The sequence below is a fragment of the Pyrus communis genome, chromosome 10, assembly GCF_963583255.1.
Source record: "Pyrus communis chromosome 10, drPyrComm1.1, whole genome shotgun sequence".
NCBI lineage: Eukaryota > Viridiplantae > Streptophyta > Magnoliopsida > Rosales > Rosaceae > Pyrus > Pyrus communis.
The window spans coordinates 608,378-742,774 of NC_084812.1; the positions used below are offsets into that span (position 1 = coordinate 608,378).

General features: G+C 38.0%; 23 protein-coding genes, 1 long non-coding RNA gene and 1 pseudogene across 33 annotated transcripts in view; 12 read left to right on the forward strand and 13 right to left on the reverse strand.

Moving 5' to 3' along the window:
* The window catches only part of LOC137746413 (uncharacterized), a 3,458-nt gene extending 1,085 nt beyond the window's left edge, over window positions 1-2,373 (reverse strand). Inside the window, exons 1-2 of the long non-coding RNA XR_011069843.1 lie at window positions 1,834-2,373; window positions 1-1,448 (exon numbers count right to left, since the gene is read on the reverse strand). The exon at window positions 1-1,448 is cut by the window's left edge and continues 371 nt beyond it. This is a non-coding gene — a long non-coding RNA (uncharacterized lncRNA). The remainder of the gene's footprint in view (window positions 1,449-1,833) is intronic.
* Window positions 2,374-16,937: 14,564 nt separating this feature from the next.
* Window positions 16,938-19,423, reverse strand: LOC137746827 (AP2/ERF and B3 domain-containing transcription factor At1g50680-like). The gene is made up of 3 exons (XM_068486843.1): window positions 19,221-19,423; window positions 19,008-19,079; window positions 16,938-17,982 (listed from the first exon to the last, which is right to left on the reverse strand). Exons 1-3 carry the CDS (start codon window positions 19,421-19,423, stop codon window positions 16,938-16,940), a joined length of 1,320 nt encoding a protein of 439 aa, XP_068342944.1.
* Window positions 19,424-21,294: 1,871 nt separating this feature from the next.
* On the forward strand, window positions 21,295-22,534 carry LOC137748945 (uncharacterized). 2 transcript variants are annotated; one of them, XM_068489134.1, is made up of 4 exons: window positions 21,295-21,429; window positions 21,535-21,672; window positions 21,826-21,901; window positions 22,286-22,534. In XM_068489134.1, the coding sequence occupies exons 1-4, from the start codon at window positions 21,346-21,348 to the stop codon at window positions 22,291-22,293; spliced, it is 306 nt and encodes a 101-aa protein (XP_068345235.1). In that variant the 5' UTR covers window positions 21,295-21,345; the 3' UTR covers window positions 22,294-22,534. The 2 variants fall into 2 exon arrangements, with proteins under 2 accessions (XP_068345235.1, XP_068345234.1); XM_068489133.1 differs by lacking the exon at window positions 22,286-22,534 and having other exon boundaries at window positions 21,826-22,103.
* Window positions 22,535-26,456: 3,922 nt separating this feature from the next.
* On the reverse strand, window positions 26,457-31,183 carry LOC137747273 (bHLH transcription factor RHL1-like). The gene is made up of 7 exons (XM_068487350.1): window positions 30,457-31,183; window positions 30,280-30,381; window positions 29,952-30,107; window positions 29,591-29,656; window positions 28,436-28,501; window positions 28,153-28,221; window positions 26,457-27,329 (listed from the first exon to the last, which is right to left on the reverse strand). Exons 1-7 carry the CDS (start codon window positions 30,997-30,999, stop codon window positions 26,925-26,927), a joined length of 1,407 nt encoding a protein of 468 aa, XP_068343451.1. The 5' UTR covers window positions 31,000-31,183; the 3' UTR covers window positions 26,457-26,924.
* A 5,199-nt stretch (window positions 31,184-36,382) lies between these two features.
* On the reverse strand, window positions 36,383-39,998 carry LOC137747556 (NADP-dependent glyceraldehyde-3-phosphate dehydrogenase). The gene is made up of 9 exons (XM_068487686.1): window positions 39,647-39,998; window positions 38,974-39,167; window positions 38,539-38,667; window positions 38,312-38,431; window positions 37,879-38,015; window positions 37,638-37,793; window positions 37,156-37,534; window positions 36,959-37,075; window positions 36,383-36,791 (listed from the first exon to the last, which is right to left on the reverse strand). The coding sequence occupies exons 1-9, from the start codon at window positions 39,789-39,791 to the stop codon at window positions 36,678-36,680; spliced, it is 1,491 nt and encodes a 496-aa protein (XP_068343787.1). The 5' UTR covers window positions 39,792-39,998; the 3' UTR covers window positions 36,383-36,677.
* A 4,284-nt stretch (window positions 39,999-44,282) lies between these two features.
* LOC137747389 (small ribosomal subunit protein eS12-like) lies at window positions 44,283-46,843 on the reverse strand. Its single transcript, XM_068487494.1, has 5 exons — window positions 46,737-46,843; window positions 46,267-46,301; window positions 45,322-45,622; window positions 44,804-44,869; window positions 44,283-44,569 (listed from the first exon to the last, which is right to left on the reverse strand). The coding sequence occupies exons 2-5, from the start codon at window positions 46,272-46,274 to the stop codon at window positions 44,510-44,512; spliced, it is 435 nt and encodes a 144-aa protein (XP_068343595.1). The 5' UTR covers window positions 46,275-46,301; window positions 46,737-46,843; the 3' UTR covers window positions 44,283-44,509.
* A 758-nt stretch (window positions 46,844-47,601) lies between these two features.
* Window positions 47,602-49,704, reverse strand: LOC137747597 (small ribosomal subunit protein eS12-like). The gene is made up of 5 exons (XM_068487734.1): window positions 49,593-49,704; window positions 49,232-49,267; window positions 48,324-48,624; window positions 48,119-48,184; window positions 47,602-47,820 (listed from the first exon to the last, which is right to left on the reverse strand). Exons 2-5 carry the CDS (start codon window positions 49,237-49,239, stop codon window positions 47,761-47,763), a joined length of 435 nt encoding a protein of 144 aa, XP_068343835.1. The 5' UTR covers window positions 49,240-49,267; window positions 49,593-49,704; the 3' UTR covers window positions 47,602-47,760.
* A 100-nt stretch (window positions 49,705-49,804) lies between these two features.
* LOC137747596 (uncharacterized) lies at window positions 49,805-51,877 on the forward strand. 3 transcript variants are annotated; one of them, XM_068487733.1, is made up of 3 exons: window positions 49,805-51,045; window positions 51,226-51,256; window positions 51,471-51,877. In XM_068487733.1, the coding sequence occupies exon 1, from the start codon at window positions 49,897-49,899 to the stop codon at window positions 51,037-51,039; it is 1,143 nt and encodes a 380-aa protein (XP_068343834.1). In that variant the 5' UTR covers window positions 49,805-49,896; the 3' UTR covers window positions 51,040-51,045; window positions 51,226-51,256; window positions 51,471-51,877. The 3 variants fall into 3 exon arrangements, with proteins under 3 accessions (XP_068343834.1, XP_068343833.1, XP_068343832.1); XM_068487732.1 differs by lacking the exon at window positions 51,226-51,256 and having other exon boundaries at window positions 51,468-51,877; XM_068487731.1 differs by lacking the exon at window positions 51,471-51,877 and having other exon boundaries at window positions 51,226-51,460.
* Window positions 51,878-52,953: 1,076 nt separating this feature from the next.
* LOC137747651 (probable CCR4-associated factor 1 homolog 7) lies at window positions 52,954-54,169 on the forward strand. Its single transcript, XM_068487794.1, has 2 exons — window positions 52,954-53,090; window positions 53,231-54,169. The coding sequence occupies exon 2, from the start codon at window positions 53,236-53,238 to the stop codon at window positions 54,121-54,123; it is 888 nt and encodes a 295-aa protein (XP_068343895.1). The 5' UTR covers window positions 52,954-53,090; window positions 53,231-53,235; the 3' UTR covers window positions 54,124-54,169.
* Window positions 54,170-54,691: 522 nt separating this feature from the next.
* LOC137747653 (uncharacterized) lies at window positions 54,692-57,384 on the reverse strand. The gene is made up of 8 exons (XM_068487795.1): window positions 57,177-57,384; window positions 56,748-56,836; window positions 56,300-56,363; window positions 55,735-55,812; window positions 55,538-55,614; window positions 55,365-55,431; window positions 55,173-55,280; window positions 54,692-55,093 (listed from the first exon to the last, which is right to left on the reverse strand). Exons 1-8 carry the CDS (start codon window positions 57,246-57,248, stop codon window positions 55,064-55,066), a joined length of 585 nt encoding a protein of 194 aa, XP_068343896.1. The 5' UTR covers window positions 57,249-57,384; the 3' UTR covers window positions 54,692-55,063.
* A 1,812-nt stretch (window positions 57,385-59,196) lies between these two features.
* Window positions 59,197-67,315, forward strand: LOC137747242 (FIP1[V]-like protein). 2 transcript variants are annotated; one of them, XM_068487314.1, is made up of 10 exons: window positions 59,197-60,156; window positions 61,502-61,758; window positions 61,995-62,121; window positions 62,200-62,268; window positions 62,395-62,535; window positions 62,761-62,862; window positions 62,968-63,254; window positions 63,644-65,291; window positions 66,002-66,659; window positions 66,927-67,315. In XM_068487314.1, the coding sequence occupies exons 1-9, from the start codon at window positions 59,308-59,310 to the stop codon at window positions 66,635-66,637; spliced, it is 4,116 nt and encodes a 1,371-aa protein (XP_068343415.1). In that variant the 5' UTR covers window positions 59,197-59,307; the 3' UTR covers window positions 66,638-66,659; window positions 66,927-67,315. The 2 variants fall into 2 exon arrangements, with proteins under 2 accessions (XP_068343415.1, XP_068343414.1); XM_068487313.1 differs by having other exon boundaries at window positions 66,002-67,315.
* Window positions 67,316-68,324: 1,009 nt separating this feature from the next.
* LOC137748248 (uncharacterized) lies at window positions 68,325-71,280 on the forward strand. The gene is made up of 9 exons (XM_068488368.1): window positions 68,325-68,626; window positions 69,516-69,599; window positions 69,826-69,860; window positions 69,973-70,084; window positions 70,205-70,290; window positions 70,529-70,640; window positions 70,753-70,883; window positions 70,960-71,008; window positions 71,100-71,280. Exons 1-9 carry the CDS (start codon window positions 68,426-68,428, stop codon window positions 71,175-71,177), a joined length of 888 nt encoding a protein of 295 aa, XP_068344469.1. The 5' UTR covers window positions 68,325-68,425; the 3' UTR covers window positions 71,178-71,280.
* Window positions 71,281-72,305: 1,025 nt separating this feature from the next.
* Window positions 72,306-74,193, forward strand: LOC137748731 (ABC transporter I family member 1). Of its 4 annotated transcripts, none has more exons than XM_068488906.1 (2): window positions 72,306-72,427; window positions 73,232-74,193. In XM_068488906.1, the coding sequence occupies exon 2, from the start codon at window positions 73,396-73,398 to the stop codon at window positions 74,080-74,082; it is 687 nt and encodes a 228-aa protein (XP_068345007.1). In that variant the 5' UTR covers window positions 72,306-72,427; window positions 73,232-73,395; the 3' UTR covers window positions 74,083-74,193. The 4 variants fall into 4 exon arrangements, with proteins under 4 accessions (XP_068345007.1, XP_068345010.1, XP_068345008.1 ...); XM_068488909.1 differs by having other exon boundaries at window positions 72,308-72,427; window positions 73,249-74,193; XM_068488907.1 differs by having other exon boundaries at window positions 72,322-72,449.
* Window positions 74,194-75,731: 1,538 nt separating this feature from the next.
* Window positions 75,732-83,440, reverse strand: LOC137748962 (glycerophosphodiester phosphodiesterase GDPDL7-like). Its single transcript, XM_068489148.1, has 11 exons — window positions 83,302-83,440; window positions 82,903-83,042; window positions 82,469-82,765; window positions 82,272-82,381; window positions 81,663-82,164; window positions 81,534-81,575; window positions 81,149-81,430; window positions 80,814-80,956; window positions 80,393-80,704; window positions 76,444-76,615; window positions 75,732-76,223 (listed from the first exon to the last, which is right to left on the reverse strand). Exons 2-11 carry the CDS (start codon window positions 83,030-83,032, stop codon window positions 75,880-75,882), a joined length of 2,334 nt encoding a protein of 777 aa, XP_068345249.1. The 5' UTR covers window positions 83,033-83,042; window positions 83,302-83,440; the 3' UTR covers window positions 75,732-75,879.
* Window positions 83,441-85,667: 2,227 nt separating this feature from the next.
* On the forward strand, window positions 85,668-88,583 carry LOC137746986 (VAMP-like protein YKT61). The gene is made up of 6 exons (XM_068486989.1): window positions 85,668-86,038; window positions 86,439-86,536; window positions 87,042-87,146; window positions 87,310-87,375; window positions 87,719-87,805; window positions 88,258-88,583. The coding sequence occupies exons 1-6, from the start codon at window positions 85,846-85,848 to the stop codon at window positions 88,306-88,308; spliced, it is 600 nt and encodes a 199-aa protein (XP_068343090.1). The 5' UTR covers window positions 85,668-85,845; the 3' UTR covers window positions 88,309-88,583.
* Window positions 88,584-89,306: 723 nt separating this feature from the next.
* Window positions 89,307-90,825, reverse strand: LOC137746987 (temperature-induced lipocalin-1-like). Its single transcript, XM_068486990.1, has 2 exons — window positions 90,327-90,825; window positions 89,307-89,661 (listed from the first exon to the last, which is right to left on the reverse strand). Exons 1-2 carry the CDS (start codon window positions 90,702-90,704, stop codon window positions 89,476-89,478), a joined length of 564 nt encoding a protein of 187 aa, XP_068343091.1. The 5' UTR covers window positions 90,705-90,825; the 3' UTR covers window positions 89,307-89,475.
* A 3,692-nt stretch (window positions 90,826-94,517) lies between these two features.
* Window positions 94,518-96,464, forward strand: LOC137748221 (uncharacterized). Its single transcript, XM_068488333.1, has 3 exons — window positions 94,518-94,774; window positions 95,811-95,834; window positions 95,953-96,464. The coding sequence occupies exons 1-3, from the start codon at window positions 94,582-94,584 to the stop codon at window positions 96,252-96,254; spliced, it is 519 nt and encodes a 172-aa protein (XP_068344434.1). The 5' UTR covers window positions 94,518-94,581; the 3' UTR covers window positions 96,255-96,464.
* A 1,404-nt stretch (window positions 96,465-97,868) lies between these two features.
* On the forward strand, window positions 97,869-101,777 carry LOC137747569 (calmodulin-binding protein 60 E-like). The gene is made up of 7 exons (XM_068487698.1): window positions 97,869-98,372; window positions 99,111-99,186; window positions 99,352-99,410; window positions 99,606-100,099; window positions 100,265-100,425; window positions 100,508-100,711; window positions 100,796-101,777. The coding sequence occupies exons 1-7, from the start codon at window positions 98,263-98,265 to the stop codon at window positions 101,525-101,527; spliced, it is 1,836 nt and encodes a 611-aa protein (XP_068343799.1). The 5' UTR covers window positions 97,869-98,262; the 3' UTR covers window positions 101,528-101,777.
* Window positions 101,778-102,040: 263 nt separating this feature from the next.
* LOC137747570 (uncharacterized) lies at window positions 102,041-105,404 on the reverse strand. Its single transcript, XM_068487699.1, has 5 exons — window positions 104,639-105,404; window positions 103,700-103,736; window positions 103,339-103,575; window positions 103,198-103,245; window positions 102,041-102,688 (listed from the first exon to the last, which is right to left on the reverse strand). Exons 1-5 carry the CDS (start codon window positions 104,935-104,937, stop codon window positions 102,422-102,424), a joined length of 888 nt encoding a protein of 295 aa, XP_068343800.1. The 5' UTR covers window positions 104,938-105,404; the 3' UTR covers window positions 102,041-102,421.
* A 3,635-nt stretch (window positions 105,405-109,039) lies between these two features.
* Window positions 109,040-111,868, reverse strand: LOC137748621 (uncharacterized). Of its 2 annotated transcripts, XM_068488788.1 has the most exons (9): window positions 111,730-111,868; window positions 111,575-111,625; window positions 111,345-111,366; window positions 110,917-111,031; window positions 110,637-110,669; window positions 110,360-110,485; window positions 110,011-110,117; window positions 109,844-109,915; window positions 109,040-109,621 (listed from the first exon to the last, which is right to left on the reverse strand). In XM_068488788.1, exons 1-9 carry the CDS (start codon window positions 111,781-111,783, stop codon window positions 109,278-109,280), a joined length of 924 nt encoding a protein of 307 aa, XP_068344889.1. In that variant the 5' UTR covers window positions 111,784-111,868; the 3' UTR covers window positions 109,040-109,277. The 2 variants fall into 2 exon arrangements, with proteins under 2 accessions (XP_068344889.1, XP_068344891.1); XM_068488790.1 differs by lacking the exon at window positions 110,637-110,669.
* A 3,857-nt stretch (window positions 111,869-115,725) lies between these two features.
* Window positions 115,726-118,145, forward strand: LOC137748735 (class V chitinase-like). The gene is made up of 2 exons (XM_068488914.1): window positions 115,726-116,876; window positions 117,207-118,145. Exons 1-2 carry the CDS (start codon window positions 115,790-115,792, stop codon window positions 117,224-117,226), a joined length of 1,107 nt encoding a protein of 368 aa, XP_068345015.1. The 5' UTR covers window positions 115,726-115,789; the 3' UTR covers window positions 117,227-118,145.
* A 752-nt stretch (window positions 118,146-118,897) lies between these two features.
* LOC137748337 (cysteine-rich receptor-like protein kinase 25) lies at window positions 118,898-123,065 on the forward strand. 2 transcript variants are annotated; one of them, XM_068488479.1, is made up of 8 exons: window positions 118,898-120,102; window positions 120,228-120,359; window positions 120,437-120,576; window positions 120,712-120,922; window positions 121,077-121,314; window positions 121,392-121,542; window positions 121,620-121,949; window positions 122,814-123,065. In XM_068488479.1, exons 1-7 carry the CDS (start codon window positions 118,962-118,964, stop codon window positions 121,926-121,928), a joined length of 2,322 nt encoding a protein of 773 aa, XP_068344580.1. In that variant the 5' UTR covers window positions 118,898-118,961; the 3' UTR covers window positions 121,929-121,949; window positions 122,814-123,065. The 2 variants fall into 2 exon arrangements, with proteins under 2 accessions (XP_068344580.1, XP_068344578.1); XM_068488477.1 differs by having other exon boundaries at window positions 118,899-120,102; window positions 121,620-121,977.
* A 1,954-nt stretch (window positions 123,066-125,019) lies between these two features.
* Window positions 125,020-127,307, reverse strand: LOC137746849 (class V chitinase-like; annotated as a pseudogene).
* LOC137748911 (uncharacterized) lies at window positions 126,839-130,143 on the reverse strand. The gene is made up of 6 exons (XM_068489104.1): window positions 128,982-130,143; window positions 128,765-128,896; window positions 128,507-128,646; window positions 128,151-128,361; window positions 127,753-127,990; window positions 126,839-127,675 (listed from the first exon to the last, which is right to left on the reverse strand). The coding sequence occupies exons 1-6, from the start codon at window positions 130,117-130,119 to the stop codon at window positions 127,423-127,425; spliced, it is 2,112 nt and encodes a 703-aa protein (XP_068345205.1). The 5' UTR covers window positions 130,120-130,143; the 3' UTR covers window positions 126,839-127,422.
* A 1,746-nt stretch (window positions 130,144-131,889) lies between these two features.
* Window positions 131,890-132,571, forward strand: LOC137747585 (large ribosomal subunit protein eL39z/eL39x). Its single transcript, XM_068487717.1, has 3 exons — window positions 131,890-132,003; window positions 132,089-132,192; window positions 132,312-132,571. The coding sequence occupies exons 1-3, from the start codon at window positions 132,001-132,003 to the stop codon at window positions 132,358-132,360; spliced, it is 156 nt and encodes a 51-aa protein (XP_068343818.1). The 5' UTR covers window positions 131,890-132,000; the 3' UTR covers window positions 132,361-132,571.
* The last annotated feature ends 1,826 nt before the right edge of the window (window positions 132,572-134,397 follow it).

Here is a 134,397-nt window from a genome sequence, read left to right on the forward strand (position 1 = left end):
TTGTAAATTTTGGAGTTATCAACAACTAATAATTCTAAAAGTAAATGCATAAATGGTATATAAAAATTTCAGTGCATAACAATAAAAATAAATATGACAAAAAAAAAGGAATTATAAATAATCGAATTGATTTTAATTTTAACTAAAGAATTTTTCCTTTTTATGGGTATTAGAGAGAAGCTGACTCAAATATGAAGAAAAGTTTGTAACGAAAATAATTCATCTCAAGGGTAACCCAAAACAAAAGCAAAAGCAAAATTAACACTTGGAATTGAAATCTGCATTCAAAATGATGGCAGACTTGTAACCAAGTAGTGATTGATATTCAGATTACGTGGACAATGAGAGACGGAGCATCTGATCCCGTGCTATGCTGTACGGGAAGGAGTAACAGGTATTCAACTTACTGACAAGATCATCCGTGGACGAAGACATCGGAAGAGTTATCTCTTGGGGAGGAAACGACTGTTCGTTTATTGTTCATGATTTTATCCAGTTCCACCACCTTTTGCTTAAGTTGTACGGACAGACGAAAACTGCTTGGCTGAAGTCGTTCCATGACTACGTAAATTCTCAATTAAGCAGTTTTTTAATTCTTTACGAAAAAAGTTTCTTAAATATATTATTCGTCCATCAGGGGTTTTACCGGGGAGCATAAGAATATTTTTAGGCACCAACAAGGTCTATTTCATAGGGAGCGACCGGAGTTGATTTCAGAGATTAATCCAGTGGTCAACCAGGGAAGAAGAGGGAGAAGGCTTATAGATCGGGTTATTTCAGTTGCAGTATTTGATTGACATATATAGGTTGTTTCAGTTTCGAGTATAAAATTGTTGTTTTGTAATCAGTTTGAGAGGAAGAAGGCTTAGCATCCCTCCCAAATTGATTATAGAACAACAGTTTTATACTAGAAACTGAAACAACCTAGATACTTCAATCAAATACTGAAACTGAAACAACCCAATCTCTAAGCCTTCTCCCTCTTTTTCCCTGGCTGACCATTGGATCACATCTTTGAAATCAACTCCGGTCGCTCCCTATGAAATAGACCTTGTCGGTGCCTAAAAATATTCTTTTGCTCCCCGATAAAACCCCTAATGGATGAATAATATATTTAAGAAACTTTTTTTTCGTAAAGAATTAAAAAGCTGCTTAATTGAGAACTTACGTAGTCATGGAACGACTTCAGCCAAGCAGAGTTCGTTTGTCCGTACAACTTAAGCAAAAGGCGGTGGAACTGGATAAAATCATGAACAATAAACGAACAGTCGTCTCCTCCCCAAGAGATAACTCTTTGGATGTCTTCGTCCACGGATGATCTTGTCAGTAGGCTCGTTCACCAGTTGTGTACAATTACATCTCGTACATTTCATTGGCGTCCTTCAGGAATGTCTTCACAAAGGGACTTAACTTGGTCATCATATTCATAACATCCACTTTGAATACATCTACAAGCATCATAAGCAAAGTTAGATGATGTAAGTAATTGGGCAAAAACATTACAGCATGCACAGGCATGAACACGTGATAAAGACATTCAAAGAAATACATCAACTAAATCTAGTCAACCTAGTTTTATGTCAGAAACATGCTACTGAAACTAATGCAACAACTTTGCAACTGTTAGTAGAGAGCCTCCCTCTAATCTGCAAAATTCCAACAGGACAACTTATTGATCTGTAAGGCAGGCAATACTCTTCTATACTACTTACTTTAACCATGTATAACTGGAGAGGACAAACAACAACTCACTAAGAAAAATGTATACACTAAAACTGAAACACTAGATATCTTACAAAAGCATAAATACATAGAAGGGAAAACATTACAAACCTTGCACAACATCTGTTTGGCTCTGCAAGTAGTCCTGTCCAGCTGTCATCTGATTTAGATCGGTGGAATAAAGCAGTGTGTGATCTAGATCCACGATCAAGTAAAGCTTATTACAGTGCAACAATTTCTTAATGCCTAATTTGTTTACCCTCTCAATTTCCTCATTTTTAAGCATTAATCCCTGCAATAGATTAGGAAGTCATTACTTATATTACTAGAAAATGGATGCATGAAATGATTAAGTAAGGTATCAACAAATCATGAAATACAAGTCACATAAACTAATAATATAAAGTAACTCGTCTTTGTACCCAAACAACTTCTCATTTACGGGAAGCCCACACACAATACACATATCTTCAAAGGAACCGGGATGAGTACACTTCGAGGATACTTCTGCACATATTAATTAGCATGGTAAAGCCAAACACAACATTGTGGCGGAAAGAAGTATTTTACTAAAACTAACCGAGCCAAAATAGTTACCTACTTTTTTTTCTACAAACAGTGACCAACGAGTTTCCAAAGTCTTTCCAAGATCCTGTACCGCAAGCAGGGTAATTGATGAGTTGTATATTAAAGCTTTTTAACACCTTTCTTAATAATTTACCGACACAAACACACAAGATAGAAACAAAATGACAATGAAAGAAGGAAGAACAAGTACCTTTTAGTATCATCTCTTGGCTCCGAAGAACCATCCAGGTCTCTCTCAAGTCTCAAGAAACCGGGCAAATTCTGACTCCGAAGAGGACTGTGGCGAATCACTGATCTAAAATTATTCAGTTGTGATTTATGAATACCCATATACAAATAAAATCATAGAAAATTCTTAAAAAATTTGAAAAGAAAAAGGAATCTCACATAAAAAATTAGTACAAACGCAAACGTTTAGAGCAGCTCCACCCCCATTGGGGAAGGCCGGCTCAAAGCACACAAAATAGGCCAGCCTTCCAATTTTGTGCTCCAGCCCAGCCTAATAGGCTGGCACCCAATCCAAGCCAATCTCTTTGAATAAGACATTGTAAAAACTCAAGATTTAAAAACGATGAAAACAATGAAGAAGGATTATGAGCTAAAAAAGAAGGATTCAGTTTGGTGTATGAATGATGATGGATGTAGGGTTTATATGGACAAAAAAACAAAAGATAAGGTTCTGGACAATGCCACGTGACACTACGTGATTGGTTGAAAATCTGATTGAAATCTTGGGTAAATTATTGTAAACATATAGTAACACGTGGCGCATTGGGATTGATTGAAAATTTTATCAGAAATCTATCCACAAAATAGTACATTCGGATAATGACAAGTGGCGTGACAACATTGGTTGAAAATCTGATCGAAATCTTGACTAAATTATTGTAAACAGATATTGACACATGGCGCGTCAGGATTGGTTGAAAATCTTATCGGATATCTATCCACGAAATAGTCCTTTCGGATAATGACACATGTTGTGACAAAATTGGTTAAAAATCATATCCCAAAATAAAACTAAATTTTTTTTATTTATTATTTTATATAAAAAAATTAATAATATTTTAAATAGACTGAATGCCAACGCATTTTGTAAAGATGGAGATCGTTTGTACCAGCGTATTTTTTAGCAGTAGAGATGCATTTGGTCAATTATTGTTCATTGAGTCCATCACTGTTCGCTGAGTAGATTAAATAGGCTAGATGCCCGCGTATTTTTTAGAAGTGTTGCAGCGATTATGCGACAATGTTGAATGATGCCTTTTAGGGTTGCAGCGTGGGAAAATCTCTCTTGAAATTTTTGAAAATTGGGGATGAGTTAGGGAGAAATTTTTCTGAGTACCCGGTACACCAGGCAGTTGATGTACCCCACAAAGGGCCACATGACACGTAGCCCTTATTTACCACCCAACCATCTTTCAGAAAATAAATTAAATAAAAAACAAAAAAGAAAGTTAATAAGAAAACTGACCCAGTTTCTCGTCCCGGAGTCCCCGATCTCCGCCCCAGCCCCATCCATCTGACATCTTTACACCATCGTCATAGCTTCCCCAATCTTCCTCCCCCTCCGATTCCTCACAGCTCCCCACGACAACCATCGCCGCTCGGGGTGCGGCCCAACCATGTCCTCGTGCCTTTATTGTGCGCACCTTTCTCCCGGTGCTCAAGAACTGGCCACTCTACTTCCGTCGCGAACGCCCTGCAGGCCATAGAAAGACCTGGCTAACTCGACCTGGGATCCGGCGATCTGCACGGCTTAACGGAACATAGATTTTTTTTAAAGGACAATCAAAGAAACCAAAAATTAAAGGAGAAAAATAGCATATTTGGGGCAAATTCATATCATGATGATGAAGCAGCATGAAAAAAGAAGATGATGGTGCCAAATCTTTAGTTGGGTGATGAAGGCTGTAGCTTCGGTGCAGGTACTGGTGACATTTCAGTCAGAAATTGCTCTGCTGTGTTGCAGACCAAGACGGCCGGGAAGAGGAAGAGAGAAAAGAGAGGGGCGCCAGTGCAATAATATTAAAATATTAAATTTTTTTTTAATCTTTAATTGTGAGTCCTGGATTAAATCGAAGGTAGAAAAATCCAAAAAAATTATAAAAAATTACAATTGTTTTGTCAACACACTTACCACGCTTAATAAATTTACAACGTTGAATCATCTTTTCATTTGACTTCATTTTTTTTTTTTTTTTTAACAAATGATATTATCTAGGAGTTTTGATTTTGATTTTTATTTGTTGTGATAGAAGATTAAATAGTTTTTTCATCATTTTTTTTATTGATAAAGAGAATTTTATTAATGTGTAGTTTAGATTATGCTTGTTTGTAATGCTATGCGTCACTTTGTATTTAAAATGAAATTATCAGAGTTAAATATAGAGTTTTATTTTCAAATAACAAACTTACTAAGTACATACCTACAAGATATAAAACATGAAAAATATATATTTTTCATTAATAATCGTGTTTTTACTCTTGCCCCTTCCTCTTCTTAAACGGGTGAACAGTAGGAGAAATTTCATTGGCCCTCGCTGACGTGGCACAAAGCTAGTAAGAGTTACTAGCATAACTCCTTATAGAACAAAAGTTACTGGAATCCACTAGTTTGATAGAAATTCTAAAGAGTAATGTTGATTAATTTGGTAAAGGATTAAAAACAAAGGATAATAATCATGGCTTAAATAAGCCATTTACAACCTCTTTGGACAACTAAAAAGACTTAGAAAATTAAAACAAAAATAAATCATATTAATCGGACAAAAATCGAAAAGTCTACAATTTAATACCAACTTTAAATACTCCTTTTTTCCTTTACTTTTCCTCGTAGAAATTCACTCAAATCTTGTCCTCCATCACTTGCCCTTGCCCACCTAAAACGGGAGGACTTGCTCTTACGTGTGGAAGGTGTGCCATAGAGACATATGGTCCTACACTGGTACACTATATTTTTGTCATTTATTTCAATTCAACCAATCTTATGTCCATTTTTGTACATCGGAATCATTTCTTATTTGTTAGTTCTTATAATTTTTCTATCAAAATTTACACTGATCATACTTTCAAGGATTACTCATCTGAACATTTTTACACACAAGTCGTTACCACACCAACCACAACAACAATGACAAAAGACACGAGTAGTTGGCGAACAACAAACTTTTTATTTGTTTTCTCTTTATATTTGTAAGAACTACAAAGTAATTTTTTTTTAAGTTGAGCAATAGCATTAGTAGCTAGGTTAGAAGTTAATTGTTAGGTGTAAGAGAAATCGATGAAGATCAAACTTGCACCGAAGTACATAAACTTGAATGCTTTCCAACACTATGATAAAAAAACCATTTGCCAACGACAAAGTAAATTAAGTAAAATAGTTATTGATCACAAAAAAAAAAAACTAATAAAAGATATCTAGCTGTTTACAGCAAATGATAAAAACAAATGACATTAAAAAAACTAGAGTGAGAACCCGATATTTGGTACGTAACATCCCTAGCGTCTAGAATTATTTCCTTTTGTTTGGTAAATATCCACTTGCCTTTGTCTTAGACTCCTCAATTGTTGCCATGTTTCATGAGCTCCTCCTCCTCCTGCAGCAACATCCCCATTGCTCCCACCGCTCGACGAAACCACCATTTCTTCACAAACACCAAACTCCCTCATCAGACCCATCGTCTCAAAATTCTCAACTGGTTCTGAAAATTCCATCTTTATCCAAGCCTCTAGGGTTTTGTCCTTTTGATTGTTTTGCACTTTGTTAAGATAGAGACTGATGAGTCAATTTCATATTATATATTTTATCCTAGTCTTAGTATACTTTGGTTAATAATTTGGAAGAATTTTAATACTTTGAATTGTATTTCTAATATAGGACTTTTGACTTCTTCTGGAGCAAAACATGGTCAAATGGATGAATTTTGGAGTAATTCCAATTGGAGGACATTCGTGAGTTACTTGGCTTGATCGTATCAAAATATCAGATTTTTCTACCGAGCGATGATTTTCTGACAATAAAATAAAGGAGCAATGTGCAGTGCTGGAATAGTGACGTTTTGGGCTTGAGTTGCGTTTTTGGAGCCCAAGATGACCTCGGATGGTTTCGTGGCCTTCTGGAGATGTGTTCAGAACGTCCTAATCTTCAAAACAAGCTATTATGGGCCGGATTTGGTGGAGATTTGAAGCTAAAACGTGGCTGAACAGTTTTTGTGCAGCTTTTCCTAGTTTAATTTGGACTTTATTTTCTATTTTATTTTATTATTATTTAGTTTCTTAGTGGGAATAAAATACTTGATTGTTAGGGTTTGTGTGCTGGTTTTTAGAGAGATATTAAAAGGCTTTGGCCGGTTCTAGTTTTGGGGGGAGGCCTTCTTTTATGCAACTTTGGGGAGACAGAGAACTTGGCTAGGGTTCTTGGAGATTTTCTACTTTAAGGTGTTTTCATTCTTTTTATTCTTAATAATATTTTCAATTATGAATATTCGTAACTAATTCCTTTTGCTAGGGTGAACCCTTGAGCCTTAGCATGAATATGTAATTTTTATTTAATTGCTTGTGATTGATTCCATGCATACTTTGAATCATTGATCACCGTGATTAAAATTATCTAATTGTCTTAATGCCTGATCACCATTAGGATATTTAGAAAAGTAATTTAATGCAATTTTGGTCGGAAGGTTCCCTGAAATTGACGTTGGCTTCTTGTGATTAATAATTGTAATTTCACTTAAGATGAACACCACGTCTTAATGGTTGCATGGTTTTTCAAAGGGTTTTCATAAAGCATAATGAGTCTCTCATGTTCAGATTTGATCCGAACGTCCAGAAGGGTTGCATATTAGATATACGTTTTATGTTGGAGGTTCCAAGTAGAATATAAATTAAGAAAACCTAACCTTCAACGTGGCATGTGTAGATCATAAGTAATAGGTAAAAATACATAGGATTGTTAGGTGATGGTGGAACCCTAATGCTTTCTTAATTTGATTTTTCCAAAACAGTTTTCTTTCCCTTTCATCTTTAATATTGCATATTAGTTTATTTTTATTAATTAGATTCGTTTTAATTTAAGTAGGTTATAAAACCAATAATCTCAATTTTCTGCTTTACAATAATTAATTGGAATTTGGTTTGTTTTGAATTATTTAATAATCCCTATGGAGAACGACCTTGCGAGAACCATTTTATACTACAACAACCTTGTCATTCTTGCAAGTAATATAGAAGTTTTTAACCCGTTTGCGTGTGTGATAAAATCTCTATCAGAGACCATACTTGTTCCTCAAGATAAGAAAACCTAATTTAGTATGGAATCAACAAAGATTACTATAGAGACTCGGTTTGACCTGAGCGGCAATTAATTACACTTCTAAGAGCAATATCTGCGAATTATATGCAAGCATGCACAAAATATCACAAAACTTGTCAGCTAAAAACCATTAAGAGTACATTAACCCATTTCAGTCTAACATCCTGTAAGTTCAAAGTGACCGTGAGCAAAGCTAGACACAGAAGATATCCCGCCCTTTTATTCATCAGTCTTGGATACAAACATGACACAAACATTCATCTCTTTATTTTAATTACTAAAAACATGATACAAACATTCATCCCTTTATTTTACCAAATCAGGTTGAGAGGTTTGGCCTGGGCTCGCCACGTTGTGGTAGTTGACGGACTGGTGTCGGCCACCACGGATGCACAAATGGAAAGAGGTGCAAACAACATATTGTCCGATTTGTAGACACCTTTGACATCTCTCTTGTACGAGTATTGCACCTGATAACGTCTTTCTTGTTCCAGTCTCTGGTATTATCTATAACCAGATAGACCAAGTCCTCGTTATTCGGGTCGAAAACCACCGCTCTAATATGATTTATATTTGGACTAATCACAACCATTTCTTCATCCCCCAAGTATACGCTCTTATAACGTCTCACACACAAACTGCCTGCTCCCCCGTGGATCATGACCGTCTGATCACCTTCCTTTGCTTCATTCACCTCCCAAATAGACAGAGTGCGAGTAGGAGAGTAGTACACGCACATCCGCAGACGCCCATCAAGCGTAACTAGGCAATCCATTAAACCGGAATCCCACTCGCCACACTCACTGAAAAAGCACTTATAATGAGTTCTAGATAAACTAGTATTATCACTGTTGTCGATCATGAACGGATCAAACCCAATAAGAAACTCTCCTCCACCGCCCAGCCAATACATCATTCTGTTGGAAGCAACGCCAATGCTCTCTCTACACAGGTCTCCTACCGCGAAGGCGGAGGGGGATGACAAAACGAACTCCCTCCATTCACCGGTCTCCGAAAAGAAGATCTGCGCTTTGATTTCGCAGGAAACTACATCATCATCATTATCATCATCAACACTAGGATCAATTAATCTCACAACCCTGTACTTATATTCCGCATTAAGATGGATGATGTCCCCTTGCTGATCATCTTTCCTATAGTTATAGTAGGGAAGATCGCAGGTGAACCCCACCGTTACATACTTGTAGACTTGAGGTGGGGGAGGAAGAGGAACCCACTGGACTGTGTGTGGATTGCAGATGTAGTAATCGTGCTGACTGTACTCACTTGCACAGCACAAAACCAAGTCGTTGTAGGCACCTACCACAATTGGCTCTTGTTTCAAACCGTGGATACTCACAAGCCTTTTGTGTTAGAATAAGCATTTAGTCCCAAACTAAGATTACGATAAACAATAAGATAATTTAAATGAATGAATCAGTGTGTATATATATACATACCTGCAGAAGCCATGAGGTAATGCGAACACACTTAAAAGAAGTTAACAGAAAGTCTTCTACTCACTCAGCCCTTATGTCCAATACTAGCGATAGTCTAGTGATCGAGTGAACGTATTTTCTGGTGAGCAGGGACGTTCATATTTATAGGCTATATTCCTAACGTGATCCCAGCTATCATGGGATCAGTTAATACCTATTATCTTTTACATCAAATTTGGGATAAGGTTTAACGGTCCCACAAGCCCTCAATTTCAGGAGATTAGTCTCCCACAATCCCTTAAATCCAGGAGATTAGTCTCCCACAATCCCTCAAATCCAGGAGATTAGTCTCCCACAATCCCTCAAATCCAGGAGATTAGTTGTTGACATGGTCATGACTTCTAATTGATTCAATCCACGTTTTTAGGTATCCTTATCATGATACGGAAGTTCAAAACCTAACATTCTCCCACTTTTGAACTTCCGCTTATCATGTTCCTTGTCCAACGCATTAAACCAATCCCTTCAGTGATCACTTGAATCATTTCAACCATACAACAATTCATATCTGCCATGAAGAGTTTCAAAGAGTTGAACCCCAGAAAATTCGTACGTTATAATTTGTACTAACACTCTGAGATCACATCCCCCAAAACTGCTCATGCATGATATTCACAGAGCAAGCAGACATATTCAACATGTCATTCATTCACACTCCCACTGATCAAGCCAAACATCATTGTCAAGCTTTTATTTAGCTCCAACGATAAGCCTTTTATAACGACCAGCTCATTAAACCTTGGTTTGATCAGTAATTCATCATTTCATAAAACTGCACATATATATTTGTACATATACACAGTAGTCGAAACAATCATATTGAATTCATTGTCATAAAATAAACCAACATATGAATACAATAACTCATGCTTATTAAGCTTTCATGAAAACAGAAAATGATGAGAGAAGTTAACCTTCATTCACGCATCACATAAGCATCAAAAGATTCCACAACACCCATGCACGTAACATGATCTTTAAACACTCCAACTCCAAGAGGTTTTGTGAGAGAATCTGCCAGCATTTCCGATGTATTAATGTGCTCAATGGAAACTATCACAGCCTTCACCTTTTCTTTCACTGACTGATATTTCACGTCCATCAACCTCGCTGCATAAGATTTTTTATTGTTTTTGGAGAAGAACACGGCTGCCTTATTGTCACAGAAAATGACAATTGGTCTTCTTATGCATTCAACAACCTGCATTCCAGTGATGAGATTCCTCAAGAAGCTAGCTTGTTGTGAGGCTTCAAAACATGAAATATACTCAGCTTGCATTGTTGAAGTGGCCAAGGTTTTTTGTTTTGCACTTCTCCAAGATATTGCACCGCCAGCCAACAGGAAAATAAACCCACTCGTGGACCTCCTGTCATCCTCACAACCTGCGAAATCAGAATCACAGTAGCCAACCAATTCTAATTTCTCAGATTTCCCATACACCAACATGTAATCTTTTGTCCTTTGCAGGTATCTCATAACCTTTTTAGCTGCTGTCCAATGCTTTTCTCCTGGATTTGCTTGAAATCTTCCAAGCATACTTATGGCAAAGGCTAAATCCGGTCTAGTGCACACTTGAGCATACAATAGACTGCCAACGATAGACGCATATGGCCTGTTAGCCATCCCTCGCATTTCAATCTCATTACTAGGGCATTGAGACTTGTTTAATTTATCTCCTTTGCTCACTGGTGCTTCACCCTTTGAACAATCTTGCATGTTGTACCTCTTGAGCATTTTCTTAATATAGGTCTTCTGTGAAAGACCCAAAAGGCATCTGCTTCTATCACGAATAATTTCTATACCCAAAACGAAGGAAGCCTCACCCATATCTTTCATTTCAAACGTTCGTGACAGTAGTTTCTTTGTTTCCAGCAAGAGATTAAGATCATTACTTGCTAATACAATGTCGTCAACATATAGAATTAGAAAGATAAACCTCGAGCCACATACCTTGAGATACAAACAATCATCAATTTTGTTTTCAACAAAACCAAAACTGGTTATTTTCTCATCAAACTTTAAGAACCACTGCCTGGAAGCTTGTTTCAGCCCATAAATCGACTTTCTCAGTTTGCACACCATTTGTTCTTGCCCCATTACAACAAAACCAGGTGGCTGGACCATGTAAATCTCCTCATCTAACACTCCATTTAGGAACGCAGTTTTCACGTCCATTTGGTGGAGTTCTAGATTGTAGTGAGCAACTATAGCAAGGATGATTCTGAGAGAATCCTTTGAAGAAACAGGTGAGAATGTCTCAGAGTAATCCAATTCTTCCCTTTGAGTATACCCCTTTGCAACTAGTCTTGCTTTATGCCTCTGAACCTTTCCTTTTAAGTCTTTCTTTGTTTTGTATACCCATTTGCATCCAATGGGTTTTATGGACTCATTTGCTTCTGTCAAGACCCACACTCCATTCGAATACATGGAGTCCATTTCTTCTTGCATGGCTATCTTCCATTGCTCAGCCTTTTCACTTGTCATCGCTTGCTTGAAGGTGACTGGATCAATCTCTATGCCTTCCTCATGTTCAGTTCTATCTCCATTTGCTTGCTGAAAATCAAGTGAGTCATCGACAGTCTTCTCTAGTTTCTCAGCTTCTCCCACATAAACAAGAAAATCTCCTGAAATTGGAGACTTTCTTGTACGTTGAGGCTGCCTCCTTGTTGCAGGAACCATTACTGATTGCATGGTAGTTGTACCATGATTTTCATCTCCATTATATTGCATGTTGCAGACTTGTGTATTGCTGCTGCTTGATGCATGCTGGAAACCAGTAGCCCCACCAAAATCACTTTGATAAAAATCTTCATGGACTTGGTTTTGCGTGTCAAGAGTTGCAAAATCAATTTTGGTTGATGACATTGGGGAAATTGTTGTCACAGCCTCTTCTTCTTCTTCAAAAATAAAATCACAAGCCTTATCTCCATTTGATTCTTCCGCTTCAATAAACCTTGCACTATTTGTTTCAAATATTCTCGTATGTAAGGTTGGAGCATAAAACCTGTACCCCTTTGATCTCTCGGGAAAACCAATAAAACTGCAGCTTACAGTCTTAGAGTCAAGTTTCTTTGCCTCTGGATTGTACATTTTTTCTTCTGCCTTACATCCCCATACATGAAGGTGATTCAAACTAGGTTTTCTTGAAGTCCAAAGTTCAAATGGAGTCTTGTGCACGGATTTACTTGGGACTCTATTCGATATATAATTTGCCATTTTAAGAGCCTCACCCCATAGAAACATAGGAAGATCAGTCGTACTCATCATGCATCTCACCATTTCGATCAAGGTCCTATTCTTTCTCTCGGCTACACCATTTTGCTGTGGTGTTCCTGGAGTAGTATATTGAGCTTGAATCCCGTTTTCTTCCAAGAACATGGCCATTGGACCCTTTTGTTGACCTTTCTCTGTGTACCTGCCATAATACTCCCCTCCACGGTCCGATCTCAAGATTTTAATTTTCTTTTCTAGTTGTCTTTCCACTTCATTTTTGAAATTTTTAAAACAATCAAACACTTGATTTTTCTCGGATATTAGATATACATATGCATATCGAGAAAAATCATCAATGAAAGACACAAAATAGGCATTTTTGTAGATTGTTTGCGTGGAGAAAGGTCCACAAACATCTGAATGGACGACTTCTAAGAGGTTAAGACTTCTTGTGGAACCAATTTTCCTTGTGTTTGTTAATTTCCCTTTCCAACAGTCAATACAATTTTGCATATCATTAAAATCCAACGTTGGAAGCATTTGTTCTTTAACTAGAATTTCTAATCTTTGCTTGTTAATATGTCCAAGCCTTCTATGCCAAAGCATTGAAGACCCTTCATTAGTCAGAGACCTTTTCAAAGATAAATTTGATTCCACTGTCAAACATTTTGAATTTAACATTACTTGACAATTCAACCTCCAAAGATCATTGTTTAAAAAACAAATACCAAGCAAAAGATTCATATTACTTTTCTTATAATCCGTACACTTTCATCATCCCCAACAAAAACATAACCGTCTTTTACAAGCTTTGAAGTAGATATTAAACTTCTAGTTAACCTAGGAACATAAAGAACATCTAGCAACTGTAAAACGAAACCACTTGACAATTTGAGCTTTAGGGTGCCTATTGCCTCCACAGCTACTTTATTCCCATCCCCAACGTGAACATTATAGACCTCATTTCTTGAAAATTCTTTTCTTGTGAACCCCTGCAAGGAATTGGTAATATGCACCGAACAACCAGTGTCAAACCACCAAGAATTTGGAGGGATTTCAACAAGATTAACATTAACACAGACAAAAACATTTTCAATTTTATTACCTTTCTTAGGTGCCCATTTCTTTCGTTTATCACAGTCCCTCTTCAAGTGACCAAATTCTTTGCAGAAATAACATTTAATATTTTCAATGTTGCCTTTAAAACCTTGAGATCCTTGGAGGATGATGGAGTATCATTTCCAGCAGCATGAGAATAGGAAAAAGGTTTATATGGCTTACCAGATGTCGAGATAGTTTTCCTCGTAGTCTCTGCCTTTATGAAATTCACTGTTTCATTTGACACCTTTTTGATCCTGCTTTCTTCTTGAACACATATGGAAATGAGATCATTCAGACTCCACTTCTCCTTTTGTGTGTTGTATGACGTCTTCAATTGTTCATATGCATCTGGGAGGGAATTAAGGGCCATATGAACAACAAAAGCATCATCAATGGGAACCTCCAGGTCTGTGAGCTTCGCAGCAGCCTCCACTAGCTTCAGAATGTGTTCTCTGACAGTGCATTTCCCATCATATTTCAGAGTTGTCAAGGTAGTCATGAGGTTTCCCATCTCTCCCTTCTCTGAAACCTTAAATTTTGCCTCAATTGCCTCCAGGAAATCCTTCGCTTTGTCAGTTGCAGGAATGCCTCCTCTAACAGCTTCACTAATGGATCGTTTGATCACCAATAGTGCCATGCGATTCGCTTTCTCCCATTTTTCAAATTTCAACCTTTGTTCAACGGTGCTATTGTTATCCAGTGCTTGTGGTTCATCTTCCCTCAGTGCCAGATCGTAGTCCATTAGTCCAAGAATAATCTCCACATCTTGTCTCCATTTTTTGTAATTTCCTCCACTTAAAGGCTCAATAGAGGAAAAATTCATTGAAGTGGGATTCACTGCAGAAGCTGCAGAAGCCAGACATTATGAAAACAATGAAGTAGGGAAAACACAGTAAGATACAACACCTTTGGGTGAGGAACATTTACTGCAAGAACTTAATCCATGCATAGCCATTTAGTTATTTGTTAAAAATATTTCAAAACTCAAGTCTTTAGACAAGAATCCGAAACACAGTTAACCATTCACCAAACTATGCCCTATTCCATTAATCGAACCATTCATACGTTGCCTTCTTTAGAAGATCTTATATGCATGTTATGATTAAATGAACTACGAATTCCCATACTTCTGATTTCTTAGTTTAACATTTCAATATGAACCCATTTTGATGTAGTTCATACGATCAATTATACTAAGAAAAACAAATCCACACACGATCCTCCTTTATTCTGCTGTCACTGCAGAACACTGCAGAAGTATAGATACATATATACAAAAACTTGAATCTCAGTGAGACTAAAAAGGCTCTGATACCAATTGTTAGAATAAGCATTTAGTCCCAAACTAAGATTACGATAAACAATAAGATAATTTAAATGAATGAATCAGTGTGTATATATATACATACCTGCAGAAGCCATGAGGTAATGCGAACACACTTAAAAGAAGTTAACAGAAAGTCTTCTACTCACACAGCCCTTATGTCCAATACTAGCGATAGTCTAGTGATCGAGTGAACGTATTTTCTGGTGAGCAGGGACGTTCATATTTATAGGCTATATTCCTAACGTGATCCCAGCTATCATGGGATCAGTTAATACCTATTATCTTTTACATCAAATTTGGGATAAGGTTTAACGGTCCCACAATCCCTCAATTTCAGGAGATTAGTCTCCCACAATCCCTTAAATCCAGGAGATTAGTCTCCCACAATCCCTCAAATCCAGGAGATTAGTCTCCCACAATCCCTCAAATCCAGGAGATTAGTTGTTGACATGGTCATGACTTCTAATTGATTCAATCCACGTTTTTAGGTATCCTTATCATGATACGGAAGTTCAAAACCTAACATTTTGAACAACTGAGCTAGGGGCCTAGAGGATGGCGAAATTCTATTAAGGAATTCCTCCCCTTTTATGCTTATGGCAGTACCTATTGGCTTTTTCTTACGATTCCTTTGAACGCATAGGAAAAGGCGGATAAAATGAGGATCTGACAGGAGAGTGCACCAACGCTTGGAAACCAGCTTGCATTGCGAAACGGACTTAAAACAAGGAAGTCTACAAAGGATTTCAACTAATAAAGACTCTTGAAGATCATCAATATTTCAATATTTCTTGATGATGGCCTGGTTGCTGTTGGTGTTGAGAATATTTTTTGTCTTTTAGGGTGACGAATATGATCATCAGAGGCCGAGGCCCGTGGAGGTGGTGCTGCTGCTGGGGATGACTGGGTTATTGTACTGCTGCGGGATCTTTTAGCTCTAATAGTATGATCACGACCTCGACCTCTCATGGCGACCGGCATGAATCTGATCAGATGAAAGAAAGGAGAATCGAATTGAAGTGGGAGAGAAATACAGGCAAGGCTTACCGCAATTGAATCACAGGAATGACATGTAATTTTATAGCCACTCAACGCACCATCCATATTCCTTAACCTCCTACGAATAGGAATAGGAAAAGTAATAATCCTAATCTTACAAGGATTAGGAATCCTAACCCTAATGAAAATATAATAGGAACAGAAACGGGGAAATAAATAATGGGTATTTGATAGTACATACTTGCTGCTTAGTTCCGCTCGTTGCATTGCATTCCCGAAATCCAATCGTGCTCAAAAATATTTTATAAGGATAAAAATATCTTATAAGGACATGTGGCACGATGCTGATGTGAGTGGTTAAATTTTTTATTGAAAATCTGAATATGGATTTTTAATAAATAATGACACGTGACGTAATATGTGTATGTTTTTTACAAAACGTGATATTATCAGAATGTTTCTTGTAATTACTATTTTGAAACTTCATAACTTATTTTGAAAATAACTTTAAATCTAATGGGCGTAAAATTTATCCTTAGTTAACCCCACCCTTAACATTTGTGTTTTTGGAATGGTTTGTTTTATTTTAGGTGAAGTATTTTGTGCATGGTGTACTCCATTCACATTGCAAGTAGATGGGGTTTTAGAAATATGTTTTCCAAAATTTCATGGGCGCAACTGATTATCCGAAAATCAATAATAAAAAATGCAAACAAGATCAATCATAAGCTAAAATTTCACTATTTACAAAAATACATTAAATAAAAATATACAAATTAGTTGTGTTGCCATCATCTTGACCCAATAAGTCCGTCAACTTTACTAAGATAGAGACCATACTTATTCCTCAAGATAAGAAAACTTGATTCAGTATGGAATCAAGGAAGATTACTATAGAGATTCCTACAATCTAAGGTTTGACCTGAGCGGCAATTAATTACACTTCTAACAGCAATATATATCTGCGAATTATATGCAAGCATGCACAAAATATCACAAAACTTGTCAGCTAAAAACCATTAAGAGTACATTAATCCATTTCAGTCTAACATCCTGTAAGTTCAAAAGGACGGATGTATGTTTAGTAATCAGAACCTAATTAATCATATTCCCTGCAAAAGCTCAAACAACAAATTCTGAGGCATTGAAGGGTGAACCATAACACCTTCGAGGCTAATGGGCCACCTCGTTGCAGATCTCCACGCCGAAAAGCCTGAAACGTTTCTTTTGATCAGCAAGGATTCCTTCAGCTTCATTCATATTTTGGCTTACAGCTTCAAGTTTACAGTTATCATACTGGAAATTTTTAGCATCATTCTCAACCAAGCAGCTAACATCTTCGCTTTCGACGCCATCCCAGTTAACTTTAACCATGTAAAATGTTTGAGGCTCCTTGTTACCATTGTCCCCCAGTTGCTTGTACTGGCATTGGAAGAATGTAAGAATGTCTTTTGCCTTCAAATGGTGCGTCTTTACGAACCGACTCCAACCCTTGGTGAACACAAAACTCCTGCTGCTCTTCCAAAAACAGTACCGGAAAGTCCACGACCTCATCATCTTATCATAAAACACTAGCTGGCTGGAGCAACTCTCGACCTTCTGACTTGTGGCTTCAGACATGCTGGGAAAGCACCGTTTGGCATTGCTAACCGGTATCACAAGTCTATTCAGCTTACCAACATCACTTGGTGTCAGCTCTTTTTGGAAAAGAAGTCGGTTCAACATCTTTCCATTTATGTTGTTATGCACCCTAGCCAAGCTGCCAAATTGAATATCACTCATCAAACTCTCCCTTGCAGCGCTACTCTTTCGATATTCTAAGAACTCGGCCTGGTAGGAACCATCCTTGATCATTCTCAACACAGCTTCTTTAGAGTAATGATTTTGAAAGTGTGGCTCTTCAAAGGTGAATTTGGTCCATGGAAAGTTGCGATGGCAATCGCAACCACGAAGCTTGATTGCAGCGCTATCATAAGCCATAGCTGCTTCGTTCTCAGAGCTGAACGTGCCAAGCCAAACCCTTTCGTGATTGGCATATATCTGGGCACCCCAATGCCCATTTGGCTGCTCAACAACTCCCTTGAACCTTTTCGATACACGCCTACTAGCACCATCTGCTGAGTCATTCGTAGCAAGGCTTGGACCGCAAACTTCTCCGGTCTTACATTTCACTCCTTTGTTTGAGACCGTGCTTGACATGCCATCTTCCATAACGCTTCTGCAGTAATAACTAATAGGAAATTTTCAAAACAGAAGGCAAAAAATGTATGAACGAATTATTAATGTTAATAATTAATTAGCACAATTTTATGTTCACTAATTAGCTCACATTGAGGGTCTTTGTGATAAGATAAGACTCCAGAATTGAATGGACTGTATAAAAGTATTGGTAGAAGAGTAAACAGATAAAAAAAATTTGAAAAAATTAAAGCCGTTCTCTTTTTTCTTTTGGATTGAAAAAGATCATATGTTGATTGAGCATCCAAAACAGACAATCGCATCTTGTAAATTTCATATTAAATAGCTTACTTTAAAAAAAGAAAAACAGTGACACAAAAACTTAAATTATGAAAACTAGTTTTGATTAGGAAGAAGTACATAATAGTAAAAAGCTATAGTAATTGTTCCTTCTTAACAAGTCAACCAAAAAAAGGAGAATTCTCGTGGCACCCATCACTTATTAACACCAATTTACATCAAGGACTCGAAAATTATCTATAGTTACTACTTTCGCACCAAAAGAAAAATAAAATCTCATAGCACACGTCATTTATTAACACGTAAACAATTTATGAAATCTTCTTCAACGACTCAAATTTAGTATCAAATCAATTTCTCGTAAATAAAATCCAAGTCCAGAAAAAAAAAAAAAAAAAAAAAAAAAAAAGAAAAAAAAGAAGAAGAAGATAGAATCTCTAGCAAGCGTCGCTTATTAACACGTAAAAAATTTACGCTAAGGATTCGAAAAGTATCTGTAAGTACTGCACCTTCATAACAATTCAAAAAAATAAAAGAGAGAGAATCTCATAACACGCGTCGCTTATTAGCACGTAAACAATTTACGAAATCTTCTTCAATGACTCAAATTCATTGTCAAAATCAATTTCTCATAAATAAAATTCAAGTTCTTCATCATCAACTAGTAATTACCAGGGCAGTTTCGCAAATGAAAACCATTAGTGAAAGAAACAATTAAATAAAACTACATGAAGTGAAATCTTTTAAGTAGATAACGACTGTTACCTCGACGAGTAACCCGCTGCAAATAAATGGAAGCAGCAAAACTGTTGCTCCTCCTGAAGCTCAAACAAGTTCCTCTCAGAGAAACAAAACAAAAACCAACAACATATATAGAAGAACATCAAAAACTCTATTTGGGCCAGCCTAGATAAAGCTAACACAAACCCTAGCTGTTTAATACATTCATTCGCCTTGGAAACAAAGTAAAAATCTTACCCAAAAAAGGGCAGTAAATCAGAATCCAGGAAAATCTGGCAGTTGTAAAAGGTAATTAATGGCACCAGAAAAAGTTTATAAATTTCTGTCCATATTTGGCACTGCGCTGTGACCCACAAGGGCTTACGTTTCCTCGTTCCACCTCCAGATTTCACAACAAAACCCGGATTTGAGTTGAAACCGGAAAATTTGGCTGTCATCATCAATGCACCCAAACAAAAGAAAATCCAATCAGCAAGTTCAAATCGTGACGAATACGAAAGAAATTGGGTAATGTTAGGAAGATTAAATTTAGAGACAAAGTTTTGAAAACTAAAGAACATGAAAATTGACGATTGGTTTATTACTTAAATGTCGGTAAACGTGCTTATTTTTATTGGTGACACATCATTTAGTTTGCAAATTTAGTCTTTAGATTTAGTCTTTCTATCATTACTCAAAAAAAATTAATTAGGGTAATGTTAAGGAGACCAAGTTTATAAACTAAATTTGCAAACTAAATGAAGTGTCACTAATTGTAATGAGCACGTTTATCAACGCTTAAGTAATAAATCAATCATCAACTTCTATGCCTTTTAATTTTCAAAATTTAGTTTTCAAATTTTGTCTTTCTAGCATTACCCCGTTAATTATTGTCTACGTTTTGAAGAAAATAATACTTTCTGAAGGTGTGGCAGACATGGCCAAGCAATTGGCTAAAAGGGTGTGCTTCGTTTTTTTAGTGTGTCTGGAACACGGGCTGTTGCGCCATTATACAAGTATCCCTTCATTTTTATACTGACATATAGCATATATGCCTGTACTTCGGACACATTGAAAAATCTCTCGTTTGCATGGTATGTATAGTATATATTATTTAATTAATTATTATGATACATATATTTATGATATGTATGTATCAAACTATTTGGGCATTAATTTGTTTCTTTTTGTATCGTAATCCTTCTGTCATCCCCTTTTTGTATGGTAATCCTTCTTCTGTCATGTCCCAAAAGAGGAGAAAAGGGAATGTCGGAGGGTGTGCCAGCGAAAATGGAAAAAAAAAAAAAAAGAAAACAATTGCTTGAAAAAAATAGAGATATATATAGGGGACAAATAAATAAATAAAATGCAATGCTTATTTTCTTGTAGCTATGTAGGCGGAAGAGAGATAGAGAGAGAGTGCGAGGAGGAACACAGAAAGGATGGAAATGGAGAGCAGCGTAGGTGGGCGGTGGGCGGTGGGCGGCTGACAGAAAGAGAACTGAGCACGCATCACCATTCAACTCACTGCGTACTAGTCCAGTCTACTACTCTCCCTTATCCATTCAACTCACTTCATACAGCAGCTTATATTTTTAGTCTTCTGTTTATACCTGACTACACTGTCTATCTTCTTCCTCAACTAACATACCTACTCCCCACTCTACTCTAGCTAAAGTTTATTTTGTATAGAAGGGATTCGTAGCTCAACTTGTCAAGAGCATGTACCATCGAATATGAGGTCACAAATAAAATGTTCGCCTTAGATAAATTAAGGTGTGTTTTTTTTATATGTAATCAATATAAGAAATTAGATATCGATTCCAGTTACTATGTGCTTATCAATTTTATGAGAATCAAAACACAAATAATATATCTGAGATGGGACTTTAAACCTAGAACATCTTTCTAACATTGGAACGAAGAGCACTACTAGACTAAGACCTAGTTGATCACTTTCCTAACAACTACGATGAAAATAGGTGACATGTACGTAACTGTTGCAAAGAAGTTGTCATCATTTTTAACACATTGGTGGTGTTGGTACTCAAAGAATGTACCAAGCAACAAGATAAACTTAACACATTGGCGGTGTTGGTACTCAAAGAAAGTATAGACTAATATACATCCACTCCATTTGCACTTGTAGTGTGAACAAGTTTCCACATATAAACCTATGTTCTGAACCGTGGGCCCTATTGTCTAGAGGCCCATACAATCAAAGTCCAATCAAGTCGGTCCACGACTACTGCGGCTTAAACACCCAACCCGGCCCAACGTGGCCTACTCACCCATACGCGCCATCGGATCTTGCGGAGCAGTCCTCTCCGACTAACAGCAACCGAATCAAAGATTCAGAGCTCTCTCTTCTGATTTCGAATCAATGGCCAAGGAAGCTTACGCCGCACGAAACCCAGATGAGGTTCACACAGACGTGCTCTCCAATGCCAGACAAGCTTGCTATAAGGTCCTATTCTGCTCTCAACCTCTCTCCTCCATTCTTTCTCTTCTGAAATGTAAATGTCAAGGACTGAAATTTGGGGTTTAATCTGCAACTTGATGTGCTTGAAAGGCTCGGGACGCTTTCTATGCGTGTGTGGAGAAAGAATCGGACAAGAAGCAGACCGAAATCGCATCGAAGGGCCTGTTGTACGCAGCAGAATGCAAAGCTTCGAGGGAGGAGTTTGTCAAACACTGCCGTACTTCTTGGGTAAAATCTGAAATCCCCAATTCTAAAGTTTCAATTTTTAGTTCACATTGTGGGATTTTCGGTTTCATGGAGCTCAAAGTTTTTGTTTTTATTTATTGGATTTTTGTTATTTATTTAGTTTTAATCTCTTGAGGGGTTTTGGAAATGGTTTAGGTGAAGCATTTTGATGCGCTCTACTGCAAGAACAAGAGTCTGAAGAGGCTTTTGGATGATAAGGATTCGAGGAGAGGTCCGTTGTCACTTCCACAGCCTTACACTTTCAAGCCTACCACCACTAGTTAAAACTTTTCATGTCAATTTTGGTTGAATAAATCAGTTTAATGTGTTGTTGTACAGCAATAGTAATGTGGGATTAATGCCTAGAGCTTGCTTCTTACGGGTAAAAGATTCGTATGAAGAAAATGAGTATCGGTTTCTGACTCCATTTTCGTGGATCACATGTCAAATGCTTACTGAATACATTTACGTACATCTGCACTTATGTTTTATAACGATACTGCTATGATACTCTGCTTTGTTTCGACTCATACTTTGGCGGGAATGGGTTTACGTTTTACATAAAACTTAGGATACCCATAATTGCAGTGAATGGAACGTTTATCCATTTTGGCAGGGGTATAAAGCTTGACTTGGCCCCTGAAGACTGAAGGAATCATCCTGATCGGTTCCTGGGTTCTTGTTCAATTCATTATCCGATGGGAGGCGGAGATCTATACTGGTTTTGAGGCTTGCAGAGGGGTGGTACCACTTTTGGAAGTTGTCAGTTTTTGGTGTCCATATATGTTTGAATAAGAAACATTGGAGAAGAAAGGTGTCTATACCTGCCGAAATGTGCTTTTCGCACAATTTTATTTTGTATTAATTTGAATGCTTACGTAGTTGTAATACTTCCCTATGGTTCTTAAGTTTGATGTTCTTTACACACCTAAGACATCTAGGCAATCGGAAGAATGAAATAGGTAGCATGTGGTCAATCCCGGTGTTTTGATCGAAGGTAGCCATGGAGAGAATGTAGAGAACTTCAGAGCTTAGTCCATATGAGAAGCTGAGGATTTTCGGAGCCAAAACAGTCAGTAAACTGGTTATGATAAGAAAACTTCAATTTGTTTACAGGTTTTTGAGACTTGAAACTGGAGTGGAGATGCTTTGCTTAGTTTCTCAGTAGGGAAACTGGATGATGTGATTAGGAATGCAGTAGAAAATCCTTGATACATTCCTTCTGTTTTTCCGGTTTTTTACATGACAGGGTTTAGATCTCGATTTCTCGAGCTAGAGATCATGTGCTTGATGGATTCGATTCTTACCTATTGAATGTGATATTTTTTACATCTGCATTTGGAATGACTTTGTGAAACTGCAGATCGTGCTTCTTGTTAGCGACAGTTGATACAAGCACATCGAATTCATTGTTGTAGGTTCCTGACATGTTTTTTTAGCTCTGGAACCACATTTCATAGGTTTGAAGAATCCTGCAAGTTCAGAGACTTTGCTTGTATTGTTCCCCTCAAATTTGGACACAATTTTGAGAAAAAAATCGCAAAACCAACACGATTAGGTCGTTTAGTAATTTGAACTAATCAAAATCAATTGGTTCTGGGATTGAATTGAATTCGGAGCAGTTTTGTTCAGATATGATATCCGCGATCTGATGAAGGCTGCACTTGCAGATGAGTGTCACCCTTCTTTATATGAATGAATTTCATCTCAGTTTTTCTCTTTTCTAAGTATAAGAAAAACGTCGGTAAGGTTGCGCAATTAGGAAAGCTCTCATGGTAAGTGGAACCATCAAAAGGTCGGACGTGATTAAAATACATGAGGTTTTACGCTTCTGTGAAAAATACTTTACAGATGATGTGGTCGGGTACCCTATCAAATTTTTATAATCTTTGTCCTTTGCCTTGGCTGTCATATCTCTATGCACTGCAATCGCATTTTCTGAATAGAACAATTCAGGGAAAATCGTTTCTGAGTTTTTTAGTCTTGAAAGGGAACCATTAATCTTAATTAAGTGCAAATAAAAACATTGAGAAATTTTTCAATGTACCCAGAACACGCAGCGGTATGTCATAATAATTTTAGCCGTTAGATAAAAATCTAACGGTCCACGAACACTGGTCAGAGGATCCCGACCAGTTGCCTCGGAGAGGATCCAAATCCTTCTTATTAGTTATATTTATGAACTGTATAATCATCCTGAAATCATATTGTGCAGTCTCTTTGACTAGCTCAGTGGAGTTATGGGCAAAAATAGATCAATAATAACAAAAACAATGTAATAATACTTATAAACCCTAAACCACAGTGAGGTGGTTCAATTGTTGAAGACAAATTTTAAGATTGTATTTCATGCGGTAAGTTTTGGGTTTGATTGTTGACTCTAATGAATCACACGATGGTGACAGTGAGATGAAATGCTTCTTTGAATTTTTCTTCCGAAAAGATAGATTGTCGTGGTGAAGTCACTATCATTTTTTAAAAAAAAATTTAAATAAACCCTAAAAAATTATTAGGGATTTAGAAATGGAGGGTCAATGGGTGAATGATGGGGTGGTGAAGAATTGACAAAAAGTAGTGGACTACATGTCTCTTAATATTCCCATGTGCATCATTCATGTATGAAATATTGAAAAAATAATGCGAAGAAGAATTTGTCAATTGAATATTTTGGGCAGATCTCGGAAGATCAAGCGTGAAAGCTCTTTGATACCAATATCAACCTCCAAATCAATCAGCCGGCTGTGGGCATGCATCTCTGTCGCTCTCGGTCTCGTCGTATTAATAAAAAAAATAAAAAAAAGGATAGAAGATGAAAACAAGAGTATGAAAATTACTATTCTTTTTTAAAGAGCTTGATGTGAGAGCAATGAGTCCTTACAACTCGAGAGATTCTTACGTTTGGAGGAAGATTTATAAATTATGACTAGACATGATGAACGATAATGAAATAAAGTTATATACTCAATAATTTTTGAATAACTAGATTAGTCATAACTAAGTATCAAAGTCATAAAAAATATATGATATTCTCGTCATACGAGTCAAACTTCATATCACTTCCAACTATATGTAAACAAATTATACTGAATCAAGACGAATTGATAAAGCCGAATAAAAGAACATGTTATCTTGAACCTCTTCTTTTTTTTTTTTTTAATATTAGTTTTGTTTCATTAGTCATGGTGCTTTCTAACCTAACGATAATTAATAAATAATCAATACAAGTCTTTTGAATTTTGATTTAACTAACATAGGATAATAGAATAAAGAAGTAAGTAAAGGGTAATATAATATGTTTTTTTTTAATAAGAAGGGGACGTGGCTTCTCCACGATAATCTATTTTTTCGAGAGTCGGGAGGACTCACATAAATATTTTACTTTTTTTCTAACTACTATCGTGTTATTCACTAGTGTCAGATATCAAATTCAAGATGTACCGTGTGAAACATAGGCCTCAAATTCGTCCCAATTATTAAACCGCCATGTGATGGTTAATATAATACGTGTGTTGTCCCTTGCCTTTTGTCAACAATGTATGCCACCTCAACTCTACGAATCACCCGAACGCAACTCTTTCTAATCACATATGATAACATGATTACGAATCGATTTGGTTTTGAACCGTCAAGTAATTACGTGCAGTGGTTCATTAAGTTTGTTTTGTTTGTTTGTTAAATTTCTTATGCTCCAAGTACTAGAGAGTTGATATGGAGAAAAACTTCAGTATTTTAACCTAATTATATGCGTCGTCAGACTATCCTTATAAAGGAATGAAACTTTTTTTGTATTTAAGCACGATTTAGTAAGTAAGAGTGCAATTTATCAATGTACATAATTTCACATGTTGAATGAGTATTTGACCAATCATGTAATCAGACTATTCTATTGAAACATTACGTTCAGATAGTCAAATAGTGTTAAAATCATAAAGAATGATCGGACTCCCATAATAACTTATCATTTACGTTTCGAGTTAAAAATCATCCACATAAATAAGGAGAAAATTGTTGACTCAAGAGAAGAGAAGAAAAATTCATACATGCAAAAGAAGGGTAAAATCTGAGTCCAAGTTGTCAAGCAATCATCATCGCAACGATTGAAGGAGATCAAAATTTTGTGTATAATGACTATTCAAATTTGAAGGGATTAGAAAGATGGGATGAAACAACAAGAGTTAGGTACCACTTAAACCTAACATCCAAGAGATTGATGGATCCTTCCAAGTTCCAATAACTAAAAACAAAATTAGAGTTCATGGGTGGGTAAGTTGCATTGATAATTTTTTAATGGCAAATTGTATAATTTTTTGATAGGTAAATCACAGTTTAATATGTAGCTAGAGAAAATTTCTCTAACATATAAAGGAGCAAACCATAATTTTGGTCATGTTGTCCAATCAATTTTAAGTACAACTAGTATATTAAGTCAACTTTCACATTAAACAAGAACGTAAAGTCATGTAAAACAAAAATCTCATACTTTTGTAAAACGTATACACACCTCTTACCAAGCTTTTCTTTAAATTGTCATACACAAGGTGTTTAGGCTTACCAAGTGAAATGTCTTTGTCGTAAAATGTAAGAAAAATATAACACTCAGTTGACCTAAAATCTAAAAGAACTTACAACAACCAAAACCCGAAAAAGAAAAAGTCATCAAAGCTTAGCCTAACTGCTGCCTACTCCTTTTCTATAAAATACTCCTTAATAATTCTCTCATCATTATTAAACCCTAATCATTTCATTACCAAACCTATAATCATGATTTTTCAAGATAAACATGCTCGATAACTTTGAAATATGAAATTATCTCGAAACATACCAGAAATTCACAAGTACATTGGAGGAGAATCGAGATCCAGACCTTTGGTTTATGCGAGGTAAGCTAATGTGATGAGTAGTTCAGATCTCATAATCTTTGAACTTCGGACACAAAAACCCTGAGAGAATCTCAATTCATTGCGAACCAAATTACACTAGAAAATAATAATTTTCTTCAGATAAAACAACAAAAGAAAAGATTAAATCAAGGGTAAAAAACAAAGAGACCCCAAAAACAGCTTTTTGTTAAAAAAGGGTTTTATAGGGGATCTGGTGGTGTGGTTGAGTTAGCTTTTAGCCAAAGTCTACGCAAATACGGCGTCGTTGGAAAAGCACCATCCTTGATGCCTTATTTTCGTAGACTTTAGAAGGCCTTGGAGTCCACGTCACTATGTGTGTAAAGGTCAGTCGACGATCGACGACGGCGTCGTCAGTCAGGGCTTGGAGACGGAGGTGGCGTCCTTGACGGAACCGTCAACCCCAACGTTACCCATGGTGGCTGACTGGACGGTCAGCACGGACATGCTGGGAGAGGAGGGCCCGTCTCCACCGTTGGACGGGACAACTTGGTGGTTGTTGCTGTTGTTGTGGAGGAGGGGGTTCCTGGAGTGACATGTGGCGCTGGAGATGGCGGTGGCCAACGAAATCGGCATGAGGCAGAGGCCTTTTCCCTGGAGGTACTGCATGGCGGAGCCCATGTCTTCCTTCATGAGCTTGGCGACTTGGTGTTCCGTCACCGTCATGCTGTTGTCGTTAGATGAGGAGGCCGTTTGGTTGCCGTTTGAGCTCCGTCCGCGGGTCCCGCCGTTGGCACTGGCTTGGATACAATCACCGCCACCCTACAGCGACGACCAAAAATTAAAATATTAGTCGATTTTTTCTTAAGGGTGTGAAAAGGATGGACAAAGGCGAAAGGAGAAAGAGGAATCTGAGAAAGTGGCACGCGTGCTTCTTTTCTTTTGTCGTTTTGTACGAAGGATAATTCGGGGGTTGGCTGGGTACACTGCTGGGTGTAGGGTGGGTGAAAATGTAGAGAGATTTTTTAATGTGATCTGTATAAGGGTGGTACATCACGTGTCTCTATAAATTATGAGATATGTGTGCTAAAAAGTTAATAACTTAAAAAATAAAATTTTTCACGACTTCTATTAAAACACGTGGTATACCACTTGTGTTTTCGTCACAATAAAAAATTTCTCAAAAATGTGGTGGTGTTGGTGGGTTTCTGCCTGGCCAAGACATGTATATGGTCCTAGCAGTTTGCAAAATGTTCTAATCCAAGTACATTCGTCAATTTTCATTAATTTTTTGCACGAAATCGACACTCCCATAACACATTGTGAAAATTTGATGGATTTCATACATGAAAGTGTTAAGAGCAACGAATGTCCTCGTCTTGCAATTTGCAAACTACAATATCTCAAATCAATGCAATTGAAAATATATAAACGAAAATGGCGAAAGACTTAATTCACATAGGTACGTCTATGTCTACTACCTAAATCAATAACGCAATGTCATATGTTTAAGTTTTCTCATATAACAGTTGTGCATTATTAGTTTGGAATACATCACAGAAGTGTACTTGGTGTAGATAAGTCGAGATTTCAAAAATATATATAATGGTATATTATGGGTGGGTTTATTTTGAATTGAATTTACCTCGGAGGACATATCAGCAACAAGGGGAGCGACAGCACCTGCACCGCCCAACCTGCTCATGCTCAGAACCTACATATTGTGGTGTGCCCAAAAAGCACAATGCCAGTCAGTAAACATAACTAATTAACAAATTAATTACTTAATTATCATATCCAGATTCTAATCTAGCAAACAATATCAAGTCAACCACCAGGGAATCTCTCTTTTTTCCTTTAATTAATCAATAATTATACACTTAAGAGCACATAAAATAATAAGTTAACTTAAAAGATGAGAGCAGTACCTTGACTTGGAGCTGGAGGAATTTTACATAATCGATTATCTCATCCAGCATTGAAGCTTTGTCTGTCTGTCATTCCAAAACCCACATCCAATTCATTAAATTATTAGATCCCATCTCATATGGAAAACATATATGTATACATATACACACACATGGCATATAGAAATATACCATACTAGTTTTAAACAACCGATAGCGTGAGTGGTTTAAATTGTTAGTTGTTAGGAAGGGAGGGGACTCGTGGGGATCGAATCCGAACCAGAGTACATAAACATGATTAACTTCTGTCTTTGCGGTAAAGCACCATCTGCACCCTAAACTGGTTTTACACATACTTAAAAGTAGTTACTTGCGACCCAATAAGTATATGGTTAAGCTACAAGAATATAGGCTTCGCCATGACAATCTACCGTTTTGGAGGTTGGGAAGGCTCAAAGGGACATTTCAGCTTTACTTGTTCACCATCATGTGATTCACCAGCATCAGAAATCAAACTCAGGACGTGCCGCATGGAACACAAGCATGGAATTCATCCCAAACCACTAAATCGTCCCACGGCGGTTTTACTTAAATCATTAGATTAATTAGATTAAAATTTTCTTAATACTAATATTTTCTTGAGTCAATATTAAATAATAAAAGAATGAAAGTCTAACTAACTAGTAAAGTTTCCAATACTCCATTAGTCCATTATTAGCCTAACCAATCGGCATCTGGGTCGTCTGGAGTACGCTTTTTTCTGCTTTCTTTTTGCGCACGGAAGGATTAATTACCATTTTTTTTTTTTCAAAACAAAACCTCCATACTGAATGGAAGATGAACACCTATCTACCGGACGAGAAACTTACCTACACTCGCTTTTTAAGCATGACGATATTCTAAGCTAATAACACTAAGGTCTATAATATATTTTTACTTTTTTCACCGTATTATTACTTTGATAGACCGACATAGTGACATATTAACGATTTGTTATGCGTTAGATATTTTATACTCAATCTCAATTGTTTATTTTTTTCGTATCACTTAACGCTACTTAGCATTAAAGAAAAATTGCTAACAATGAAACGCAAATAATTACATTGTTTAATCTGGATTAACAGACTATGATTGAGAAGTAATTAATTGGTTAATTAATTAATTGAACTAAATTACCTTGTTGGTATTGGGAACGAGCTCCTGCAGAGCCTTCATTCTCTCTGCAATTCTCTCTCTCCGTAACTGCAAGTGCAACCCCATTTCAGTCAGAAATCAGAATAACTGAGGAATAGAAACAAGAGAATTTTAATAAAAAACTATTGATTTTTTTCATTTTAACAAAAAAATCACATTTTTATATTAAAAAATTAATCTTGATACTATTCATTTTACTCTTTATTTTAATTTTTATCCTTATCGTTAAAATTTAAAATTTTCAAATCAGTTTCTTTAGTTTCCGTAAACAAACACAGAATTGCAGCCGTTTCGGTTTGGTTGCGCAGATAACAACAAAAATACAAAATTGACTGAAACGCACTCTTTCGGCTATGCTGTGTGGGTCAGTGGCTTGACCTCTTCTCGCCCTGACTCTGGGCCTGGGTTGGGCCGGCGCTGCCCCAGCTGAGCCACCCACCGGAGCTTGGTTCACCGCCGCCCCTGCACCTCCGTAGTTCTGCGCTTGCAGCTGACCTCCCTGTGCATAATTATCAATCCGAATTAAAACAAATCGTGCTTAATTAAATTAAGAATATAGTTCTGCGCTTGCAGCTGACCTCCCTGTGCATAATTATCAATCCGAATTAAAACAAATCGTGCTTAATTAAATTAAGAATAATAATTAAATAAAATTAAGAGCATGGGCATGCCTGAGGGTGGTGAAAATTTGGAGACTGAGAATTAGCAGCTCCATGCAGTGATGCACCGAAGCCATTGAACAGGGATTGAACAGTAGAAGCCCCATTACCGCCCTGTAAAATAACGTATTTACATTTATGCCACTCCATTAGTTCGCCATTGTAAGAGAGATGGAGAGAGATACTCACCACTTGATTGGGGGATTTGAAGGAGGAGCCGTCGCCGACGTCGTTGTTGGAGCGGTCAAAGTCGCCGTTGTTTTCCAAAGACAATCCCGTGGGACCAAAGCCGGAGTCGGCGGCGCCTGATCTGGACATCATGAGCTGGTGCTGGAGCATCATGGCGGCAGCAGCTGCGGCTGATGCGGAGGCGGACTTGTCAGCGCCGGAACCGGCGCTGATCTGCTGGCTGCGAAACTTGGCGGCGAGGGTGGCGGAGTCGTCGTAGGAGAAGACGACATTGTCTGGGTTGGAGGAGAGCGGAGGCGGGGCATCGTCGGCGGCAGAGGCCCAGGAGGGGCCGAGGGTGGAGAGCATTTGCTCGAGGAAGTCATCGTGGGTGGCGGAGTCGAAGTGGGATGAGGAGGGGGTTGGAATTTGATGATGCATCTGGGAGTGAGAGTGTGGTTGTTGTTGGAGGTGGTGGTGGTCTTGGAGGGAGAGTTGGGAGGATGAGGCTGAGGAGTTCAACAAGGAGTTCATTTCCTGCATTTCTCTGCTACAAGGCTGCATACACACACACACACACAATCAATATATTTATAGTTATACTATATAGACAGATGACTAGAGATGATTAGGTGGAGATTAATCAAATTTGGGGAGGATTAATTAATAGATTTGGGGGGTTTAGAGTGGAATTATTGGAGGAGGAGGAAAGGGCGAAAGCGTTTGGGAATGGCGGTTTTTGGTGGAGGGAGGGGGTGAGATAAATTATAAATAGGAAAAAAAAAATAACGGTGGACGAGTGTGTGTGTTGCGTGGGTGGGGCCCATTCTCATCCGTCAAACGCGTTTAGCATACTCTTTTGGTCAGACACTAGAGTAGAGATACCTGAGAGTACCACGTCCACATTTGTACTGTCCTGTACATGTCTGTCTCATTTTACTTGAATTTGAATTGAGAAATACTAAGAGGAATCTCTTGGGAGCGGGTTTAAGTTAAGCATCGTGTTTGTCTTTTTTCACTTGAATTTGAACTAAGAAATGTTTAAGTATAATTTTTTAATAGTGAGACTTTTTATGTACCTTCTGTCATCTTACAGTTTAACTTAAATTTTTGTGCCGACATTATTTGAGTTTGAATTGAGAAATACTAAGAGGAATCTCTTAGGAATTGGTTTAAGTTAAGCATTGTGTTCGTCTTTTTTCACTTGAATTTGAACTAAGAAATGTTTAAGTATAATTTTTTAATTGTGAGACTTTCTATGTACCTTCTGTCATCTTACAGTTTAACTTAAATTTTCGTGCTAACATTATAAAATATTGTGCAAAAAATATGATGTGTCAAAGAGTCAATGGAGAATCCCACTTTTCAATAAATGGTTACCATGGAAAACAACCGAATTGATTAGTTATGTGACCAATACACAATGTGTTTAGAAGTTCATGCGCTATAGAACTTGCCACTAAAAACTAGCTTAAACTGGCTTGTTAGTGAACGGTGCTTAAAAACTCTTGTTTGATGGGCTGGATGTGGTTGAGCCTTAGAGATAAAATTGGATTGAAATGGATTTGTAAGACATGACTTATAATCCATGTATAATAATTAGATAACCCGCTTTATTATAAATTCATAATCCATCATGTCTAAGTCTTATTCATCTAACATTTTGACATAACAAACAAGAAACATGGCTCAAGTCCATTTTAATTGATCTGAATCTGTCCCACCTAGCCTATCAAACAAGCCACTCCAAGATATGTTGTTTTTCATGAACAATTGAATCCAAACTCAATGTATTTAACGTTGGGTAAAAGAATCGCTCAAACTGTTCAAAACAAGCAAATCGAACCAAGTTGATGGTTCGATTCGGTTTTGTCAGTGACTACTAAAATTACCATATGAAGTCCACCTTGATTCTCTTAATTTCTTACAAAGGAAAATTAATTAAACCAAACGTAAGCCAATCACTAAATGAATTGATTTGTTTCCGTTCATGTCTTCTACACTACTAGTTTAGGGTCTAAACCGAATCAAATTGAACTCTTGAAAACATTATTCCAATTTCATTATGGACTCTAAAACAAGTAAAACCAAATAGCGTCCATCCTCAATTGTAACTTGAATCTAATATTGTGCGTGTTATTGTAATTTTTGTTTTAATATTTTTCTTAGTGTAGATAACTCAATTGTGCTAGTTACTCTCAGATCTAAATTCTCCTCCTATTTGAACGTTCAAGATTAAGCCACGACATCATTTTGTTTTTATCTTCTAAGAAATAAAAAGAAAAAGAAAAAAAAGGAGAGGAGGGAAAAATAAAGGGGTGAGAATCCAACTCCTTTACTCCCACATGTTTTGTAACTTGAATCTAATATTGTGCGTGTTATTGTAATTTTTGTTTTAATAATTTTCATAATGTACATAACTCAATTGTGATAGTTACTCTCGGATCTAAATTTTCCTCCTATTTGAACGCTCAAGAATAAGCTATGATCTTATTTTGTTTTATCTTCTAAAAAATAAAAATAGAAAGGAAAGAAATGAAAGGAGGGAAAAATGGAGGGTGAGAATCCCACACGTTTGTTTCTCTCATTTATCCAACCCATCTCTATCGCAACGTTTTTCTCTTATTTCGGCAACTTCGTTGCGTGGTGGATTCGTAAGTAGGAATTAACCATTTTTCTTTGGGCTTGGCATTCACATCAAAGTTCAACATGTTCAATCATATATAGTCTTTTCTTCTTAAGAAAAATGAATTCTTAACTCATAGCCTTGCTTTTTAACTTCAATTTAAAAAACTCGTATTTGCATCCCCTAGTCTTCGTCTAGACGTTTTAGGTCTCAACCCACCGTCCAACTAATACCTTTTAGAATACAAATAATTCACCATATAGTTTGTTCAAGATTTACGTCGCATTTTTTTAAACAAGAGCATCAATGTGCAAAGACTAAAAAATGGGTACATACATTTTTAATTAGGGTTTTGGAATTTCAACCACTAAAATGCTCAAGCTTTGTTTGCTAAAAGCACGACCAGTGGGATTATAATCTTGTTATGTTAAAATTCAGCAGCGTTGTGATTGTTGTGGCCTCTCATTTGGGATGCAATCTTAGTTGTAATTCCAATTTCCAAACCATATTCATTGCATCCAAATATCGAATATTATTAGGTTAAGAAATTCATTTTATCATTCATTTAATTGATTTGTTAGTTTGTTAACAATGGATAGTGATTTTCGCACTCTATTTTTTTTGTTTCCACATGCACTAAGTAGTTCTTATGGCATCGGACCAAAGTCTCGCAAATTGATCTTTTACAACACTTTTATCAATTAAATGCTTTTATCCGTAGAATAAATCATCTCGGTATACCTTTTTTTTTTTTTTTTTTATATTCATACTTTGACGTTTATGAAGTTTATTTCTTTGCTACAGCTAATAAAAATTCTTTGTTTTGAAATGATCGAGTCACAAATGGAAATGATCACCATTGACTGATTCATATTTTACATAAAAACGCATATACTCTTTTAGACAGTTCATGCACTAGGATCTTAATAAACCATATCCTGCTCCTAATTAATTGATTAATTAAACAAGTATAAAATAGTATATTCATTAGTTTCAACCTTCTTGGCGATGGATTGAGCTGTGAAGTATGAATATATAATTTTTAATCAAACCGAAATCTGACTCATACAACAACAATAATAATTAAGTTTTATTCTACTCAATCAGGTTGGCTGTATAAATCATAGAATGTAACTGTGCTCGATTTTGCGTCAAGTCTTTCGTTAGCTCCAGGTACTCCGTATATTTTCTTACAGTGTCTTTTCATGTCTTCTTAGGTTTTTCTCTACCCATTTTGAGCTAAGTCTCCATCTCATAGTTGCATCTTCTAACTAAAGCAACAAAGGTCATTGATTCACATACGTGTCCAAATCATCTTAACTAAATTTCTCTCATCTTATCTTCAATTGCGACCACTCCTACTTTACCTCAAATTTCCTCGTTCTTAATCTTATCATTTCTCGTGCGCTCATACATCCAACGAAACATTCTCATCTCCGCTACACCTTAATTCTCATCCACACTCATTGGTCAACATTAATTTTAGTGATTAATCAGCTGAAAAGTTTTTAAAAACAGATAAGCATATATGTGATCTCCTACTTAACCTTAATTAACAAGATTATTTGAAATCCGGAGACAACAAAAATTCGAATGGGTTTGGTTAGTAAAATGCTCCCAAAAGATGTAGGTAGACGTCCTTGTCCTGTACCAATCACATCCCCACTTTTCTATGCTCTTTAGTCTTTACCCCTCATACATTGCCATACATGTTACATATTATATGTTAAGGCAATCCCTAAACCAAATCATTAAACATGATTATCATGTTTGCTTAGTCAAGAATTAGGTCACTTAACTAGTGTTATAAGAACACGAAGATTATATTCCCTTTATTGCTTATGTGTTTCACCGCGCTGTAGGAGCATGAGTGTATATGTATTTCCAGATTTTTTTTATGAGGTATATGCTACACCGTACAAATAATATGGTCTGACAGTCGAACCTTATAATTTCCCTCTATACAAGCATGATACCATACCGTAAGGGATATCCACTCTAAACACTTTTGAGCCAACTAATAATCCTTATGCCTAAATTAATAATTATGTTGTCTACTTGTTTGGAGATATTTATAAAAAATACAGTTATTTTAGAAGTGCTTTTTATATTAAAAATTCAAGTGCTTCTTGAAAAGTTTGATGAAAATAGTAAGTGCTTATCTGATACATTCCAACGCTCTTGCATCAATCAATCACATTTCAAGCCAACTTTGATCCGCCAGATATAAGAATTTGATTTGACATCTAAAAATTTCAACTGCAATGACATCCTCATCAGAAACTTTCTTATTCGTTTCATTTTTATTTTTTGGACTGTACATGAATTATGCAGCAATTTTTTATTTTTTTTGGTAAAGATGAATTATGCAGCATTGGCTGGATTCAGATCAGTTTTCAACTCTCGGAAGTTCCGCTTAAAATATTTTGAAGAAACTTTTGGAGAGATTTTTTAGTATGCTGGAACACGATCTGATACACTAAGTTTCATAATATAAGTAGTTGGATACTTGAAAAAAAAAATTTCAACCACTTGTAATATAACACTTAGTATACCGGACCGTATTACTGATACACTCAAAATTTTTGTCAAACTTTTGGATGTCAAATTAAAGAACAAGAGCATGTCTAGAGAGCTTTATTTGGGAGCCTAAACCAGCATATTCCACTCCAGCATTCACAGCTACCCAATTTGCGTAGACGTTGATCAGGACAATGTACACATCCCCTTGCAATTAATTTTGAATCCTCATCCTCGCAGATTATAATATTGCTATGTTAAACCAAAAAGGGTTTTTGTAAAAGAAAAACCCACCTAAGCAATAGGCATGCATTTCATCTTTTCGTTAATTAGTCACCAAACACTCTAAGCATGCGTTTCACTAACCAACCTCAGTGCACCTAAGTGCATTTTTGCGTCCACATTACGTACATACCCTAGAATTACTAATTAGTATTAGTGAAAATGACAAAGATAAGTTTATGAATTAGCTAATTATCTTTATTGCATATACGACGTCATGAAGCTCAAGGATAAGGCTCAAGAGCACCTTAAGAAAAAGACGGTAAGTCCTAAGTAATTACAAAATCACCGATCATCGCAAAGCGCTTGTAGCTCAATTACTTAAAAACGGTTAGACGAAAGTTCTGTGTTCGGTTTCTTCCGTAACCAGCCCAAAAGTGTGTTAAAGGTTTGAGACCATCACAGAAGAAGGCCCAAACTAAAGTGTTGGGAACCTCAAATCATGCCCAAGACACCTAGGATCAAAGCAGTCCAGTACTTAGCTAATAGATGTGATGATCTGCTTATAAAACCAAAAAGTAATACAAGTCTCACAGTTCTTATTGACCAAGTCTCCAACTTCATCAGGTACAGAAGAGAAGCCTAAAGTTATTGCAGGAGCTTAAAACATCATGTAATAATCGCGTGATGCAGCCTTTCGATAAGGGTATTGCCCATTATTCTCTTTTTCTCAACTCCATTTGTCCGACGATGACACATTTTTATAGTCTGCAGCCTAAAAAATCACTTACATGTTTTACTAAATCCGCTACTACAACGACGTTAAGTAGCGTCGATTACTATATTATCACCCGATTCGTTATTAACACGGTCACTAACCCATGGTGTAAGAAGGGGTTGGCAAGTTGATTACAGTGGTCTTGATCTTGGTCATCATGTTGATGCTGTTGGTGATTCCTTGTGACCCAATTCCACTGTCCTTTATGCCCTGTCAAATAAGTCATTCATAAAAATTGTGAACATGACGGTCTTGGAACGAAATTCGGGCTGTCGATAAGGAAGAATCAAAGGACAAAATAAACAATTGTGTAGAAGGATAAAAAAAGAGGGTGGAAATCAGTCCAAAACTAATTTTCTGGACTTTTAAAGGGTTACCTGGAACGGAAAATGATCTGGTCCACGAGCAGGTGCGGAGTTTATTTGAACAGTTCCTGTCTCCATTGCATCACCAATCAAAATGGCCTTGTTGATGTCCTTTGTGAACACACAGCCCTGTATTTTTTTACACGGGTTAATATTTTTTGAGTTAAAGCAAGCATGAAATGGTGGATTCCGAAGGAAATCAATGTTACCTGGAGTCCGAAATTACTGGCATTACAATGGTGGATTCCTTCTTCTACCGTAGTAATCCTAATAACGGGCAAGACTGGGCCGAATGGCTCTTCCCACGCAATTCTCATATCCGGTCTGACATTATCTAACAACAAAGGCCAGATAAGGTTGCCCTCTCTCTTGTACTCTTGGCAAAATGTTGCTCCTTTCTGTTTTGCATCCACAACCAAACCTTCAATAAAATTTGCAGATGATTCCGAGACAACAGGAGTGATGTCACTGTTCTCCTCTGGTGGACCAACGGTTAATTTTGCCACTCGTGCATTCACTTTCGCGACGAGGGCATCAGCAACGGATTCCATCACCAAGACAACCTTAACAGCCGTACATCTTTGACCACTGTTTAAAATGTGCGTTGTCAAGCAAATTTGAAAATATATTGTTAGTCAAGTATTATGGATTGCAGCAGAAAGAATGAGACTAACACAATTAATTTCTTCACCTGTATGAAAAGCCTCCCTTTATTATATTTGCCGCGACCAAATCTAGGTCGGCATCTTCAAGCACAATGCATGCATCTTTTCCTCCCAACTCCATTTGAAGAGGGATCATGCCTGCCTTCTTCGAAATTGCAATGCCGGTGTCACCACCAGTGAAGCTGAAAAACCGGGATTCATCTTTGAGTAACGATAGACAAGGAAAGGGAGCCTATTGTGGTATCGAAGAAATCAATCTGGGATTACCTAATGCAGTCCACTCCAGGATGCATGGTAAGGAAGTCGCCGATCTCAGATCCTTTCCCAGTGACACAGCTAATAAGGCCTTTGGGAAATCCAGCCAAGTGGAAGCAATGCACCATATGAAGGCAAGAAACAGCACCCTAGAAGGAAACTTACAGGTACAATTTAGTCTTCCGCGAAGTTAAAGAGATCATCGAACATAAATCTTTTGTAAAGTGTTTTTGAAAGAATTTTGTAATGCAGTTCTGTCATTCAAAATACATTTTTGCATGAATTTACATAGTGGCAATGATCTACTGAGAAGTTATACTCAGGTCAGTGCAAAAGATGTGTGGAATCAAACACCGGGGGAATTACTGAGTCTCAAACACAATGTCTTACTATCTAGTAAGAACTTCTGAACCAGTGTATAATTTTGAAGTTTGGTAACTAATACCTGAGTTGGGGGCTTGAGCACAAGGGCGTTTCCAGCGATCAGCGCAGGAGCAATTTTTGAGACAGCAAGGTTGACAGGATAGTTAAATGGTGGAATGGCTAGAACCACGCCGAGCGGAATCTGCAATCATATTGCAGCAACAGTCACACAAAAGATATTGCAAAAACTCATCAGTAAAGAGTAGAAAGGTAAACTAAAACTAAAAAGTACTTGAAAAATAAAGATACCTTGGAAGTTAAGCAATATTTTGTTCTGTCATTTCCTGGGAAACTATCAGACACCAAGAACTTCCCTTCCCCGAGAATCCTAACCCCTTCTTCGGCGCAGTAAGACACCAAATCTCCAGACCTCACAACCTTCACAGAACCCAAAATTTCCATATCAGTTTCCAATTCGAGTAAATTACACTTTTTCATCGAAATCAAACATGAACATATAACAAAAATTATTTTTCACATATAAGCTCTTGATAATGTTACACTTTAAGATAAAAACCTTCAATTCAATGCTTTAGAAAAACAACTTGCCGACTTATTAACGAAGTCATCAAAGAAATTTCGCGACTAAAACCGAATTAGAACATGACAAGTGTTTTTGTATAAACTTATAGTTGTCGGAGTGTTTTTTTAATTTGCTAAGAAGACAGAGAACAAGTTATCAACCTCTGTGATAGCATCTTTAGCAGGTTTAGCAATTTCTTTAACCAGTGACTCCCCAATTGGAGCTTTGTGTTCTTTGAGGATAGAAGCAGCCTTGTGAAGGAGCTCGGCCCGCTTCCAAAGCGGGGTCTTAGCCCATGTCTTCTGTGCGATTTTCGCGGTCTCCATGACCTTGTTAACCTCTTCCTGTGTACAAGCTGCCACATCCAAACAAAGGGTAATTGTTAAATAGCTGTAAAAATGAAAAACATAACAAAAACCAGAGCAACCATTCAAATTGAAAGGACAATGATTATAACACTCCTCGTTTAGCATCTACACTTCTTGTGCGGGAAAGGAGGAAAACTTATAAAATATTCAATTTGAAGTGCATATGACCAAACCTAGAGCGCCAAAACCAGAATAAAAACAGACCAACAACTCAAAATTTAACGACTAATGATTTTAACACTCCTCGTTTAACATCACACTGACGCGCATATACAAAGAAAAATAGTAAAATATTCAATTTAAAGCACACATAAAACTGTAAAATATTCAGTTTGAAGTGCAGCAACAACAACAACAACAAAGCCTTTTCCCACTAAGTGGGGATTCAGTTTGAAGTGCAGATAACTAAAATTGAAGCGCGAAAATCGCTACCCGAATGAAAACCATGAAAGAAGATGAACATTACCTTGAACCTTGTAGTGGACCTTTCTTGTGGTAGGGTTGATGATGGGAACAAGTTTACCAGAAGATGATTTCTTCCACTCTCCATCAGCATAATACTTGTATGCTTCTCCATCAACAATCTCTGCAAACAATCCACTCCCAGCCATTACTCTTTTCTCAAAGATTCAAATACCAAATCTCCCAAAAAGCCCAGAAAACCAACACGATTTCTTCCTCTGAGTTATCAGAAAACTTGAGAGAATATAACAATATCACTCTGGTTTTTATGAAAGGATGAGGAGTGAGAAGTGAGTGTGTGGTAATATGGAGTTTGGTGGTTTATGGGCTGTGGTTTGGTGGGGTTTTATGTAAAGGGAAGGTGAGCCACGCTTTGTTCTGTGAATTGGGACGGATTTTTGTTAGGTGGTTTTAAGGTTTGACAAGTAAGCTTTTTACTGCTCTTCAATTTTTGGTTCTTTTTCTTCTGTGGCAGCTCTATGTTTTTCTTGTTTCAGACAGTTGAAAATATACACGAAATTTCGAAAATTAGTTAGCCTCGTGCTCTCCGCGGCTTTTAACTGCTGTTGAATTTTTTGGGCCAACAATTTTTATTTTTCACACTTATAGGGTAATTATTGTGTTATTAAAATACAATTACATGGTATAATCAGTTTAGTTGAACGGGCGATTGATGAATGCAGCCGGGTTGGACGAGCCTATAACTCGAATGGGTTTGGTTTTTTTTTTTTTTGAGCAAGAATCATAGCGTTACCTTACCTTGGACATGATACGGACTCCATATTCTTAATTACAAAGCGCGAGGTGATTTATCATCAATATGATGATGGGAATGGAAACCAGAAGCACAACCGGAGTCATCCAAGATAATAAAGCCTGTTTTGGTGCTAATATTATGAATCAATAATCATTTTTAGTATACCTTGAAGTATAAATATATTATCTGGCTACCTATTTTAAATTTGTGAACTGATCATATTACGTGACAATAATGTTCCGCTTAGTGTATAATAATTTTCAATTTTAAAAGTTACTATTTAACTTGATACATGCCTAAAGTGTGATACAATTAAAAATCATAGATTAGGGCAAGAGGATGGGCAAGGCACACTATCCTATCAAGGTTAGGCAACTACCACAGTTTATGCACGCTATCCTGTCAAGGTTAGGTAACTACCGGTTACCATCTTCACTTGTACCACGATGTTAAAATGGGGTGTTTTGAATTTGTTACTAATTTAAAAGTAGATCAATGTTATTGATATTTTCGATACATCTATCATACGGTTGTTGATATTCGATTTGTGTAGTTGTCAATAAACTTGAACCTTAACGGAGAAAGATTATATATAAGGGTTTTAGTTTAAGAAGGCAATCAAGGAGTTTGGAATTCTAAATTAGGGTTTATATGTAGTTGTGTAAAGAAAACGAAGGAGAAGGAAGAGCTGTTGCATCTACTACTCCTGCATGCACGCCTGCATGAAGTTGTTGAACATGTATATACATACATATACATACACATTATGCATATATTATATAAAAATGATTAGGACCTTCAAGCCCTACCTGAATCAGAACTGGTTTTGTATGAGCGAATTCGAAGGACACTGCGGTTAGGCAAATAAGAAGAAGTAGATACACCACGGTTGCCACCTACCTGTATTGGAAGTGATATGGTTTAAATAATTATGTAAAGGAAAAACTACAAATTAAAAACGAAAAACCGAAAACAAATCAACGTGAAGAAATTGCAGAACAGTAATTAACAAATTAAATTGCATTTGTGCATACATGAACAAGGGCGCTCTCATTAATCAGTGATTGGAGGAGGAGCTAATTAATTAGGCAAAACCAGAAAGAGATAAGTAGAGAGAGAGAGAGAGGGAGAGAGGTAGAGAGAGTATAAGGAGTACTGAAACCTGCTGAAAGCTGAGTTTAATGATGCCATTTGTATCAGCTAAAACATGAAAACTGGAGAAAAGTTGAGCCATTCTTTTTCTTCTAGCTAAATCTAGAACAAATTAAAAATAAAAATAAAAAGAAATTAATATTTGTCTAATAAGATTAGTTCTAAATGGCCGCATTATATATATAACTAATCTGGTGATTAAAACATAAACTTGTAAGATGTTACGAGTATTACGGAGGGATTAGCTTGGATTTAGTAGATAAACCAACTACCAGTTATTAAGGAGGATCGATAATCACAATGCTAATTTTGTCCTCCGATAAAGAGGGCTGCTTGACATTGCATTGGCAAATTTGGCATCATCAATGGTTCTTGCATGTTTTCAACGTGTTCCACAATTGGGATCATCTCTCCATCGAATCTTTTTGCAGGCTCCTCCTGCAAAAGTATAGCTACATGTGTATGCAGCGTCTTATTGTTTGAAGTATGCATGGGATCTTAATTATATATGTACAAATTAATTAATCAATCTAACAACGTTAAACCACGGTCGAGTCTAATTCTTCATAGATAAGATAGATTAACAAGTTTAATAAGAATCTGCAAGCGGCTTTTAGGACCAGTGCTTTAAGTCCGTGAATCAATGGTTTGATTCTGAGTCTCTTGCTATCACTTGTGTAAAATAAATAAGTAAATAAGCTCGGTCACATTATTTTTGGCAAATACATTCGCAACAAACAATAGCTTGACAGACGTAAAGCCAAGAAACAACAATTCAAGTTTTGCAAATTTAGGCCCCAAACTCCAAATTCTATCGTTTATTAGGCCAAAACTGCGCAGTAAGTTTTGCACATTATTAAGCAACAAAACTCAAGTTTTAAGCTACAAGCTCCAAATCTATCATTTACTAGGTCAAAACTTCGCGGTAAGTTTTGGGGGTATTTTCTAATTTTGTTATCAATTAGGGAGGTTGTCTTCATATTTTCCAATTAATAACCTTTGACATTTTTCTATGTTTCCTGATAGATTCCATATTTTCATACATATTTGGCTATCGTTTGATATCTTTTGTTGTGTTATATTATGAGTGAAAAACCTAACAAAATATGTGCTCCTTTACTGTTAGCAACCTCTTTCACATCCAAAGTTTATCCCATTATCTTTTCTTTATGCGGGTCTCATTCACTGCTCATTTGCAGTTGGCTAGGGTTTCTTATTGGACGTAACAACCAGTGGTGGTGACTCCGGAAACGAATGGGTTTGTCAGAAAGCATGGCCGAAACCGAAACGTTTTTTTTTTTCAGTTATATCCCCAACTCCAAGACCCAAGTGGTTTAGTTTTAGGCCACACTTTCGTTATTGGTTGTGGCAACTTGCAAAAAGCAAAACCCCTTTTATTTTTCCATTGGATATGTAAAAGTTTCTACACCATGTTTGAAGGGATAGGCTTATGGAATTGGGATCCTCTCCGAACTTCTGTGTCCCCATTGGATATGTGAAAGTTTCTACACCATCTTTGAAGGGATAGGCTTATGGAGTTGGGATCCTCTCCGAACTTCTGTGTTCGAAGCAGACGAATCCAGAGATCTAGATAACTCATTTTAAATCTTACGGTTCTTATTAGCTTATCTCATTGGCCCACTTCACACAAACCAACAGTCCGAATCTCTCCCTCAAACTTCAATAGCTTGAACATCCAAGTCCTTGGGCTCTAAACACAAAGATCGAGAGAGAATCTCGATCAGGGGTTATTGTCATTCATTTTTTTATTTATGAACTTATGGGTATGTTTGGAAGTGTCGGGTGCTTCTCCAAAAAAACCGCTATTTTATGAAACACTTCAATTTTTAAGGAAAATTTCATTCTAACAAACGTGTTTAGGCAAAACCGATTGTTAAGAATTATTTAAAAAGCTTTTCAAGGCAATAGTATCGACTGAACAAAAAGCTAGTGAACGATTTTTCCCAAATGAATTAGTCATAAAAGAAACTTATTTCTTCTTATTTTATGTTATCTTTTTGAAACAGTTAGAAAGGATAAGTTTGCTTAACGTGCATACACCTTCTCCCTTCAAGTCAAACGACTTTTTTTCCTTCATGTCTTCCTTTGACACACTTTGAATATAAGAAGTTTTAACGAAGCACTTTCAGTATTGTTCACTTTTAACAAAAAAATCATATTTTTACCTTTCTTTGATACTATTTACTACACCTTTATTTATCATTTTTCATTAAAACTTTTTTTTAATTTTCCGTTAATTTTCCTTTGAATATAACGGTTTTTCCTTCCAATCTAATCCTACACACAAGACCCATATTTACCAATACACGCACTACAAAAAAACTCAAGCCTCTCGCTATCGCTTCTTGTAAAAAAACTCGCATCTCTAGGAATGATGAGTCATACCCAGAGTCTATAGAGATGATGGTTGAATCTTGAATGCAAATGTGGTTCACACACGGGCATCAGGCATGCCTGAGAGCCACTTGTCTGACCACTCCAGGATAACATTACTTAATCCCATAAATCTCATGGAGGTCTATTTTCCCATACATTTTGTGGCAAGGATTGAGATATAATTGGGATGGGGACGAAAAAACCATCAAGATAACAAGCCTGAGGCTGATGAGCTTCAAATTCTACATGGTCCACAAAAGAAACACCGCGTTCTAGCATAAAACGGCAGCCAAGATTTTGCTTTCAACCTCAACATCAATAATCCATTCAAGCATGCCAAATTGACGATAGTTTTTCATTCGAAGTCAAAAACAGTTACAAAATTGTAAAACTCCTTCGGGCGATGCTCAAGTCAATACTTAAATAACATGCTCGAATCAAAATCTTATAACAAAGCCACAGTAATATAAGATTGGACATACCACTGATATCATAACCGGATGTTAAAGAGGTCTTAAGACTATCTAGGGAACATCGGCCCGAAAGCAGAACTTTAATAATTTAATGGGACTTGAGGTGCTCTTGAACAACATGGAGGCCTTCTGATTCTTCACCGAAATCCTGAAAAATGAAATGCAACAAGGCAAGTGAACAAACAGCATGCGAGGAATAATTAAATTTGGCAAGTGCCAAGAGGAAGTACGGTAAACAAAGATTCCCTAAGAGTGTGTACTAGTGTTATGTAGTTTAAGAAAGTCCCAGAAATGTAGTTATAAATTAATTTTTGGGACAGCTTCAATATATAACACCGGAAATGCAGTAAATCTCATGCACTCAACCGACTGTTCTCAATACCTTCACAACAACACAAGAGCAACCGACAACCTTTCTTGCCTTTCCTTCTGAATCAATCTTGCAAAGCTGTGAGCGGACAGTATAGAATTAACAACTGGTTCAGAAAGATCCATAAATATGGGCAACAAGAGAAAAATTAATATGCTGAACGGAAAATGGAAACAATGAAATAGAGCTTGAACATTAGAAACCATTTAAAGACCGTCTCATGTTTGAATCTTAGAAAACATTGAATATTAGAAAAATCCAGTTGCCCCGCTCACAATGGAAGTCATCAGATCATAAGCAAATTGACAGAGACATTTTAGTTAAGTGGGATGTAAAACCACTCTAAAGTATTGCTACAAAGTTAAGATAATTGTGGACCAATTGAAAAATATTGGGAAAAGCAACAAAATGGAGTGAAAGATAGGTGAAAATATCGGAGCAAACTAAAATGACAAACAAATGATAATAAATACTTTGATGAAAAAACAAAAACTAACGAAATTTCTGTATTTCAATTGATTTTTACTTACACCAGCCCATTCTCCAAGAGTTTTAGCACTAGGAATTGACATCAGTTTAACATTATGGTCTGCACATAGTGCCTTGACCAGCTTAACATAATCAGCCTGGTCACAGTCCTCAGCTACAACGCAGAGCTGTGCAGCATGCTTCTCAATGACCTTTGCACCCTCGTGGAGTCCACGAGTGAGCCCACCATGAGCTAATGACTTCCTCAACACAAGTTGCAAGGCTGTCAAAAGGTCCATTGGTTCACCTAGAGCTGCAGGAACTGCAACAGGCTCAGCAACAGGAACAGCAACTTCTTCATCTCTGTACAACCAATATATTGAAGTAACATTAGAACATACCGCACCGAATATATATAAAGGATGTCATAACTGAGAAAAAAAAATGCCTACGATAGACTGAAGTATGTAAGCACTATCCAGCCAGTAAAGTCCTAGATTAAAGGATCAATGAAGAAATCAGAATTCGAGAGTGCAACCTCAATTCCTAAGGTGACTAGCAAAGAAAAAAGACTTGGTACAGCTTACAAAAGCTTCTTATATATCTTTCATGGGAGAACATACAACATTAAATTGAGAACAATTGTATCGGAAACACACAAGTTCAAACATAACTAAAACAAGCCTTCACTCACTCATCCATGACATGCACCCACAGTCGAAACCAAATGGCCCCTACAGGCAAATAAATACAACTCAGAAGTTCCTCGGAAATCTGAGATTCTGGAATCCTAACCCCACTGCTCTTCTCAAACTAAACTAATACCGTGTCCCATCATCACGATATGTAACAAACCGGTGAAAACACTTCATCGATACAACAAATAAATTTAAACAACTGCTCAGGACAACCAATCAGGATCACCCATTGATCTCTAAAACTATTTGCATCTTTTATATAACAAATATTCCATAAGTAGAGAATCAGAAAACAAAATGTCCACATACCCTGACATGTTTCGGGTCGGTTGAAACGAAAAGCCCTGATGACATGAGAAAACAGATGATATATCAGCCAGATTAAAGAAAATTCAGTGAGAGATAAAACAATTACAAGACTTCCAAGCTCAAATACTGAAATCTAAACAAGCTTAGAGCAATAAAACCTGCCAAAAAAGACCACAACCCTTCAAACTTGCTAAGGAAATTTGAAGCTGCTACATTTAGTGTCCAAATGCTCGGACATGAGATTTTAACTTCCAATTTCCCCAGAAATTTTATAGATTTCGTGAAAAAACAAAGAACTCAAATCCTCCTTCGAATAAATATCAGATTTTTAATAATCTTTAAACCCTAATCATCTTTTTTTATTCTTTCAATTTTCGGCTAAAATTCCCAGGCTTTCACACACAATTCTTAACCGAAATATAATTGTAAAGTTTAAATCAGAAGAGAATGCAACTGAACGCAGCGCTGACCTCGACGGTGGTTGGGAGGCGGAGATCGAAATCCTGAAAGCGGCACCACTGTATCCTGCAGGAGAAGGCTAATGAGGCAGGAGCCGAGCTTATAACTCACATGGAATCTGCATAAACCCTAAAACACTTAACCAAAATTACTATAGTACCCTTGGGCTTTAATAATTTATTTGCTTAAGTTTTGCCACAATGTCGGGCCCAAGCCCAAGATTAATCACTTCCTTTAAATTTTGATGCTTCGCTTCTCTTCGGTTATTATTACGTTTTAATGATATTTTTCTTGATTCACAGGTGAGACTTCTAACGTTTTCACTCAACGAGTTCGATACCGACTTTATAATAATAGCCCATGGCATTTGGAGATCCGGCCACCCATTAGCGCAACTGGGTCAGCTAGTATCAAATATCCATATTTTTTTTCTTTTATAAATGCGAAAAAAATTGGACTCAAAATCCCGATTCCTCGTAAACCAATACTTAAAAGATAAACTATGTTTCCCATTAGGGGTTTTTTTTTTTTTTTTTTTTTTTTTTTCCTTTTTGAACAAACGATATTTTTGCACTAAAGGAGTAGGAGAGTAGGAGAGTAGGCTAAACCTCATAATGAACTACTAACAATATGGTTCAAACTCGCATTTAGCGAGAATCGAACCTAAAACCTCTCACTTACAAGAAAAACTTTAGAACAAAGAAATGATTTGGTTCGGTTCGGTTGGTTTCGATTGTTTCACGTAAGCATGTTTCACCGTCGATGATCCTTTTTCGTTTGTGGAACGGATGCTAGAAAATGTAAAACCTGTATGGTGATCCACAAGGTACTAAAAACCGATAGCATGATCAACAAGTACTAAAAACGCAGATCAAATAAAGAAACGACACAGAAAACTTCTTCAATTCCGGACAGAGAGGTAAAGACGGACAAAACATTATATGTTTCGATAATCTGAAAGGAAAGTTACCCAATTCCACTTCTACCTAAAGAACATCACACCCAAATCGAAATGGGGCTAACTTTTTTTCTAATTTAATGGGACTTAATGTGCTCCTGAACAACATGAAGGCCTTCCGATTCTTCGCCAAAATCCTGCGAAATAAAATGCCATAAAGTAAACAAACCGAATAAAAGGAATAATCAAATTTGGTGGTGCCATAAGAACGTATGGTAGAGAAATACAAAAACTTCCCGATTAGCATGTATTAGCCTGCACAATTATAAAGTTATTCAGAAAATCTCGAAAAAAAATGCAGTTATGTAGTTAGTGGAACACCAAATTTTCGGATGGATGTTTTTCTACCAGATACAAAATATTTCGGAGATTTAGCGTCAAGACATAACACTGGAAATGTAGTAATGTATGCACTCAAATGAATGTTATAAATACCTTCACAACGACGCAAGAGCAGCCAACCACCTTTCTTGCCTTTCCTTCTGAATCAATCTTGCAAAGCTGCGTGCAGATGGTATAAAAATAACAATAAGTTGAAGAAAAAAATACAAACAAACTAAATGTTTAACACATGAAAATAGTTACTTTGCGGTAAGATCTAAAACTAACAAAACTTCTATGTCAATTGATTTTCACTTACACCAGCCCATTCTCCAAGAGTTTTAGCACTAGGAATTGACATCAGTTTAACGTTATGGTCAGCACATAGAGCCTTGACAAGCTTAACGTAATCAGCCTGGTCACAGTCCTCAGCTACAACACAGAGCTGTGCAGCGTGCTTCTCGATGACCTTTGCACCTTCGTGGAGTCCACGTGTGAGCCCACCATGAGCCAATGACTTCCTCAGCACAAGTTGCAGTGCGGTCAGAAGGTCCATGGGTTCGCCTAGAGCTGCAGCAGCAGCAACAGGCTCGGCAGCTGGAACAACAACCTCTTCTTCTCTGTACAATCAATAAAATGAAGTAACATTAAACACGCTGCCATACCACATATGACACACCAAAATATATCAAGTATATCAAACTGAGAAATAAAGAATGCGTATGATAGACTGCCATGTCCCACTATCGGAATGTCCAGTAAGTGAAAACAAGCATGGAGTAGAAACACAAAATCTAAAACATACAACTAAATTAAGCCTTCACACAATCATCCATGACATTCCCACTGTCGAAACAGAAAGGCTGCTATAGACATTAACTAGAATTCAAAAGTTCACTATGCGTTCTGAAAATCTGGATTCCTAACCCCACAGCTCTCACATAGCTAGACTAATATCATGCCCTCTCGCAACAAATTGGTGAAAGGAAGTTCACCAGTAGAATAGATCAATCTACACTACTGCTCGGGCCAAGCAATCGGGAACAAGCTTTGATCTCTAACAACCTTTGCATCCTACATTTTAATAAATCTACGCTAGTGCTCAGGACAAGCAATCGGAAACCAACTTTGATCTCTAAAAGTATTTGCATCCTCCATTAATGCATACATTCGATATTTACAGCGAAAATCAAGTACAGAGAATCGGAAATACAAATGACTACATACCCTGACATTTTTTGGGGCCGATTGAAATTACAAACCCTGGTAATATGAAATCAACAAAAGCGATGTCAGTCAGATAAAATATTTCAGTAAAACATACAATTACCAAATTTACAAGCTCTATCACTGAAATCTATACAAATCTCATTACAATGGCAGTAAAAACCTGCAAAACAATATCACAAACCCTAAGATATGAAAATGTTACTTCGAATTGGGGGATAAATTTGTTGCTTTCGTGAAAAAACAGAGAACTCAAAGTGCCCATCAGGGGATTTTCAGATCTCAGACTTTAGAGATTTTAGGGATTTCCATTCACTTAGGGATGAAATGTGATCGGAAACATAGAGAGATAAACACCAACCTTGATAATGGAGGTGGCGGAGACGTACAGATGCGAGGGAGGCAGCAAGATAAGTGTATGGAAGACGACGGCGAGCGTTCAAAGTTCTGAGCTTTATATCGAAAGAACCCTAAAAGCCCTACGCTGAAGTTACTATTCTACCCCTCATTTGAGGACTTCATCACCGACTCCAACGCCCTCCGATATCTCTCTCATTCCGAACTTATAAATCCCCAAATTCGACAGGTTTGTTTCCCAGTTCCTGCAATTTTCCCTCCGAAATCTTCAATCTTGAAACCCTAATTTTCCAATCCGCAAGGTCACGATGCATCCCAAACTTCAAAATTTCCAAATCTTCCTCGAATCTCCCGATCTCCAAATCCCAACCCAAACCCTAACCTTATCCCCAATTCAGACCCCAACTCTCCGCCACCTCAAGCTCTCAATTTTCCCCCATGCCCTGCCATCGCTTTACTTCACCCTTAATGGTAGGCCTCTAAACGACTCCAGTCCGCTTCTCGATTCTCAAATTACCCCGCTTTCTACTCTAATTTTACGGATTAGAGCTCTTGGAGGCGGCGGCGATGGCGGCGCGACGGGGGCGGAGTCTCGCGACTGCTATCTCAAAATGTACGCGGAGAAGAAGCCTGATAAGGTCGACCCGAACGAGCAGAGGCTTTCGAAGTGGCTCAATTGCGCGCTGTCGAACGAGCCATTGAAGCAGCCGTGCGTGATGGATTTTCTGGGGAATGTGTTTAACAAGGAGGCTCTTGTGGAGGCGTTGCTGGGGAAGAAGGTGCCCAAGGCGTTTGGGCATATAAAGGGGTTGAAGGACATGATCAGTATTCATCTTACCCCAATTACCGGGGCTGAATTCAATCGCCAATCGGTTGCCGGGCCGCGGTTTCAGTGCCCCATTACTGGGGTCGAGTTCAATGGTAAATGTAAGTTTGTGGGATTAAGAACTTGTGGGCATGTGTTGAGTTCAAAGGCTATGAAGGAGATAAAGTCGTCGACTTGCCTTGTTTGTCATGTGGGATTTTCGGAGGTGGATAAGATTGTGATTAATGGGAACGAAGAGGAAGTTGCGGAGTTGAGGGAGAGGATGGAGGCCGAGAAGGCAAAAGGGAGAGTGAAGAAGGTGAAGAAGTCCAAAAACGGGGATTCTGGTGTGAATGGTGGAGAGGAAGAGGGTTTGGAGGCCTCCCGGTTGAGTGGAACCAAGCATGGCATTGATGCTAAGGCTGTGGAGAAGGCTTCAGTAAAGGTAGAGGTAAATGGGAAGGGTGTGAATGGTGGGGCTAATGTGAAGGATGCGAACAATGGTGGGGCGAAGAGGTTCAAGGCGGTGGATATGGCCCCAGCTAATGCTACTAAGGAAGTGTATGCGTCCATCTTCACGTCGTCAAGGAAGAAGGACTTCAAGGAAACATTTTCTTGCAGATCCCTCCCACTTGGTAGAAACTGATTGATGGTAAGGTCTAAGAGAAAGGAATACTGTCTTATTTGTAATGTGAACAAACATATCATTAATATACTCTCGTTTGGTATCTTGTTACTTGATAGCGAACATTATTTCCTTGATGTACAATAACGTTTGTGAAGATGGTGTTTTTGATGTGGCTGCTTTAACTAAACAACCTTTAATTTGCAGCAATACCACCAGTGGGCAGAATCGAAATTTGGTAATGGTTCAAATTTTACAGATGCTAACATCAAGGTCCATTCTTCACATTATTACTTTTCTGAACCTTTGTTCTTATATTGGTAGGATTCCGATATTGGTAGGATCGTGCTATGCTTTTGTTATTCCTGTGGCTGTTGTATGTAAAGATTTGTATGTTCAAATAGTGTGATCTACCTGAACCCAAATTGTGTTCTGTTTTGGAAACGAAGCAGTTAGAAATTGAAGAGTTCCTGAGCTGTTCCATGCCGCACCACTTTGCACCCTTGCTTCCCATACGAAATGCAATCAATTGTTGGCCATTTGGGCTGATGGAACTTGGGAGGAGCCTGGAATGAAGTTCATTATAGTGTCTCAGCTGCAAAACTTGTAGCGGTCTGTTTTCTGCACTGAGTGAACATTCGTTGGCTTGTTAATAACAACTCTTTTTAGTGACCCCTGAGAAGAAAGTAACACGAGAGCCGACCTTCTGGTTTAGTTTGCAGAGGATAAAAGTATCAGTTCTTGCTTAAACAGGGTAAGGTTTTACTTGAGATTGTGAGCATGTCAGCCAAGTGTTATCTTTTGTTGCCAAATTTTCGTTTCAGATGAGTGAGAAAATATGCGAATTTCAATTACTAATGATTAATGAAGTAGTCTGTTGTTTTATTTGGCTTTTCAAAACACAGAACAAAAAGAAAGGTCGGTCTATCGGCCTTTCAATCACCATCTCAGAACCAAATTTTCTTCCCCATCCACGGATTACATGCCGTTGACTGCGGGTTACATGCTCAAATTTTCATAGAAAGCGGTGCGCTCAAATTTTTTTAATTTTATTCCGAACTTCATGTACTCTTAATTCGTCCCAATGTCCCTTGACTTTAGTTTACTCGTGTGCAATAATACAAGTTACTACTAAAATTGTAAAAAAAATCAAGGGCTTGAAGGACATTGACACGAATTGAGAGGTTAATGGGACTCGAGTAGAACCTACACCACGAGCTTTCTTCGTCCATCAGCACGGTTGAGATTCCATAGTGCATCACGAGCACAAACAAAGGGCGCGATTGAGCATCTCATCGGAGGGAAAATGAAATAAGGTCCACACTCATGGGACATTGTTGTAAAGGGGCGATTGAGCATCTCATCGGAGGGCAAAGTAAAACGAGGTCCGCAACTCACAGGACATTGTTAAAATGAGATTTAAAGACGGGCATAAATGCCAAAGGGCAACAGAAATGAAAAGGTAGAGGGCAAAACAGGTGAAAAAAAAAAAAAAAAAAAAAAAAAAAAAAAAAACCTAATGAAAATGCTTTCAAAATTTTGCATTTTAATGATAAGGACAAAATAAAGGGTAAAGTGAATAGTAACATGATTCATTTTTTAATGTAAAAATATGATTTTTCGTTAAAATGAACAGTAACAAAAACTTTTCGTTAAAATTCCCAAAAAAAATAGAAAAAGAAAAAAGACTCTTGAGAAATGTTGTGTATATAAGAACCCACCTCACGAGGGATTACCAGTCCATCGTCACCAACCTCACTAGCTATTCCTTGCTGTTACAATGTAAGCAAGGAAGGCTTACAGCGCCTTCTCTCACCTCACCAAAACGACGTTAAAAACAAAACCATTTTATTTTTGGCTTTCCATCCTCTTTTTCTATAAAATAAAATAAAATAACCATATCCCTTTTCCGTCAAAACCCTCGTTTTTTCTCCCCCAAAACCCCCAATTTTCCCGAGAAAATCATCGATTTCTCGGAGAAAATCCCCCCTCCATCTTGTTGCCCGCCCGTCCAACCCGTCATTTCTCAATCCGAAAACGAGAAGAGAATTCCGGAGTCGTTGATTCTTGAGGTGAGTTATCGTACCTTTGATTTGTCGTATGATTTATAGGTATTGGATGATTGGATACATGGGTTTTGATAAAGTATGAATTTTGAGATGTGGGTTGTTCTTGTTTCCTGATATGGGTTGTGGGTTTCTTGGTTTTGCAGATTCTATGGTTTTTGCTCTTTTGGGTCTTGTTATTTGCTTCAATTTGTGTTGTTATTGCCCGAAGAAAATGTCTAGTTTTCCGAATAGAGATTCGATTCACATTAGGGAAGTTTGGAGCGATAATCTTGAGGAGGAGTTTAAATTGATTCGCAGTGTTGTAGAGGAATACCGATATGTAGCGATGGACACAGAGTTTCCCGGTATTGTTTTGAGGCCTGTAGGGACTTTCAAGGACAGTTTTGATTATCACTATCAAACCCTTAAGGCCAATGTGGACCTCTTGAAGTTGATACAGTTGGGTCTCACATTTTCTGATGAGAAAGGGAACCTTCCGACCTGTGGAACCGACAAGCACTGTGTGTGGCAATTCAATTTCCGCGACTTCAACCCCAACGAGGATGTGTATGCTAGTGACTCGATAGAGTTACTGTCCCAGAGCGGTATGGATTTTGTGAAGAACAATGAGAAGGGTGTCGATGCTAGTAAGTTCACCGAGCTACTAATGACATCCGGAGTTGTGCTGTCTGATAATGTGGTTTGGGTGACATTCCATAGTGGGTATGATTTTGGGTACTTGCTCAAGCTGCTTACAGGCCAAAGCCTCCCGAACACACAGGCGGGGTTCTTTAAAATGATCAAGATGTATTTTCCTACAGTTTATGATATCAAGCATCTGATGAGGTTCTGCAACAGCCTTCATGGTGGGTTGAACAAACTCGCGGAGCTGTTAGATGTTGAGAGAATTGGCATCTCCCACCAAGCTGGTTCGGATAGTTTGCTAACATGCAGTACGTTCATGAAACTGAAGGAGACTTACTTTGACGGGTCTCCTGACAAGTATGCTGGTGTTTTATATGGTCTTGGTGTTGAGAACGGACCTAATTCTCCTTGAAAAGAAAAAGAAATATCAATAAAAATAAAAAAGATTTGGTAGACTACATCTCGGTGCCTGTTTCTATCTCTTCGTATGCTCATCTTTTATCGTTTTACTTCTTCTTCCTCTTCAAGATATTGAACTGCTGCCGTTGTGATTGAATTACGATTTATCGTTCATTGCTAGGTTTGCACATTCTGCTGGTCGGCTTCATGCTGCCTCTGTTTTCCTCAATATCTTCCCTTCAACTTTACACAATCCTTTTTTTGTGATGAAAACGAAGACGATTGGTACTTTTAGTGCTCATGAACCTTGTTTTCGCCGACTGGTTTCCCTTTTCCTTCTAGTTTTTAAGAATCAGATGAAGCCCTGCACTATTATGTTCTGTGGTTTCTGCAACTCGCTACATGGGTCTCTTGCAACCTCAAAACATAAGATTCTTTCAGGTCATTTGATTTTCCTTTGTGGCACTTCGTGGTTCCTTCTCAAGATCACTGGTACCAGTAATTGTTTCTCCTATGCAATTAGGTAAACTTTAAGTAAGGACCCTGCCACACGACATAACCGACATAACCCAAATTTACGGTAGTGTATCTTATTTGACAAAAAGAATGTCTCAAAGGCCCACGAGGGGATAAAATGAGGCTTTTTTAAGCACAAGCCAGTCGTTCTTTCGAGTTTCTATAAACAACATAATTTGCAGTAATTAAGTGTTGTTCATTTTTTCTACTTCTCTTCTCGTCTATATAAAACCACACTTAACAATGGTAGCTACTTTCAAATCATCATTGTGCCATAGCTTACACAGTGAATTAACCAATGTGGGACTTCGAATTCCCGCAAGTTTAGAGGTGCGAATTTCATTAGCTCGACAATCCATCTGTAAGTCCCCGCCTTCTTCATTGGATTACGGAGAAGCGCTAGGAAAACTAACAATGAGATGACCGTGCCACGAACATCAACCTAACCTTGCTTCTCTTCGTAGTACCTTGCAGAGGAAAGAAAAACGACAAGATTAGAATACCAAGACAAATGAAACATCATAGCGGAAAACAAAAGATAGTCACCTCTTCAGCAAATTTTATCAAGATGGTTGTTCGAGGTCGTTGCTGTCCCTCCACTGGTACAAAATGAGCTGTTACCACAGCTGGAAAACCAGCACCGTCCAAAACACCCTTCATTGGGAAATGAAAGGCCAATCAGACAATAGAAGCACCAGATGTTTCAATTAACAAGCAAGAAAGTGTCGTCGCACTTACCCTTACAATTCCGGCAACAAATGCTCCACAATTAAAGGTTCCCATGTCTTTTGGAATCGAAATAAATCTACAATCCAAAAATGGTGTATTAATTGGCCATCAACCAAACCCGACGGATCCAGCTAATTGAAACAGTAGGGGAAGTAAACTATCATTAACGCAGAAACTGTTACCGGTTCACAAGGAGCTCCTTCTCACTAATCATGTACTCATCTTCATGTTCAGTGCCTTTCTCAAGGGAATCAGCTACCTAATTTTCAGGCACCAAGAAGCAGTTAACATAGTTCCTAATTTCAGTACATTGTGCTCTATTCAGCCATTAAGCCCTAAACATGCAAAATGATAAAGAAGCCAAAGCAAAAGCACTCACCTTTCCAAATAACACCTTCCAAACAGTGCTATGCACAAAAGACAGGATTCCCAACAACCGCGTTTCCCTTCTGTTTCCCTGTGGCATCAAAGAACCATTAATATAGCAGTAAGCATACATGCAGTCTCACCCACTACAGCATGAGATAGATCCAAACCCACCAGCACGTATAACTTGTTAGAATTTGGACCATTAGGATAACATTTTATCAAAATTCCAATATAATGAGCACAGTGCATTGTTATGTGTAATTTCTTCTCCTGCCTAGGGATTAGTTTATAAACCACAACTGAAAACATATGTTGCATAAGTTTGGTTTGCAACTACGTAGTAACAATGTAGTTTACACTCAAAGAATCAATTGTTTACAAAGACTAAAACTACATATTCAGTAATCGTTAGCTCCTTGCACTTGCCAACTTATAGATAGAGAATATGTTATAATCCAAAGATACTGATATCTGTTTTTTACTTCTCACTTACTGCCAAATGAAGCAACAGTATCTAAATATCGTGATTACAAAAATAATAGTTAGGGATATTCCTGCTCAACAACAAGGCATACCTTTTCCCGATGGCAAAGAAGCTCCAGAACTCGAGCCCCAACAGCATATCCTGCATCCTCCAGCCTGCTCCAGTTTACATAAAATATTACTGAAACTTTGGTTTCTAACACTCACATATTAGAATTTCAATATAAGTCACATATTAGAATAATAGAATTAATTATTCTGCCACAACACCTCGAGAACCTTTTTTTGTTCAAACTCGCTTCAATTTTCCAAACCACCTCTGTGATTTTGCTAGGGTGCAGAAGAAACTTGCAATATCAAGCAAACAAACGATCCTAGGTGATTCATATTCGGACGAAAGAGTAAATTGTCCTTATAACATATAAAATAACCATTTCTATTCATATTGTACTATGATTTCACCTTTTCCTTAGGAAACAAATTTGAATGCGCATGATGAGCACGTAACAATGTAATCGAAATGGTAGTAATTTCAATCACCTTCGTTCTAGCTCAGCTATGTTGTCAACCTGCGTCTGGTTGTACTGCACAAGCTCCGAAAACAAGAACGCAAACGCACTCAAACTGACCTGAAAAAACATCAAATGCCAAAATCAGCAAAAAAACAACAAACCCAAGTAACTGAATAGCCTGAATCAAATTGCCCATATCACAATTAACGTAGAATTCGACAAATGAAAACGACCCATGTGTTCAGAACTCGGATTCGAGGTCAATCGAGCATAAATTTGCAGCATAACAGTTCGAAATGAATGAAATTTAAAAACTTTATTAGAGATTGCAATTCTTCTTCCCCCAAATCACAGTACCCAACACCCAGAAATCCAATAAAAAGCTGCCATTTGTTGAAGATTGAGGTAATCCGATCAAGCATGTAGCATAAACTAGAGAAAGAGAGAGAGAGAGGACCTCTTGTTTGCCCTTGCTGAGGGGCTTGTCGAGGACATTGGAGTACTGCTTGATCTTCCCTGCTCCAATCATTCTTCCCCAACTCTTCTTTTTTCTTCTGGATTTGAAGAAATTCGAAGAAGCAGAGTTGGTGGTGTTGCGGATCGGATTTTCGGAAGCACAACTTCTACAGAACACTCGCTACTTCTGTGTATTCCATCGGCTCGCTCCTTTATTTGTGCCGGTCTGGACCGGCAGCTTTCAAGTATCCAATAAATGATTTTCACGTACTTTTTTTATTTTATCATACGCCCTCTGTTTTTATGATCATAAAATTGAATAAATTAAACGGAACCAATGATGTTTAAGAAGTTAATAAATGTGTGAAAATAACTTCTCCATTTTTATTTTTTTGGAAAATTATATGATAAATATTCTTTCAAAAGCTCAAAACAAGTAACACTAAATTGGATCGGTTCTACACCGTCCAACGCCTAGGCCATTTTGAAACAGTGATAACGTGTCTACTTATAATCCTACATGAATACATTCAAAGTAAGGAATCTAGAAATTTAGGGATAAACAAAGAAAGGAAAATAAATCAATTTGACTAGTCATCTTTAATTGATTTAATTCTTAATTTTCAAGTACAAAGTTATAAATTTTTAACCAAAAGTTCATATTTTGTAAGCATAAGAAACTCAAAAATAAAAATGATCTCAATTTTAATTGATAACGTAGAATTCAACAAGTTATGTCGATATGTGAAGTTTTGAAAGAAAAAGGAAGAGGATTACTTATAACCCATCACACCACCAAAAGATTTTCAAACCAACCCAAAAAAATGCCAAACAACAAAAGTACACTACGCTTCCAAAAGTTCCACGACACAACACGTCTATTGTTTGACCTATCAACAACCGAATGACATCCCAATCGGGCCATTGGCAGTCCCCATATTACTCAGTCAGTCCCGTAACCAAAAAAAATTATGATATTCACATTTTATTCTTTAAACACTTTTGTTATTTTTTGGATATTAATTTTTTTTAATTTAATCGGTGATCCAAAACTGAAATGGACGTGTGAAAAGTAAAAATGAATGTATAAATAGCATTATCCAACCAAAATTTTAAAAGAGAAAAAAAAATCTCCGAACAATTTTTTTAAGAAACTAATTTTCGCACATCTTTATTCTGCTTATGCTTTCTCGCTTTAATCATTATCAAATTTTTTTTTTTTTTTTAAGAAAGTAAATCAAAAGAGGACGACTATGAAGATGGGCTCGTTATTGTGGCCAAGGTGCACAACAAGCCTGTCATCAACATCATTGATTTTTAAGAAAATTTCTAATATTTTATTTTAAATTTATTCGATATTATCTACATTAAGAATGAGATAAACCTTATAATGAGATAGTCATAATAATTTGATAATTTCTGCACATTCGTTATACTCCCACATTGTCCTTTTTCCCGCACCTTCGTTATTCTCTCTCATCATCATTTTTCCTCACATTTCGTTACAATCTATCACATTTCGATCCTGTCTTTGTCACCGTTGTCATTTTTTAAAAGAGGAAATAAAATCTCCAAACAATTTTCAAAATAGCAATTCTTGATATTTATATGTAAATCGAGGTGTATAAATAAACAAAGATATTCATGGTGATAACAAGAATGTACAAAACTCGTTTATCTTGTATATTGAAAATTTTAACAAAATTAAAAGTTCGTGTGAAACCGTTTTTAATTATTAAGGCTCTCTAAAACAAAATAGGAAACTTTAACGAAAAGCTTCCAGTACTGTTTACTTTAACGAAAAATTACATTTTTATACTAAAAAAATCAATACTAGTACTATTCACTTTACACTAAAACTCAAAAATTTCAAATTATTTTCATTAATTTTTCTAATAAAATAAATAATAACCTTTTCAGATTTGGAATGCAAAACAAATTGGGAAATCAGACCCAAAAAAACAAAAACAAAACAAACAAAAAAAATGGAAAACACATAAAATGCAATGCTTCGAGTTTTAAACACATTGGCCATTGCTTCACTCTTTTGGGCTCTTTGCAGACCTCAAAACCTTCTCCTCGCCCTCTCTCTCTGGAACACACTTTCTCTCTCCAAAGCTCCCTCCTTTCCGATGGAAGACGACGACGAATTCGGAGATCTCTACACCGACGTTCTTCGACCCTTTGAATCGTCCGAACCATCGTCATCATCTGCGCCGCAGCGCCACCAATACTCCGCCGCACCCCAATCTCTCCACCGTCCGATCGATCTCAACGTCCTCGACGAAGATGACAAGATCCTTTTTGCAGCTCCGCACTCTAATCCTTCTGTTTCTCACCCGTCCAATTCCCAAACCCTAGCTCCCGCCGCCTCTGTTCCAACCAATTCCGCTAGAGATGCTGCTCCAGTAGGTGCGTCTAGGGTTTTGGAGGCTAAAGATGTCGAATTGCCGAAAGTCAATTCCGTGGATTTGAATATTGGTGGTAAAGATTTGGATTTGATGGACAAGGATGTGAATTTCGACATCGAGGAGGCTAACAATGGAGCTGATGCTATGGGTTTGGGTCCGGTGATTCCCGGGCTTTCGGATACCTTTCCGGTGAATGATTCCGCAGCGAATTTCGGAAACCCGGAAGTTACAAGAAGAGATGGTGAGAGAAGCGAAGATAACTGGGACAGCGACGATAGCGAGGACGATTTGCAGATAGTATTGAATGATAACAACCACGGGCCTATGGATATGGAGAGAGGCGGAATGGGCGGCGAAGATGACGATGACGATGACGGCCTCGTTATTGTGGCTGATAGTGAGCCGAACCAGCCAATGGACGACCAAGAGTGGGTGGAAGAGAGCGCACAGGCGGCGGAAGGTGAGAGGAAGGAGATGGCTGAAGCCGGGAAGACTGCTGGCGGTGTGGTTGTGCCCCCAAAAGTTGGGTATAGCAGTCATGGGTATCATCCATTTCATTCTCAGTTTAAGGTTAGTTTAGTTTTGTTAATATGTTGATTAAAGTAGGGAACTTTTTGTATTGGGGTCTTTGTAAAGTCCCCTTCTTATGATGAGAGATTAGAATTGTAACTTATGCTTTGTAATGATCTGTACAATGTGAATGTATAGTTGATTTATCAGTGAAGTGAAAATTTATAATTTGAATATGTTTTCAGAATTCTGGTATTTACCCCGGTAGACGATGCTTGAAAATTTGAGGAAGTCCTGCGGTTGAGAGTAACTACTCAAAACAGAACCAAATCTGTTCGATTTTCTCGGATTGTCTTTGTCGAAAGATTGAGTTTTAATTAGCTGGGTATTACCTTCTAGATGAATTAGCTGGGTATTATTTTCTACATAGGCTTAGCTGTGGGGGACAACTGCAGTGATACCCTCCTTTATAAATTAATTTTTCTTAGAAAAGTTGTTAAACATGTTGTTTACATATATTCTTTTCGAGAAATATTGCTCCAATAGGCAATTCATTGATGAACTCTTTTTGTCTAACAAACCTTTGCAACTCCAGTCCTCACATTTCTTCACCATTATCAATCTTTAACTGTCACGTGCGGCCACTTTAATGCTGATATGAAGAATTTAGGTTCCACGTGGTGGATTCAGTAGCGTTGTCTCGCTGAGGCACGTTAACTACAGAGTGGACTGTGGCTCATTTATTACTGAGCTTAACGATTGAGGCGTTACTTTGATAGTTAACTAGGGAGACATCATTAACGGGTTTCTGAATTTTCGTAAGAAAATTTACTCACTGTGAAATTCTTGCAATTTATGAGGTTTGTTTTATACCCCAAGAAAGCTAGACGTAGTATGCCTTATTGCTCTCAAATGTCTGGCCTTTGCAATCTTGCTTCAGTAAACGGTGCAGTTATTAAGCTATTTTGCACGTTATATATATTCTACGAACAAGTAGATAGTGAAACGTTCCCATAGACAAAAACACCTATTGCTTGAAAATCTGGACGATGCTAGCAGCCTTGTACACTGCATATTGTTCAGACCACGTTTAGTGAATAATATTTTTTTCTAGAGTTGTTCTTTGAATGCATTCTTAGTGAAGAAGAATATTCGTACTTCTTTTATTCTAGATGCCTTAAGAGTCAATTGTAGCAATCTGGAAACTGCTGGCTTTACTGCTTTAATTTGTAGAACCCCAGCATGATTGCTCCCCGTTCCTACTACTCTTTTCTTATAGACTAGCATATGCCATTTTGTGATTTTCTGTCTCATCTGCAACATAAGGAATAGTTTGCATGTTAGTAGTTTGTGAACGGTTTTAATGCTCTATTTCTATACCTAAAAATGGTTTCTTCTTATGCAGTATGTAAGACCTGGTGCTGTGCCAATGCCTGGACCAACTACATCTGGCCCTGGAGGAGTCCCAGGTCAAGTTCGTCCACTTGTAAACATGGGTCCTGGAGCTGGTCGAGGTAGAGGTGACTGGAGACCAACAGGAATGAAAAATGGCACTCCACTGCAGAAGAACTCTCATCCAGGCTTTGGCACGCCTGGCTGGAGCAACAATATGGGTGGTCGCGGTTTCGGTGGTGGACTGGAGTTCACACTTCCTTCACACAAGTAATCTTTTTCCTTTTTAAGTTATCAATATACATGGTGAACTGGCGTTGTTTTTTTACTTCTACGATAGTGCCATACTGTTGTGTTTCTTCATTATTAATGAGTTGCTAGGCAATGCAGTTTGCGTATGCTCTATAGCACTGACGTCAGGGTTCTATTAATTTAAGTGTAATCATTTGGTAACAGCCAAGTTGGTTTGTTCTCTATTGTTTTCTGAATCTGCTTATGTATTCCAGGACCATATTTGATATTGACATTGATGGTTTTGAGGAAAAACCTTGGAAGTATCCTGGTGTTGATACATCGGACTTTTTCAATTTTGGCTTAAATGAAGATAGCTGGAGAGATTATTGCAAACAGCTGGTAAGAATAAACCTTAAAGCTTTTTGTCTATTGTATGTTTGGTAAGGCTATAAGTGTACCTATGTTTTAAATTCGCAGGAACAGCTTCGCTTGGAGTCCACCATGCAAAGTAAGATTCGTGTTTATGAAAGTGGACGAGCAGAACAGGTAATGAAGTGATTCTGTACCTTTAGAAAGTTTATTGGCTTTTTCAGTTTTTAATATTTATTCTTGTCAACCATGTATTGGTAAGAAGTGAAAGTTTATGTTTGCCTTTTACTTTCTTCATCACAGGAGTATGATCCAGATCTGCCCCCAGAGCTTGCAGCAGCAACTGGTATTCATGATTTTCCTGCTGAAAATGCAAATCCTGGGAAGTCGGATGTTGTCCAAAGTGATTTAGCAAAAGGATCTGCTCGTCTGCGTCCTCCTATAGTACGTAATAACTGTATTTTTTATTATACCTATAAATGATGTCTTGCCTTTTATTTCTTGTTTTACATCCTCTTGATCTGTGCCTCTTTTACAATTTCCATAATAATGCTAGCTCTTGTTGACCTGACAAAAGGATATGTTAGTTTCCAAACTCATTGGCTAAATAAATTGCAATAAAAGAAAAGTTGGTTTCCCAGTTCAGTGATTAATTTAATTTCTTGCCAGCCAACTGGAAGAGCAATTCAGGTGGAAGGTGGTTTTGGTGAGCGTCTCCCCTCGATTGATACCCGACCACCTCGAGTTCGTGATTCAGATGCAATCATTGAGGTACTAATCAAAGCCATCCTTTGCCGTGCTGATCCTATTGTTGGGTGTTCTTATCTTGTTTTTGGATATGCAATATAAGTTAACTTCTTGCTATTCTGTAAACAGATTGTCTTGCAGGACTCTTTAGACGATGATTCCTCTGCAGGAAATGGTATCCCAGACGGAGCTGAAAATGATCGCCCAAGAGAGGGTTTTGGTAGAGGTGAAGGAGACCTCGCACAGGTTGAGAGCGAGTATTTTGATGGTTTGCCCCAGGCTAATAACGATCAAAAGGTTGGAAGAAAAATGCCCTTCCATGATAACATACCAGAAGAAGGAAACTTACCCTCCCCTCCTGAAGTGGCAGTCCCATATACTGGTTCTGGGGGTGAGACTCCTAGTCATCAGGAAAGGTAATAAGATATTTTTTTGGTTTGTCATGTTGAACATTAGCACCCGTATAGAATTCTGCGATAGGATTATTTTTGAGAATAAGATGACCTTGCAACATACTGAATTACTGAGTATTCTGGACCAGAGAATACCAATTCTGCCACCAACTATAAGAGCACCTATCACCTTTTATTATGGTCACAAAATTAAAGTATTTATAATCAATAGGACGTTCTCTCCATTTGTAGTCAAATCTGGGACCCAAATAACAATATATTCTTGGAAATACATGGATGCACTACTTCATATTATAAGATTTTATGGGCTTGAGAGCCATACAAAATTGATTTATAACAGCTTTCGAGTCCAACTCCATGAATGGCTTTTAACTCTGTCCTTATGGATACAGGAAAACACAACGAAGAGCACGTGACAGATCTCCTCATGTGACTCCTAGTCGAAATACAAGGGATAAGAAATTCCTTGAAAATCAGAAGGAAGAATCGATTGAAAGCATGGATGGTAAACGTAGTCCAGGGATATCATCACCCGTCACAAATAGGGCTGCACAGGAGTCAAGTGCTGAGTATAGAGATAGTGAACAAGATGAGCCTGTTCTGGCTGATGGAAGCTCTGAAATGGGAAAGAGGGAAACGTCTATGGTTGCTGAAAATGATGCCCTGCAAGATGGGGCTCCAAAGCATAAACAGTTAGTTTCAAGAGTTGAACAGTCTGCTGACGAAGAACTTGATGATGGTGAGGACTCGAAAGCTGCAAGAAGTAGTGACAACAGCAAAGCAAGATCAGGAAGCAGCAGGGATTATCCGAAGTGGAGGGATGGGGTTGAAGAGGAAGTCATTCAAGGACGTTCAACACATATGGGGGGCATCAAGAGGCACCTTAATGAAAATGAAAAGGGGTTCCAGAGGAAAAACCATGATGGTAGACAGGAACCAGATAGAAGTCACATGGTGGTTAAAGGGAGGGAGGGCTCTTATCCTTATAGGGACTGGGATCCTAGCTCTGCACATCAGTTGCAATTGAAAAATGATGGCCTTCATAGGCGAAAGGAGAGGGACAATCTTGATGGACCATGGCAACGGAGAGAAAATGATCCTTATAGCAAAAGGATCAGGCCTGAAGAAACAAGGAAGAGAGAACGTAGTGATGAAATGGGATCTAGGCACAGGAGTAAGGTTCGAGAAAGTGACAGGAGCGACAAAGACGAACATCTGCAGTCAAGAAAACAGGTGGACAATGGTAGCTATAGGGTTTATCATGATAAGGATGTCGGTTCACGACCCAGGGAAAGGGAAGGTAGTTTGAAGGCGAGGTATGAACATGTGGAAGATTACCATGGCAAGAGAAGGAAAGATGAGGAATATATGAAGAGAGACCATATAGATAAAGAAGATTTTTTGCATGGCCACAGAGACAATAGCACTCGCCGAAAGCGTGAAAGGGATGAAATTCTGGATCAGCGTAAGAGAGATGAGCAACAAAGAGTTAGAGAAAATCTTGATGATCTGCACCCTGTTAGGCACAAAGATGATGGCTGGTCGCAGAGGGAGAGAGGTGACAGGCAAAGAGAGAAGGAGGAGTGGCATAGGGTCAAACAATCCCATGAGGAAAATATACCCAAGCGTGAACGAGATGAAGGACGAGTTGCTATAAGGGGTGGGCGTGGTGCAGAAGACAAAGCATGGGTAGGCCATACTAGGGCAAAGGATGAGAACAAAGGCTCTGATAAGGAGCACCAATATAAAGAGACTGCACGGCATAGCGAACCATCTAAAAGGAGAGATAGGGTTGAGGAAGAAAGCTCACATCGTAGGGGACGTGAAGATGTTCATGGACGTGGAAATCAAATAAATAATGATGAGAAAAGATCTGGAAAGGAGAGATCAAGTACTCATAATGAGCGTGCTGACAACCAAAAGGTCCATGACAGAAAACATAAAGAAAATTCAAGGAAGACTAAAGAATCTGAGATTGCTAATAACAGCACCACTTCCAAGAGACATCAAGAAGATCAAAGTGGTTATAATAAGGAGATGGTATGTTCTTGACATCAGTTCTCTTGGTCTTGTTTTTCCCTTTTAATTCTTGTATTGTTTATCTTCCCTTGAAAAATAATGTATATAGGGTGCAATGCAAGCTTGATTTTGGAGTTTTTGTCAAATTCCATTTCTTTTTCTTTGTTATACCAATAAAATTAAATAGATTTTTGATTATGAGCATCTGTAAACTCGACTTTCACTGGTTTGGTTCCGTTCTCTTTCATGTTTCTGGATTGTGGATTCATCTTTCCATTTCCTCTTTTCCTTGCAAGAGCTAAAATCAGAAGATTGTGTTCATATCTTCTCCTATTAGTGGCAGCCTCTGTGGGCTGTATTTTCACACGAATAATGGGTATTGGCACGGTCAGGAATGATCGCATATTCAATGATTTGGTACACTTTGCTGAGACCAGTAGTAATGTTTTATCTGTATTTGGGTTAGCCCCATGCTTTGAAGTTTGTGCTTCAATCAGTGTAGGGTTGCAGTCATATGGAGGAATATGGCTTACACGTATCATGCGGCATTCTGCAGTTAGATTAAAGCACTAACAAATAGAACGACATTTATAGTTATTAGTTGACAATGTATCCCTTAATCCTGGAATTTTGATGCAGAATTGTTCTTGTTATTCGTCATCACTATTTTGTCCTTTGTACTTGACCCTAGCTGATTAATGTAGAATGTTTCCTCTCTTTTGCCCCTCTAGGGCTTGAAAGGCACCCGTGTGCAAGGAACTGGTGAGGAAATCCCACCACAGCGTCACTCTTCCAAAAGGCATAAGGAAGATGTTTCCTCTGATGATGAACAAGAGGATTTGAAAAGGGGGCGCTCCAAATTGGAGCGCTGGACAAGCCATAAGGAGAGGGATTTCAGTATCAACAGTAAATCATCTTTGAAGCTCAAAGAGCTTGATAGGATCAACAACCGAGGATCCTCAGATGCCAAGAAAGTTCCAGAGGAACTCAAAGAGCTTGATAGGATCAACAACAGAGGATCCACGGATGCCAATAAAGTTCCAGAGGAATCTTCCAAGCCAGTTGAGGCTGTTGATAATCAACATTCAATGGCTGAGGAGAAAGATGCCGGTGATCAGGATAGCAAGGATGCCGACACAAAACCATTGGAGGAGCGACACCTGGACACAGTCGAGAAGTTAAAGAAAAGAAGTGAGCGTTTCAAGCGTCCGATGCCAAGTGAAAAAGAGCCAGTGGCAATCAAAAAGGTGGAGAGTGATGTGCCGCCTTCCACCAGTAGCGAAACTCAGACTCAGACTCAGACTCCTGTGGAGTCGGAGATCAAACCAGAACGGCCAGCTAGGAAAAGAAGGTGGATCAGCAACTGAATCTGAAAATACGGAACTTAAGGTTAGCTGGCTGTATCTCTTTGGGAGAGTTATGCTCGGCCTAATTATTAAATTGAAACTTCAGGGCGGTGCAATCATTCAACTTGTTTTTGCAATCGTAGAATCCCATATACCTCTGCTCTGCAGTAGTTATGTAATTTTGTAACCATGCTGCCCCAGCTTACTTATAATGTTTTCGTTTGTATATACTGGCGATTGTAACATTGAACTGGCCATTGATGGTGGCGCAGGATTGCTTTTAGCAACTATTTGTAATTTTGTTGCTCAGGTTTGATGTGTCATGCTTTGAGGGTCGTCTACCGGACCTGAAAATGCTGTTTATGGGATCTGTGAAGAAGCCGGGTGCCACTGGAAGCAATGCAAGAGTACTGGTGGAGCTTCACGGATGAAGATAAACAAGATCGAAGAACTGATGAGCGAAAAGAGAAGGATTTCCACCATCGTTGGAGATGTTAGAACTTATATCTATATATACTGGAACTTGATTAGCGTATCTTGAGTTCTTGATCGAGTTCTTATTTTTACCCTTTTTTACCTTTCTTTTTGGTTTAAAGATAAGAAAACTGGGGGTAATTTTGGAACGAGAGTTAGAAACATCGGATTACTAGAAAGTTGAATGTAACAACACAAAGATGGAATAGTACTGTTTTATTAGTTGTTCCATAAATCTCTTCATCCATTCCAACTAACATATATATTGAAGATAACGGTAAGCGGGTTGTAGCTCAAGTGAATAAAATCATTTGTCTGCACTGAGATCTTGTGAATTTAGCTACCCTCGAAACTTTATTGTGATGACATTTCAATCAACAATGGAGTGGAGGGTGGACTTTCATGTATTGCCCTTCAAATTATAGTGGCCCATTTGGCCTTGACAAATTGCTCTCAAACACTTGAACAGAGTAAAGCCACAAAATTCACCAAAGTATATTTGACCCAACTTGACAACAACAAAAAAGTAAATTCCTTTGTGCTATCCTAAATTTCTAATCTAATAAATTACGAGAGTGAAATTCAAAGTTGAGTACAAAGAAAAAACGTGTTACTTTAAAAATATGTTATTCTCACGAACGTAACTAAATCCGGATCTTAAAAATAAAAAAATTTGATCAAAAAACAACATGAAGGCATTTGTTATACATGGTGGCGTTGTACGAGAGAGGATCCTCGTCAGATTCTTTTTGTAAGGATCCCGTAGATCCTCCCTTCACATACATTCATTGTACATCGTGCGGTCAGTTTTTGTCAAGAACTGTTTATATTCAATTTTAAATAAAAAAATTTACAATGATTTATGACCGCACGATGTATAATGAACGGATATGATTGGAGAAGGATCGGACAAGTATCCTCCTGGGCATTGTACGATTTGATGGCGGGGTCCACCAAAGCATGATCCCACGTTCAGAATCGAAATTGGAAAGCTTGAGGACGATGAATGATAATGATTAATACCAGACGCGCCCAACATGGACTAGCAATCGACGAACTCAAACAGTAGCATCTGCACGGCGGTCAGCACCCTCATCAGACAATATTTTACTCCGCGTAACACACAGAGTAAAAGTATATGACACTCCAAAACACCGTTGAATTTTTTATGCTGCAATTTACATAGCATGCGCTTTTTTTTTTTTTTTTTTTTACGTACATATTTTTTTTTTTTTTTGTATGGTAAAAATGGGTGGGTGGAGTCACTCAGATATACAAGCTGAGAGATATCACTGATAGGCGCATTGAGATTTTGTACCACTCTCTCTGTAAACAATGGAGAAAAAACCCACTTGGGTTCTTACACTGGTGACGCAGGTGAGTCTATGCTTTTGTCTCTACCTTGCTTTTCAGCTGGGTCAGCCTCGGAGCTCTGTCCGCCATTGCAGAAGTGAGAGGAGGCCGCTGGATCTTTACTTCATCAGCGTCGGAGGAGGATTCCGGCCTCCCACCCGACAGACCCATCTTCTCAAACAGGTGACTTTCTTACTTTGCCTATTGGAATTTCAACGCTCGTTGTTGGGAGATACGCATAAATCGAACTTTTTACGAGTCGCAAATAAAAATCAAAACTTTTTCGATAAAGGATCACTAAAACGTGTTTTATTGATGCCCTTTTAGTGGAAAATTTGTCATTTTTTATTAAAAAATTATAAAAAGTTCTATCTGCGTGTATTATAATTCGATTTCATTGATCACTACTTTTGGACTATATTTTTATGAAGCAAGAATCTTTTTCTAATTGTTAGAAAATATGAGGATATTTGGAAGGAAATCAAACTTCCTAGCTCAATAACTTGGTGCAAAACCGAACTCAGTGGTGTTCTATAATTCATACAACTAACCCCACACAGTGAGATAACGCTTTATTGTTGTTGTTGAATAGTTTGGTTAAGTGTTGATGTATGTGATTCAAAACTGTGTTTGTTCAGCAACCAAAAGTAGAAGAATGTTTAATCTGTTTCTGTGGGAGTAGATACTATGTTATTGTTTGCTGAGGAATCTTGTTTTCACCTTTCTCTTTGGTCTAATGCCACTATCCATCTGTCAAATGCTAGAAGCACATCTACTTGTTCATGTACAGGCAGTGGCTTACCGGTTCTAATTTTTCGTTTGCTATGTGCCGATGGGGTCCACGATTTAAGGCTTTCGGTAGAAATAAGTTGTCGGGTTTGGTTCTTAGTATTAACCTTTGGTTTTGTGTTTCTTTAAGCGAAAAGAATAGGGGATCGATGATGAAAAGAATTTAAGGCTTTCTTTAGAAATGAGTTGTCGGGTTTGATTCTTAGTATTAACCTTTGGTTTTGTGTTTCTTTGGTTTTGGTTTTGGTTTTGTGTTTAATTGTGGTTCTTCCTGTTGGTGAAGATGGAGAAGGTGGCAAACAAGTACAAGGCAGAGTTTGTGGTGGACGTTAGCGATCTTGGGGAAGATGATCCGCTCATGCAAAATGTAAGGTTGTTTTTCTCTTCACATGATTTCTGTTCTGCAAAGCCTTTTTTGGAATTATAGAAGTTTGAAACTGTTAACGTGAATGAAAGATCTCGTAGGAAACTGTTACACGAATGGATAAAGTTGATAGATTGACATTGTGTAGCGATGGATAAAATGGGTAAGAATTTGTTCCTTTCTTCGGCTTTAACTGTTGGTAACAATGCTGGATATATTCGCTTTACAGGGCACCCTCCATTTCTCGACACTGAAAGTTCCCTGGTATGCTGTCCTCCAGGCAATAATTTACGTAATTTTGCTATTACTACATCTCAGATTCAGCTGTGCTGTTGGCACCATTGTTTTCGGTTTTCTGGTTAAATTGCACTTGCAGGTACACAACCAGAGTTTCGGAAGGAAAAGGAGGAGGTTACTTCCAAAAGAAGATTAAGTTACCTTACGAGAAAACCTTGGTTGTCATTGTCGTGGATACTGGATTATTTCAGGTATGTTCTAATTTGTTTTTCGATTTGATCTCTGCGATCATGTTTCACTTTTAGCTTTCGATGTTGTTTGCCTGCCTAATAACTCGCTGTCCTTTGATTTTGAATTTTTTTAACGCGAAGAATTTGACCACGGGATCATTAAGCGAAGTTGGAAACGATCAGTTACGTTGGCTGAGAAGGACACTAGAGTCAACCAGTAGTAACTGGTAAACTTAATTAGTTGTATGGCCCTGCTATTTGTGATTAACTTCTTCTGTTCTTTAGTTTCTGTTTCTTATGTGCTAGCGATATTTTAGAAACACAACGAAGCTTGAAGAAATTGTGAATGTTCATGAGTTGTATCGTTTATGTTTAGAAGTTACTGCTACACTGGCAATGTAGCTCTAAAATTTTAATTTTCCATAACTAATCTTCCAATTGCTAACTCAGTGTATTTCCATATAGGCGCGTAGTTGTTGGATTCCATTCACTGGCTATTTGTGAAGATGGTGAGGAGAGAATGGAAGCAACGCAAGTTTTCGAGTCTCTACAAAGTACTTTCACGAAATTTGAAGTGGTAGGAACTTAGAGTTCTATGTATTCACTGATACCTTGTTTCCGCACCAGTTCCAAGTAAATGCAAAATCCGTCTCCTAAGTCCTCACCCGTTCATGTCTTGTATTCTCCAGAACGCATACTTAAGCGGGCAGGGTTGCGTTAGCAGCCCCCGATTAAGTAATCTGAGCTACATCAGGAACCCGGGCAAAATGGCAGCGGGTGCTTATCTTGCTTCCGTAAATGAAACATCAGCATCTAGAAGGTGAGTCTCTTGGTTGATGCACAATGTGCCCCCATACACGCAACCCTTTATTGACTCCTTTTGCCCGGTTGCGCAGAAAATTGGAAGACGGGTTTTTTCTTCATAGAGTCGGCTCATTAGAGATTGTGAGCATTCATCTCTTCTGCTGTTAATTAATCCTTGGCAATTTGTCCATCGAGTTTGACATATTCATTCTTCCGTTGTTTCGGGTTGCAGGAAACCTGCTTTGTTACATCAGCTGGAGAAGTTGTGCATAGATCTGTACTCCATCAGAGAGGAAAGGAGATCATGTAAATTGTAACATTCTTTTGTCAAAGACTTCATATTTCTTTTGACAATTGGATTGCATCACTCAGTGTTGCTTTCCTTCCTTTCAATGCTTCATGTAAAACCAAAAGGCAAAATATTGAGTTCCACCAGGAGAAGGGCAAGTTTTGGCAATGTGCTTTGAATCATTGTTTTAAAAATCGCCGTCTAGCGCCGTCTAGGTGTTGGATGGTTGGTCTTGTCCTGAAGGTGTTGGATGGTTGGTCTTGTCCTGATTAATGCTTAGGTATTTGAAAATTAAGAAATGACGCCTAGACCTGTTGAGGTGCCTACCTAGACCACCTAGGCACCCACCTAGATTGCAACTCACTTAGATAGAAAATAGATAACTTTCATTTTGCATTTTATTTTTTTCAATAAACTATAAGGGACTTGTTGAATATTTAAATGAACACAGATTATATGCTTGTTTCCCATATCTTCATTATGTTCCAATACTTCATAATATATGTGTCATTCTTTTTTGTAGTTTATGATGAAATATATATATTTTAAGTATAAACAGACGCTTATGTACATGAAATATAATAGATTTACTTAAATCCGCCTAGACGCTTGTCTAGTCCCCGCTTAGACGCTAGGTCTCAACTCGCTGTCCGACTAGTGCCTAACGTTTTTTAGAACCTTGCTTTAAACTTAGTATCTTATTTCGATTCGCCTCTCGTCTTTTAATTTGGTTATGAGCCCAAGTCTTTTAATTTTGCATTCACCATCAGATTTGTCAAATAATCCGTCCAAATCGAGCTTTATTTTTCATCTATTCAAGTGTGGCCAGACGCTCAAAAGAAAATATTATCAACTTGAAGGTAGGAAGCAAATTGATACCTTAAAAGCACTAGAAAAGATTATCAAATTGACGGTAGGGAGTAAAGATTTTTCAGATTGAAACTTGGGTGGTACGTCGAATGTCATTATATAATTGGAAAGAAGAATTTTTTTAGCATCTCTCCAATGTATAATAACATGTGACCTACAATCTTGTGTATCTGTCACATTGAAAATTTTATCCAAAAAGAAATTTAGAGAGGAAAAAAATTGCCAATTTTAAAAGGGCATAAAAGACTTTTCAACAAATCTAACCAAAGGAAAACACAGGCGCCGAGAATAGACCTCTCTTTGCTTCATGAGCAACTCACGGTATGCGACCTTCGAACCACGAGCAACAACCACGGCCGCGAACTCCGCCAGCAACGCCGGCACCGACTCAGCTACCGCCGGTTAGACATCCGTTCTTTTCTGGTGCTAGTAAATCTGCTGCCTCTTTATTTCTCCAATTTTTCATGGTCTTTCTTTTATTTGCTTTTCTGCTTTTTCCCCTTGATCTTTGAACCCAATTTCTTATCTGTTTAACTTAACAAAATTTTGTGAATTTATGAAATTTATTTGTTCACTTAACTATTTATTGATTTGAATTTATGAAATTCTATGACTTTTATGTAATTTTGCTTTGAATTGTGTATGATTCAGTGAGAACTTTTGATGTGTTTGTGATAAACAACAACCAGGCCTTATCTCACTAATTGGGGTCGGCTGTATAAATACTAGAACGCCACTGCGCTCGATTTTGGGTCAAGTCTTCCGTTAGCTCCAAATACTCCATACTTTTGATATGTTTGTGATAATGCATAATATTCTGAATAACGCTTGTGTTTTTTCATGCTAGAGTTGCTAATCGTATGCGTAATGCACTTTGTTCTTGATAGTTCCGCGTATTATTCAGATGCTATCGAAACTATGGGGATGAATACTAATTTGTTATGAATAAATGGTTATTTTCGTATCATTTGATATGAATAGGAAGAAAAATAAGCTTACTTGTTGTCAATTTTCGCTTTGTGACAGACGAAATCAAATCATCCATGAAACTTATGCTATAGGTTACTTGATCCTTTTTTCTTTTTTTCGTTAACATCCAACGCAAAAGAAAACACCTTGATCTCAGAAAGTAATCATGTTTGCTTTTGTTTTATGAGCTGATTGGAGTCTCATTTTTTTTTTTTTTTTCAAACTTTTTGTAACAGGAATTTTTGTATGACAGTTACCTGTTACGTCCTGCATCGTCTACTAGTTGGGACTTGGTTTGGATGACAGGATTTTGAACATCGACCGAAGATAATACACACTTCAGAAGGCCTCTTCGTAGTCCCAAATTAATTGTAGTTTTTCTGTTTGATAGACCCCATTGATGTCTCTCAGAAAGCCGCCGCTTCCCCGTCTCCTTCTCAACAATGTCTCTTGCATGAGGAATGCACAACAAATCTTGAGACACGTAAATGCCTCAGTTCACGATGGTGGAGCACTTGTGCTGATGGGCACTAATGGCTCGGGCAAGTCTACCTTCCTACGCATGTTAGCAGGATTTTCTCGTCCTTCTGCTGGTCAGGTCCTGTGGAATGGACACGACATCACAGATTCGGGAGTTTTCCACCAGTACAAGCTTCAACTTAACTGGCTCTCCCTTAAAGATGCGGTGAAAGAGAAGTTCACAGTTCTCGACAACGTTCAGTGGTTTGAAGTTCTCGAAGGCAAGGAAGGGAATTCACTGCCGGCTTTGGAGCTGATGGGGCTCGGGAGACTGGCAAAGGACAAAGCGAGAATGCTGTCAATGGGGCAGCGGAAAAGGCTGCAGCTCGCAAGGCTTCTGGCAATCGATAGGCCAATTTGGTTGCTTGATGAGCCTTCGGTTGCGTTGGACACTGAAGGGACAAAGCTGCTCGAGTATATCATCGCAGAGCATAGGAAGAAAGGTGGCATTGTGATTGTGGCAACACATCTGCCTATTGACATTGAAGATGCAACGTATTTGAGGCTGCCTCCGAGGTTCCCGAGGAGGATGACTCTCGTAGATATGCTCGATCGTTCGGATTTTTGAATTTATACCTATTTCTTTGTCATTGAAAAATGCAAGTATGCAACTATTTTACATGTTTGTTATTCATGCTGTGAACGTTTGATTTGCTTATCAATTTTTTGATGGCTGCTATTGTCTTCAATCTAGCCAAATTGCATAAGCATACGATATTAACGGAAAATTGTGACAAAAATTGGAGAGATTTTTCAAGTGCTGGGTATTTAAGCGGTACTTTATATTATTATACAAGTGAAGGAAATTATAAATTTTTTTATGTCTATTCACTTATATTATGACAGTTGGAGTATCCCAAGTTGAATATCGGGCACCTAAAAAATTTCTCTAGAAATTTAGGATATTTACATGAATTAAAGTTTAGGGAGATTCAATGCAAATTGATAAGTCCAAAGACAAAGGAAACTGAAAAAGATTATCTCTGAATCCCTGTGTTAGGAGCTTGAAAAATCTCGAAATTATGACCGTTCAAAAGAAAGAAAGAATCTAAGCCGTTCAAAATTTTCGAGTTTTGTGAGGTGGACTAGTCTGCTGGGCCAATATTCAGAAATGCAATGTCCAAGGAGTGTGGTCATTCACATTCCCATAATGCCCCCATCTTTTCAAGATATAACCATCGGGTCCTATACTGCCCCACGATACGAGATTGACCAAAATACCCTCACTCGGTTCGGAGCAAGTATAAAAGAGGGGCTTAGGCCGCAGCGTCTAGGGTTTAAAGGCTCATTAGTTTAAGAATGAGGCTCTGCTCTCAGAGAGGCCGTTCCGGGTGTCCCTGAGGGTGGTTGCCGCCCTCTCTGAATGACGGTGGAGCCGATGATTTCACGACACCCGACCTTATGCTACTCGCACCCAAACAACCCTCTCTACTCCTCCTTCCTCTTCTTCTTCGTATTCATTATCAACATCATCATCATCAAATTTTCTGCTTCTGTTTCTGTCTCTCTGTATCTCTCTCTCTCTCTCTCTCTCTCGGAACGAGGCGGTGATGATACTTTTAGCGACTGTAAAACCAGGCGGCGGGAATGCGGAACCGGTTTCCTTGGCGGGGCGACCCGGTTGCTTTGTTTGGCGGTGGAAATGACTATACTTGTCCTTCCATCCGCCGGCAGGTGCCGTATTCGCAGCCATGGAACGCTGCGTTTCCTTCCCTCCTTTGTCTGAACAAAGGCGAATCTGAGCCTCGTCCTCTCCCTTTCTTAAATTTCTTTTGTTTCTATTTTCTTTTTTTTTTTTTTTTTTTGCTGAATTTCCATATTTTCTTTGAATAATTATAAAAATATTTCTTCCCGTGTTTTAAAAAAATTAAAAACATTACAACAACAAAGCTTTTTAGCTCGATTTTGACCGAATCTCATAGAAAGTAGTGTTAATCTCTTGCTTTAAAAATTAGAGAAAAAAAAAACGATCATCGAACTTCTAAAGGATTAAAAGTTTGACATTTACTCGGTATGAAATTGTGAAGGGTATGAACGTACCTTCAAATTAAATAAGTTGATCTTAATAAGTGATAAAACTCTGATTAGTACTAAATTATGGGACATGATTGATCAAACAAATCGATCGAACCGGTTCAATAGGTTCGAATTTTAGAGATTTTTCAATCGAAATCGGTTCGAGTTGATTGATGATTAGTGGGAAAAAAATTGAATGAAAATGTAGGATGAACAAAATATAATGAAGAACCAAAACAATTAACCAGTCATCAATAAATCTGTCTAATTTTCCAATGTTTACTATACTGTATGAGATGATGTTGTGTGTATAACACTCACGTAATATTAGATTAATTCTCAGAAGCACTTAATTCGCCAGCAAAAGCACCATTACAGCAACTAGAGAAGCACACCAACTGGCCCCATTTGCAAAAGCACTTGACTTTTCATCAGAAGGTGCAGGGGCAGGTGGAGATTTGGAGCCTGAATCAGATGAACCCGAGTTGGAGCCGGGGCTGGAGCTGGAATCGTTCTTCTTCGCCACTCCGGGGAGCGGTGGGTCAACCACATTCGAGATCTGAAGAGCCGGGCTTGGGGCTTCTGCCGGAGACAATGCCTCGGGGCTGATCAGACCCGACAGTGCACCTGGTTCAACTGGCAAGATTGCATACGGGACGCTGGCCTTGGGGTCCGTATCACTGCATGGGGATCCTGCAAATTCATGTCGAAAATTGTTGTGAGCGGTTTTTGTAACTCGGTTTGTCTAGGTTACGTTAACGCATACTGAGTACGAACACCTACAAATGACTCATTAGATAGAGTATTTAGACCCTTCATATGGCGCGACACCGGTCAATAGGCCTCCATGTTATTTTCAGGTGTTCGTGTTCAGTAGGTTAAAATTCCACTGCGGAAGTAGTAGTCCACTTACTCATATATTTGCTGGCAGTTCCGGGGAAATCGGTGACAATGCCATCAACTTCGAACCCTTGAACGTATGAAGCAATCTCAGTGATGGGGTCTGAGAAATAATCGAACATGAGACTGACAAACTCGTTCCTCAGCCAGTGGGCGTACACAGTGATGTTCGCGGCCTTCATTTCCTGGACTGTTGAATAAGAAGAGTATCCAAGATAACTCTAATGATCCCAAGAAGAAGAAAATAGAGCACACACTAAAAGAAAGCTCACAAAACAAACTAATTAGCAAAGCTTTTCTTATTTAGCTCTAGGCTTTGTTTCTCCTTGGATGATTTACAATGCTTGAGAACTTAGGTATTTATAGCAAACCAAATGATTAAACTAAGATTATTTATTACCACACAAAACACATTAATTGCACCTAATAATTTTTATTCAACCATACCTAACATTGCCTAACTTTCCTTGCCTAACTTTGACATTGATTTTCAACACTCCCCCTCAATGTCAGCTTTCATTCTTTGCACTGTGCTGAGCAGACAGCGAAAATTTTCGAGCTTGCCTGTACTTAAACTTTTTGTGAACAAGTCCGCAACTTGATCATTCGTCTTGACTTGTCTCATCTCAATCTCTTCTTGTAGAACTTTTTCTCTGATAAAGTGGTAGTGCACTTCCACATGTTTAGTTCTTGCATGAAAGACTGGATTTTCCGCCAAGCGAATGGCCGATTGGTTATCACAGTACAATGGTACTGGATAATCTACTGGTTGATGTAGATCACTCATCAATTGTACCAGCCATACATTCTCTTGAGCTGCCATTGCTGCTGCTCTATACTCTGCTTCTGTGGTTGACAATGATACCGTCGGCTGTCTCTTGCTACACCAAGAGATGGTTCCAGAACCAAGCTTAAACACATACCCAGTTGTTGATCTCCTGGTGTCATGATCTCCTGCATAGTCAGCATCACAGTAACCAACTAACTTGCAGTCTTCACCTTTCTTGTACAAAAGACCATAGTCAATTGTACTCTTCACATATCTCAGTATTCGTCGAACTGCTTCCAAGTGAGGCTTCTTTGGATTTTGCATGTACCGACTCATCACACCAACTGCATAAGAAATGTCAGGTCGAGTCAAGGTTAAGTAGATCAGACTACCTACCAATTGTCGATACATCGTCGCATCTTCCAAATCTTTTCCTTCATGTGCACTCATTTTGACATTTGGCTCCATCGGCGTAGAGATCAGCTTGCATTCGAGCATTCCGAACCTCTTCAATAAATCTTTGGAATACTTCTGTTGACAGAGAAATATTCCTTCTTGTGTGCGATCAACCTCTAGACCAAGGAAGTGCTTGAGTTGGCCAAGTTCCTTCATCTGGAAACGGACTGATAAATTCTCCTTCGTCCGAAGAATTTCTGCCTCATCATCACCGGTTATGATCAAGTCATCCACATACACTAGCACGACAGCTAGCTTTCCTTCATTGGCTTTGACAAACAAGCTGGAATCTGCAGGTGTTACTGAATAACCACTTTGTGTTAGAAATTCAGCAATCTTACCATACCACGCCCTTGGTGCTTGTTTTAGACCGTAGAGTGCTTTCCTCAACTTGCACACGTACTCGGGATGAACTTTACTTTCAAAGCCCATTCGCTGCATCATGTAGATCTCCCGATCTAACTCTCCATGCAAGAAAGCATTCTTCACATCCATTTGGTATAGATTCCAATTTTTGTTAGCTGCAAGTGCAAGTAGGACTCGTACGGTTGTAAGCTTTGCTACTGGACTAAACGCTTCATCATAGTCTAGTCCGTATTGCTGAGAGAAGCCTCGAGCCACCAACCAAGCCTTGTACCTTTTAACTGAACCATCAGGACGACGTTTTATCTTGTACACCCATTTGCAGAATATGGGTTTCATATCCCTTGGCTTTGGCACCAAATCCCGAGTCTGATTTTGCTTAAGCGCAGTGATTTCTTCTTCCATAGCTCTTATCCATTCAGAACTCTGTGATGCTTCTTCAAACACCTCAGGTTCTTTTGGTGCTCCATCAGTTATGGCAGCATTGGCATATTTAGGATTTGGCTTTCGTACTCTTGTTGACCTTCTTAGTTGTGCTTGTGGAGTTGATACTTCCACTTCACTAGGTCTAACTTCTTGTGGTTGTTGGTACACACCTGTTTGCCAAGGACTCTTAGGTACTTCTTGCTCGACATCGTCTCCAGCAAGCAAATCTTCAGGCTCATCTGGACTTGATTGGATTTGGGCAGCTTGGTCTCCCAGTTTCCCTTGCAATGTATCTTCTAAATCTTTTGGGTCGGGCAACGCCTCATTTTCTGAGCACCAACAAGATGATGCTTCTGCATCCCATTCTTCCTCCAGGGCTAGAGACGCAATGACGTCCCAATCATCTTTGTAGTCAATGCGTTCTGGTGTTGTTACCGTGAGGGCTAATTCTTCTTCTTCCTCCGTAGCGAATAATGCTTCAACATCCCAGCCATCTTCACTATTCTCCTTCGAACTGGAAGTAGCAGTATTACTTTCAACAGGCTCTTTCTTCGTCCAACAATCTTTTGCCATGTGGCCATTCTTTCCACAATTGTAACACTTGCCCTCAAATCTTTTATTATTCTGGGACTGACCACGGTTGCCGTGATACTTCGGAGCTCCCCCTGGCCGAGAACTCCCTCCTCCTTGATGACCTTTTTCCTTGTCACCATTTCTTTTAGATCCACCACCAGCGTACCGCTTGAAGGTGCATTTGCTTTTGTTGGTGTAGAGCGCTTCCTCTTCACTCTTCAGTGAGACTCCTCCCATTTGCTTGGCCATAGCTTCTTGACTTGCAAGCAAATTTTCAAACTCAACAAGCGATGGTTGTGTTGGCCATCCTTGTATAGCGGCAATGAACCCTCGATATTCATGTCTCAAACCATGGATAATTATTCTCTTCATCCTGGTTTCCCCAATAGGAGCTGTTGGATCTAATTCTGAAATTTCGCGGCATATCGACTTCACCTTGTGAAAGTACTGGGCAATCGTCATGTCGCGTTGTACCATCGATAGCAGCTCATTCTCGAGAAGTTGCAATTTTGTATCGTTCCTCTTCGAAAAGAGTGTAACAAAAATGTCCCATGCTTCCTTTGGCGTTTTGGCATCCCGAATGTGCTCCAACATTTCTTCTTCAATTGTGGTCTTTAAAGCAAACATCGCTTTGCCTGCTTTAATTTTCCACTTTCGCAAGACGCCGTTAGCATCTTCCGCTGCCGGTTGTGTAACTTCACTACCACCGACAACCTCCCACAAGTCTTGACCTTGAAGGTAAGACTCTATACACGTTGCCCACGTGTTATAGTTTTGGTTGTTGAGCTTCTTGATTCCTCCAACAACTTGAAGATCACCCATCGTATCGGCAAGACTTTGACTACACCGAACAAGCTTGAGTGATTACCGTGCAGAGTAATACACTACTCTCGACACAAAGAAGCTCCCTCTCAAGGTTTGTGATAACCCCAGCAATAATCTCAAGAAACCTTTTCTGATGTGGAAGATCAGTGAAAACTGCAACCACAGAGCATACTCGGAATTTCAAGAGACTTTACAACCAATGCTCTACCAAGAACGATCCCTGACCGACTTGGCTCTGATACCAATTGTTGAATAAGAAGAGTATCCAAGATAACTCTAATGATCCCAAGAAGAAGAAAATAGAGCACACACTAAAAGAAAGCTCACAAAACAAACTAATTAGCAAAGCTTTTCTTATTTAGCTCTAGGCTTTGTTTCTCCTTGGATGATTTACAATGCTTGAGAACTTAGGTATTTATAGCAAACCAAATGATTAAACTAAGATTATTTATTACCACACAAAACACATTAATTGCACCTAATAATTTTTATTCAACCATACCTAACATTGCCTAACTTTCCTTGCCTAACTTTGACATTGATTTTCAACATGGACAACGTTGGTCGTGCCAGAAATGAAGTAATCGGTGATCTTGACGATTGAATCCTTGGTGATGGTTACTGCATCTGCGTACTTCTTGATCTCCGCCACAGATTCCTTGGTTGCATCGCTTATCTTCTCCTTGATGTTCAGCACTCGCTTGTAGTTTTTCGTGTCTTTAAACTTGGCCAGCACGGAAGTGTCATCTGACTCGATCAACACTTGCTGAGTGGATTGCTTGTCGAATGTGGCATTGCTCAAGGCAGAGGATACAGTTCCCACAACGTCTAGTCCTGCCTTTGATGCTAGGTATGCAGCATACTGAGAATATGTTCGTGTGTCATCAGTTCTCGCGCATGAACGATAAAAGTAGGAAGAGTTTGGGCATCGAAAGTAGAAAACAAATGAAATTTCTGGAAATAAATGTTACCTCAATGTTAATCAGAATTCCAGTAACTGCATTTTTCTTTGCAAACTCCAGGAATTCATTGAGGGTCACCAGTTTGCCCGCGTGCTTGTTAGCCGGGTTTCTGACTATTTTTTCCTTGGTTCCGTAGGGGCTCTGCATTTGTGCTGAAATAAATAGCCAAGTTGAAAAGCCATTAGTACACTTAAGCGGCCTGTCGCTAAATTCGTTTGGATTCTTTAGCGTATATCTAACCATTAAATTTAGTAATGTAGGACGTACTCTTAAGTTTCGTAATTTCAGAAGCTTACTATTTACTAGCAAGTAGCAATAACAAATTTTGAATTATAGAGGCTTACGTTTCAAGCTCTTAATATCGCTCCACGAGAGTTGGAAGGAGAAGACTCCGGCTTCTGCTTGAAGTTCTGGGATAGTCTCACTCTTGGTCATGAATTGGCTCAATGCGTTAGTGCCCGAGTTGAGGTCTGGAGTGTCTAAGCAGAAGGCAACACCATCGCTTGACATTTGAACCGAGCAATCGATTATGTCAGCCCCATCCTCTACTGCCTGCTTGTAAGCAAGATCTGTGCTGCCGGGATAGATTCCACTAGCTCCATTTCTAGTTATGATCAAAGGAAATCCTGCAAGTTCGAAAATTTTCTCAGGAACTTCTTAACAACCACATCACGCGATTCACAATGCAGCCTGTCATTTATATTAAGCTAGTAGAATCTAATTAATTACCTGTCTTAGGCTTGGTTCCGTTCTTGTTCTGCACAAAGCATGCTGCAGCATGAAGGCATTGGCAGGTTAACTAGGTTATAAATCAAACATTTGCTTGTAAAATTACGAATGTCTGATATGATATCTCACCGATTGCTTCTGATGCTGTAGGAGGGAAATCGGTCAGCAAACCATCAACCGAAAACTGAGAGTTATCGACAAACTGCAGGTACTCAGCTGTGGGATCAAAACTGTAGTTATAAGGGAGAATAACGTCATTGGCAAAACCGGAAGCATGCACTTCTAGCCCTTCTTTGTGAGCGTCATTCACGAGTGTCGTGGCTTTCTCCACGTAATTGTTTTTGTTTACAGGCCATATGTATTCTTTCGGGACAAGGATTCCAGCTGCAACTGACTTGATCATTCCGAGCTGCTTCACCAGTGCACTGTACTTTTGCTTGGTTGTCGGTTCTGTTTCTTCGGGGTCAAGGAACTGGAAGATGAGCTTTGTCCTCATTTTGTTCACTTTTCCACCGATGGCTTTCAAGAATCTGATCTCAGGAGATGAGATGTAAGGTATGGGTGCGAATTTGGCTGCCTTTTCGACAAATGATGCCATGCTGATCTTGTGCTCGTTGTAAAATGCATCATACTGCACGCGACACAGAGCATACAGAACACCGAAAATAATGATTCGTAACTAGTGGAGAACATAGCTCTACAAATTAATCAAATGACAGTATAGATCAAGAGAGATACTTGCACATTCAACCAAAATTTATCTGGTTTAGCTCCCAAAGCATCTTCGACAGTAGCGATTGGCAAAATACCATCGAACTGACTTGGTCGCGAATAAATGTTTTGAGTCACTGCAAAAGGAATTGAAGAACATAAAATTAAAAACAACAAAGCATGATTAGTCCTTAAACCACAAAATCTTCGTTTCAAGGACTTACGTGACACATTGTTTAACACCTGATCAGCTGTGAAATCCAACGCAAACCAGCCGCGAATATCCTTCCCGTTCACTTTGTAAGTTTTTTGGCCCTTAGGGTAGAACATAGATATAGTTGTTGTATTATCAAGCAGAATGTTCGACAGGCATATTCCGACGCTATCTTTCGTTAACTGCAGATTGCAGAAGAAGGCAGAGCCCTGCAAACTCAGAGACTTTCCCATATTATTCGCGTAGGTGCTGGCTTCCGGGAAAAGCCCTGAAAACCCGCCACGCGCTATAACAAGAGGCTGTTGACCTGCAAATGTTGAACAAAAAATAGCTTTTGTTGTTCATATCTGTTACAATCTTGTTCTGTTAACATGAATTTTGAACTTGGTTTCTTGAGATGTTGAATTCCTAAGGTCCAAATTGTAACCGAAAAATTGTTATTACCGGTTAAAGTCTGCCATTTTTTCGAGGGAGGCCCCTGAGCTTGAGGTGCTGCTTTCTGTCCTTCATTTGGTGGTTTCGCTGCTAAAGACGAGTAGATCAACAAGGAAACGAAAAGCAAACACCTGATCATGTCTTGCGACCTGTCGCCGATTTAAAAAAAAAAATGTATCGATAACATGACAGTACTTTTTCACATCCGAACTATTACGCTACAATGTTCTCATTTTTCATATAATTATCATTAATCGGACAAAAACACTATATGATTCAGATTTATTGCCAAAATCATCGATTTACATTCCAAAATGTGATCCTCCATATGGGGATTGATCGAATCATCAAACAAATGATCCATTCTAAACATAAAAAGCATCGAATGAAAAAACGAATAGAACTTACTCGTAGAGGAATCAAACACTCCCCGTCAAGCTTGTGCAAAACTATCGAGGGAATGCGGTGGAAGAGATAAAAGAAGGGGGTAGAAAAGTGAGAGGTTATGAATTAAATTTACACCCAGTTTTACCTACCAAAAATTTACCCCCAAATAGGTTTTTTGGTTTCATTTTTTACCATTTACGTTGCACACATTTCTCGCATTAATACCAGCCCAGGAATCACTATTAAAGGAGAAGCCAGTTTTTTTTTTAACTGTATTTACTATTTTTGGGGAGTGGCTGAGTTGGATCGTTGTCATTTTTGTTTCATGGGAAGCAAGGCATATGTATTCTTTCACTTTGAAGTTTCAACGATTTTTTGAAATCCCTACGTTTTTAAATTTAGACTGTTCTGGAATTCATATGGTATTAGACGCGTGAATCGAAGATGTATAGATCTTCGATTAGAAAGTGTGAGCATGATATAGAGGTTCAGGGTAAAAGAGGTAGAGGAAGACCAAGGAAGATTTTGGAAATATATTTTAAGAAAAGACGTGGAGTACTTGGAGCTTCGCAATGACGTACTAGGATTCATACAACCGATCCGACCTCAGTTAGATAAAACTTTATTGTTGTGGACGTTTCTCGAATCATTCATTTCGATATTTTTATTAATTGAATGCTAATGACATAATAATGCTCTAAGGCTTAAAGGGTTTAAGTTTAACACAAGTAATCTTCATATAACGTTTTACTTTCATAACTATCTCATCACGTGAGCCACACGTAATTAACCGGCTAATACGAAAGATAAGGTGTATTATATTACATGGCCGAACAGTAACTTTCTACTCATAACACCAAATATAACCATTAGTCAAAATCAAGTGCTTAATGGAGGGGGTTCAAATTTTTGTGTTCTTTAGAACATGTCACCATGGTAGCTTGGTCAAATTTATAACTTATGCTAAGTACAACCATGCACATGAATGTCATTATTTAAACAAATCATTGTAAAGTTGCATGGATTTCCATTTTTTACTTAAAATAGACAAAAAAACTACAAACGTGGGTTATATCAGTTAATGGTAAAGAACTCTTTTTATTTATTTATTTTGAAAAATAGAAAAAATTAATAAATTAATAGTGGGCCTCCAAATTATTTTGTTCGTGTTGAAAAAAAACCTTCAATGTGTCCTAAATTTATTTTAGGAAACATGTGGTGCAACGAGAAAGCTCAAGTTTTGGCTTATATTGAATCTTGTAAAAATTTCCAAAATAAATTTGAAAACGTGGGTTATGACTCACAGTTTTTTGTAAAAAAATGAAATTTTTAGTTTTCAGAAATCTTTTGGTTGAGAGTTAAGGAAAATTTTTGCAAGACATTTGGATGTGATTATACCATTTATTAGGTCCATAAACTATTTTTTAAATCTGAAACAGAGAAAAAATAATAAATTAATAGTGGGCCCCAAATATTTTTTTATGTCTCGGAAATCTTCGAAATGTCCTAAGTTTTTTTAAGAAACATATGGTGTGACGAAAATGACTCAAATTTTCGCTTATAATTAATCTTGTAAAAATTCCCATAGTCGATTACAAAAAGTGGGATATAAGTTTGCTTATAACTCACATTTTTTGTGAAAAAAAAAAAAGAAGAAATTTTTAGTTTTCAGAAATATTTTGCTTGAGAACTAAGAAAAATGTTGCAAGACCCTTGGATGTGATCCTACCATTTATTAGGTCATGAAACTATTTTTTTTATTGCTTTTTAAATTTGTAAAATAGAAAAATAATATAAATTAATAGAGGGCCCCAAGTATTTTTTTATTTTTTTTGGTGCAAAAAATCTTCAAAATTTCTTAAGTTAATTTTAGAAAACATGTGGTACGACTGAATGACTTGAATTTTCACTTATAATTAATCTTGTAAAAATTATCAAAATCGATTTTAAAAACCTAGGTTATAGCTCATAGTTTTTGGGAAATATTAAAATTTTTAGTTTTAAGAAATATTTTGCATGAAAGCTAATATGTTGCAAGACCTTCAGGTAAGATCCTTAAGTAATTATAAATGTTACATGATACTTGTACCTCAAGTAGTTAACAACATTTATCTACATAGTGAATGTCTTGTATTTTCGCTGCTTTAAAATAAAATTCCCTTATAATGTCGTACTTCAATATTTTTATTATTATTATTATTTTGGGAAAGCATAAGGAATTAATTTTGTATGCCATAGAAAAAGAATAAAGAATTTTGATTTAAAGGCAGTCGGTCCTAATTTGATTTCGATTTATATTTATATTAATTATTATTATTTTTTTTTTTAAAGGAATTTTGATTTAATGGTGGAGGGAACAAAGCAAGTGCACAATATCGCAAGGATCTTAAACCGCACGAGATCCCACCCCACCCGCCAATTGCCAGAACACAATTCTTACTCTCGCTTTCTTCACCTCTCCACGATCTCAATCTTCAAATCCCCAAATCTTTAAATCCCTAAATCGAACACCAGCCCACAAACTCTGCGTTCAGATCGTGCGGACAGAAAAATCAGAGAAGGAAGATGAAGATCACGGCTTTGCTGGTCCTCAAGTGCAATCCAGACGAATCCGACCCGATCATCTTGGCCAACGCCTCCGATACCAGTCACTTCGGCTACTTCCAGAGGTCCAGCGTCAAGGAGTTCATCGTCTTCGTCGGTCGCACCGTCGCCAGACGCACCCCGCCCGGCCAACGCCAGTCCGTTAAGCACGAAGGTCCGTTCTTGACACCCTCAATTTTCAGGGACCCCTTTTTTCATTAGTTTTTGTTTTCAACTACAATTGTTCATTGCGATTATATGAATTCATGAAAATTTTCGCAATTTGATGAAATCTATGATCGTTCCAATTCGTGTTACAAACTGCTAGCTGATTAAGCTGATTTGATTTGGGATTTGTGGCTCTTGAATTTGGTTGGAACTTCTAGAAATTTGAAGCTTCAATTGGTATTTCGATGCCTAGATTTCCTTGGGCATCAGATGCAATATCGATGCCCGAGTTTGCGGCACAGATTGTCTAGCTCGCAGGTTTACCGTTTACGTTTACAAATGTAAGCATTTCAATATGCTTATATGAAACCTGAATTTCTTTTTCTTTTTTTTTTTTGTTTCTTCAGAGTATAAAGTACATGCTTACAACAGCAATGGTCTCTGTGCGCTGGGCTTTATGGATGATCACTATCCCGTTCGAAGTGCATTTTCTCTGCTCAACCAGGTAACACAATGTTCATTTAGGCATTGCATTTTACTGTTCTGGTCAATATTTAGTTATGTACCTTCATTTGCCATGCCTTGCTTCCCAGGTTACTAGTTACCTAAGATTTCCTTGGTAGTTTGGACTATGTTATGTGAGATATGATTCTCGTGGTAGGAATGTTAGTGTTATGTGATCAGGTATATCGGAGTGGCTTCTAGTAGATGGAATTACTAAAATGCTAGCATTGGCTGACACTGGTGAATTATCTGCTAATGTCAATCATGTCTCCCATGGTCTTTACTACTAACCAATTATTGAAGCTACCAGGTTTCGCATTATCGTATTTTGGCGATGGATAGGTTTGTCAGCTTAAGTGGCTCCCTAGCAGAATTTTAGATCCAATTGACTTTGAATTGTTTGTGTCGGAGGTTTTTGCATAGTTGCATACTTTGTTTCATGGACTACTTATATGGTGCTCCTTGCTTGTGTTATCAAATAAGTGATTGATTGGTATGATTTTCAGGTGCTAGATGAATATCAGAAAAATTTTGGTGATTCTTGGAGGACTGCAAAACAGGATGGCACACAACCATGGCCTTATTTGAGTGAGGCTCTGACGAAATTCCAGGTGTGCCTGTTAATCTGTTTTCTACCTCGTTTGTTTAGCTGGACTCATAAGGCAACAGATGGGTTAATCAAGATTATGTTTTCTGTTCTTACGAAAGAGATAAGTTTTATAGAGTTATAACTGAAGTTACTTTCTTCTTTCTTTCTATATTTTCAAATTTCAGGATCCTGCAGAGGCTGATAAGTTGTTGAAAATTCAAAGGGAATTGGATGAAACAAAAATTATCCTTGTGAGTATAATGCCTTACTTCAGTTAGATTTTGATCAACGTATTGTTGTAGCTCGTTTTTATATGATCTTTTTATTAGTAGATTATGTACATCTGTCTGTCCTATATCTTTATTTTATTTTAAATATTTATTTAATGTCGACCTCCAATTTGACATGTTTACCTATGAATAGTAATGGCTAAAATAAATCTTCAACTTAATATCATATATGCTGAATTCTTTGCCTGAAATAAGTTGTAGATATCTTTAATGATATAATCTTTACCTGCCATATCCCAGTTCATGTTGGTGACCTCCTACATTTCTCACCCGGCTTATTTTTTTGTTTATTTCCTTGGTACAGCATAAGACTATTGATAGTGTGCTTGCACGAGGTGAGAGACTGGACAGTTTAGTTGAGAAGAGTTCAGATCTTAGTGCAGCATCGCAGGTACATACATAATACTCTTGTGATACATTTACACGTTTGCCGCTGCACACACTCATATAGTATATATCAGCCGATGTCATGTTAATTACCTATAATTTCAAGTGTGACGTCAAGGGCTGCATTTGAACATCAAGGTCTAAGTTTATCTTAGTGTGATCATAATTTTTATTTTTGGCAATCTCTTTTACATATCATCGCTGATTGTACTGTACCAAAGATATTAGGGTTGTATTTCAAGTTGTGCGTATGGATTATTGAGATCTTTTTTCGCCTCTTGTTTTAAATACTTGGTTGAAGGAAAGGAATGGACATTCCTTCTGCAAATAAATATATGTTAAAACACACTGTATGTGCCCGTTGAAGTTTGGAAAGTTCAACGTGCCAACCAGTGTTTAAATACCTTTAGTTTGTTTCTGATGTGAGTACATGACAACGGTGTTTGTTTGAAACAGATGTTCTACAAGCAGGCGAAACAGACCAATCAGTGTTGTACCATATTGTAAGCTTGTAATGCGAGCAGCAACCCTGTAATGTCGAAGTTGATGGATGACAAATTGATGATTGTAATATGTTGATGTCATTTGTCAGTTGTTTGCTTGGCAGAATTGTGTGAAGTTCCCTCATTTCTTCCGTCTCAAAGAAACGGAAACCAAATATTCATCGAGGTCCCCTGCTATTATAGTATGTTACTGTTTCTGTTTCGTAACATGATTTTACGCCTCCGCTTGCATGTACGTGATATTCGCATTATGATTTATGAAATATATGCCATTGCTTATTCTTCCGAAGCCGGGTCATCTTTCATCTCTCAGATTGTAGAGCATATGTAGGGAATGTAGAGTTCTATCATAGACATGTATGAAAGGTCCATGATTGTTATGCTACCGTCTGATTCTATATGTTAGATTTTTTTTTTTTTTTTTTTACTCAAATTGCATGAATTCCGTCCATTTTAGGAGCGGGAAATGATTTCCGTACATCGTTGTTCTTCTACTCTTCCTTTTATTTTGTACCTCGATTTCCTTTGGTTTAATCCAAGGGCCAGAATTAGACAGGGCTGTGCGTGAAATCACCACGCCTTGCCTGTTCAACTTTAATTGAACATCCATCCATGTGATTGCTATGTTGTAAGACACCTGCTGGTGCCATCACGCAATAAAGAAGCACGTGAATGACGCTAAATGATACGATGGCGTGACAAGTGAGTGCATGCTCGCATGGATATACAACTGGTGACATGCAAGAATCTCCATGTGATGAGAGAGCGAGAAGGTTGCAGCCGTTACACGCAAGTTTCTCGACAAAGACAGAGAAGATTGCACCCGTTACATGCAAGTTTCCCGACCTCCGTAGAACCCAGGCGATGTTGACACGGTCCACATCCGATCAATTCAACAGAGATCCTTGAAGACATTTTCTACTAACAAATCATCTCAAAATATCTTCCAGAAAATGCGATCAAAATTCACACACACACACACAATGCATAATAAAACCAACCTGAAGGAAACTTTAGTGCTTAATAACAGTACAAGAACATAATTAACAAAACGACAATACGATGGCGCTGCTAGAGTAAATCTGTCTTTCTTATTTCAAATACAGAGACATCACAAAACCCCCATACATGTTACTTCTACCGGAGTAGGACTGGTGCTATCAGATTTTCACTATCTTCCGAAGATGGATTTGAACCACCAGATGCCCTTGGTGTCTTTGGGGCCTTCTTCCGCCTCCGGCGGAGTCTTGCTCTGCGGCGTCTTGTGGAGTTTGCTCACGTCGTAACCCTCGTCCGCCGCCCTCTGAACCAGCTGGTTGTATATTTCTTCATCCAGATAAGGCTGCCTGCTCAATATCTGCATCCAATTTACCACCCGCCAAAAACAACAATCAGATTTTTACATACGGACTTGGACAAAGCACAACAAAGATTAAATAAAAAAAAAAGTGTACTACGTGCAAATAGAACCAATTACAAACTTTTAAATCATAAATAGAACTGGAGAAACTACGAGGACAACATAAGGGACTCTCAATTTAATTACAACTTTGTAACCGGTTCTAAACGTGCGTATTTTTCCAAACCGCAGCAAGTAACACAACCAAAAGTACTATGCACGTATAGAACCAGTTACAAACTTTTAATCTTTTGTTCGTACTTTTAATCAAATTTTAAAAACGATATAAACACAGATCGTCGACACTAACCGAATGACAAAGGGGCACTTCTCATTTTCTATTAAAAATTTGTAACAGGTTCTATTTGCGCTTATTTTTCAACCGACAACTCTAAATTTATCAAAAATCAACAAAAATTAGAATAAATTAATATAAATGGTTACTCTAAGGCAAAAGGTTTCTTGCTTTGCGAGAGCGATATAACATATATTGTACACAATCTTATCTTGCTTTGCAAAGAGACTCTTTTCACGAACCGTGATCTTTCGGTCACAAAATAAATTAACATAATATATTAAATTTTGGTGCTAAATTTAAACGTAAATACGAAATGCATACATACCCAAAGATAATTCCTGCTAGGTTGGCCAATCAGCGCATACTGATAATCCTCATCGATGAACAAAACCCAGTAATCCCCAACGACAGGGATGATCGGCAGAAATGGAGGCACATAAAACTTCACCTTCAGCTTCGCCTCGTCGCTCGCCGGGTCAGCCTTGTAGGCGGTGCCCTCGATGAACCCCCTCTTCCCGTCGGTCCAAGTCTCGTTCAAAACATTCACTGTGGCGCCGTCTTCTTTCAGAGTGTACGTCGCCCGCGTGTTCTCGCCGTTCTTGGGCTGAAACAGCGACGGAAAGGAGGCAATCTCGTACCACCGCCCCATGTAGCGCTGCACATCCAGGCCCTTCACGACTTCCATCTCCTTCTTCGCCGCCATTGTTGCAGATGCAGTGTTTGTGTTTTGGTTTGTGCGAGAGTGTGTGAGGAAATTGGGGCGGGAGTTCGTGAATTTTGGGTGGGGGGTTTTGTGAGGATAAGGTGTGTGCAGGTGGCGGAGTTTTAATGGGTTTTTTGCTTCGGGCAGAAGGTAAAGTGAAAGGACGGGGACGTGGGGGTTTCTGGGCCTTAGTGTGAATGGTTGAACTTCCCGGAAAGGGACGAACCCCTTTCTCCTTATTAATCCGTAATCAAATTGAGAGGAATTGAACTGAGGGAGAATTGGATTAAGTAAGAATTGAAATGAGGTGGAATCAAAATCAAAATCATGTTGAAGTTGTTTACTAAAACTGTCCGGAATCGGAATACAATTCCATAAAGCTGTTTACTAATTTAGCAGAATCGGAATATAAACCAATATGATTACTAAAATATCCTTGTCTCAAATCAAATATTTTATGTTCTTATTTTTTTAATAAACTTTGATATAGTATATAATAGTAAGAAAAAATTAAATTGCTTTTTTATGTCATAGACATACTAAAATGATTTTGTTTATTTTTTTATAAATTTAAGTATTGACTTTAATATCTAAATTTTCTCCCTTACGTTGTAGTTTTTTCTCTTCGGCATATGTATGGAGTTGTGCATAATGTGAATGAGCATAAAATTATGCTTAATGAGCTAGAAGGACAAGGAAATAAATTGTTAGGAGCATTTTCAGAAAAAATAAGTTTGGGGTTAAAAGGATAATCTTGGAAATAATGAAAGTAAGTGAGGGCATAAAGGGAAAAAAATTATCCTTCCGATTGCTTGGGCAATCCGGAATCCAAATACCTTGTGTATGTTGGGAATCCAAATCCTCCAATTTCAGGAATTGGATTCCATTTTTTGTGTGGGCCCCACGCACTTTTGATTCCTTCCAATTTTAGTAAATACAGGTATAATCCGTAATCGGAATCAAATTCCTTATTCTCATCCCGTAATAGTAAACGCGCTATAAGTCTGAAGATCAGGACTATTGAAATTTGATCCAACAACTACAAACAGAAGCCCACTTTAAACTTATAGTAATTTTAGCCGTTTGATCAAATTTTAATGGTCCGGATCCCCATACTTGATGGATTAAGTGGAAGGGATCTGGAGATGATCATTTTCCGAACTTGCCACACATATATGGTAAGGTTTCAGAATCCATGATTTTTTTACAGTTGCATTTGTTTTAGCAAAACTGCTACTCGTACCATATTTTTCATACTATATTTGTACTACATTTTTAAAACAAAGAATATAATTCTCTTTCCTTCAAATTCTCTTTCCTCCCTCCCTCCCCGGCGACACTAGAATTTGAAGGAAGAGAATCTTACACTCCATAATAAAGATGAGACTTCCAGGTATCGATAAGTCTTACCTTCCACATCTGTTGGTGGATCCTACCTCTATTAGAGAATTCGAGAAATTACTCTAACGGCATTTTATGTTAATCGCACTGCTACGTGAGAAACACATAAATGTTTGTTATTGGTCTAAAACATTGGTATAGTAACATTTGTTGTAGGTAAATATCTCTACGTTGTTTTGTCCTTAATTTTTAAAATTTGGTACACTCATTTTTCTTATATCACACTCTCATGTTTTATATATATATATCATATTATGTTAAAACTTCAAACGTGTTTCACCAATTCATACTAATTACATCGATATTGTTTTCGAATTAATTATCTGAAGGATTAATTTTGTACAAAAAGTATCGATACAATTAATAGGATAACCGTTCAATATAAGGGACATTTAACTTCATCAGATTTGGAAAATATGATTCAAAACTTTCCATGTCAATTTTTTTAATTTGAAGAGGATGGAACCTTAGGGAGGAAGAAAAAGCAAGTTGTGATGATAGCTTGAAACTTGAAAGAGAAGCAAACTTGGTCGGAAGCATTAGGCATGTCACTCCCATTGCCTTATGAAACCAAGAATTCTATGATCATATATCAAAATCAAGGGTCTACCAAGGTCTAAATGTGTCAAAATTATTCATGGACCACATCCACACACGGATGATAACTGATAAGATCAATCCTACAAGTATAAACATGATATTTCTTGTAAGTTAAGACAACATAAATATAGAAATTAACAAGCTAAATTAGAGAACCATCACATGGTGCCCCAATAGTTGGGGGACAATTTAAGGTTCGTATTTCATACGGCACGTCCTAGGTTCAATTCTTAGTGAGTGTGAATCACACGATAGTGGCTACGGGAAGACAGAAATACCTATGTGCATTTTCTTGACCCTCAGAAGAATTGACTGCCGCGGCGAAACCACAAACTAGTCCCATTTTTAAAGGGAAAGAAAGCTAAACTAGAGAGGACATCAATGTTTTACTTGATTATTGATTAAAAGCACAAATATATTTTATTCAGTTTCTTTATTCATAGCTAATTAGTTATAATATTTGTTTCTAGAGGACTTAAATCGCATAGGTTGTTCAATTTTGATTTCTATCATTAAATTCATAGTGTGAACTAGGCTCATAACTGAGTTATGTCAGTCGATTAGAATAATTATGTTCACTTACTTGCATTCAAGTTCGAACGTATTGCATAAAACTTGTAATTCAGCTGGTTAATACTAAAGAGCATTATAATCTATGAACACAGTTACATAGTTGAGTCTGATTGGACTATCACTCTTATAAGAAAAAATGTTTGAATTATCCTCCTGAAAAATTATGCTTTGTCAAAAAACAAAAACATAAACATGGATATTGGGCCTTGTAGCCCATTTTTGGCTAGAGTTGACTGCTTTTCATACGGGCCTATTCAAGCCCATCTTTATTGGACTGAAATTAAGAAACCCCGAGAAACCAACAGCCCGCCACAAGGTAAGAGGTAAAATATTACAGCTGGCCCGCCCGAACACAGACATAAACTCGCACGCCCATTTTAAAATGAACCGGCACATGAGTGAGGTAAATGAACCGGCTGAATTAACCACACAAGTTGATGACTCAATGGTAAATAACGGATTACGAGGTTTCTTTAGAACTAAAAACTAAAGGTTTCGGGTTCGAACGCTGCTAGTGTGGAAGTCAAACTTGTGATTAGAGGAAGGTTGAAATGTCTCTGTGAGTCTTCTCGACCTCTGAAAATGATGGATAACCGTAGCTTATTACCAATTGTCCTTCTTTTAATAAAAATAAAAAATAAAAAAAAATAACCGGCTGAATATGCGATCATATTTATATTTTAATAAAGATTTTAATTTATACTTCGGTGCATGCTAGAAAAACCACTTTACCGGCCAAACCAAACCACAACAAAATTCTGGCTGGGTAGCATTAGTATTTTGCATGATTACAGCACATTAATGTGGATGTGGAGTAGTGCCACTGAGACTTCTTCAAAGACAGTTTTACTCAGTTTCTCTCTCTCTCTCTTTCCCCTAATCAAGATTCATAACTCAGTTTCTCTCTTTCTTTCCTAGAAGAAATTTTTAGGGAAAATTTGAAATAGGTCTAATTTTATAGACTACCTTTTAAAATAGGTTCAATTTTTAGTGATTTTTTACTTTTGAAATAAGTCTAATTTTTAGTTACTTTGAATCCATTTAAAAAAAACTTCAAATTTTTAGGTACAATAGAAATACAAATAGTATATCACGTGTTTTAATAGAAATGATAAAAATTTTTATTTTTTTAACTTGATAACTTTTTAATACAAGTATTTCACCATTTGAATAATAACACGTCTGTGTACCGGTGCTACTAAAAAATATTTTTCCCGGTTAGATCGCACTTTCCCCATAATACACTAACCACACTAACACACCCACACCTAGAGAGAGAGAGAGAGAGAGAGAGAAGAGAGAGATGTCAAGGCGATCTGCTACCTGTTTGAGGTGCTGTTTGGTGGTGTTTGCGGTAGTGTCTGCATTGGGGGTTTGCGGGCCGGCCTTGTATTGGCGGTTCAAGAAGACCGTAAAGTTGGGGGATTCTAAGATCTCTTGCCCTTCTTGCAACTGCGATTGCCCTCCTCCTTTGTCTCTCCTCAAGATTGCTCCTGGTAATCCTCTCTCTCTCTCTAAAATATGGGTTTTTGGTTGTTTTGGATCCGATTTCTTATGTTTTTGTTTTGGGTTCTTCTGAAAGTATGGATTTTTATTGATTGGAATGAAATTAATGCTTACCCATGTCATCAATTTGGGGTTTTGATCTTTATTTTTGCTAATTTTGAATTTGGAGCTGCTAATGTATTGGATTATGTGTGACAAATGGAACCCAATTCAGATTTAGATTTGCTTTTCCTCTTGTTCAGATTAAGCTGAACAGAGAGAAATTGCTATTACAATTCAGGTTTAGATTTAATTTTCCACTTAATTGTGTCTGATTTTAAGCTGAACAGAGTGAAATTGGAATTTCCCTGATGATAGATTTGTGGCATTGAACCCAGTTCATGGTTTTGAATCATAATTCGATTGAGTTTCAAGTAAAGTTGAGATCTTGGCCATTGTAGCTTTGATTTGCTATATACACATTGTGCAAACTATGGTTCTTGAAATGTAGATACAGCATCTACCTGCATATCATATATGAACTGTTTAAAATTACCGAGGGCTGTATGAAGTCTTTCTGATCTGAGGTTATGGATCCGCGATGTGCTCCTTTTTTGGAAACATAACATTGCACTAGTTCTGCACTCAGGTTTAGTTAACCATGTTTGTGATTTTAATCCATGGGTTCCTGGAAATCTTGTTTGATCATACAACGACTGTTGAATATTCTTAGTGTGCAGTTACTCGAACTGGGTCGAACTGAGGGAAGAGGGGGTGCGGGTGGTTGTTTTAACTATCTTGTCATAAGTGGTTGTTCACATATTTGATGGATTGTTTTACTACCCGTAGAAGAACTAGAGCTACAACAATTTAGGGCTTTTAATTTAGATTGAGCATTTGTCGTGGTATTTTAATGGAGTCTTGATTTGTGCATATTGAGACTTCGCTTTTGATTTCCCTATCTTCTTCAAAACTAATGTAATCTGGGAGTTTATTTTCATCTGTATAATGACAAAGGTCATGTTTTTGGTTTTTGTTCCTTTGCAGGATTGGCCAATCTCACAGTCACAGGTTAGAATGCCTCCTACCATTCAACGTCTTGCGTTATTTCTTTTTCTGCATTCCTGGTATGTCTTGTGATCTATATATACGGGTACATGGATGTAATGAGTATTTTGTTGACGAACAGATTGTGGAAGTAATGACCCAGATCTGAAGCAGGAGATGGAGAAGCAGTTCGTGGACCTTTTGACAGAGGAATTGAAGCTGCAAGAGGCTGTTGCCGCAGAGCACACCCGTCACATGAACATCACATTTGCTGAAGCAAAGAGGGTGGCTTCTCAGTACCAGAAGGAAGCAGAAAAGTGCAATGCTGCAACAGAAACATGCGAGGAGGCGAGGGAGCGCGCTGAGGCATTGCTCATCAAGGAGAGAAGGGTGACTTTCTTGTGGGAAAGACGAGCCCGTCAAATGGGTTGGGATAGTTTGTAAACTTCGATTTCAAGTTCTCGTTCGGTTTAACTACTGATTCGTCTCTCTTCGCAATATTTATACATACAAAACCATGCAAATTGCATGGTCTGTTTCTTCCCCTGTTACAGCATAATTGCTCTCTCGCTCTCTTGCAATTGTAGTTGTACTTGTACTGCCCACAAATGGCATAGTTACCAGATTTTTAACCTATGAACAAAATGTTATGGATCCCTTGGCCCATTTTACTGCTAGTAAATTAATTTATGCCACGGTAGAAGTGTGATTGAAAATATTTATATCTACATGTAATACTTACATATAATGGGCGCGATAGAATTCGAGGACATATGCTTTTGATACACGTTTCTGTGGAGTTCACTTTACAATGTATTTCAATGATACAACCATCTATTTTTTGTCTTACATCAAAGATTATGTCAATCAAAAATCACTCAAATTAAAACCATATGACCGTTGGATAAATGCATATTTCTTTGTAGAACCGTATTTGTCAATTTTTTTCACTATACTATAAATGAATGTCTTAGAGCTCGTTTGGATGTGTTTTGAAAATGATTGAAAGCGCATTTGGTGAAAATCTTTTCGGGAACAATCCTTAGTAAAAATGTTAACAAATCTTGGAAAAACACTTAAAGTGCTTCATGGAAGAAGCACTTAACTGGTGCTTCTTGTAGAAAGCACTTAAAGTGCTTTTGGAACCCAATAACATTTTCTCTAAAAGCACTTTCAATCATTTTAAAAGCACATCCAAATGAGCCTTTAATGATTTTGGATACGTTTAATACAAAGATGATCCGTAAATGATATTCTAAATACAAACGATTTGATTGTTAAAATATATTACAAAGTGAATATTACAAATGGGTGTAAAAAAAAAAAAGATGTGTCCTCAGATCTTAATTCATATATATATATATTTATTTATATTATATATATCAACTGTATTTTCTATTAATTTATTGCTTGCACATGTTAGCATCACGTGTTATGATTACTAAAGACACACAAATCATGGATTGTCGACAGCGTCATCTTTAATTCTCACTAAAGCATAAAATTCTTGATATTAATCTTACACATATCTTATCTAGTATGAGAGTTGTTCTATTAGAAGAACCTTATTCTACTTAATTTTTTTAAACCTGATTATATTAGATCTCACACCATCCAAATGAGGTCAAAATATTAAATATAATATGAGAAATGTTAATGGAACTTTTTAAAAAATGAGATTCTTCATAAATTCTCTGTCGCTTTATAGTTTAACATCAATTTTCGTACCATTTTATAAATATTGTGTTAAAAATATAAAGTGAAAGAATCCATAAGTCTCACTTTTAAGAAAGCTATTTGCATTCATCTCATATTTTTATCATAAAACATATCATTTAGTTTATAATTTGATATAAAAATTTAGTTTTCGAATAATTATATTTTCTTGAGTAATAAAAGAAGGAAACGAATACAATTACAACTTATAAAAATGGTCATTTCTGTCGGCGGATGTGATAAGCCATTGACTTCCTTACACACTTACGCACAAATATAATATTACCAAATTCAAAAGTTGCACCGAAAGACGCGGTTCGGACTTTCAACATTCATGTACTCACAGCCAGAGCAGAGAGAGAGAGAGAGAGAGAGAGGGAGCAAGCAGAGGAGAGAGACGGCACCGTCAATCCCAGCTGTGAGCCTCTGACGTTGAATTATATACACAAAAGTATTATAACACGCAAGAACCCAATAATATACTGTGTTTCGGATCAAATATAATATAAAAAAATCGATATAGATCCACCAAAAACTCAACAAAAAGATCTATCCAAGCAAATACCCAGATCACAAAAGAACGCAGAAGCAACTTTTTTGTCTTTGGGATCTCAAAAGCTGGAAACTTTGCGGTTCCGTTCGTTGTTTTGGAGTTAAATTTGTTGTGTGTTCTGTTAAGTTTCTTAAGTTTGGGAAGTGCTTTTGGCAGCGGGGATATTTGGATAAGTTTCTGAAAATGGAAGGTTCGGGGAGTACGAGGGTGGAGAAGAGAGCGTATGAATTGGATGCCGATGCAGATGGTCATCCCCCCGAGCCGAAGAAGCAAAGATTGCCCACTTTGGCAAGGTATTTATTCTTTATTTCCTTTTTTTTTTTTTACTTGATTTTATGCTTTATTATTTTTTATTTTGTTAATAGGTGCTAATTTGGTTGTTTAAAGGGTTTAATCTTCTGGAATAGTGTTGGTTTTTGGGTTAATCGATTAATCCTATTGAGCTTAGCGAATTTGTAAGTGAGAGGTCCGAGGTTCATGACGAGTTCGATGTGACCTGGCTCAAATCTCCGACTCCCAATGTCTTTGTGTCAAAATACTCTGAAAGTAATATGAAGATCGTAAACTGTTGACTAATGCAGTCATATGTAATAAGCGATGAATGTAGTTTTGTGCCATTGAAACTGCAGTCATATGTAATAAGTCGATGAATGTAGTTTTGTGCTATTGAAGCTGATAATCTGTTCACCTGACTAGCTTCGGTCTAGCGGTATTTCTCTAAAGAAACAAGTTCAAACTAGTGCTCAGTAATAGCAGTTGTTTCAAACTTCGAACTTTCGTGTTAAGTCTAACTTCACAACATCAAGAATTTGATTAAAAGTTGTAAATTCATGTCCTCATATTGAATTATCTAGTGATTTTTGTGTTCCTGTGGCTGAAAGTTTCCTGGTATTTCATCCAAAATTGTAGTTAAGTATGTTAAGTGCGATCGAGTCTATAAGTTTAATCTTATCGTTGAATGATCAGTATGCAAGTATTCGATATTCTTTTTTCGAAATGTTATTGTTTATACAGTTGAATGCTATATGCAGTGTAATTGTGGAATCTTTGAAGGTAGATAGCTTGCAAAGACTTTGCTCATCTTTGGAGCCTCTTCTCCGCCGAATTGTGAGTCGGATTGTTACTCTTTGCATCTTAGAATTTGAGTCAAGTGTTGGAAAAACCCGTGCTGCTGCTGCATAGTATTTCCCGGGCTGCATTTTGCTCGAAACATGTATTGTTTGCAGCAAGATCTCATCCTTTTGATCATTCTGAACTTTCTTTGAGTAACAGGTTAGTGAAGAAGTGGAGCGTGCTTTGACAAAGTTAGACCATGCTGAACTGGCTGGAAGGTTTGTTCCAACTAGTATTTAGATGTTTCCGACTCTCCTTGTTCCTTTCGAGTCCTAAACTATGCTTTCTTCTTCGTATTTTCATCAGTTATTGTGTTTTTGTCTTTATTTTCTTCGAACTGTGTATTTGGTTGAGGTTGGGGTGGGAAGCCCATATCAGTGAATTTATTGTTTGCATTTTCGGAAATACTGCAGGTCTCCACCACCGAGAATACAGGGTCCAGAAGGAAAAACCCTGCAACTACAATTTAAAACAAGAATGCCACCTCACCTATTCACAGGTGCAAAGGTTGAAGGAGAGCAAGGAGCAGCGATTCATGTTGTCTTGGTCGACCTCAGCACAGGCAGTGTTATGCAAACAGGACCCGAATCTGCTGCAAAACTGAATGTTGGGGTGCTGGAAGGCGACTTCAATGAGGAATCTGAGGATAATTGGACGAAAGAACACTTTGAAAACCATGAAGTAAAGGAACGTGAGGGGAAAAGGCCTCTTCTGACAGGGGATCTACAGGTTGTTCTCAAGGAAGGGGTAGGTACTCTTGGAGATCTTACCTTCACCGACAATTCTAGCTGGACGAGGAGCAGGAAATTCAGGCTCGGTGTTAAGATTTCCCCTGGATATTGTGAAGGAATTCGTATTTGTGAGGCCAAAACGGATGCCTTTTCTGTTAAGGATCACAGGGGAGAATGTGAGTTGTCTGAAACGTGCTATTTTACCCTTCACTTAATATGCATCACACTTTAGGCTTTAGGAAAATTTTGGTATAAAAAGGTCACTTCACCCTCGATTTCCCTTTTCGACAAGATAGCTGCAAAGCTTATCTAAATCAAGTTTCTGTTTCTATAATTTTAAGTGTACAAGAAACACTACCCACCGGCTTTGCACGATGAAGTTTGGAGATTGGATAGGATAGCAAAGGATGGAGCTCTGCACAAAAAACTGATGAAGGCTGAGATCATAACCGTTGAAGACTTCCTTCGCCTTCTTGTCAAGGACCCGCAGAAACTAAGAAGTGTAAGTATCCCTTGCATTTGTTTCTGAACATCATTTTCTCTTTCTTTTTTGGGTATTCTTATTTCTGTATTTCGGAATATAGATGCTTGGGAGCGGGATGTCCAACAGGATGTGGGAAAACACAGTGGAGCATGCCAAAACTTGTGTCTTGGGTGGAAAGCTCTATGTTTACTACACTGATCAGGCTCATGGCACGGGTGTTGTTTTCAATCACATTTACGAGCTCAGGGGACTTATCGCCGATGGGCAATTTCTTCCCTTGGAGTCACTCACCCACACTCAAAAGGTCAGATGATTTTTATTATTTAGAAACATTATGATAATTTTGCCTCTTTCAACTCGGCTCACTCAATTGGAGCCCTATATGCAGGTTTCAGTGGATTCTCTGGTTAAGAGAGCGTACGATAATTGGCAACAAGTCATAGAATATGACGGCAAAGTCTTACATGCTCTCGCCGGAAATAAAAAGGTCACGAGAGCCTCACCTGCACCCGTGGCTGACTACAACAACTATGCTATAATGGATCACCATTCTGCATCTACTCAGAATAGCCAGCAGCAGTACCCCCCTCAATTCAGCCAACAGTTCCAACCCGAAAATAACCACCCATCCGTCTCTCAGTTCATTGAATTTCCATTTGTGAGGTCCAACCAAACAGCGTTGATCAAATTTAATAACCCAGAACCAGCAGCATTGCCTAGCAGCACGGGTTACATGCCATCTGTTGGCGGTTCAGATTTTTCAGGAGATTGGACACGGCCAAACTACGGGAATGGATTGGACGATTTTGTTGCTGATGAAATCCGGATCAGGAGTTCAGAGATGTTGGAGAGTGATGACATGCAAAGACTGCTCAAGACGTTTAGTATGGGAGCCGGCGTAGGAGCAGGAGGAACTGGTTTTGGTGCTTCTGATGAGTCTTGTTACAATTACAGTGTACAATACGAGCCTCAGATAGGCCAGCCGTTCAGGAAGGAACACGCGAAGAGCTCAGGGAAGGCTGTTGTCGGGTGGCTTAAGCTCAAAGCGGCTTTAAGGTGGGGGATTTTTATTAGGAAGAGAGCTGCAGAAAGGAGAGCTCAGCTTACAGAGCTAGACTAATTCAAATGCTAGGGTGATTGTTTAATTCCGTTTGCTTTGCAGAGACGAGACCACGAAAAAGGGAACGAAAATTAGGAATTTAATCATGTATTGAAATATTTCAGCGTTCTTTTATCCTTGTGTATCCAGAATTTGTTTGATGCTGTATGAGGCATGAAACACCCGGCATATATCATAATTTTCGTGACAGCGTTTTGTGGAGAAAACTTGGATGTAACCAGGAATATATGTCATAACCGTGTTTGACTCATCACGTGACTTGTAAAATAGGGTGACGATGTATATTCCCAGTTACAAAAAGGTCCTGCGTTACGTGATCAGGTTGGACCAGCCTGCGAGGAGGCAGTCATACTGTTCCAGCCTGCTACTGCAAGTACTTGACGACTGACTGAATGAATGGATTAAAACGACTTGTAGCTCAGTTGATTAAGACTTTTTCTTTCACATGAGTTCTCAGAACTCCCTCCCCCAGTATCGCTCGTATAAAAAATTATATTTGTTGGGCCAAGAAAGTAAATCAAAGCATAGCAACCCATGTAAGTTCTCTTCTGAAAAGGTCAGTTCTATAAATATTATACATGAAATCCAGATACAAGGGAAAGCAAACCAACCTCTTGAATTTTAGATGCAAGTTCATTTTCTATCTCGAAAAATCGTCATTTGACTCTGAACTTGATCTGGATCAAACACTCTACATATGACTCCTAATTCGATCCCTTCGCCTACCAAGAAAACTACCGAGCTGAATGCATAGCTAACCTTGTCTGCCAAACACTGGGTAGTCAGTCCATCATGTAAGCAATCACAGCTATTCACGGAGACCGGGGGCTCACAGTGCAGTGGAACTATCTGTTTCCATTTTCTACTTCTCAAATCATGTACTATAAAAACCAGCTACTTCTTTCTAAATCTCAAGCACTTATTGTGTTTTACTTCTGTGATGCTTCCATCAGAAGTGAGTTGTTTCTTCGCCTTTTGTGGTTTTGTGAGCGCGAGTTTCTCCATTGCGTTTATGAACTTGCGCAAGTGCTTTATGTACTCCGGAAATGTTTCGAGGTTGCAGTGGCCTCCACCCTTCACCCATAATGGATCATACTTTTCCTTGGATAGTTCCCACAAACGCTTTCCGTGGGACAAGTCAACAATTTCATCCTCCGTTCCCTGCAAATAGTAGCGTATCAATGAATCAAATTAGACGCACCCATTAATATGAGAACAATCGGACTGAATCAAACCAGAAGTGTCACAAATGCTTCAATTACATATTTACAAAATTCAGAATCTTGCCGTAATTTCTGAAGTTAAACATTTTTGTCGGAAGTTCAACCCAATAGAGGTGTCTAAGAGTAATTCTTCCTTTCGTCAGTTGCTTCTTGACGTTGATATGAAATCCTCTTTCTCTTCTGATAATATGATTACCATTTTTTCACTTGTTATGACAATTTCTCTTCTCAATTTAGCTGATAACAAACGAGGTTTTTAACGTTGAGCTGTAATTTAATGTTCTTCATTCTTAAGTTACGACTTTTTGATGGTTTTCATCAGACAAGATATACTACACAAGGGCGGGAAGATTAACGACATTAGAACCACAGCACAAACTCTTTGAATTCTAAAGAATGATACTCAAACAAAATAGTTTTAAATGAATGAAGGAAATAGGTACTTACATGAATAACTAAAACCGGACAGCTGACATGCCGTATTTTGTCTATATTCTGAAAACATTGCACAGGGCTTGTCAATACAAATTCAAGTAACCGAGCCTTGCAGCAGAATTAAGCAATTCAAAGAAGACAAGTCGAACTTACTTTGAAAATGTCGAACCAAAATGTCAACTTGACAGGATACAAGACTCGTATGCCTGAAAGGATGGCACTGTGAAGAACAACGGCTCTGAGTTTTTTCAAGCGAGAAGCCAAGTGCAGTGTTGGTCCGCTTCCAACAGATTGGCCATACACTATCAAATCCTCTTGTCTAATTTCATAGTCGCTCTTTAAACAATTGTACACGGCTTCTATGTCATAGTATGTGTTGAACTCAGATGGCTAAACAATCACCAACATTAACACATTTCAGTCGTAGATTTTAGCTATGATGGTCAATAGATCGATATAATTCTGCACTAACGACTATAAACGCAAACTAACTCCATCGATAGTCAATACTTACCTTACCGGTGGATGCTCCATATCCCGAATAGTCATAACTGCGACAAAGAAAACTATGTTAAGTAAATCCGGGAAGGCCTTCACATCACTGAAACACAGTAAATTAGAAAAAAAATTACAGCATATCATCTGCATTTTACATTCAAAGTACATTAATGAACTCTCAAGTGCTTAACAAATGGCGGCCGAGGAATTTCTATGACGAGGATCGCTCTCATCCTACGCATCCATTCCATACCAACCCCGCCAAAAAGCGTTAAAATAAGAAAGCTACACGATCAATCAAACAGTTTTAGCTTATACTGTTGTTTACCGGAACAATCAAATGTTGAAATTTCAAAGAATATAAAGACCAACAACGTTAGACCAACAAAATATAAAGAAAAATTAGCATGCGTATTGGCCGCCGTTGTTTACTGGAACAATCAAACGTTGAAATTTCAAAGAATACTAGCATGAACAGATAATCTTGTCAAAGAAACAAACGAAACGTATCAAACGTGGAAGCAGAGGAGCATCCATATTTGAAAAATCAAACACCAAATTCAGAAAATTTATTTCAAATAAGGCAGAAAACAATCAATAAAACGGAAAAAAAAAAAGAAACCAATACCAAAATAAAATTAAAAAGCTGAATAGGTGTTCCATGAACATTTCTCAAAGCAAAAAACAGAAACAAACCACAGAGAGAAAAATAAAGGAGCAAAAAAAATACCATTTGATGTTTATTAATTTAAAAAACAAAGCCAATCCATCAATCAAAATCCAGAACAGAATCCAAAACAAGCAAAAAACAAAGCGATTTGAAACTCAAGCAGTTAAGAGCGTTTATCTTTTTCACCTTCAGAGTTCTTTAGTTCGAATCCCGTATCTTAATACCTCTTCTATCATGAAATAAAATAAAATAAAAAAAAGGGGGAGAATTTAAATGCAAGAATACCTCATAATATTGACACGCAGGTGAGCCCTGAGCTCAATGAAGAGCTCGTGCATCTGCCCCAAGTCCGCCGCATTCCCATGCGAGTATAGCAGCGTGAACCGCGCGAACGGATGCCGCCAAAACGTCGCCACGATCTTGTTCCCGCCCTTCGTTTCCAACAAATGCACCTCCATGTTCTTGTCCGCCGTCACGCCGGAAAACACCAGCTTCCCGCCCTCGTCCTTGTACACGTCGTACGTCGGCGGGTCCGGCGGGAAAAACGCAAACTTGGCCGCCACGCCCGCCGTCACGTTGCCCATTAACGCAGACCCAGCTGCAGACAAATCGAGTTCTACCAATCCTTGCTGTCCTTGTTCATCGTGAGAAAATTAAAACTCCAATAAATAGAAGAAAAAAAAAATTAAATCTTTATTATATGTTCTTCTTTTTCTCTGTTTTTTAGAAAAAAAGAAGGGAAAAAAAATTAAAGATTTAATTTTTTAAGGGTGGGGGGTTTTGGATTGCGTGAATTTTTTTTACTGGGGATGATGGAAAAGCAGAAAAAAAACCAGGTGGGAGGTGGCGTCAGATGAAATTAAAGGCGAAAGGTTGTGGTGGCAGAAAATAGATCCGATCTTGGCGGGTGAGCTGGAAATTACGGATTGCTGCTGGAGGAGAGGGGGAGAAACAAATTCAGAAGCTGAAAAAACAGAAATCTTACGTTAAAATTATGACAACATTGTTCATTGTCTTTTGTTTTTGTGTAATAATAAGGATGCCTTTTTTGTTGTTGTTGTAAACAACAAGAGTAGGTTGATGACAATGCAGACTTGGTATATTTATATCAGTTGACGTGACGGCCCCTTGTTTTTTTTCAAGAGTGTATCGTGGTGTTTGGGGAGGAAAATTTTCTGCCTCATATTCCATCTTCTTCCGTCCCCTCTTTATATCTTATCATTTTCATAAAAAAATCAAAAATCAATATAAGATGTTGACGTAGCTTAACCGTGACCGTATAAATAAAAGGGCATGAAAGGATAAAGATATTAAAATGGTAGAGAATCCTCCTCCTATTTGCTCTTCCTATCAATTGTTGGAATAAATATCTGGAAGGCGAATTTTCGTATTTATAGTTAAACTGGCCCCACAACGTTATAACATTTTATTTAAGGGTGTTGCAAGTTTGACCACATGGTGCATTTCAGTGTGCTCAAAATATGGGCACGTGTCATAAGTCGGTGTATAAACGGAGAGATATTTTGAAAATTTTGTTTGTGATTAGATTAATAATTGAGGCACTAAATTTTGCTGGCTTAAAACTGATAAAAATGGTTGAGTTCACCACTTTCAAGATATTAAATAATTGTCATTAGCAACGGTTTAATGTTTGATAGATTTGATCACTATCAAATAAGATTAAAAGACATTTAGATGTTCTCTAATAGATATGTCAAATACGATGTGGCAACTGAGTCATTTGACTTCTTATTTTCTAGTTATCTTTTTTGACAGCAAACAGTGGAGTCAAATATTTTTAATTTAATTTTTTTTAATTCATGTGTCCCATTAACAACCAATAGAATAAAAATAAAAATTAATTTTGTTTATTTTTTAATAGTTATTGTAACTCTGAGCCCAATAAAATACATATTTGACATATTTATTGGAAAAGAAGATGATTTAGCACTTGTATTTAATTTGTCACATCAACCATCAAATATAATTTTGACATACTATTTTTAACATCTTCTTTGGAGATGCTCTAAGGAAATTCTGTCAACGGTTCTATAATGGTAACACGAGAATTAACATTAAACTATGAAGTGTCAGACTTTCTATGAAGCATCCCACTTTACATTTCTTTTATAACATAACAATACTTCAGCTGCAAAAGAAGATTGGTAATTACTAATTACTCGGACATGACCATGAAGCTACTAATTATCGCAGGGAATAGTTCAGTAAAACGAAGTGTAGTAATTACTAATTACTAATTATTGCAGGAAATAGTTCAATAATAAAAAGCAGTGGAAAGCAATAGGTTGAACATGAAGCTATATATAATAAAATATATCATCTTAAACAGTTTTAAACCCTGCAGTATCGCGGGTAAAATTTACTAGTTACTATTTTATAACCAAAAGGGGAAGGAAGCAGTAAATGAAAAAGGGCAAAGAAGTGGATGGACAGATGGACAGATGGACGGACGAGATTCAGTCAAAGACCATGGGAGGATCTTGGAAGAAAGGGAGAAGAGCGGCAGAGACGTCAGAGTCAGACATTCCTCATTCTTTTGGATTTGGATTCCATCCGAATCTAAATTATGAAAATTCTAAGAATCTTTACATTTTAATCATTCATCTTACATTATACGGTTAAAAATTATTTTATTTTTTTATTTAAATTAAAAAAAAAAAAACCTAACAAAAACTGATCACACGATACACGATGTACAATGAATAACTAAAATGTTAAGATTTGTAGAATTCTCACAATCCGGAGGATACTCTTCTTTTGCTTTTGCTTAAACCAATGTTTTACCAAAAGACGACACTTGGTTTGCCTGCCAATGACTTTCCTCCTTCAGTCAGCGCTTTGACCAAAACTACCTACATAACCCCCAATTTTGATAACTCGAAAAAAATAAAAAAATAAGATAAAATCAACAAAGGGCCCTTTTTGATAAAACTTATTGAGAAAGGTTTAGTTCTTCAAGATTTAGGAGTTTCACTTTAATTCACTTAATGGTCCGGACTGTTCATACTATAAATTATTTTGAAATTTTTATGAAAAAGAATTAAAATTAAGGGTGTTTCGTCAATCAATTGTAGTAAATAAATAAACGGTTCATAATTCATTTATTATATCCTTCGATGACAAAAATGTTTTCATATGTAACAGACTTTTTGCAGAAATAATCTCTATATAATGATTTATGATATAAACGATTTTGACAATAAGTATGAACTTACATGAATCAGCTACGTAGAGAAGCCAAGTTAATTCCAAACTTATTAGTTCAAAAATCCAAATCATCTAGTTTTCATTAAGGAATTATGATAAAAAGCTAAACAAAGTGATGTTTGCATAATTATTTATATAAAAGGTAGCATATGTCACATCTGTCATTTTATTATGCAAAAAAACAAATAGAGTGCAGATCCTTGTCGGGTTCTTTTTGTGAGGATTTCAAGGATCCTTAAATAACATTCGTTCATCGTACATCGTGCATTCATAAATTATTATAATTTTTTATTTAAAATTAAGTATAAATAGTATCTGATAAAAACTGACCGAATAACATGCAATTGAACGTAAAAGATAAGGATGTCATCAACAATGAAATTAATTGAGTAGGCTTTAAGACTAGAGTAGGGGACTTTTGTGCTTTAAGATGGGGACCAAATTAATGAACATGAAAAGCTCAATAGAACAAAGATGATGATATTCATCATGTGTTTGATGAAATATGTATGTTGTCACGCAATAGTATGGACTTCTTTGTTCAAATTTGGGCTGCACTCATAACTATGGAGAGATTCTTGAGTGTGCTAGAAATACGAATACAAGTAGAGGAACATTTAAAAAAAAACCTTTTTTTACTTATATAATAACATAAGATGTACCGTCATATGTTTCAGACACATTAAAACATCTACCATGATCATAATCTCAATTAAACCTCTATGATTATATATTACTGCACAAATCATGTTTCTGGCACATTAACTTTTTTTTTTGTGATTTGGACCAATAGGTGACTAGATCGACATTTCATAAGTCATTAAGGAGAGGGTAGGTATTTAGATAAGGAGATGGATTATCTACCCTTCTCTTTCCATACATTCTCCAAGTCGTTCTATTTTGTGCAGTCACGGTTAAATCACGTTAATATTTTAAATTTATTCTTTTATAAAAATAATAAGCTAAAAAATAAATTTTAACGTGTCTTAACCGTTACCGTATAAAACAAGAGGACATGAAGAGGATATAGGGAGGAAAGGGCAGACGATCCATCTCCTTTAGATAATTCTGTGCACTAACCAAGTAAAAGAATTGAGTCAAAAAGGCCATAGACTTCCTTGGAATCTGTGGGGGAAACAAAAGGAAAGAAAAAGAAGAGAGATGCTGAGTTAACTCGCACAAAAGTGAGTCTATCCGTACTCTCGGACACATCAAATTTTTGTACTTTTATGAGTATATGCGTCTCTACCACTCATGTTTTTGTATAATTTTTGTGTCAATATTATAATATTATGTTTAAAATACAAGAGAGAGAGTTTAAGAAGAGTTCTACTTTGAGAGTCTTCTTAACATTTCTCGAAAAACAAGGTTGACATAATTGCAAAAGTGATGCAAACGTAAATTAAGCCTGTTGGCTGGAACAGAGTACTCAAAACCTTCTTGTACATGGAGTTTAAATATCGTCGAAAAGATCATCACTCAAGCAAATAGATTATTTGGTTAAATAAGAGTTCATGGAAATGAAAGAAAAGAGTTTCATCTTCCTCATACAAACATGATTTGTTTTGGAAACCCTAATAGCATATACATTCAACAGGTTAAACAACTATGTTCCCTTTGCATAGGAGTCGATATCTCATAACACAATCGTGGATACATACAATATGGCTCAACTAACATCCAATTTCGGAGAATTCTAACCGCCACTTTTGAACAAAATGTGCTCCTCTTCCAATGTGATCCTATCGCCGGCAACTGAAACCCAACTTTCAACGATTTTATCAACTGTTCCGTCCAAGATCTCCACTAAAGTGAAGGCGCGCACAGTACCACAGGACTCCGGTGTTCCTTGCTCAACGTTCAGTCTCTTAACTCTAGGAACAATAGCACCATTGAGGTATATAGTGTTGTCGTCTCCAACCACAATCATTTTCCGAAGACCATTTCCATGCGCTAGCTCTTTATGCATGTGACCAAACACCACCAGTGGAGCACAGATTGTTGCAGTCTCTTTTAAGAGGGACAGGGCTTGTGCAAGATCTGTACCGAAAAAACGAAGTGTTTATGTTAGTACATCTTAAGTTAGATCAACTTGCTTCTTTTCCATGACCAGCCTCTTAGATTCATCAGGACACAAGCAACACGCAGCAACCCAAAAGGCTGAGTAGGAGAGTGACATTGATTCAACGGGTAACACTAAGTTTAAAAGGATAACAAAAAGCCATTTCAGTGCTTCAGTGAAGAGGTTCGAATGGTTATTACCTGGGTCACCATGATCCCCAGCTCCAAACACCCAATCTTTTCCACATATGTCATCCACGTTAGACCCAAGACCTACACAAGGAGCGAATCAGAAATCTGCGTTCAAATGAAGCAGCTAGTTTGGCTCAAAATGCCTGATTATTATTTGTTTCAGCAGACTGATAAACCTGTGGGTCCATTATGTGCAAGAAATATGATCAAATGATCCTCAGGAGCACCCAAAGTTGCTTCGCATATTCTCTTCGCACTTCCTTCCATGTCTTGGACCCCATACCTAAGAGGCAGTTGTTTCAGCACATTCAGTCAGTATTTAAGCTACCATTGTGGAAAACACTTTCTCAAAAGAATTTGCATGATAAATGTGATTCATGCATAGTTTTATAAAAAGGGGGTACACATTCTTGGATGCTACTTTGTATCGGGGCCAACTATTTTTTATTTTTGAATAAGAAAGCAAACAAATTGATAAAATTTTAGTTTCGTGTTTCATCAAGAGCTGCTAGAAACATTACACACCTTGCAGACAGAAGCTTTTGTCGAAAAAACTCATTTCCCCCACAAGAAAAAGGTCGCCCACCAACAACGCTCAGCTTCACAGCAGGATAGTCCAAACGCCGATAACCCACATGCTCCTCACCGAGACTGAATATTACAAGTATTTATGTAAGAATGACACTAGAACAGCAAATATATCATATTTCAATGGAACGTTAAGTAATAATTGGTACACCAAAATGCAATAGATATGGCAATTTCAGCATCTTTGACAATCAACAAGATAAGACAAACTCACCATTCTAGCTGAAGTTGAACGCTGTCTTTTTTCCTGATATTAGAAATTATTAAATTAACCAGATTACCATGGACTAACCGCATTGATAGTTACATATTGAACTGGATACTATGCAGCGTTTCTAACGAAGCCTTCACTTTAAACATCTGGAAGTACTTAAGAAAAATACAAATAGAAACGAAACAACTTACTTCCCAGAAAAATGTGTTGTATGCCAGGCATCAATGCATCATGGTTTCCTACAATAATTTCTTTAGCAATATCGAGAAAAACAACTTACTTCCGAGAAAACTGTGTTGTATGCCAGGCGTCATGGTTTCCTAAAATAATTGCTTTAGCAAGATCGAGATCTGCAACGCTCTTAACGAGTTCAACATTCTCTTCACCAAAATCACCTGAACAAAATGGAGGAGGAAGGAAAGGCCAAAAATACACAAAAGGAAGGTAAACTATCGATTTCACAAAACAAATAAAACTCAACGGCCTCGTTAGTGCGGAGCCACAACATAAATTCAGATCACACATAGCTCTAAGTCTCTAAAATTTTTTGAGCTATATTCTGAGAACGAACTTATCTTAAAATTTACAGCAATTAGGGACATGCCATGAATTTACCAAACATCCAAAGTTACTAGTTACTTTGACCAGCAGTCGGGAGGCACCGAAAAACATACGGTACATGAAATAGTCAGGGAGAATGGAACCTGCCTGTAAAAAGAACCAAATCCGGCTGCATTGCAATATTAAGTTACAAACTTTTATTAGATTTCTTTGCAGGACATACACAAAAGTTGGAAGATTTAAAAAGAAAAAGCATTTGGACAAAAGGGTTTTTGCTAATTAACTCAAATTTTACCACATAATCCCAAATAATCAAAGATTTTAACTTGTTCTTTTAAGTTAAAAGAAAATAGTGAAGAGGGGGAAAATGTAAATACCTGCAGCAGTTGAAGTGCTTTCCTATCTTCTTCTAGATTCCATTGATCATGCTTCACAAACCCAAGACAAAAAATTTGAAATTTAGAGGAGAAAGGTACGAAATTTAATTTAATCAACCGGTCACGGTTTCGGAAATTCACAGAGAGGGACTTACGACGTCACCGACAACGGCTATACGAGCTGAGCTCCGAGCTACGGAGGAAGCCATGGAAGAGCGCTCGCCGATGTGGTCGGAACGAGGGTGGGGGGAGGCGAACCGGAGATGAAACACGGGGTTGGTGACTTACTCTAGTCACTCTTATCAGTCTATCTCACTCGCGCGCGCTGCTCTACTGGTTGGTGAAGAGCCAACGACGTTAACGTGGCATCAGGTGTGGTTTTTCCCACCGTTGGATTTAATTGTGGGTCCTACCGATTTGGAGCATGGATCGCCCGTCTTCCCATTGAAAAAAAAATTCCAGTGTGTCGAGATTATGGTATGGTCAGATAATGTTATCAGAACAATATCGAAACCAAGTCCACTTTCATTTGACGAGCCATCAACGATACTCAAAACGTCATAATTCAATTGATTGAAATTTTTTAATTAAAATTTTAACTAATTATATTATTACATTTGATGTACCGAATAATCTAACAACTCCTCCCCTCGTTGTAATGCTTTTTTTTTTTTTTTAACTCAGCTTTTCTTCAAATTTGACCATTGATCTTACAAGTTTGACTTTTTTTTTATTCAAAACCGACAAGGTTGATTACTTATGATGTTTTGATTTAATAATTTATTGTTGTATATAAATATTTTTCCACTCAACGATGCAGTATTGAACCAAAATGAAAAAATATCAATAAATTTGTTTAATGTGAATTTGTAAGATCCCACATCAGCCAGGAGAGTGATCCTTATATGTATATTCTCATCTCTACCTAGTACAAAGCTTTTTGGGAGCTCATTGGCTTCGGGTTCCATTGGAACTCTGAAGTTAAGCAAGTAGCAGGCGAGAGCAATCCCATGATGGGTGACCCACTAGGAAGTTCTCGTGTGAGTTTCCAAAAACAAAACCGTGAGGGCATGGTCGGGGCTCAAAGTGGACAATATTGTGCTACGATGGTGGAGCGGGCCCGAGATGTGGTGGACCCCGAGCCGGGATGTGACAATTTGGTATTAGAGTCTAACCCTGGCCGTGGTGTGCCGACGAGGACGTCGGGCCCCTAAGGGGGTGGATTGTAGGATCCCACATCACCCAAGGAAGTGATCCTTATATGTATATATTCTCATCTCTACCTAGCACGAAACATTTTGGGAGCTCATTGGCTTCGGGTTCCATCGGAACTCCGAAGTAAGCGAGTAGAGCGCGAGAACAATCCCATAATGGGTGACCCACTGGGAAGTTCTCGTGTGAGTTCCCAGAAACAAAATCGTAAGGGCGTGGTAAGGGCCTAAAGCAGACAATATTATGCTACGATGGTGGAGTGGGCCCGAGATGTGGTGGACCTCGGGCCGGGATGTCCAAACTTAGTGAAAATACAAAAACATCCTTTTTGTTCCGTAAATCCCGAGATGGGTTGTTACAAAATTTCTCTCCAATTGAGACTAGAAATCTAAGCTCTAAATGAAAATTGTACATCTTTTTATTTTTCACATTTGGTTGGTTTCTTAATCACCATCAATTTGACCAATATAATACATTCAAGAACAATCTATTATGTTAATTAAAAAGTTTCAAGAATATTGAAAATGAAGGTTTATCAATTCGATAATGCTAAGGAGATCATATTTTCACATCTAAAATCTCTCGCTAATAAAGGTAAAGTCCATAAAACAAGTAGGTTTTACCTTTATTAGAGAGATGATTTATATGTGGTTTATAAAATATAGTCTTGTTCGGACCCGATTTTACATTATCGGCCCGAGTAATCGAGATCGTTGAACGAGCAGAATTTTAGACCATTGAATGATAAAGTGGTTGAAATGATTTTTAGTTATTATTGAGAAATAATATTGTGATTATATTTCATCTTATTATGCATGCATGGCAACACCTGGATCCATGTGGTGGAAATAGAGTTCTAGTTGGACTAGGAGACACGATCACGGTTTTTTGGAAGGAAAACATGGGCTTTTTGAATAAGGGTGAAGCAAAGTCAGAAGATGATGGCATCTAAAAGATAGGCTTTCGCTTATCTTGAGAAGTCTTTGACTGAAGTTCTAGCTGACAAGTTTGAATTGAAAAAATTATACACTAGTGTGAAGCGACACCACACAACATTTGCTTCTATAAATACAATGTTGTAGACATCATTGTAGCACGTGGCTTTATCTTGAGATATGGTGATTATATTTCATCAATTAGAATTATTTTTCAGAGTTTAGTTTGGTGAAGGAATCATCATGCATGCACATGGTCTTCATCAAGGGAAATATATATATATATGATGGATTCGATCGGTGAAGTGATGTCATGGAGATAAACTTGTTTATTTATGGTGACGTGATAAGTTTCAGATAGGGGGATAGACCTTAGCCTATGGCACGGATCAACTTCGCTAGTTTGAGTTGCAGATGAACTCTATAAAATTATTTGGCCGTGCCGAGGTTAATACATGTTATAAATATAAAGCGATGTGCAACATGCTGAGCCCCTCCAATTCAACACACAAATTACTCTGCGCAAAGCTTCTCAACAACCTGAGATTTTATCCTTCTCCCCTTTCTTTTGCCAAGACAAACAGTACTGTGAAGGCAACTAGCGACATCTTCTGTTTGGATAAATAGTACTGAAGCCGTAGAATTAGCCGATCAAGGAGCACCTTCAGTTTGGATAAACAGCACTGCTTCGAGATCGATTGGTTATTTATCCAAGTCTCGGTCGACAAGGATTTTCGAGTCCTTATTGGTAGAGGTCATCTCATCAGCCTTCTCAGCGAAATGAGGTGTTACATGTTACTACATTCGGCACATTGAAAGCCGAATTTGATATTGAACTTTGTAGAACTAACAACATTGTCTTCAGGCTCTAGGACCCGAAGGCCGAGACGTATTTCTTCCTCGGCCACAGTCGCAAGATCAAGAAGTCAATAGCGTGCCCAACACCACATCAATATATTTTACTCCTCGGCCTAGCTCGGCCGACGAGTTGGCAAGCCCTGCACATAATCGAAGGACGTAGTTAGCTCATTAGTTACTCAGCCTGCGCGCTACGTAGACTTGGTAGTTTTTAGGGTCAACAAGTCTGTAATATATTCCTTCTCAATCCATCATGCACAAAGCTAGTATGTGACATACCATCATCAGTTTCATACTATTACAAGTACATGGTTATTAAAGGTGGTGGTATTCACACACATATGCTTATATCACACAGATTTTCTGTTAAGTTTTGTCATTTGATCTTTTTTAACTCATTCCATTCGACTGTCGAAAATTAAGAAATGTGTCAAAAAGTAAAAAATGTGTATAGATAATACTACCCGTTTATTAATGCCACCCTAAAATATTAATGTGTTTTAATATTAAAGTCTAATAGTAAGTATAAGGGTAAGCACTGTACCACTAGGATTATAAAGTCTTATACCATATGGGACCATGTATTCAGTTTCTGGACCTCCCTAACGAGAAGGGATGCCGCTTGCTCATCTAAAGTCCAACTTAGCTATGCTAGTTTTGCAACTTCTGAAATAGCTAACTTTCGTTCATTCCCCCCGTGTTTACACAGCTTTCAAATAATTCATGAATCAAGGAAATCAAGATTAGGAGAGAGAATAACTAGTTGTGAGATCAGCTAGCCTCTTCGCCCAAACCATCTTATCTCGAATTTTCGAGTATTGGGTTACATATTCTTATACGAAACCAACTTTTTTACTCCACATGGATTTGTAAACGCATAAATAATGTGAAGAGAAATAATTTCAGTACTCATGTGTTAGCAATACGAAGAAAATACAGAACCTACATGCCATCAATTTGGTAACAAGATGTCAACTATCTATAAATATCTATCCGTATGCGTAAAAGCCAAGAGCAAGACATTAATTTTGTTACGGTCCACTCTATGCCAATAGACCGCGCACAGCACAAGTGTCTTTAAGACACAATATCTTAAACGCAAATTCGGTCTTCCTATCTACATGCAGGAAAAAGTCATTGGATCAAAACGCTATAAATATATAGACACACAAGAGACGAACAAGCAAGCAAGAACTAATAACTTGCTGCAATGTCTTCCAAGCTAGCACTTCCGTTTATCTTTTCCGCTCTCATCTTCCTCATCCACCTCAACTTCTCATCCGGCCAAACCGTCGTTAAAGCCGCTTACTGGTTTCCCGACAGTGGCTTCCCGGCCGCCAGCATAAACTCCAGCCTTTTCACTCATCTCTTTTGTGCATTTGCCGATCTCAATCCCACCACCTACCAAGTCACAGTTTCGTCCTCCAACTCCGCCCCGTTCTCAAGCTTTACACAAACAGTCCGGCAAAAAAACCCTTCTGTAAAAACCCTGCTGTCCATCGGTGGCGGAAATTCCAACCCCGCCACCTTTGCCGCAATGGCTAGCCAGGCTACCCGGCGTAAAGCGTTCATTAACTCCTCCATCACGTTAGCGCGGAGTTACAACTTCCTTGGCCTTGACCTTGACTGGGAATACCCATCCTCCACCACGGAGATGACTAACTTCGGTACCCTTCTCACGGAGTGGCGAACTGCCGTGGCAAATGAGTCAAAAACCACGGGCAAGACCGCTTTACTTCTAGCCGCGGCTGTTTTCCGCTCTGCGGATTACTACACCATAAACTACCCCTTCCAGTCCATATCAAACAGTTTGGACTGGATCAACGTAATGGCTTACGACTTCTACGGCCCCGGTTGGTTCCCAAACAACACTGCACCACCCGCGGCGTTGTCTGCGACTTCCGTTAACGGGGATGCCGGAATCACGTCGTGGATTCAGGCAGGTTTGGCTCCCAAAAAGATAGTGCTAGGTCTTCCATTTTACGGATATGCGTGGCGTTTGTTGAACGCGAATAACCACGGCATTTTTGCCCCAGCTAATGGATCCGGTATAGGAACGTATGGTGACCAAGGTTACAGCCAAATAAAGGATTTCATAAGCCAAAACGCAGCTCAGACGGTGTACAACGCCACCGTTGTAACGAACTATTGCTACTCCGGGAAGACGTGGATTGGTTACGACGATACGCAGAGTATCTCCGCCAAGGTTTCGTATGCTAAGACGACGAAAGGACTTCTTGGCTACTTTGCATGGCATGTCGGCGCTGACAGCAGTAATTGGGCTCTTTCTCAAGCAGGTATTTTGTTGAATCACGTTGCAAAAATTTTACATTATATTGGATATTGAACGATTTCATTGCTAGTTGCATCCATCGAAACTTTTATCTAAAATGATACACTAAATGGATCGTACAAGTGATTAAATTTGAGAAAATTTTGACGTTTATTAGTAGTGAACCGTTAAGACTGTTTCTCTGATAATAACCCATATTTTTTGGATTAATTTCTATTGCATATATGAAATATTAGTTCTTCTAAATTAAAGAATACAAAATGTAGTTGTTTAGTTTTGTTTAGGATTCAATTATTGTTGATTATTCAACTCTATAATTTCATTTTTCATGCAGCTGCAAGTACATGGGGATGAACATAAAGATCACAGTTTAAAGTTGGTAAATTATCCAAAACAAGCCCACAATATGTAGTATAGTAGTTAACTACTTCCAATAAGGCTAAGAGCATCTCCAATAAAAATGTTAAATGTTAATTTGCTGCCAGATAATAAGAAATAATATTTTCAATTTCTGTTTAATATTCAATTATTGATATGTAGCCTTCCTATTTCAAAAATGTATGCTACTAGCATATATCGTTTTACCGTAATGACGGAAATCAATTATGTTTATGAACCATAAGTGAAAGTTCAATTCCCACTAATTCTTCTTCCCCTAACAACTAACTATTTAACCCACTAATACTGTTATTCTACTCAAAAAATATATGCCACTAAAACCTTTGAAGCAATCTTCATAATATTCAGACATGTCTCAAAGGGCATTGAAGCAAATATACGAGGTCAATTGGTAAACTTATCACATATAGACAGATGGTCGTGGGGCGAATATATGAATGAGCGGTGATTTTCACGCATTTTATTTTATCTCCTACACACGTGTTCAATATTTTAATATTTGTTTGCTAAAGGAAAATAAAGCACGAGGGCCTTAAGCTAATGCGGCCTTCAGGACACCGGGTCAAAGAAACTTTCTTTGTCGACGCTCCACATTTGGCTTGACTAACCCTGTTGCGCACCGAATGCTAACGATAAGGTCAGCAGAACTGTACTTGTTAGGCAGACGTAGACCAAAAATTTGAAAATTCCGGCATCTGGCAACCGAACGCAACTAAAGTCATTTCGTTTACCATGTCCAAACGCCATCCACGATCACATCTCAAATTTTTGTTCAAACTCGGAATTTTCACGTTATCTCAATCACAAATGTTACGTACGTAATTAATCGAAGAAGGAACAAAGATAAAGAAATTAATCTCACTTCACTGCTCAAAATTTATTAAATTTACGACTCGATGATATCTCAAATTTGTAACTTGATTAACCGCCCTATAGGTTATAACCTATAGGGCTGTTAATCTATTGAGTCAGGGAAAGTTTCTCTTAGCCATCGCTTTCATGGCAGACAAACTTTCCTCGATAATTTGATTGTTTTTCTTTTATACATTTCACAAAATGTTAGGTGACAAACAATTTCAATGCAACGTGTTTAACTTAAATTGTTAATCCTTGTGATAGTAGAGTTGTCCACATATTTTTTGCAACGTCGCTGACGCATACGAAGGTCTCCATATGTACTATATGCAGCGGACGGGCTGTTCAATTTAAGGCAAGGGTACAAGCTTTCAACCACTTTACGTATACGACACTCCGCAAATTATGTAAGAGAAAAATTTGTGTAAGAGTAATTAAACCACGCATACTTTTTTACTGCTCTTATAAAAACACAATCCAGTATATTTTGATGATCTTATATACCCAAAGGTGATGTCCAATGCCAATAATATAAATTTGTGCTCATACAATTTGCTCGCTCTCCTTTAAAAAAGATGCCCCAATCAATATTTCCTCCTTACGAATGTCTCAGGTAATTAAGCGTCTGTCCCACCAGCCAAAGAGTTTTATTGAAGCTGTCCTTGAATCCTAAACGGTATGTGTCCACGTACTCTAGAAAAATCGCCAATAGTACGTGCATTGTTGCAAGCGTTGAATTAGTTAGAAACGTTAACGTCACTTGAGCTGTTTTGACATTTCCATGGAATCCAGAAATTTCTGATCCCTTTCAGAAACATATGATACGAGGTTATGTATGAGAACTGAATTAGCTATTTCCATGGAATTCAGAAATATCTCCTATCTGATCATCCCCTTCATCTTCCTTGTTTCTTGTTCCTCTGCACAAAGTTGGATAAGAGCCGGTTACTGGTACGCTGGCAGCGAGTCTCCTATACCGGAGATAAATTCTGCCTTGTTCACTCATCTTATCTGTGGTTTTGCTGATGTGAATTCCTCCACCTACCAGCTCTCCATCCCTTCTGCTCATGTCCAATATTTTTCGAGCTTCACAGATATTGTCAAGCGAAAGAACCCGTCCACCATCACACTCCTATCCATCTGGAATGGACTGGCTGAAATAAGACGAGCGACTTTGGGCGGCGAGAACGCTAACTTTTCAGTCATGTCCTCAATGCTCGAAAAGCCTTCTAATAGAAAGTCTTTCATTGAGTCTTCCATCAAAATGGCAAGGCGTTATGGATTTCAGGGTATAGACTTAGACTGGATGTGGCCTAACGAAGCCTCCGATATGATCAACATGGGTAAGCTGTTGGATGAGTGGCGAGCTGCTGTGACTTATGAGTCGAGAAACTCAAGTCAGTCACGGTTAATGCTGACAATGGCCGTTCGCTACTTGCCTGCTTTTGAATCGTTGATTTATCCACTCGAATCTATGAAGAGGAATTTGGACTGGGCGCATGTTTTGTCGTATGACTATCATCTGTCTTCGAAGGAGAATGTTACCGGTGCTCATGCTGCTTTATACGACCCTTTCAGCCATGTTAACACCGATTATGGCATAAGGCAATGGTTTAACTACTCGTTTCCTGCTAGCAAACTTGTTTTAGGTTTGCCTTACCACGGCTATGCATGGACACTTGCGAACCCCAAAGACAATAATGGCATCGGGGCACCTGCATCTGGCATTGCTGTGACACAAGATGGATCCATGAGCTATAAGTACATCAAGTGGTACGCACGAAGCTACCGAGCTCCCATAGTGTATAATGCTACTTATGTCGTTAATCACTGCGTCATAGGATCGAGTTGGGTTGGTTTCGATGATGTGGAAGCTATCAGAGCTAAGATTGCTTATGCCAAGGAGAAGAAGTTACTCGGTACCATTGTGTTTCAAGTCAACAATGACGATGAAAATTGGGCACTTTCTCGGGCAGGTACGCAATACTTATCCCACGATACAGGTTAATTATCGATGCTATGTTTTGACAGAAGGCTATTTTCAGACATCAAATTGTTATCTAATGACTAATATAGATCCTACTGTTTTAATGATTCACAGCTCAAGAGGAAGGAAATGGTCATGAAAACAAGCGGCGATTATTGCTTATAATTTTGCTTCCAATTACTTTGATCGTAATTCTTATAGCCTTTGTGGTGTGTTACTTGCAGAGAAAACCATTGAAGACAAGAGGTTGTTTTCCTCAACATTGAGGGTTTGTTTAGCAACTAGATGATGTATTCACCTTTTCTTTTCCCTTCCGGTTTCAGGGACAATGATTCTAGGCAATTCAAGAGTATCAGATCCTCCAAATCTGCAAGTGTTCAGCTTTTCCAAGATCAAAGCAGCAACAAATAAATTTTCAAGCGAAAACAAGGTTGGAGAGGGTGGGTTTGGTCCCGTATACAGGGTAACATTTTGCATATTACATATGTTGTACAAACTCTGAAAGCGAGTGTTGCAATTTTTGGAATTCATCTTTGTATCGGCTATAGATCTCGATTTTCATCAACCACGTTAACTATAATTTCTTTTAAATTTCTAGGGTATACTGCTGACAGGACAAGAAATAGCTGTGAAAAGACTTTCGAAAACATCAACTCAAGGACTTGAGGAATTTGGAAACGAGGTTACACTTACTGCAAGACTACAACACTTGAATCTAGTTCGGGTTCTTGGATTCTGCAGTGAGAAGGAAGAAAAAATGCTGATCTACGAGTACATGCCAAACAAAAGCTTGGACTTCTACCTTTTCGGTCTGCAATTTTTCATGTTTTCTGCTATAAAAGAGAATGCATGCTAGAATAACACAAACTCTGCAATTTTTAAAGTTGCGAGATCTGTGATTGTAATTTTTGTTTCTCTTGCTCCTTTGTGTACCTCATCGGTCCTGAATTTGTTATCTCGCAGATCCTACCAGACGGTGTCTCCTAGACTGGAGAAAGCGTGTGCACATCATCGAAGGCGTTACTCAAGGACTCCTATATCTTCAAGAATACTCGAACTTCACAATCATTCACCGAGATCTAAAGGCTAGCAATATTTTGCTTGACAATGAGATGAATGCTAAAATTTCAGATTTTGGAATGGCCAAACTTTTCGGAAAAGATGAACTTGAAGGAAACACAAGCCGGATTGTTGGAACATAGTAAGTAAACTGCCTCTCATCGGTTATTCTTATTCACGCATGATCATATCCTTTAGTACTTATTGAATGCAATGCAGCGGCTATGTTCCTCCCGAATATGTAAAAAAGGGCATATACTCTATGAAGTACGATGTCTACAGCTTTGGAGTTCTACTTTTGCAAATGATTAGCGGACGGAAGAGTACATGTTACTATGGTCCGAACGAAAGTCAGCACCTCTTGGAATATGTAAGCTCCATGGCTTTCTTTGACTACTGTAAATAACTACAATTTTGTCCTGAACTTCAGCATTAAAATTATTTCAGGCATACACATCGTGGAAAGAGGATAAAGGACCCGAATTTATTGATCCATCACTTGACGATTCTTCTACTTCTTTGAAACTGTTGAGGTGCTTGCAAGTAGCTCTACTATGCGTCCAGGAAAATCCCGACGATAGGCCTACAATGTTGGAAGTCTATTCCATGCTCAAAACTGACACTCAAGCCGTTCCTATTCCTACAAAGACAGCTTTCTGTGGAAAAAGTGATGGAGATAAGGAAAGAGTATCTACATCACAGAAAGGAAACTGTTCAGTCAATGACGCTCAGATTTCCGAACTGCAACCCCGATGAAAATGCAGGCTCGAATGAGAGGTGGTGTATTCTTTGGCTCAAGAATGTGGTCAGTTCTTGTTCTTCTTTCTAGCTATTTTCTGGACAAGTTTCTAGCAAAAAAAATTTTCCGTCTCTATATACAACAAGCTGAAAGTAATACGCGCTGTTTAATCTAAATTCTGTGTGGATTCTGAAACTAGGCAGAAAAAAGGGTTCCAGGTGAAGTTTCTCTTGCCATTGCTTTCATGGCAGACAAATTTTTCTCGGTATAACTCGATAGTTCTTTCATACATTTCACAAAAAGTTTGGTGGCAAAAGTTTTCAGTGCTACATGTTTAACTTAAGTTGTTGGCCCTGCAATTTCGTCATCGTTGACAAACATAGAAAGGTCCATGTTCTTGCTATATGCAGCAAATGTAGACCAACTCCAGGCTGTCCAACTTAAGGCAAAGGTAGGTCAATCTAGGGTCACCAGGCAGTATAACTCTTACTTAGAGCGACCCTTCCAAAACAAAATTACGTATACAACAACAACAACAAAGTCTTAATTTACTAAGTGCTTTTGGCTGTATGAATCTTAGAACATCATTGCGCTTGGTTTTGCGCCATTTCTTCCGCTAACTCTAAGTACTCCATGTTTTTTTCTCAAAGTCTATTTTCAAGTCTTCCTAGGTCTTCCTCCACCCTTTCTTTCTGAGCCCAAACCACAATTAAGTATACGGAAAGTAATTATGTGGTTGAGATGAATGCTAAGATTTCCGATTTTCGAATGGCCAAACTTTTCAGAAAAGATGAACTCAAAGCGAACATAAGGCGGATTGTTAACACATATTAAGTGATAAACTGCCTCTCATCGGTTATTCACAAATGACCAAATCCTTATACTTGTTACATGCAATGCAGTGGCTAGGTACCTCCTGAATACGTACGAAAAGGCATATACACTATGAAGTACAATGTCTACAGCTTCAGAGTTCAACTTTTGCAAATGATTAGCAGACAAAGAGTACATGTTACTATGGTCTGAATGAAAGTCTGCACCTCTTGGAATATGTAAGTTCCATAAAATTTCCACGATTCAAATTTCTATCATGAACTATTACTTCGACGTGAACTATATGTTGAAATCACTGAAATTGTTCAGGCAGATTACACAAGTTTTAATCCCAGTTCCCACAGCGTAAAAAGTATATTTAGAAAATGTAACAAATCTTACCTTGTAAACGGGACCAAACCCACCCTCTCCAAGTTTATCTTCACTTGAGAAGTTATTTGTAGCCGCTTTGAGACTGGAAAAGCGGCATACGTTCAGATTTGGGCCATCACTGTCAACAGCTGATGTACTAGTAGACATTTGCCTAGAACAATCATCCCTGAAACCAGGAGTAAAAAATTCAAATGCAAATCTGTTATCTGTTGATGTCGACCGCTACAAGAGAATTTCTCTTCATTTAATTGCTATTAGAAAATAACCATCACAGTTGGGTATATAACCTTTTGTCTTCAATAATTCTCTCTGCGAGTAACACACAATGAAAGCGATGAGAATTACAATTACGATTGATGAAACTGGAAGCAAATTACAAACAATAACCGGGGTTTATTTTCGTGACTATTTCCTTCCTACTGAGCTGTCAATCTTTAATGAAGTTCGAAGTAAAACAATTTGATGCCTTCAAATAGCTTGCTGTCACAATTGAACTTCCGTGTGGGATAAGTAATGCCTACGTGCCCAAGAAAGCGCCCAATTTTGATTGTCATTGCTGACTTGATGAAACACATTGGTACTGAGTAGCTTCTTCTCCTTGGCATATGCAATCTTAGCTTTAATAACTTCCACATCATCGAAACCAACCTGACTCGATCATATCACATCGTGGAAAGAGGACAAGGGACCCGAATTTATTGATCCATCACTTGACGATTCTTCTACTTCTTTGAAACTGTTGAGGTGCTTGCAAGTAGCTCTACTATGCGTCCAGGAAAATCCCGACGATAGGCCTACAATGTTGGAAGTCTATTCCATGCTCAAAACTGACACTCAAGCCGTTCCTATTCCTACAAAGACAGCTTTCTGTGGAAAAAGTGATGGAGATAAGGAAAGAGTATCTACATCACAGAAAGGAAACTGTTCAGTCAATGACGCTCAGATTTCCGAACTGCAACCCCGATGAAAATGCAGGCTCGAATGAGAGGTGGTGTATTCTTTGGCTCAAGAATGTGGTCAGTTCTTGTTCTTCTTTCTAGCTATTTTCTGGACAAGTTTCTAGCAAAATTTTTTTTTCCGTCTCTATATACAACAAGCTGAAAGTAATACGCGCTATTTAATCTAAACTCTGTGTGGATTCTGAAACTAGGCAGAAAAAAGGGTTCCAGATGAAATTTCTCTTGCCATTGCTTTCATGGCAGATAAATTTTTCTCGGTATAACTCGATAGTTCTTTCATACATTTCACATAAAGTTTGGTGGCAAAAGTTTTCAGTGCTACATGTTTAACTTAAGTTGTTGCCCCTGCAATTTCGTCATCGTTGACAAACATAGAAAGGTCCATGTTCTTGCTATATGCAGCAAATATAGACCAACTCCAGGCTGTCCAACTTAAGGCAAAGGTAGGTCAATCTAGGGTCACCAGGCAGTATAACTCTTACTTAGAGCGACCCTTCCAAAACAAAATTACGTATACAACAACAACAACAAAGTCTTAATTTACTAAGTGCTTTTGGCTGTATGAATCCTAGAACATCATTGCGCTTGGTTTTGCGCCATTTCTTCTGCTAACTCCAAGTACTCCATGTTTTTTTCTCAAAGTCTCTTTTCAAGTCTTCTTAGGTCTTCCTCCACCCTTTCTCTCTGAGCCCAAACCACAATTAAGTATACGGAAAGTAATTATGTGGTTGAGATGAATGCTAAGATTTCCGATTTTCGAATGGCCAAACTTTTCAGAAAAGATGAACTCAAAGCGAACGTAAGGCGGATTGTTAACACATATTAAGTGACAAACTGCCTCTCATCGGTTATTCACAAATGACCAAATCCTTATACTTGTCATATGCAATGCAATGGCTAGGTACCTCCTGAATACTTACGAAAAGGCATATACACTATGAAGTACAATGTCTACAGCTTCAGAGTTCAACTTTTGCAAATGATTAGCAGACAAAGAGTACATGTTACTATGGTCTGAATGAAAGTCTGCACCTCTTGGAATATGTAAGTTCCATAAAATTTCCACGATTCAAATTTCTATCATGAACTATTACTTCGACGTGAACTATATGTTGAAATCACTGAAATTGTTCAGGCAGATTACACAAGTTTTAATCCCAGTTCCCACAGCGTAAAAAGTATATTTAGAAAATGTAACAAATCTTACCTTGTGAACGGGACCAAACCCACCCTCTCCAAGTTTATCTTCACTTGAGAAGTTATTTGTAGCCGCTTTGAGACTGGAAAAGCGGCATACGTTCAGATTTGGGCCATCACTGTCAACAGCTGATGTACTAGTAGACATTTGCCTAGAACAATCATCCCTGAAACCAGGAGTAAAAAATTCAAATGCAAATCTGTTATCTGTTGATGTCGACCGCTACAAGAGAATTTCTCTTCATTTAATTGCTATTAGAAAATAACCATCACAGTTGGGTATATAACCTTTTGTCTTCAATAATTCTCTCTGCGAGTAACACACAATGAAAGCGATGAGAATTACAATTACGATTGATGAAACTGGAAGCAAATTACAAACAATAACCGGGGTTTATTTTCGTGACTATTTCCTTCCTACTGAGCTGTCAATCTTTAATGAAGTTCGAAGTAAAACAATTTGATGCCTTCAAATAGCTTGCTGTCACAATTGAACTTCCGTGTGGGATAAGTAATGCCTACGTGCCCAAGAAAGCGCCCAATTTTGATTGTCATTGCTGACTTGATGAAACACATTGGTACCGAGTAGCTTCTTCTCCTTGGCATATGCAATCTTAGCTTTAATAACTTCCACATCATCGAAACCAACCTGACTCGATCATATCACACAGTACACAAGTAGCATTATACATCATGGGAGATAGCTTCGAGTGTACCCCTTGATGTACTTATAGCTCATGGATCCGTCGTTTGTCACAGCAATGCCAGATGCGGGGTCTTGAGGTTTTCGCAAGTATCCATGCATAGCTGTGGTAAGGCAAACCCAAAACAAGTTTGCTAGCAGGAAACGAGTAGTTTAACCATTGCCTTATACCATAGTTGGTGTTAAGATAACTCAAAGGATCGTATAAAGCAGCATGAGCACCGGTAACGTTCTCTTCAAAGGCAGATGATAGTCATATGCCTTAACATGCGCCCAGTCCAAATTCCTCTTCATAGATTCGATTGGATAAATCAAAGATTAAAATAGGAAAATACCTAACAGCCATTGTCAATTTTAATCGTGACTGGCCAGTGTTTCTTGCCTCAGAAGTCACAGCAGCTCGCCACTTGTCCAATAGCTTTTCCATATTGATCATATCCAAGGCTGTGTTAAGCCAAGGCCAGAACAAGTCTATACCTTGTAAGTAACGTCTTGCTAATTCGATGGAAGACTCAATGAAAGACTTTCTATTCGAAGGACGTTCGAGCATTTTAGACAAGGCTGAAAAGTGAGCTCTCTGACCCTAAATTAGCTGAGAAGCTGCTGCTTCTTTGTTCCATATGGATAGGAGTGTTTTGATTGATGGGTTTTTGCTCTTGACAATATCGGTGAAGCTCAAGAAGTATTGCTCATGAGCAGAAGGGATGGAGAGCTGGTAGATGGACGAATTCACATTCACAAAAGCACAAATAAGATGTGTGAACAAGGCAGAGTTTATCTCCGGTATGTGAGACTTGCTGCCGGCGTACCAGTGACCAGCTCGAATCCAAGTTTGTGCAGAGCACGAAAAATTACAAGAAATAAGGAAGATGACCTTTTGAGAAATGTATGAAAGAACAATATTGAATTATATTGAGAAAAGTTTATCTGCCATGAAAGCAATGGCTAGAGAAACTTTACCTGGAACCCTTTTTTCGGCCTGGTCCCGAATCCATAAAGAGTTCAGATTAAACAGCACGTATTAATTTCAGCTTGTTTTATATAGAGAAGGAAAACAAAAAGTTGTTACAAACTTGTCTACTACCACATTCTTCAGCCTAAGAACACAACTACCCCTATATAAATAAATAAAGCAATATCTCGCATAAACAGAGCCTGCATTATCATCGGGGTTTCAGTTCGGAAATCTCAGCATCATTGACTGAACAGCTTCCTTTCTGTGATGTAGATACGCCTTCAATATTTCTATCACTTTTTCCGGAGAAAGCTGTCGTTGTAGGAATTGGAATGGCTTCTGTGTCAGTTTTGAGTAGGGTATAGACTTCCAACATTGTAGGCCTATAGTCGGGATTTTCCTGCACACATAGTAGAGCTACTTGCAAGCATCTCAACAGTTTAAAAGAAGTAGAAGAATCGTCAAGTGATGGATCAATAAATTCTAGCCCTTTATCCTCTTTCCATGATATATATGCCTGCAATAGTTTTAATGCTGAAGTTCAGATCAAAATTGTAGTTGTTACAGTAGTCAAAGAAAGCTATGGAACTTACATATTCCAAGAGGTGCAAACTTTCGTTTGGACCATAGTAACGTGTATTCTTCCTTCCGCTAATCAGTTGCAAAAGTAGAACGCCAAAGCTATAGACATCGTACTTCATAGAGTATATGCCCTTTTTTACATATTCAGGAGGAACATAGCCGCTGCATTGCATTCAGTAAGTACTAAAGGATATGATCATGCATGAATAAGAATAACCGATGAGAGGCAGTTTACTTACTATGTTCCAACAATCCGGCTTGTGTTTCCTTCAAGTTCATCTTTTCCGAAAAGTTTGGCCATTCCAAAATCTGAAATTTTAGCATTCATCTCATTGTCAAGCAAAATGTTGCTAGCTTTTAGATCTCGGTGAATGATAGTAACGTTTGAGTATTCTTGAAGATATAGGAGTCCCTGAGTAACCCCTTCAATGATGTGCACACGCTTTCTCCAGTCTAGGAGGTCCTTTCTGGTAGGATCTGCGAGATAACAAACTCAGGACCGATGAGGTACGCAAAGGAGCAAGAGAAAAAAAAAAAATTACGAACACAGATTTCACAACTTTAAATTAGATTGCAGTGTTTGTGCTATTCTAGCATGCATTCTCAACTTTAGCAGAAAGCATGAAAAATTGCTGACCGAAAAGGTAGAAGTCCAAGCTTCTGTTTGGCATGTACTCGTAGATCAGCATTTTTTCTTCCTTCTCACTGCAGAATCCAAGAACCCGAACTAAATTTACATGTTGTAGTCTCGCAGTAAGTGTAACCTCGTTTCCAAATTCCTCAAGTCCTTGAGTTGACGTTTTCGAAAGTCTTTTCACAGCTATTTCCTGTCCTGTCCGCAGTTTACCCTAGAAGTTTTTAAGAAAATATAGCTAACATGGTTGATGAAAAGAAATAGACATCTATAACTGATCCAAAGATGAATTCAAAAAGTTGCAACACTCACTGTTCACCAGAGTTTGTACAACATGTAGATAATGTACGAAATCTTACCTTGTATACGGGACCAAACCCGCCCTCTCCAAGCTTATTTTCGCTTGAAAACTTGTTTGTTGCTGCCTTGATCTCAGAAAAGCTGAACACTTGCAGATTTGAAGGATCCGATGCTCTTGAATTGCCTAGAATTATTCTCCCTGAAACCAGAAGGGAAAAGAAAAAGTGAAAACACAAATTCTGTTGACGTTATGGTACAAAAAGATAAATTCTCGTCATCTAGTTGTTAAACAAACCCTCAATATTGAGAAAAACAACCTCTTGTCATCAAGGGTTTTCTCTGCAAGTAACACACCACAAAGGCTATAAGAATTACGATCGAAGTAACTGGAAGCAAAATTATAAGCAATAATCGCCGCTTGTTTTCATGACCATTTCCTTCCTCTTGAGCTGCGAATCGTTAAAACAGTTGGATCTATATTAGTCATTAGATAACAATTTGATGTCTGAAAATAGCCTTCTGTCAAAAACATACCTGCCCGAGAAAGCGCCCAATTGTCATCGTCATTGGTGACTAGAAACACATTGGTACCGAGTAGTTTCTTCTCCTTGGCATATGCAATCTTAGCTCTGATAGCTTCCACATCATCGAAACCAATCCAACTCGATCCTATGATGCAGTAATTTACAACATAAGTAGCATTATACACTATGGGAGCTCGGTAGCTTCGTGTGTACCACTTGATGTACTTATAGCTCATGGATCCATCTTTTGTCACAGCAATGCCAGATGCTGGTGCCCCAATTCCATTATTTTCTTCGGGTTTCACAAGTGTCCATGCATATCCGTGGTAAGGCAAACCCAAAAGCAGTTTGCCAGCCGGAAATGAGTAGTTTAACCATTGCCTTATACCATAGTCGGTGTTAACATGGCTCGAAGGATTGTATAAAGCTGCATGAGCACCGGTAACATTCTCCTTCGAAGGCAGATGATAGTCATACGCCACGACATGTGCCCAGTCCAAATTCCTCTTCATAGAATCAACAGGGTAACTCAATGATTCAAAAGCAGGCAAGTAACGAACGGCCATTGTCAGCATTAATCGTGACTGACTTGAGTTTCTCGACTCATAAGTCAGAGCAGCTCGCCACTCGTCCAACAGCTCACCCATGTTAATCATATCGGGGGCTTCGTTAGGCCACAGCCAGAATAAGTCTATACCCCGAAATCCATAACGCCTTGCCATTTTGATGGAGGACTCAATGAAAGACTTTCTATTAGAAGGGTTTTCGAGCATTGAGGACAAGACTGAAAAGTTAGCGTTCTCGCCCAAAATCGCTTGCCCTGTTTCAGCCTGTCCATTCCAGATGGATAGGAGTGTGATGGTGGACGGGTTCTTTCGCTTGACAATATCGGTGAAGCTCGAAAAGTATTGGACATGAGCAGAAGGGATGGAGAGCTGGTAGGTGGAGGAATTCACATCAGCAAAACCACAGATAAGATGAGTGAACAAGGCAGAATTTATCTCCGGTATAGGAGACTCGCTGCCAGCGTACCAGTAAGCGGCTCTTATCCAACTTTGTGCAGAGGAACAAGAAACAAGGAAGATGAAGGGGATGATCAGATAGGAGATATTTCTGAATTCCATGGAAATAGCTAATTCAGTTCTCATACATAACCTCGTATCATATGTTTCTGAAAGGGATCAGAAATTTCTGGATTCCATGGAAATGTCAAAACAGCTCAAGTGACGTTAACGTTTCTAACTAATTCAATGCTTGCAACAATGCACGTACTATTGGCGATTTTTCTAGAGTACGTGGACACATACCGTTTAGGATTCAAGGACAGCTTCAATAAAACTCTTTGGCTGGTGGGACAGGCGCTTAATTACCTGAGACATTCGTAAGGAGGAAATATTCAGTAGGGTACCTTTTTCAAAGGAGAGCAAACAAATTATGTGAACAAAAATTTATATTATTGGCATAGAACGTCACTTTTGGAGATATATGATCACCAAAATATACTGAATTGTGTTCTTATAAGAGCAGTCAAAAAGTATGCGTGGTTTAATTGCCCTTACACAAGTTTTTCTTTTACATAATCTACGAAGTATCGTATACATAAAGTGGTTGAAATCTTGTACCTTTGCCTTAAATTGAACAGCCCTTCCGCTGCATACAGTAAATACGAAGACCTTCTTATGCGTCAGCGACGTATATTTCTGAATTCCATGGAAATGGCTACTTCAGTTCTCATACATAACCTCGTATCATATACTTCTGAAAGGGATCAGAAAGCAGATATTTATGAAGTCCTTGGAAATGTCAAAACACCTGAATTGACGTTAACGTTCCTAAATAATTCAATGGTCACTGCAACAGTGCATTATTGGCGATTTCTGTAGAGGACGTGGACACGTGCTGCTTGGATTTGATCCAACTGCTTAAACCGAGTGAAAATGACCGTTAGATCAAAGTCAACCGTTAAATATGTGCCGGCGTTAAGTGGGTATTGAAATATTGAAGGACAGCTAAAGTCCTTCGGTCGGTGTTGGGAGAGATGCTTCGTCACCTGATGCATGCATAACGAGGAAATATTCAGTATAGAAAACCTGCTGTATCAATAAAATAACATTAAGGTCACTCTCTTTACCAAAAAGAAAACATTAATGTCAATCTCAATGGTGAAATTCGTCTCCATATAATAAAAATATTGAGTCCCCAAATCCAACTTCCATACTATGTAGTATGAAATATTACCATGTTGAAAAGTCTTTGCATTTATTATACCGAAAACTAATGAAAAATGTTTTAAAACTTTGAGTTTTAACGATAAGGATAAAATAAAGGGTAAAATGAATAGTACCAATATTGACTTTTTAGTGTAAAAATATGGTTTTTCGTTAAAATGAACATTAATGAGAGCTTTTCGTTAAAGTTATCTTTATTATATTGAGTTAGGTGCCTTAGTTTTTGTTTGGACGTTACAGGTTGCATGGTGAAAAAGATAAAAGGGATGCTGCTTGTGTCCTTCTATGGGGGATTAACAAATCTTTACTGTTCGAATATTATAATTGGAATCGTTCATTCGTTATCATCACGTAAAGATCATATCTGAAAAATTATTCAGTTTATAAATCTTTTAGCCATTCATTTGCATAAAACAAATGTACGGTTCATCATAATGATGCTACTTATTACCAAAATCGTTGATTGGTTTAACACTTATAGATGACTAAACGATCTCTAAATTGAATTTATTTATTTTTTTTTTTACATATATTATCTTTAGATGATAAAGAGAATCAACGATTTTAATTGTAATGTTTAAATGGATCATGTAAGCCACTTCAAGAAATGGGCCTACAAAATTCCCACGCTTTCTCAAATACGGTCCAAAAGTCCATAAACCCATAATCTTAAACAGGCCCAAATGTTCAGTAAAACCCATCGCTGTAAAGCTATAAATTGCAAAACTCAGCAATTAGGGTTTCCTACTGCTAGGATTTTGTCTGCAAGTCGCTCCTCCGTTCCGAGCTCCAGCAGCGAAGATGGTAAGCTCTCTCTCTAACTGCATCTTCTACTCGTCGACTTCTTTCTTCTTGTTCTGATATTTGATATCGGCCGTTGGATTTGCAGCCGTCACACAAGTCCTTCATGATCAAGAAGAAGCTGGCGAAGAAGATGAGGCAGAACCGACCCATTCCTCACTGGATCCGCATGAGGACCGACAACACCATCAGGTTCGGATCTAAGAGACCCCATTTGATTTCTTTTTTATTTTATTTTTTACATTCGATTTATCTTTTTTGCTCTTGGAAATTTCTCCCGCCTGCTCTAATACGGCGTCATGCTGCTTCAGGTACAACGCTAAGCGCAGGCACTGGCGCCGCACCAAACTCGGGTTTTGAGGTGGATCACCCACTATGTGGTGGTCAATATTTTAATTCTGAGAAACAGTTGGAAGCGTTTTATGTTTAATCAAAGTGGGAACTTCCATGGAGTCCCGAAGCGGAGATTGCCTTATGAAATTGGTATTTGGTTTGTAGTTTAAGTGTATTTCCAGTAATGTTGGACCAATTTTTGAATTTAGATGAGTTAATTTGAATCATGACTTCTCAATGCCTTGTTTATGCTGTTTTCGATATTTGTTGGTGATGGCATGCTGGTCTTTCTTAATTTAATTCGATTGCGGATTGCCTGTACCATCAGATTAGTGATATACTTGTTTGGATGACAGATTTGGCATGTTGTATTTGCCTCGTAAAAATCTTTATGAGGTGATGGGTAGTTCATCGTTCATTTTGTACTTACTGTGATTGATATAGAATTTTGAACACAGTAGCAATGATTCTGTCCAGCCTTTGTAATCCATAAGGGTTTGGTTACGCTGATTAGTGCGTTGCTAAGATGTTCTGGTCAAAATATTTCAGTGTTTTGTTTGGATTTTGATTACATTGCATAGATAGGCATGTTGAAGTTGAGCCATGGAATTGTGGGAAAATTATTTTCTTTCTGTTTAGGTAGCTCGTTGTTCACTCTACGTAATGAAATTTGACATATAGTTAGCGGAAGTATCTTGTCGGTTTACTGAACAATTTGAGGTGAGAAGGGAATTGCCCTTTAGAGGGATTCAAATGGAGGTGTCTTTTACAGTCGATATATGTCTGATGATGTCCAGTTACTACTATGGAGGGATTTTTCTAGTTTCTTGCGTGGATGTCAAATTGCTTTCCAAGGTGAAATTCGGCGTTATTTTCCCGGGCTGATTGAGCAGCTCCTGTTTTATAGGAAAGTTGCACGAAGGATTACTTGGTTTTCATGCTAGGTTCTCAACTTCTCGTGTTTGCTACCGTTCATCTGATTTTCTAGGTTGGTTCATGTTACAACTCTTGCTTTAACTGTCGATTTATGATTGCTGTAAGGGTGTCGTGACTTCCTAGCATGTACTGGGACAGGAAGTTTGTGTTGCTGTTGGCCTTTTATTTCCTTTGGCACATACGCTATTTCGAGTATGCGGATATGCACATGCTAAAATTTATGTTTGCTCTGCTCATGCGTGTCGCGGATCCCAGCACAATCACTGTGATTCTAAAATTAATTACCGTACACCTATGCTTCAATGTGTACTATATCTGCACGACGAGAATGATTTATATGGAACAAGTTCACTACTACGTGTTGTCTCCTGTACAATAATGCATTGTTATGTGCATGTTTTCCTCCACATGGCAATGTATATTATTGGATCGGGATGCCACGTGATGGTGGACTCGTTCTATGTAAGTTTTAGCTGTGTAAACAAAAAAAACCAAAAATCAAAAGTTAGTGTGCATTATGTGATTGGTTTAGCTAATTTCTTACAAATATGTTTGCATTGATTTAAGTTAATCTAATTACGGTATAATGATATTATTTTTCACTTGTAAATGAGAGATTTTACATTCGATTTTCGTCAAGAATTTGAACCATATTATTGTGGCTGGCCTATTGCGAGGCTTAGTTCATTCGTGGTGTTCCAAAAAAACAATGAACAGACTTCCATTTTAGTCCTGATTGCAAAAGAAAATAATTTTTTTTAATTTAAACTCGGTAATTATCTTTACATGCTCAACTTTAAACTTTTGTGACACGGACTTTCTTTTTTAATTACAATTAGGAAACTGAAAACGAAATTCACATTAACAAATAAAGCCACTGGTTCAACAAGTCACCCGACCGGCGAACTTCGTCCACCATGGCAGCAACTGGCTCCGGCCGTCATCCGTCATCAGTCGCTGTATACACTCTCTCTCCCCGTTAACCTTGAAGGACTTGTCAGCAAGACCAAGTCCATTTGGTCCCATTTTTTTTTGGGATCAAATCTTTGAAGGATTTTATTTCTACGAGTTTTTTCCTTCTCCCTCCCACCTCCTCTCTCCTTCCCCCGGATTTGTTGTCTCTCTCCT

Coding starts and splice junctions, on each gene's coding strand:
- LOC137746827 (XM_068486843.1), bottom strand. CDS start 19,423: ATGATGACAGCCAAATTTTCCGGTTTCAACTCAAATCCGGGTTTTGTT. Junction 19,080..19,220: donor GATTTACTGCCCTTTTTTGG/GTAAGATTTTTA, acceptor TTTCTCTGAGAG/GAACTTGTTTGAGCTTCAGG. Junction 17,983..19,007: donor GCAGCGGGTTACTCGTCGAG/GTAACAGTCGTT, acceptor TTATTACTGCAG/AAGCGTTATGGAAGATGGCA.
- LOC137748945 (XM_068489133.1), top strand. CDS start 21,346: ATGGCCAAGGAAGCTTACGCCGCACGAAACCCAGATGAGGTTCACACA. Junction 21,430..21,534: donor CCAGACAAGCTTGCTATAAG/GTCCTATTCTGC, acceptor TGTGCTTGAAAG/GCTCGGGACGCTTTCTATGC. Junction 21,673..21,825: donor AACACTGCCGTACTTCTTGG/GTAAAATCTGAA, acceptor GAAATGGTTTAG/GTGAAGCATTTTGATGCGCT.
- LOC137747273 (XM_068487350.1), bottom strand. CDS start 30,999: ATGCAGCCTTGTAGCAGAGAAATGCAGGAAATGAACTCCTTGTTGAAC. Junction 30,382..30,456: donor TCAAATCCCCCAATCAAGTG/GTGAGTATCTCT, acceptor GTTATTTTACAG/GGCGGTAATGGGGCTTCTAC. Junction 30,108..30,279: donor CAAATTTTCACCACCCTCAG/GCATGCCCATGC, acceptor AATTATGCACAG/GGAGGTCAGCTGCAAGCGCA.
- LOC137747556 (XM_068487686.1), bottom strand. CDS start 39,791: ATGGCTGGGAGTGGATTGTTTGCAGAGATTGTTGATGGAGAAGCATAC. Junction 38,432..38,538: donor AATATTGCTTAACTTCCAAG/GTATCTTTATTT, acceptor ATATGATTGCAG/ATTCCGCTCGGCGTGGTTCT. Junction 37,076..37,155: donor CCAGTAATTTCGGACTCCAG/GTAACATTGATT, acceptor AAAAAAATACAG/GGCTGTGTGTTCACAAAGGA.
- LOC137747389 (XM_068487494.1), bottom strand. Junction 44,870..45,321: donor CTCTTGGAGAATGGGCTGGT/GTAAGTAAAAAT, acceptor GTCCGCTCACAG/CTTTGCAAGATTGATTCAGA. Junction 44,570..44,803: donor GCTCTTGTGTTGTTGTGAAG/GTATTGAGAACA, acceptor TTCATTTTTCAG/GATTTCGGTGAAGAATCAGA.
- LOC137747597 (XM_068487734.1), bottom strand. Junction 48,185..48,323: donor CTCTTGGAGAATGGGCTGGT/GTAAGTGAAAAT, acceptor ATCTGCACGCAG/CTTTGCAAGATTGATTCAGA. Junction 47,821..48,118: donor GCTCTTGCGTCGTTGTGAAG/GTATTTATAACA, acceptor TTTATTTCGCAG/GATTTTGGCGAAGAATCGGA.
- LOC137747596 (XM_068487733.1), top strand. CDS start 49,897: ATGCATCCCAAACTTCAAAATTTCCAAATCTTCCTCGAATCTCCCGAT.
- LOC137747651 (XM_068487794.1), top strand. CDS start 53,236: ATGGTTTTTGCTCTTTTGGGTCTTGTTATTTGCTTCAATTTGTGTTGT.
- LOC137747653 (XM_068487795.1), bottom strand. CDS start 57,248: ATGATTGGAGCAGGGAAGATCAAGCAGTACTCCAATGTCCTCGACAAG. Junction 55,281..55,364: donor TTGTTGCCGGAATTGTAAGG/GTAAGTGCGACG, acceptor TTCCCAATGAAG/GGTGTTTTGGACGGTGCTGG. Junction 55,094..55,172: donor TGATAAAATTTGCTGAAGAG/GTGACTATCTTT, acceptor TTCCTCTGCAAG/GTACTACGAAGAGAAGCAAG.
- LOC137747242 (XM_068487313.1), top strand. CDS start 59,308: ATGGAAGACGACGACGAATTCGGAGATCTCTACACCGACGTTCTTCGA. Junction 62,863..62,967: donor ATTCAGATGCAATCATTGAG/GTACTAATCAAA, acceptor TTCTGTAAACAG/ATTGTCTTGCAGGACTCTTT. Junction 63,255..63,643: donor ACTCCTAGTCATCAGGAAAG/GTAATAAGATAT, acceptor TTATGGATACAG/GAAAACACAACGAAGAGCAC.
- LOC137748248 (XM_068488368.1), top strand. CDS start 68,426: ATGGAGAAAAAACCCACTTGGGTTCTTACACTGGTGACGCAGGTGAGT. Junction 68,627..69,515: donor AGACCCATCTTCTCAAACAG/GTGACTTTCTTA, acceptor CTGTTGGTGAAG/ATGGAGAAGGTGGCAAACAA. Junction 70,641..70,752: donor CTTTCACGAAATTTGAAGTG/GTAGGAACTTAG, acceptor TGTATTCTCCAG/AACGCATACTTAAGCGGGCA.
- LOC137748731 (XM_068488906.1), top strand. CDS start 73,396: ATGTCTCTCAGAAAGCCGCCGCTTCCCCGTCTCCTTCTCAACAATGTC.
- LOC137748962 (XM_068489148.1), bottom strand. CDS start 83,032: ATGATCAGGTGTTTGCTTTTCGTTTCCTTGTTGATCTACTCGTCTTTA. Junction 82,766..82,902: donor AAAATGGCAGACTTTAACCG/GTAATAACAATT, acceptor CAACATTTGCAG/GTCAACAGCCTCTTGTTATA. Junction 81,576..81,662: donor TACAGCATCAGAAGCAATCG/GTGAGATATCAT, acceptor TTCATGCTGCAG/CATGCTTTGTGCAGAACAAG.
- LOC137746986 (XM_068486989.1), top strand. CDS start 85,846: ATGAAGATCACGGCTTTGCTGGTCCTCAAGTGCAATCCAGACGAATCC. Junction 87,147..87,309: donor AGGCTCTGACGAAATTCCAG/GTGTGCCTGTTA, acceptor TTCAAATTTCAG/GATCCTGCAGAGGCTGATAA. Junction 87,806..88,257: donor ATCTTAGTGCAGCATCGCAG/GTACATACATAA, acceptor TGTTTGAAACAG/ATGTTCTACAAGCAGGCGAA.
- LOC137746987 (XM_068486990.1), bottom strand. CDS start 90,704: ATGGCGGCGAAGAAGGAGATGGAAGTCGTGAAGGGCCTGGATGTGCAG. Junction 89,662..90,326: donor CTAGCAGGAATTATCTTTGG/GTATGTATGCAT, acceptor AATTGGATGCAG/ATATTGAGCAGGCAGCCTTA.
- LOC137748221 (XM_068488333.1), top strand. CDS start 94,582: ATGTCAAGGCGATCTGCTACCTGTTTGAGGTGCTGTTTGGTGGTGTTT. Junction 94,775..95,810: donor TCTCCTCAAGATTGCTCCTG/GTAATCCTCTCT, acceptor GTTCCTTTGCAG/GATTGGCCAATCTCACAGTC. Junction 95,835..95,952: donor GGCCAATCTCACAGTCACAG/GTTAGAATGCCT, acceptor GTTGACGAACAG/ATTGTGGAAGTAATGACCCA.
- LOC137747569 (XM_068487698.1), top strand. CDS start 98,263: ATGGAAGGTTCGGGGAGTACGAGGGTGGAGAAGAGAGCGTATGAATTG. Junction 98,373..99,110: donor AGATTGCCCACTTTGGCAAG/GTATTTATTCTT, acceptor TGCTATATGCAG/TGTAATTGTGGAATCTTTGA. Junction 100,100..100,264: donor TAAGGATCACAGGGGAGAAT/GTGAGTTGTCTG, acceptor TATAATTTTAAG/TGTACAAGAAACACTACCCA.
- LOC137747570 (XM_068487699.1), bottom strand. CDS start 104,937: ATGGGCAACGTGACGGCGGGCGTGGCGGCCAAGTTTGCGTTTTTCCCG. Junction 103,576..103,699: donor ATGGAGCATCCACCGGTAAG/GTAAGTATTGAC, acceptor GTGATTGTTTAG/CCATCTGAGTTCAACACATA. Junction 103,246..103,338: donor TTTGGTTCGACATTTTCAAA/GTAAGTTCGACT, acceptor CAATGTTTTCAG/AATATAGACAAAATACGGCA.
- LOC137748621 (XM_068488788.1), bottom strand. CDS start 111,783: ATGGCTTCCTCCGTAGCTCGGAGCTCAGCTCGTATAGCCGTTGTCGGT. Junction 110,118..110,359: donor CAAAAGCTTCTGTCTGCAAG/GTGTGTAATGTT, acceptor ACTGCCTCTTAG/GTATGGGGTCCAAGACATGG. Junction 109,916..110,010: donor TGCACATAATGGACCCACAG/GTTTATCAGTCT, acceptor CTCCTTGTGTAG/GTCTTGGGTCTAACGTGGAT.
- LOC137748735 (XM_068488914.1), top strand. CDS start 115,790: ATGTCTTCCAAGCTAGCACTTCCGTTTATCTTTTCCGCTCTCATCTTC. Junction 116,877..117,206: donor TTGGGCTCTTTCTCAAGCAG/GTATTTTGTTGA, acceptor TTTTTCATGCAG/CTGCAAGTACATGGGGATGA.
- LOC137748337 (XM_068488479.1), top strand. CDS start 118,962: ATGAGAACTGAATTAGCTATTTCCATGGAATTCAGAAATATCTCCTAT. Junction 120,103..120,227: donor TTGGGCACTTTCTCGGGCAG/GTACGCAATACT, acceptor AATGATTCACAG/CTCAAGAGGAAGGAAATGGT. Junction 120,360..120,436: donor AAAACCATTGAAGACAAGAG/GTTGTTTTCCTC, acceptor TTCCGGTTTCAG/GGACAATGATTCTAGGCAAT.
- LOC137748911 (XM_068489104.1), bottom strand. CDS start 130,119: ATGAGAACTGAATTAGCTATTTCCATGGAATTCAGAAATATCTCCTAT. Junction 127,991..128,150: donor CTTGGACTTCTACCTTTTCG/GTCAGCAATTTT, acceptor GTTATCTCGCAG/ATCCTACCAGAAAGGACCTC. Junction 127,676..127,752: donor AGCCGGATTGTTGGAACATA/GTAAGTAAACTG, acceptor AATGCAATGCAG/CGGCTATGTTCCTCCTGAAT.
- LOC137747585 (XM_068487717.1), top strand. Junction 132,193..132,311: donor AGGACCGACAACACCATCAG/GTTCGGATCTAA, acceptor ATGCTGCTTCAG/GTACAACGCTAAGCGCAGGC.